Below are 144,179 nucleotides of genomic sequence, written 5' to 3' on the forward strand. Positions count from 1 at the left end.
TGTATTTATGAATGCTAAGTATTATCTGAATAAGTCATAAGTATTGCCATAATAATTGATAATTATTGTCACAATTTATTTATCATAAATAAATTAAAATATCTACTTACTATTCTATCAAATTTGACTCATTATTTAATCAAACATAACTTCCTTCTCAATGATATTCCACTTACTACTCTATCAAATTGACTCACAATTGTGAAATTTATAAAAACAATTAATAAAAAAATATGGATTTAAAAAACTAAAAAAATATATAGAATTTATAAATAATAACTTATCATTTAAAAACATTTTGTTTATAATTTTTTTTCTTTTCTATTTATTTTTAATAATATATCAAAAATTAATTTTTCACGATAATGACTATTTTAAAAAATTAATATTTACATATCATATTTTACTTTTTACAAATCATAACAAGACAAAATATGGAGGGAAAATAGTTAAATGTGGTGTGTCATTAATTTTATATGTTTAAAATTAATTTAAAATGTAAAAGAGGACACAATTTTCAATAAATGAAGGTGACATGCTTAGCAGATAATATTTTTAGGGTAAATTATACTGACATCCCCTGAGGTTTTTTTTAATATAGATCCCCTCATGTTTGAAAAATTATATTCCCTTCCCTGAGGTTGTAATCTCATTACAAATTATTTCCTAGATTGCTGATGTCATATTCTAAATTTTTTTAAATGACTATTTTACCCTTTTCCTACCATTTTTTCTTTCCATCATCATGATTACATTCTACAAATTTTCATCATTAAATTCTACCGAAACATATTCTTATTGAGTGATGATGTACAAACATAAATTTTATATAAAATTTTTAAACACAATGATATAGTTTAATGATGACCTTTCACTTTAAAACAAAACACTTATAAATATGATTTATATTTACAACAACATCATTATCACAATATTTTTATGATATTTTTTGTATAAATTTTTATATATGAATAGAATTTTTCATTTTTATTTCCACCCTCATTTTTCTTTCTCGTCTATTCATCCACATTTATTACAATATTACCAAACACCGTTATTCACATTTATTATAGTATTACTGAATTTTTGTATTTTTTTTTTGTATTTGTTGAATTTAAAAAAAATAACAAAATATTATACTTCTTAAGTATATCTAGATTAGGTGTATCTAAAAAATAAAAATAAAAAAATGCTTAAAATATTTTAAAAATTCAATAAATAAAAAAACACGAAATTTTTTTAAAAAAATTAATTTTTTATGTGAGTTAAACCAAAGAAAATGATTGTTATTTATCTTAAAATGACATGAACAAAATAAAAAAAAATTAATTTTTTGTGTGAGTTAAACCAAAAAGAATTATTGTTATTTCTTTTAAAATGACATGCACATATCAATATTATTTTATATAGGGAAAATATGTCATTTTAATTTGACAGGGGATAAGTGTAATTTTTTAAACGTGAGAAGAGATCTATATTAAACAAAAATCTCAAAGGGTGTTAGTGTAATTTATCCATTTTAAATACTGAGCTTATTCATAACAAGCTGTAAGTGAATGAACAGTAAATAGTAAGTATGTTGGTAGCAAATAGTAAGTTAGTACTATTTTTTTTTTTTTTAATTTCAAAAAACTACTCTACTTTTTGGAACATCACCTTACTTTTTCTACTTAGTTTTACTATCTACTCATTCAATTACTAGCATTCATCCTATCTAAATCTAATGACCTATATTTTTTTATCTAAATAAGTACGGTAGAAAACAACTTTCATGTATGGTAGAATTTTTCCATAGACGGTATTAGGGATGATCTCAAAAAGTATATTTTTTAATTTTTTACAAAAAAAAAAAAATATATGTAAAGAATATAAATACATATTGTGATTAAAAAAAATAAAAATAAATAAATGTATTAATATGGGAATGCCAAATAATACCTGAATCTGAAAATAGAATAAGAACGAAAGAAAAAGAGGAAGACCTCAAGTCAAGCCAGCAGTACTGAAGATGGAAAGTCCCCTGTTCACATTGATCTAATTATTGCTTTCTCTATTGGAGAGGAGAGGGGAGAGAGCGGGAAAGAGATGACAATGATGATACATATTTCTCTGTACAATAATATTGAAGTATACAAAATTTATTCACAGAATATATGAAAAAAAATATTGTGGAATTCAGATTTATTTTAATCCTACAATACATATATTCAAATCTAAATTACACAATAAAATTTTAAGTTTTTTTTACTATGCATATATCTTTTGTGTTCTCCATGCCTTTTATTTATTTATTTATGCAACTAAGTTCTCCATACCTTTAAGCGTGGTCGGTGCGGGTGGCAAGTGTTTGTACTGCTAGATTCCGAGGTTATATCTAACTGTCTCTGCTTTCATTTCCTTCCTTCATAAGTAAGAAACACTAACACATTAGTGGCATGGTTGATTGGGTGGATTAGAGTATGGGATTGAGATTATTAATCTGTGCGTCCAATTATCTTATGTTTGTTTTAACATTTTGGTTTAGGATTATTAATTTAATGGATAATTAATCCAACAAATTTGTAAGATTATTAGTAATGGGGTAGGGGTGGGATTATTAATCCAATGATATTAATTCAATTGGATAATGAATACCATACTAATTTAATAAGATTATTAATACTTCACTATTAGTCTTGTGAATCAAACATGAACTAGGAGTATTTTGAATAGTTAAAAAGTTATATTATAAAAAAATCAATTCTTATTTTATTTTTTAGCACGTCTGTTTATAAAAGATTAATAAAAAAATAGATAAATTTTTTGTCTTAATTTTATTAATTTTGACTATTTTAGTGAGTGTGTGTTTATCCCATGGGCATGTTATTAAATTTGTAAAATATAAATTTTGATCTGAGTTAAAAACATGTAGTATGAGTTGGTCAAGTGACAAAGGTGTTGTTTAAGAAACAAAGGTCATATTGTTTGAGCCTTGTTCACCTTTCTATTCAATTGTTGACTTTATATATAGTATAGATATTTGTTTGAGGGCCTTATATAGAATAGGTGGAACTGAAATGGGGTTTTTATCATTTTGTTGTTAGAAATGAAGCACATCATATACATATACCAATTGGAAGAAAGGTGATAGAGAGAGTGAAGAATGATGATATCAGGGATTCCTTGTCACAAGAAGAGAGCAAAGCCTAACCACCCAGACTTAATTAATTGGGTATTTTCATGGTCTTTGGAAGACATTTGCAATGAGAGTCTCTACAAAAGCCAGGTGTGCTTTATGTTCCATTTTCCATCATTCCCTTGTCCTAATTTATTAGATGCTTAATGACATTTTTTTGCTCTTTTGTTTTGCTTTTTGTGTTTTTGTTATAGATTATCAACATACATATGCACTTTTGTTTTGCTTTTTGTGTTTTTTAAATATGATTGCTTCTAGTTAATTAAGCATGCTGATGAGGAACCATAAATAAATGATTCAGGTTTTTCTTTAGCTGTTGAAAATTTCATGAAACCATGATGATCACTATTGTCTGGTATTTTAAAGAAAATATTTGAAGGGTTTTGTTTGTGTTTAAATTTAAATAATTTTTCATTTTATTTTAGCTGGCAAGTATGCAGTTCAGTGATTGTCACTGCTACTGCTGATGCTGGCATATAGGTTAATGTAGCTTTATTAATTTATTATGCGAAATTCTATAATATCTATTACCCATTACCCATTATTTATATATCTATGTTGTGACCAATAGCTAGGTGTTGGATTAACTATGGATCAGCTGATTGACAATCAGAGTTTTGCTGTTTTGTTAGCTATTTGTTCTATTTTTTCCTCTTTGCTAGCTATTTTATTGTAGTTTTTTGTCCAAAATTAGATCATACAATTTGCGCAGCGAGGTGTACATGCCGGGCTCTAACCTGCAAATCCACGAATTTTGTGGAAATTTAGCCAACCATTATCTGCCACAATAACATTGCTACCTATTAAAGCACATACATATATTATATATATACAGGTGCACACATGGAGATACATGTTATGTTAATTAAATTTATGGTTCTTCAACAGTTTTGTACCATCTTGAATTGCATTCATTTCAATCGAGTAGAGATATCAAACCAGGTAGAATGGATTACATGATAATGTGTGTTTTTTTTCTTTTTTGGTAAACTCCGGGCCGAAGCCAAAACTAAAGAATAACACTACGAGAAGAACCAATCCCCAATATGTCACTTTCTAAAGCCGTAGCTAGAACAGAGGGCTCATCTACCAGATATTCCCTGCCAGCATCCATACCAAGGGCCCCTTTTGCAAGCATATCAGCACAGACATTAACTTCCCGCCAGATTTGTTGAAGGTCACACTCCCAACTCCTTTCCATTAGCTTCCAAATTTCTTGACAAATATTAAATTGAGGGTGCAGTGGGTTTGTTTTTGCCAAAGCCGAAATTGCTTCCGCTGAATCTGACTCAATGATGATCCGACGATGTCCTTCGCTCCAAGCCAGCTTTAAACCTTGCCAGATACCCCATAATGTGTTTTTGAAATTCATATAGTATTGATATTGTGTTCTAACCAAATCAAACCAAGCTTTAAGTCCTATCAAGCGGGGTCAGCTACATTAATCCTTCTTCTCCACTAGACTCTATCAACATCTATTTGGCTAATCAAATTAAGAATATTTATATCTCTATTTACGACACTAATGTCTTCAATTTTGTCCATTAATGATAGTTTCCATTACATCTTTGCTTTTTGTAAAACTACTTGAAACTAAATTTCTTAATTTTGGTAGATGTGGCAGGACTTTGAATTCCATGGACTTTAGTACAATGGTGTTTCACATAACAGTCAAAAAGTATTTTTTTTTCTATTATTGATGCAGGAAAACACGAACTATATGACAACTTTAAAATTTTCCTCAAAACACCTTATTTTCTTTAAAAGCTTACAACTCAATTTATAGTAAATATTACTTGATAACCAAGTAATGCAGAGAAGCATGTAACGCTAGCAACAAGAACTACCGCAAACAACTTGATATAGACAAACGCCCTATGTAATTTTATTATTGATTCAACAAAAGATGTCTTTCACCATTATGATGCTTGATTTATATGACAAGTCAATTTTAAAATGTTAAATTAATGGAAAAGGAAATAAAATCAAAATCAATAAAATACGATAATCAAATCAATACACTTTAGAAAACCAACTCATTCTAGAATATTCTATACTAAAATAAATTATACCCAAATCAAGTATTAATTCCTAAATAATAAAAATAAAGATATAATGACCCTAAAATTTGGTCAACAACATCCCCTCCTGCTTTAAAAAAATATCTTCAAGTTTTCATTGTTTAAAATAGCTTGTCACACCTGCACTTGTCTACATCCACCTTATATTTAGGATTAATTCTCAAAATAGATAATGCACACATTAGAACTGTTAAAGCACCCAACTCAAAACCAATTGGCGATTAGTGGAGGGATCTTTGGAGTATATTAACTAAGCATGGGTGGCTTAAAGAGATGATGTGGGACAACTCTAACACTTCCTTGCACATATAGCTCGGTAGGATGTAGAGGTGTTAGAGAGAGAATAGACAAGAGAGTAGACTTGAATGGAAACATGGTCTAGTGGAGACACAATTCTCATGCATGCATGTTTCGCTTTCCTCTCAAGGAGGTTACCAGCCTCCTATCTTGCACAGTATCTTCCTGGGCTCTAACCAAAGGATGAACTTCCACATTACCCAATCAAGCTTATACACAAATCGGACTCACGTTGTCCGCCACTCAACTAATATGGTTATTGAATCCAATTCACAGCTCTCATCTTCCCTTACTCCGTCAAGAATTGATTCCCTCTTCCTTTGCTTCTCCCTTAGGTATCTAGCCTTTTTCTTTGGTCTATTGTCAGAGAAAGGCTCCTTCTCCACTCGTGTCTAGCCTTACTCCTCCCCTTGCTTTTGTGTATCCTAATCCAACATCCATTGGCTCTATTGGTCCTCCCACTACTTCTATGGATCTTGCTCCTCCTGAGTAGCGCTATCCGTTTCGGGATTGAAAATCTTCGTAAGGCTTAGTTTTGTTAATAGTTGTTGTTCTCCTTCGTATTGTGTTTTATTGTCTTCTCTTCATGCTTACTTTGAGCCTCAGTCTTATAAAGATGCGTGTATTGACCCTAATTTGGTCCATGGTATGGAAGATGAGTTAGCTTCTCTTGAAAAGGCTTACACTTGGGAGTGGATTCTTCTATCTGCAAGTAAAAATCTGGTTGGGTGTAAATGGGTTTACAAAGTTAAAACTCACTTTGATGGTTCTTGGGAACATTATAAGGATTGCTTTGTTGCCAAGGGTTTTTTTAGGAGTATGGGATTGATTATGAGGAGATGTTTGCCCCTGTTGCTAAGATGACTACTACTTATAGCTTAATTGCTATTGTTGCAATTCATAAGTGGCCTCTCTTTCAGCTTGATGTTAAGATTGCTTTCCTCAATAGTCAACTCAGTTTTTATGTGTCTAGCAGGCTTGTCTCATCTTGCAGTGTATGTCTATTACTTGTGTCATGCTCTCTATGGTTTGAGCAATCTCTTCATGTTTAGTATGAGTGCTTTTAGTCAACTATCACTCAAATCGGTTTCGCTCTAGTGTTCATGATTTTGCTCTTTTTCTTTATAATTCTTCTGATGGGATGGTTATTTTATTACTTTATACGAATGATATGATTATAACTGGGTCTAATTCTTCTGCTATTTCTGAGTTGAAGTAACATTTGTTTCAAGCTTTAGAGATGAAAGATCTTGGTCCTCTACGTTACTTTCTTGGTATTGCGGTTGCTTCCTCTCCCATGGGTTGTCTCTTATCCTAGTCCAAGTATGCTCATGAGATTCTTCGCCGTGCCCGCTGTAGACACTCCATTCTGACTGACCCTAAGATTTCGGGCGCTTGTAAGCCTCCCGATGATGAAATGGTAATATCTTCATCCTTCGAATGTTAGAAATTGCTTAAGGTTGCTGTTATACCCTATTTCGGCACAAAATTAACTTTTTGCAAAAATGACCGAAATACCCCTGAACCTGTTTTTCAGCCAAAAGCTAACTTTCTGACCTCGAGAGAGAGGGAGAAGTCCTAATTGCATCTAGATTGATGGCATTTTCCAAAATTATAAACTAGATTTTATCAGAAACATTGATTGAAAGGCAATTTGGATTTACTTGGACCTTAAGTATGCAAAAGCCATGCGAAACCGCACGTAGCCATGCATACCCGCACCTAGCCATGCAAAGTTGACACTGGGATCAATGGCCGCACCTGCACTTGCCTTGTGTGGCCGCAACTGGTTCGTGCTGTTGGACTTCTCTTGTATGCTCACACTTCCCTCCAACAGACAGGAATGGCATTTTGTAAGGATGGCAATGCGGCATTGGAGGGAGGCGCTAGAGAGAAAGCGACGCTTAATCCTAGCAGCCTCCTTTGGGTTCCTCCCCAAGTCAAGAGTCCTTATAAAAGCACTCCCACCCCCCACTTTTAAGGGTTTAGAAAATTGTTACCTTTTGAGAGCATTTGAGAGCTTGTGAGAGAGAGAACCTCCCCCTCCCCCTTTATTTCGAAATTTCCCACCCTAACTGCAACTGAAGGCATTAAAAAATAACCTATGGACTTGGAGACTTGAACTAAACTCAAAAACCTAAGCTTGAGGGAGGCCTACAAGCAAGAAACATAGTTTTCTTGTCTTGTTATTCGCGTGCTTTTCAATTCTTGAAAACCAGCAGGTAATATCCTTTTCTTTGTTAATTTCAGTACTTATTTTCTATCTATTTTCAGTAGCCAATTATTGCTAGGGTCTTAGTTCATCATCTCATCATGTAGTTTGGTTGTTTTGCTCACCTTTTCGCTTATTTTCGCATGATTTATTTGTTCTCCTTAGAACAGCATATTTAGGCTTGCTTAATCATGTAGAAATCATGCAGTAGGCTCGGTTTGAATCATCATGTAGTTAGTTTGTATTTTCGCCTTCTATGTGCTATTTGCTTTTTGTGCATAAGCATCATTTAGTAGCCTAAAACCGGGCCTAGGATCATATTTTGTAGGGAGAACTACATGGAGGTGGGAGAAGAGGAAAAAAAATTACAAACACATGGGGGTACAAGTGTGTCTGTGGTGGGGTACAAATGAAAGGTTGTAGGGGTGACATTTGCACCCCTCCATGTGTTGGTAATTATTTTCTTCTTCTCTCGCTTGTATGTAGTTCCCCCAATTTTGTATGCTTAGTTGTATATTAGGTCGTGTTTTATTTCAAGCATTACATGTAACACGCTGAAAGTGGACATCCAGGTAAGTCTTTCCTCCTCTCCATAGCATATGTTCGTTTGGTGCATTGTCTTTTCAATAATGCAAGTTATGTGATTTTGTATGCAAAATTAGATGTGTTGGATGTTTTTATAAATATTGTTTATTTTAGATTAAGTTTATGGCCATGTTGTGCTAAAAACCTATTTTCATTGGAAAACTATTATTTATTTGAAAGTATGGCTTTATTCTTTGAATATTAAGTAAATGATGTTTATTTTATTCAAATCACCTAGTTTTAGGGTTAGTTAATGGTTTTAGGCTGAAAATGGCTTGTGTGAATAATTAATCATTAAAATCATAAAATAGAAAGTTAGTAGAGGCCAATATTCGGATTGGGTAAAAGGGGTGCTTTCATTCAATGACATTCCCCTTTTGTACCTTAGCTTCCGAACCTGAAAATCTCTGGTTATGACGGATTAGGTCTATTACTTAGTTTTCATTGTTAAAGATTTCTTAATTCCCCATAAAAATTAAGTGGTGACTCTTTCGATGTGGGATAAAGCGAGTTGGCACAACATTAGGTGTAAACGTGCCTTATACTCGAAAAAGGCACGGCGTCCACATTCGTCTTACTGATGAGAAGGTCATTGACACTCCCATTGAATTCTATTCCAAGTTCTATCCATCTGATGGGGTTCTTCCATTCCAAGTTGGTTGGTGCTTGGTTTATCTCACTGTGATACACCCTGATATTGCCTATGTTGTTCATGTGGTTAGCCAATTTGTCTCTGCTCCCTATTCTACTCACTAGGTTGCTTTGCTTCGCATTCTCTACTATATTTGTTTTGTTGATGTCTTCTTTTTCTCCATCGATGCTTCGCGCTTATGTTGATGCTGATTATGCTAGTGACGCTTCTTATCACAAGTTTAGTTCCAGTTTATGCATTTTTCTTGCTAACTCCCTTATCTCATGATGCAATGAGAAATAGTTTGTTGTGACCTAGTCAATTGCTGAGGCCGAATATCGTGCTATGACACATATAGTTGCTGAGGTCGAATAACGTGCTATGACACATGCAATTGCTGAGATAGTATTGCTTCATCAGCTCCTTTCTGATCTGGGTGTTCTCTTCTCTTCTCTTATCCCTTTCTACTGTGACAAGAAAAGTTCCATCCAGATTGCTCACAATTCTATTTTCCATGAGCGTACTATGCACATTGAAATTGATTGTCACTTTATTCATCAGCATTTTCAGTCAGGGACAGTTGTTTTTCCTTTTATTTCCTTCTCTTTGTAGCTTACTGACTTCTTCACCAAGACTCACACTTTTGCTCATTTTTTGTTCTTGTTGGACAACTCTTGATGCTCTTCAGTTCTGCTCATTTTTTGTTCTTGTCAGTCTTTCTTTCCAAATTAGGATTTAGTTCTTGGTATATACATTTAGTGCATGTAATTGTCGATTAGTGAGATCATAACACATATTATTCGTATACTCACAATACCTGTTAATCCCTTCTTTATACTTTAGGAAATGGTGTTATGTTGCATTTCTTATTATCTTTGAATGAATATTAATATATATGATGTATAATAAATATATAAGACCATATATTCTGTGCATGTTCCTGATGTGTCATGTTCTGCATTTTTTGAAAATTGGTGTGTCAACCTGTCCATGTGGTGTTCATGCTTCTTAGCTTACCGTTATGGATTTGAAGACAAAGGATAGTGAGTGAGTGGGTGGTAGAGTCCTCTATGTATCCTTTTTTTCTGTCCTTATCTTTGGTACATCCAAATTCCTATCACAAACCCTCTTTATAGAGCTCTAAACTGAATTCATGCTGGGAAAAGAGGGAATTCTTTTCTTGCAAGAAACTCTATAAAGGAAAGCCAACAAAATTACAAATTTGAGACAAATGCAAACAGTTAGGACTTCATTTTACATGTAAATTGCTTTCCACGTCATGCAAATCTTCTGCTTATGATAAATGTTATATCTAGATTTGTACAAACTGTTAAGAACTTCAGTTGGTACCTTATTTTAATCGAGTACGTTGTTTGATTTTTTAGCTGGAAAGGATTCCACAATCATTTCAGTCAGTACAACATTATCTTGAATCATTTGTTTCACCTTTATTGGAAGAAATACGAGCAGAACTATCTTCAAGTATGGAGGCTATATCCAATGCACCTTTTGCCAAAGTGCTTAAGTACAAGCCATATGAAACACGGACGTATGATGTTACAGTTGATTATTGGAGAAACATATCTAGTCATCAGAGTAAGGTGCCTTACGGAGCATTGCCTGGAGATATTTTTGTTTTCACAGAAGCAAAGCCTGAAACTATAGATGATTTAAAAAGGTCAGGAAGGACATTGACTCTTGGATGTGTGAGAAAAAGAACTGGAGATGATGACATTGCAGCTACTCATTTTAAAGTCGAAGTACCAAATGACTCACGTGTCAAAGATGGAATGCATAAATTCTCTTATGTGGTTTTCCTGATTAATATAACAACTAGCAAAAGAATATGGAATGCACTGCACATGTTGACAAATCAGGAGGTTATGGAGAAAATTTTGTACACCAACACTACGGTAAGAATTTTGAAGAGCTTCAGCAAAAAAAAAAAGAAAAAAAAAAAAAAAAGAGAGAGAAAAAAGCTGGGCAGAAGAAAATTTGTATTAGATAATTTTCATTCTTCACTTGTATGGAATAAAGGTAGTAACTAACCTGTTTTAAAGGTAGTAAATTTAAATTGTCCTCTCTAGACCATCACTGAGTTAAACTGTATAGTTTTTCTTCACCTTGTGGGAGAATATCGTGGGTCCCAAAATTATAAGTTTTACTAATTTTATTAGCACTTTCATAGAAAAATTATTAACAGTCTGATCATGGTTAACAGGTTGATGAAACTTGTAATCTGTGCTCTGAAGAAAGGAATCAAATCTGCGAAGATAAATTGTGCTTGTCATCTAAGCTGAATGAGTCTCAATACAAGGCAGTAGTCTCTTCGATATGCAAAATCCAGTGTAACCACAGGTCATTTGTGGAACTTATTTGGGGCCCCCCAGGGACAGGGAAAACTAGAACTCTTGGCATGTTGCTTTGGGCCCTCCTAGGATTGAAATGTAGGACCTTAACTTGTGCCCCGACAAATATAGCAATTACAGAAGTTGCCTCTCGTGTTGTGGAAGTGGTGAGAGAGTCATTTGACACAGGTGCTAGGAAGGACGCTTTATTTTGCTCTCTGGGAGATATTCTCTTATGTGGTAATAAGGCCCGATTAAAAGTTAGTTCGGATGTTCAGGATGTATATTTAGATTATCGTGTTGAAAATCTTGCCGAGTGCTTTGGATCACCAATAACTGGTTGGAAGTATTGCTTCACTTCAATGATAGAATTTCTGGAAGGTTGTGTTTCACAATACCAAAATTTTTGCGATAATCAATTGAGCAGTGAGAAATGCAGCAATGGAAGTGATGACAGAAAGGTGGAGCAAAAATCATTTCTTCAGTTTGTGAGAGACCGATTCAGACATGCTGCATTAGCACTCAGAAGATGTGTTTCTACAATTTGTACTCATGTGCCCATAAGTTGCATTAAGGAACATAATTTCCAGAGGATGGTATCCCTCATTGCCTTACTTGATTCATTTGAGACTTTGTTGAATCGAGACGATAAGGTTTCTGAAGAACTGAATGAGGTTTTCTCAAAACCTGAATTAGTTGATGCTTCTCAGTCTGATAGAGATAAATTTACTGTTCCATTCTTGAGAAGTGAATGCCTTTGTGCTTTGAAAACTCTTCAGCGTTCACTTGATGAGCTTGACTTTCCAACTGGTACGAACAAAGATTCAGTGGAGGAATTCTGTTTTCAAAACGCTTCATTAATTTTGTGCACATCTTCAAGTTCACACAAGCTGCATTCAGTGTCAATGGAGCCACTCCGTTTGTTGGTTATTGATGAAGCTGCGCAGATGAAAGAGTGTGAATCGGTAATACCCTTACAGCTCCCGGGTATAAGGCACGTCATTCTCATTGGTGATGAATGCCAGTTACCAGCTATGGTTCGTAGCAAAGTAAGCAATTGCTACTTGTCCTTCTGATATGTACTATGAAGTCTATCAGATTCCTACCAATTGTGGTTGCTGTTGTTTGCCGTGTTAATTTTTCTTTTAAATATGTTCTGGACACATAATATTCGTATTTCTTGTAGGTTTCTGAAGAAGCTGGTTTCGGAAGAAGTCTTTTTGAAAGGTTGACCCTTATGGGCCATTCAAAACACCTTCTCAATATTCAGTACCGAATGCATCCATCAATATGTTCATTCCCAAACTCAAAATTCTACCAAAGTCAGATCATGGATGCACCGAACGTTAAGAGTTACAGAAAATGCTATCTTCCAGGTCCAATGTTTGGCCCATTTTCTTTCATAAACATTTCTTGTGGAAAAGAAGTGCGTGATGCTCAAGGTAGCTGGATGAATATGGTTGAAGTGACTGTTGTATTAAAAATACTGCAGTTGCTCCACAAAGGTATCAGTTCAATATTGCATATTGTCAATGTTCATGTGTTTATGTATCTCACTGAACAAAATCCCGATACTGCTACTTAAAAACAAAAGAAAAACTTTTTTGACAAATTATTTTTGGGGCAATTTCTTTTGGGATAACAAAATATTGTACTTTTCCTTCCGTGTTATAAAATGTTTCCCTTTTCAAACAAAAGTCAACATAAAATAAAGAGAAAAACTGTGAAGTGATTTGAATTCTTGAACTAAAACATGAATGATCTATCATATTGAATAATTTTTAGAAGGTCCTCCTAGATTTTTTTTCTTTAAGTACCATCATTAGTTTTAGCTAACCATATGTTGGTAATCTTCTTGTTTCCATGTGCAGCATGCAAAGCATCAACGCAGAAGGTTAGTGTTGGGGTAGTAACTCCCTACTCTGCTCAAATTGCAGAACTTAATCAGAAAATTGGAAAGAAGTATGAGAACCATGATAGCTTCACTGTAAAGGTCAAAACAATTGACGGCTTTCAGGGTGGAGAGGAAGATGTAATAATAATATCAACAGTGCGATGTGATCGATCAATTGAGTTCATCTCTAGTCCTCAACGAACAAATGTTGCTTTGACAAGGGCTAGGTATGGTTTCAAGTGGGCTTATAATAATACCAGATCGGGTACACATTTTCATTTTACTTTGAAGTTTTTGAATAACAAAACTGACAGTTTTGATCCCTTTCAGGCATTGTCTCTGGATTTTGGGGAATGAAAGAGCACTGAGTAGGAGTAAATCTGTGTGGGAAGAACTTATCTGTGATGCCAAAGCCCGTAAGTGCTACTTTAGTGTTGATGAAAATAAAGATATTAAAAAAGTCATATTAGAGGTCATGAAAGAGCTTGATCAACTAGATGATTTGCTTAACGGGGATAGTATGCTGTTCAAGAACGAAAAGTGGAAGGTATAACTTATAGTTGCTTAACTTCTAATTCTTTTAATTATCCTTACTGTCTTGGGTGAACACATTAGATCTTTTGATATATTTCTTTTCTTTTAAATTTATTTATTTATTTATTAGTTTAGATCAGTTGATATAATGTTTTCTTATAATTTATTTTTTTGTTTTGTTGCTCTTTTGTTTATTCTCAAAACTTGTACTCTCAGGTTCTGTTCAGCGACAACTTTAGGAAATCATTTGCAAAGCTGAAGTCATTGGAGATGAAGAAGTTAGTTCTTCATTACCTATCAAAGCTTTCTACGGGATGGCGACCAAAATGGAATCATGCAGGCATCAATTGTGAAAGCTCATCACAGATCTTGAAAAAGTTCTGCATCATGGGACACTACATTGTTTGCTCAAATGACATAGACATGGTTAAGGAATCATGGTGCCAAATCTTGAAGGTTTGGGATGTGTTGCCTTCAGAGGAAATTCCAAAACTGGATAGACGTCTGGATGGCGTATTTCGAATGTATACTGATGATTATCTCAATCGATGCAAGGTCAAATATATTGAGGGGTAAGTACATGTTTGTGTACTCTATTGCATCTGAATCTTCTTTAGCGTGAGGAATTAAATGCAAAATTCGAACCATCAAACTTAGAATTTAACATTATCATCTGGGTTTTATTGTTGGCATTCTTATTACTGTCATCATCATTGTTGATCACCATCATCTAATCATTATTGTCATTATTTTTGAGTGTAGGGTTTTTGAAGTTCCAATGACCTGGGACTCCTCATCTGATATTGTGAAATATAAAATTTCTCATGACACTGAAGCAGGGAATACTTCAAATGTCATTGCTTCTGAAGAAAGCTACATTGAGAACACAAAAGTAGGTGACAGTTTTTCACTGATGAAATTCTACTCCTTGTCATCTGGTATGGTCAGCCACATGCTTTCTGGTTACGATGGTAAAGAAATGGGTCTTCCCTTTGAATTAACAAGCCAACAAAACGAGATCATTCTTTTCAATAGAAGCACCTTTATACTTGGAAGGTCAGGCACTGGGAAAACAAGTGTTTTGACCACAAAGTTAATTCAGAAAGAGCAATTGTACTATATAGCATCAGAAGGATTTCATGGAACAAAGAGCGATCTCTCCACTGATGTTAGCGGGAGATCTGGTGTCAGTGAGAGTGACCGGGAGACCAAGGGAGCTGTCTTGCACCAGATTTTTGTTACAGTGAGTCCAAAACTGTGTTATGCAGTCAAACAAGATGTGTCTCAATTGAAAAGGTCAGTAAATAAAAGCAGCAGAACCCTTTTTGTTCGAATATTATGCTAGATTTGTATATCATCACGATGATCAATTGTTTCCTATTTTCTCTTTTTGTTATTTTTTTTTTATTTTTTACAGTTGAAATGAGATGGATTGCCCAAAATTGTTGTGATATAGCATACTTGTAGCATAGTAGGGGATAGGACAGTGAGACATGCTTTGCAAATGATTTCTACAACTTCATGGTTTCACTTACATTTTTCTAGGATTTTTAAATTGATATCCACTTCTTCTTATCCTTCTCTATTACTAGTGATCCATCTGAAAAGAAACATAGATCATGTGGACTAGAGTTCAAGATATTAGGTTCATTTACCCACTATCCAGTTTTTCTCCTCTGCGGTTCCACCTGCTATTATTGCACTTTGCTTAGTAGCTTGCTTCTGGCTCCCCATTAATGTCAACTGCCACATTTGAGACATCATCTCTGTTATATTCTCAATGCTGAATTGGCCCATGACATTGACAAGAATTGTGATATACATTGATTGCCCACCTGCAACTAATCTTTTCTTTACCTGTATATAATCAAAATTTGAAACGTGTAGGGTGTGTGAGAATTAGATAGCTAAAAGTAAATAAGGTAGTCTACCAAAGTAATTTCAACAAAACTAAAATAAAAATAAATAGGCTGAGGAGATTCATGCACCTAAAAGAAATTCATTTCATTCAGAATTATGAATTATGAAGAGAGTTTTTTTGGCATCAGTTGGAATCCTATATGTGTACCTCATTGAGTCCTTTAATATGTCTAAGGTTCCAGTGGTGCAAACCCTCTAGACTAGACTTTTGGGTCTTTTAGCCAACTCACCTGGGATATGTGATATGAGATATCAATAAGAGATAATGATTTTAGGGCAAACTTCATTTTACCCCTCCTGTGGTTTGGGCCATATGAGTTTACCCCTTTGAACTTTGGAAATAACCACATAACCCCCTTGTGGTTTGTGGACTGAAGTGCACCGTTAAGCCCATTAATGATTTAATGAAAAAAACTAAAATACCCCTGTATTTTCGTCATTTGTTTGGAAGGCAAAGTGCACTTTAACCCCTTGTGCTTTATTCCATGTGCGATTTACCCTCTTAAACTTTGAAAATGAGCATATAACTCCCCTATATTTGCCATGGTTTCACACCTGTTGTTAAGCTGGATGGAATTTTTAACGATGTACTTCAATCCACAAATCACGTAGGGGTTATGTGGTCATTTCCAAATGTCAGGGGGTTAACCGCACATGGTCCAAACCACAAGGGGGTAAAGTGAAGTTTGCCCATGATTTTAATATGCATATATATGACACTTAGCTTTGTGTTGTTATTTATGTGGATTTGCTTCCCCTTTCCCACAATATTGTTTACAACATTATATTTGCAGTAGTAAAAATTTTATGTTGAGTAAATATTTGTTGAATTTTTTGTTTAAACATGTTTAATAAATTGAGATTTATTGACTATGGGCCCTGTTTGATTGGCAGGGTCAACACTAAGGGGATTAACAATCCATGAGATTAGTGTAGAATTGGTTATCCAACTAGATTAGTGAGATAAATAACACAAATTGCAACCAAACAATGGAATGTGAGTCTTATGGATTAATAATCCCAACCAAAAATTGTGGACCATGATTAAAACTTATAATTTTGGTATTGGTTGTTGATACTTGTCCTTTCAGCAGTTTGAATGGATTATTAGGCTTTCCTGTTCTATGAGCCATGGCAGTGGTTCACTGTCATGCTCCTAGATTTGGGGTGTGACAATACTTTCGTCCAATAGCACTTACTCTCGCTCCCACACGCTCCTCATCTCTCTTTAATGCAAGGTAAAGATCTCCATACAGGCTAGAAAGTCGATCTTAAAGATCGATCCCTTGACCTCTCCCACTGTGTGGGTTGTGTGTAAACAATTTGTAATTTTGATTCAATGTAACCATTTGTAGTGGTGATCCACTCATGTATTTCGATGTAGATTTTAATTAATTGGTTTCATAATTGACGTAATCCAATCTTTATGGTGTTTCTTTTGTAGAAGAGAAGTAATTTAAATATTTATTGGTAAAAACATTCATGCATTAGGTGCGTTAAAATATGTATCTAATTGTTTGCTTTTCCAAATGTACAGCTTTATATGTCGAGGGAAATATTCAGCTGAAAGCAGTTCAACTCGTGTGGATGATATTGATGACACAACACAATTTACAAATATCCCTGACTCTTTTGTTGATCTTCCACTAGAGCTGTTGAAATCTCCAGCTGAAAGCAGTTCAATTTGTGTGGATGACATTGATGACACAACACAATTTACAAACATCCCTGACTCTTTTGTTGATCTTCCATCAGAGTTGTACCCTCTTGTCATAACATTCCATAAGTTCTTGATGATGCTCAATGGGACAGTTGGTACTTCTTACTTCGAAAGATTCCATGAGGTTAGGAAGCTCTGTCATGGTAAAACCGGTAATTCAAGATCAGTTGCCTTAGAAACTTTTATCAGGACAAAGGAGGTTAACTATGACAAATTTGTTTGGTCTTACTGGCCTCATTTCAATACCTACCTTACCAAAAAACTTGATCCTTCCACAGTGTTTACCGAAATAATGTCTATAATAAAAGGTGGGTTACAAGCAGGGAAGGCTCATGATGGGAAACTCTCTCGACAAGATTATGTTTTATTATCTGAGGGTCGGGGGTCACTCATTGGTGAGCAGACGAGGGAGATAGTTTATGATATTTTCTTGGAATATGAGAAGAAAAAGGTGGTGAGTGGTGAATTTGATTTGGCTGACTTAGTGGTTGATCTTCATTGTCGACTAAGGAATGAAAGATATGAGGGTCATTTAATGGACTTCGTGTATATTGATGAGGTGCAGGATCTTTCGATGAGCCAAATAGCTCTTTTCAAATACATCTGTAGAAATGTTGATGATGGCTTTGTTTTTTCGGGTGACACGGCTCAAACTATAGCACGGGGTATTGATTTTAGGTTTGAAGATATAAGATGTCTATTCTATGAGGAATTTGTAATGGGGTTGAAAAGTGATGAGATACAAGTAAGAAAAGAGAAAGGGCACATTTCGGACATTTTTAATTTGAGCCAGAACTTTCGCACTCATGCTGGAGTACTCAAGTTAGCACAGAGTGTTATTGACCTCGTGTACCATTTCTTTCCCTGTTCTATTGATTTCTTGAGACCTGAAACTAGTTTTGTAAATGGGGATGCCCCTATTTTGCTTGAATCCAAGAATAATGAAACTGCAATAATGACTATATTTGGAAACGCTGCAAATAAAGTTGTTGGATTTGGAGCAGAGCAAGTGATACTAGTTCGTGATGATTGTGCCAGGAAGGAAATTTTCAACTACGTTGGGACGCATGCTCTTGTATTGACTGTCATGGAGTGCAAAGGCCTGGAGTTTCAGGTGATTGGTGGTCGTTACTTTAATTTTTTTTCTTGTTTCTTAGAAAATTTTATTAGCTTGAAAATTGTTACTTATAGTGAATCACTTTGCTTTTTCTCTGACAAGATCTCTTCTTAGTAACTAGCAGGCCTGTTATTTGATATGGATTGATCCATGAAGAGATAGTATTGATAAATGAATATATGGATACCTTAATATCACTTCATGTCATGTTGTAGGACGTGTTGTTGTATAACTTCTTTAGCTCATCACCTTTGAGAAACCAATGGCGAATCATATATGGATATATGAAGGAACAAAACCTACTTGACTCCACTTCACATATATCCTTTCCAAGTTTCAATCTGGAAAAACACAGCGTATTGTGCTCTGAGTTGAAGCAATTATATGTGGCTATCACTCGGACAAGGCAAAGATTGTGGATTTGTGAGAATGTTGAGGAGTTCTCCGAACCAATGTTTGACTACTGGAAGAAGCTCCGTATAGTCGAAGAAAAACTACTAGATGATTCACTTGCGAGGGAAATGCAAATTGAAAGTAGTCAAGAGGAGTGGAAGTCCCGGGGCATCAAGGTTTGCTTTGCCTTTCAATTAACTAGCACTATTATTACTATTTCTGCTTTAATGACACCACTTTTTTGATAGTACAGGTTCAGAGAAGCATAGTGCAGTGTACTTTTCTAAAGTATGCATGTTTCATTTCTTGCAGTTCTTTCATGAGCACAACTTTAAGAACGCAATAACTTGCTTTGAAAGAGCGGGAGACACACATTGGGAAAGATATACTAAGGCTTCTCAACTTCGTGTGGCTGCTGACCAAATGCGTGGTCGAAATACAGAGATGTCAGACAATAACCTTAGGCAGGCTGCTGATATATACGAGTCCATTGGCAAGCATGAGTTGGCTGCTCAATGTTTTTTCGAGTTAAATGAATATGAAAGAGCAGGTATGGTTCATATTGTTTTTTCTTTTTCTTTTATTTAACCACTTTGGTTTATAGTGACAGTAGATGGTTATTTTCTTCCATCTCTGATTATTTTTCAACCATCCATCTCCCTTGAATCAATGATCTTTGAGATTACAGAGTATTGCCCTAAAATGGGTTTGTGACCTTCCATTTGATGAGTTTCTTACGCTCTGTTTGTTTGGGCGGAAAATGTTTTCTAGTGTTTAATACAACGGAAAATGAAAGTCAAAAACGTTATCCACGGTCAACAAAAAGCAAGCCTATCTTGATGAAAAATGTTTTATATTTTTAGAAGGTAGAAAAGACTTTCGGTTTAAAGTCTTACCAATTCCACCACACTACTACCACCACTCCCTCCATCAACCCACCACCACCTCCACCCCGCTGCCGCTGCTACCACCACTAATACAACCATTAGTACATTAGTTTCAATGACGCAACCAAACAGAGAAAAACATTTTCTGTTGAAACAAATCGAGCGTCATTAAATAGAAATTTGCCATGATTTGATGTATAAAACTTTAGTGAACAGTAATATTATTTATTATAACATAAAATGGTGAGAGCAATGAGATTACGTCGCTTAAAATTACAAAATAGTAGAGTCTCAATCATATTGGATACACGACTTCTCTTTTCTACCTGATCCTATAAGGTGTCCATTTAATGATGTAAAATTAGCCACAAAAAGTCGGGGTTAAGGTCACTGCTGCAACTATTGTGCCTTAAAACTGCAACAGTTTTTTTCTCCTTCAAGTTTTAGTTGCATACTTTCAAGGCCAAACAATGTAATTTTGGAGTCACTGTAAACAAATATTAAGTACATTTTTTATTAGGGGTGAAATTTTTTGACACTGACATATTAACCTAGCATGAAGTGTACATAAAATTAGTAGGTTAGAATTTATCATTTTTTGACACAAAATAAATTGATCTAGTATAGCACACTCCTATGGGGCTAAGTCATTCTTTCCTAATGATATTTTTCTAATTTTTTGGGTAATTTGTAAACATTCCCCCACAGAATTGAAATGTGATGTAGGAAAAAACTTTTGATGACACATTTTTTGTTTTATAATTGAGAATTAAAGGGAATTGAAATTGAGAGGGTAATTTATATAAAAATTGGGCCGAGCTGGGCAATGGGCCGTTATGGGCCACAATACAAAGGGCTGAGTAAAGAGGCTTTGAAGTTAGTCCGGTCCTAGAGCCTTGATGATTAGTCCGGTCCCAGAGAGCCTATTGTTATTATCGGTCCAGGAGAGTACTGCGGATTGTTCGGTCGCCCGAGTTAGCTCGGTCGTATCATGGTGCAGCTAGCTCGGTCAGACCTAGCTAATTGTTAAGCACGGTCTAAACTAACACTATAGTTAGCACGATTTGTGCAGGTAGAACCGAGGTAAGAGCAGTGAAAGGAAGAATCGAACTAAGTATAGTTCGGTCTAGTCTGCGACTTAGCATAGCCATGTTTACCTCGGTCACCGAATTCCGACCATGGTAAAACCATCTCACTTGGTTTGTACAGTGAGGGGGGTGTTGAAGGATAAGCATTATCTTTCCGGAGTATGAATCTCAGGAGGAGTCTACATGGAGGAGTAAAAGTCCTACTAGGATTGTACCACACGGAACCTACAAAAGCTCACAACATCACCTATGGAGAGGTAACACAACTTTTGATTCTCGAATACACAGAACTTTTTGGCTATTTGTCTATTTTGCTGACTTAGGCATCAAAGAGGTATCCGGCACACACCCGCCGGCTAGCTCACGTTTGTGTTTTCAGGGAATAAAGCGACGACGTACGGAGGAGTGCAATCTTGATCAACAGGATTATACGGGAAGAATATTTCGTGCCTGTACAATTGGCGCCGTCTGTGGGAAAATCAGACTAGAACAAAACCTCTTGATCAAGCTTTTCCTCTTTAGAAGCAATGGCGCACAACGAAGATTTGCCGCAGTCCGCCATCGACGGACAAACACCAGAGGGGGGTGCAAGGCGCGAAGGCCTACCTTCTATCCTTCCCATGGCGGACTTGGAACCACAACGACAGAATCCCAGGAGGGATGCAAGGGGGAGGAGGCGGACTAACAGCCCCCGTCACTCTCGTTTACAAAGTCCTGACAGACAAAGGCGGAGGATTGATCCTCAAGTTCTAGAGGATCGCGTGAAGGAGCAAGATGAATTAATAAGGAAGATGGCGGCGGACATGGAGGCCATGAAGCGCCAGATCAAGGGAAAAGGGGTGGCGACAGGAGAGGGGCGCAAAGGCAATGCGCCTCCTCGCCACTCAGAAGATCGTAGCAGGCATACCACGACATCGCAAGCAGAGAGTAGAAGCCTTAGGACGAGCGATACTCAATCAGGGACTTCCAGAACTCGTTACTCCAGGTCTGAGAGAACAAGATCACTAAGGTCTTACGCAGAGGGAAGTACCTATCGGCCCTCACACTTGCACCAAACATCATCTAGGCAAACGGAATTGCCTAGATCGTCCGACTTATGGACCGTGCTTGAAGAAAGGGCGTGACAGAAGGAGGATGCCAGGGCACGCGACCCACACAGAGTTTCAGTCCTTCGGCGGTTGGCTCCTCGGACGCATGGAAGAGTCAAGGTTGGAATGCCAGTACCACACATTGCCTACGAACCAACAGATAAAGCATTGGCAAGACTACATAGCTCGCCGTTCGTTCCGGCGATTGAGAACGCATCATTACCCTCAGGCTTCATCCAACCTAAATTTACCACGTACGAAGGGAAGACAGACCCTTACATGCACGTAAACCACTTCCGCCAGGTTATGGCGGTATATCGACGAAACGAGGCTTTGATGTGCATCCTCTTCCCATCAAGCCTTGGTGACCTAGGCTTGACTTGGTTCGAAAAACTTCCAGAAGGCAGCATAGCCTCCTGGGCACAATTGGCGGAGGCGTTCGTAACAAGGTTCAGAACGAACACCAAAACCCCGGTGGAAATTGATCAACTGCTCTCAATCGAAATGGGCGAAAAAGAGTCATTAAAATCCTACAATAGCCGCTATTGGGAGACCTTCAACCAGATTGGGGACTGTCCCACCAATCTCGCCATCGCACAGTACAAAAGAGGCCTTCCAGTCGGGAACAGACTAAGGGTCTCAATCACTATGACACGCCTCTCACGATGGAGGCCTTAATGGAGAGAGTGCACCAGCACATTCGGGTTGAAGAAGATGGCTCCCGTGCTAAAGTAAAGTCTAGCACGACGGCAGTACCAGATAAAAAGACCGCGGCAAAGGTCAACGCGGTAGAACGTCCGAACAAAAACCGACGAGGCAGGCGGGACAACGGAGAAGACCAGGATAAAAGATGGTTAAGAGTCCGCACTGCCATTACCACGGTATTCAAAAAGCCAATCTACCAGATTCTAAGCGAGATACGCGATGAACCTTTCGTCAGATGGCCTACCAAGCTAGGAGAGGCTCAGAAGGACTACGACGAAAGATCATGGTGCACCTTCCATAAAGAAAAGGGCACCGCACTGAAAATTGTACACCATTGAGGCAACATCTAGAGGAGTTGGTGGCGGCCGGTCACCTGGACAAATACATTGAAGGAGGGGCGCAGCCAGCCCCCCAAAATGACAACCACCCGAACGGAATGCCAATCGACGCCCCACCTCAAGGCGTGATAAACATAATACATGGGATATGCGAACCTGAGCGCGTATGTGAGCTCAGGGGCATGATCAAAAAGGCTGAGCACTTAAGGGAGGTTCTAAGTGCACAACCCACAATCAAGAAAGGAAGAACAGAGGCCACAAACGTCATGTCTTTTTCAGACAAGGACTTGGAAAGAATATATTGCCCTCACAACGATGCACTAGTCGTTACCCTCCACGTCAAGGACTACGACGTCAAGCGAATTCTGATAGACCAAGGTAGCTCGTGTGAGATAATGTACTACGACACCTTCAAACAACTGAAATTAGAGAACAAAGACCTGGCACCAGCTGTATCCCCCCTGATCGGATTCAACTCAATGCTAGAATGGCCAGTCGGCAAAATTATCCTACCAGTCAGGGCAGGAAGCATGACAAAACAAGTGAAATTTTGGGTGTTGAAGGTCCCTTCCACTTACAACATAATCTTGAGAAGAACATGGCTCCATGCCATGAAATCAGTAGCATCATCCTACCATCAAGTAATGCGGTTCCCCAACGAAGCCGGGGTAATTGAAGAGGTCTTTGGAGACCAAATTATGTCGAAGCAATGCTTTGTCACGGTTAATGGCAGCCGCGCTGCCAAGGGATATGTTCATTCGATGGAAGAACCTGAGAGCAATGAACTATTCGCAGATGTTGGCAAAGCAGCTGATCAAAAAGCGGTGGAAGACTTGGTAGAGGTAAGAATAGATGAAAATAACCCGGATAAGTTCTTTTCGGTTCGTCGTTATCTAGCACTGAGAGATTAGAGGTCTTGGAATTCTTGACCTCTAACATCGAAGTGTTCGCCTGGACACCCTACGACATGCCAGGCATTGATCCAAACTTCATATGTCACCAACTCAATGTCCACCCATCCGCCAGACCAATCATTCAGCGCACTCGCAGATTGGCACTCCACCACGCCGAAATAGTGGCGGAAGAAGTGGGAAATCTGCTAGAGGCAGGAGCTATTAGAGAGGTGCACTACCCCAGACGGATTTCCAACACAGTCGTGGTGCCAAAAAAGAATGGCAAATGGCGTGTCTGCGTCGACTATAAGACAGTCAACAAAGCATGCCCGAAGGACAGCTTCCCCCTACCACGGATAGATCAATTGGTAGACCTAACGGCGGGGCACAACCGACTTAGCTTTCTGGATGCGTACAGAGGCTACCATCAGATCGCCATGTACGAACCAGACCAGGAGGTCACGTCCTTTACAACTCCAAGAGGATTGTATTGCTACAAGGTCATGCCCTTTGGTTTAAAGAACGCAGGGGCAACATTCCAGAGAATGGTCACCAAGATGTTTGAGCCGTTGTTAGGCAGAACAATGGACGCTAACATTGACGATATGGTGGTCAAAAGCAAGGATGAGAACGACCATCTAAGGGACCTAGGTGAGATGTTCCAGATTCTGAAGAGACACAGATTGCGCCTTAACGCATCTAAGTGCGCGTTCGGTGTAGGATCTGGCAAATTCCTGGGCATCCTGGTGACCAACTGGGGTATAAAGGCAGACCCCTCCCAGATCAAAGCTATTCAGGACCTGGAGAAGCCTAACTCAGTAAAAGAAGTGCAGCATCTCATCAGCATGGCAGCCGCACTCAACCGATTTATTAGCCGGTCGTCAGATAAACTACGACCATTTTTTCTAGCATTAAAAGCCAAGTTCGAGTGGGACGAAGAATGCGACTGCGCTCTGGAAAACTTGAAGGAATACATGTCTTCTCCACCACTGCTTGTCACCCCAATACCTGAAAAAGAACTCTTCCTGTACCTGGCAGTCTCTCAGCACGCAATTAGCGCAGTATTGGTCCGTGCAGAAGGAATCCAACATCTGCCCATTTATTATGTCAGCAAAACATTACTGGGCACCGAAACGAGGTACTTGCCACTGGAAAAACTGGCCTTGGCCTTAATGATGGCCTCAAGGAAGTTGTTGCACTACTTCCACGCCCACACCATAGTCGTCCTTACAGCTTTCCCATTAAAAGCTTTGTTTGAGAGGGCGAACTTTTCTGGGCGAATCTTGAAGTGGGCAGTAGAGCTGGGACTATTCGACATCAAGTTTCAACCCAGAACCGCGATAAAGGCCCAAGCTTTGGCATACTTTGTCGCATAATTTACTCCTGGAAGTCATCATATCTGCCCAATCGACCTGACTAATACAACCGAACTAGGGATGGAAGTTGACGCCGGAATAGCACAACCCCTGGTGCAGGATACTCAGTCGGACCCCAAGCTAGACCAGAGTAAAGAGAGCAAGGTAGAAGCGAACCATGCTACACCAAGCCAAGTCTCACCAACAAATAAAGACTTGGTTCAATCAGATAGCGAGGGGTAGACAGCAAGTATGGACCTTAAAGAAAACACCAGCGACATTCTTGACCCCACGGCATCATCTGATCCCTCCACTTGCTGGAAATTGTTCGTCGGAGAGATGTGGAAGCTCTTTGTAGATGGAGCATCCAACCGACATGGTGCAGGACTTGGCATAGTCCTTATCTCACCAGACGGCCTGGTTGTGGAGCAAGCAGTCAACCTTGGATTCCCAGCATCAAATAACGAAGCGGAGTATGAAGCGCTTCTTGCAGGTCTCAAATTAGCATCCTACATGAAGGCCACCGAGCTAATGGTTTACAGCGACTCACAGCTGGTGGTAAACCAAATTTCCGACGACTACGAGGCAAAGGATGACAGGATGACTAAGTATCAAGACTTAGTCAGAAAAGAGATCGAGAAATTTGAAGTAGTTAGGATAGAACAGATTGGCCGGGAGGAAAACAGCAGAGCAGATGAACTAGCAGGCTTTGCTTCAATGGCAGATGCATCCATCCCTCATCCGTTGTTAATTGACTACTTACCAAGACCAAGCATTGAAGACCCCGAAGCAGAAGAGGTATGTTGCGCCGAACTAGGCCCCTCATGGATGGATCCCATCATACTGTTCTTAAAAGATGGCATCTTACCAGAAGAAAAGAAGGAAGCCAACAAAATTAGAGCAAAGTCGCAGCGATTTTGGCTCTCCCCTTCTATGGCATTGTACAAAAAATCATTCTCAAGACCTTATTTAAAGTGTGTTCACCCCAGCAAAGTGGAAGCATTCTTGTTCAAAATACACGAAGGGGTGTGCGGAAGCCACCAAGGAGGAAGATCGTTAGCTTACAAAGCCATTTCGCAAGGATACTGGTGGCCTTACATGCAAGCAGACTCGGAGAAGTATGTAAAGAAGTGCGAGAAATGTCAGAAGTTTGCACACCAAATACATCAGCCAGCTAGAGAGCTCCTACCACTAACCAGCCCATGGCCCTTCGCAATGTAGGGCTTGGACATAGTAGGACCACTTCCAACAGCACCCGGAAACAGGAAGTTCTTTCTCGCGGCAACAGACTACTTTACAAAATGGGTGAAAGCAGAGGCATTGGCAACAATCAAGGAAAAAGATGTGAAGAAGTTCGTCTGGCAGAATATCATCACTCGGTTCGGCATACCTAAAGCCCTAATATCAGACAACGACACTCAGTTTGATGGCAAAATCTTTAGAGGTTTTTGTAAAGAATACAAGATAGAGTTTTACAATTCTACACCGGCGTATCCCCAAGCAAATGGCCAAGCAGAGGCATCAAACAAGGTTGTCTTGGATGGATTGAAGAAGAGGTTAGAAAAAGTAAAAGGCAAGTTGGCTGAGGAACTGCCTCATGTTCTGTGGGCTTACCGTACCACACCTCGGCGATCAACTGGAGAGACACCATTCTCTTTAGCCTATGGCATGGAAGCGGTAATTCCACTGGAAGTTGGCCTCCCCACAATTAGAAGCGAAAATTTTGATCCAGACTTGAATGGAGAGGCCATAACATTGGAACTCGACCTCACCGAAGAAAGAAGAGAAAGAGCACTGGTTCACATTGCCTCATACCAACAAGAGTTATCCAGGAAATACAACAAAACAGTCCATCCAAGGCAATTCAAGATCGGAGATTGGGTGCTGCGCAAAATAATGGGAAACACTGTGGTTCCGGGAGATGGCAAGTTAGGGCCCAATTGGGAAGGACCTTACAAAGTGGTCGGATTAGCTGGCAAGGGGGCATACCACTTAGAAGATGAGGACGTTAAAGCAATTCCCAGACCATGGAATACTGCAAATCTCAAGTTATTTTATTTTTAGCTTTTTTTAAGTATGTGTAATTTTTCCCATTCTCAATAAAAGAAGTAGTTTCTTTTTAGTATAGTTGTTTCTTTCTGTAAAAGATTGTTTTAGTGAGTTAGGGGCATTAAAAACATAGTTGGCTGGAAAAACCAACACCCCTCCTAAGCCCAGGATAAGGATCCAGGTTGCAGGACGTTTGGTCGGAATAACCAAACACTTTATTCTAGGTTGGCTGGAAAAATCAATCTAGAGGTTGGCTGGAAAAACCAACACCCCTCCTAAGCCCAGGATAAGGATCCAGGCTGCAAGATGTTTGGTCGGAATAACCAAACACTTTACTCTAGGTTGGCTGGAAAAACCAATCTAGAGGTTGGCTAGAAAAACCAACACCCTTCCTAAGCCCAGGATAAGGATCCAGGCTGCAGGACATTTGGTTGGAATAACCAAACACTTTACTCTAGGTTGGCTGGAATAACCAATTTAGAGGTTGGCTGGATTAAGCCAACTCTTAGTACTCTTCAGCCGAGATAAGGATCTCGGCTAAAGAGTGGTTGGCTGGATTAAACCAACTCTTAGTACTCTTCAGCCGAAGTAAGGATATCGGCTAAAGAGTGGTTGGCTGGATTAAATCAACTCTTAGTACTCTTCAGCCGAAGTAAGAATATCGGCTAAAGAGTGGTTGGCTGGATTCAACCAACTCTTAGTACTCTTCAGCCGAAGTAAGGATATCGGCTAAAGAGTGGTTCGCTAGATTAAACCAACTCGTAGTACTCTTCAGCCGAGGTAGGCATCTCGGCTAAAGAGTGATTGGTAGCTGTAATAAATTTCCAAAGTATAGGACCGAGATATTTATCTCGGCAGGAAAATGTTTGTGTACAAAAGTGAATGCAGGTATAGCACAGATCGAACAGAAAGATGCAAGGTTTTTTCATTCAAAAGCAAGGAAAAGGTACAATAGTTGGGGACTCAGCCCGGTTACAAACTTTTTTGTCCAACAAAGAAAAGAAGAAAATACTAAAATCAAGCAACAAAAGGAGAAACAGTCAGGCAAACAGATCATCAAGATCAGCATCAAGTTCAACCCGGAGCCCGGTTTCATTCGGGAGCACGGTCTCGGTTGGGAGCGTGGTTCAGTAGGCAGCTCATCGGTTAGATCTTCCACCACTGGCTCCAACCGAGCTGACTGATTGACAGGCTCATTGACGACTGGGGTATCATTAGGCACGGTCTCTTCTTCGTCATCAGAATCTTCAAGAAATTGTTGCTGTAGGGCAGCAGCATATTCCGTCATGGAGCTCGGTATAAAGTATGCAGGAGCGTTGAAGACCTCGGTCTCTGGACCGTGACTGAGCTGCACTACAGCCGTCCTCCACCCGCATTTGAAGAAGAGATCCTTAGCAGCTTCACATTGTTTAATGTAAGTCGCCTCCCCCTCCTTGTAACCCCGGAGCTTGGCGTCATCCACACTCTTCTTTAGCTTTCCGATCTCGACGTTCTTTTTGCCTTCAAGCTTCGCCAGCTCCCACAGATATTTGTGTTTCATCTCGGCTACAGCCTTTTGTTTGTCTGCTTCAATCGAGTTAACAAGACCGGTCAGACGACCGTTCCTAGTTTTTAGCTCGGCTATCTGCTTCCTGGCTTCTTCTAGCTCAGTTATTTTCTCGGTTACTTCGGCCATGGCTTGCCTTGCTCTCTTACGAAGTTCCAGCACGCGCTTATGAGCAATGTGGTTCTTTTGCATGGCCTGAAAAAGAATGGGAAGAGACTTGTAGTAAAACCGAACAGAAATTCGCGCAAATTAGAAAAAACAGCGAAGGAAGCTACTTACAAGCACCATGGATTTTGTGGCCGAACGGATGGCCTTTAGCTCGGTCAAATGTTTAAGATGCTCCATGTCTGCTGATAGGCAAACACTCTTGGCAAGATTGAATGCCATTAAGTGATCTTTTTCAGCGACCACTGAGTCAGTGTCCTAAATAGCTCGGTTCTGAAAAGTGATTTTGGGTACCCACTTGGAGGAGCTAGCCTGGTCGGAATGCTCCGGTTGCGGGCTCGGTGGAGGGCTTGGTGGAAGAAGGGTTTCGTCTTCATCAACTAGGCGTTGCTCGGTTTGGGTAGTCCGGGCACGCTTGCTTGGGCGAGATAAGGAAGGTTGTTGAGATGGAAAGGCCACCACGGTCTCCTGAGCCTGGTTGGACGGTGGTACCTCGGCTCGGTTGGTTTCGGTTAGGAAGGCCCTTACTCTGTTCCTCTTTGCCATCTCTTCTTTGGCAGTAGTTCGGACCAAGTTGATCTCAGGCAAGGATGGATCCGGTTCTGGAGAGGCTTCCAGCAAGAAATCGGTTACTCTGGCTTTTCGTCGGCTCAAAATTCAGTAGTTTGGCCCAACTTTTTTCAGGGTATCGTAGTGCGGCGCGAAGAGTGTTTAGATTGGGGTAACTGTATAGAGACTTAAGGTGGGCTGAATCTGCATAAAGAGTACAAACTGTCAGTTCGGTTCAGGAACAGAAAACCGAAATAAAGAGAGGTATACAAAGAAGCCGAGGTAATTATACCAAGGGTTCCTTTCTTCCAGTTTATACTACGGCCTGGAATCTGGGCTTAGAGGTCTTCAAAATTCCCAGATACCCAGAAAAAATCATCATCGTTCAAATCTTTATCCGGTGTGTCCTTTATTATTTTCTCTCAACGGTGGCGGTGTATTCTTAGATAATAGACCCAGCCATCTTCTTTTGATCCTATGGAATATTGATGGAAGAGTTCGGCTACGCCGAGGTTAATGCCAGCTCGGCGGTTTAGTTCGGCTATACCATTAATTATGCGGTATGAATTTGTGGAAAGTTGGGTGGGGCATATCCTAGTTTGCCTAAGGAATTCACAAAGTAAAGGTTGTACAGGGAAACGTAAACCGCACTCCACAATGGAAATAACGTTAAAGGGGACAAAACCTTGTTTTCCCCAGGGAACGGTGTCTGGCTCGGCTAAAGAAAGGTGGACATCATCTGGGATTTGGTAGTCCTTGCGAAATTCAGCTATTGCACCAGAAGAGTTAACTAAAAACCTATACTTTCCCATTTATGGTCTAAGTTATGACTAAATTATACTTGAATGTTAGCTCGGTTGAAGGATGATGCCGAGTAGCTCGATTGAGCGCTCAAAGGAGTACCTGGGCAACCTAAGTCTGCAAAGTGAAGAACAAAGGTGTTAAGCACAGATCATTGGACCGTGCTAAAAGAAACACAGGCAAGTTAAATGAAGTCCTAGCTCGGCTGTGAGAATTACTTCGTGTCTTAGCACGGTTAAAGGAAGGGGTTTGTTAGCTCGGTGTGATCAAGGGTTTTGTTAGCCCGGTTGAGCCTATAGGGGCAGCATTCTTAGTACGGTCTGAACTAAGAACGCTAGTTTAGCCCCAAGTTGTAGCTCAGTCGTGGTTGAGACTTTCAAGCACACTTGCGCAGACTTAGTACGGTTTGATAGCCCCGCTAAGTTGAAACAAAAGATGGTTTGACTTGTTGAAACTACGGGTATGTGAAATGTTAGTTCGGTTGGATAGTCTAGCTAGATGGACAGCAACTACAAACAACTTCCTAGTTCAGTTACATGTGATTTTTGGATCAAACCCAGTGTTTCTACATATTGTTTCGTAAGTTCAAGTAGTTCTATTGCTAAGGTTTTTCCAGAAAAACGCAAAAAATGTGTTTTACAAAAAGACAAAACAATTTGCTGTGGATTGTAAAAAACAAAAAAACAAAAACAAAATAGATTTGAGTAGCTTACCAGGTCAAGAGGAGGAAACTGAAGATGGAAGCAAAGACGGAGAAGAACACGAACTCAGCAAGCTCAGGGTCGAGGAATGTCAGAGACTCGCAAGAGAGAGAAGTTGAATAGTAAAGTGAATGATTCAAAGCATTAGGGCTTGTTTTGTGAAAAGAGAAGGGAAAAAGGCGGGAACTGTTCAAAAAACACGAGGTACGAAGACGGCGTGACAGCTGCCTTTAGCCAATAAGACCATGCCGCGTGTCTTTGGAATAAGAAGCAATTCAGTCTCTCTGATTGAAGAGACGTTTTGACCGAACAGGTAAAGCCGGCGTAAATTTAGCTCGGCTGGAAGAGCTAAAAATCGGTCGGAAAGGCTAAAGAAGTTTTTTAGCTCGGCTGGTAGACAAGGTAATCCCTATCATGCTGCGCAGATGGAATTAAGGGGCAATTGAGAGGGTAATTTATATAAAAATTGGGCCGAGCTGGGCAATGGGCCGTTATGGGCCACAATACAAAGGGCTGAGTAAAGAGGATTTGAAGTTAGTCCGGTCCCAGAGCCTTGATGATTAGTCCGGTCCCAGAGTGCCTATTGTTATTATCGGTCCAGGAGAGTACTGCGGATTGTTCGGTCGCCCGAGTTAGCTCGATCGTATCATGGTGCAGCTAGCTCGGTCAGACCTAGCTAATTGTTAAGCACAGTCTAAACTAACACTATGGTTAGCACGGTTTGTGCAGGTAGAACCGAGGTAAGAGCAGTGAAAGGAAGAATCGAACTAAGTATGGTTCGGTCTAGTCTGCGACTTAGCATAGCCATGTTTACCTCGGTCACAGAATTCCGACCATGGTAAAACCATCTCACTTGGTTTGTGCAGTGAGGGGGGTGTTGAAGGATAAGCATTATCTTTCCGGAGTATGAATCCCAGGAGGAGTTTACATGGAGGAGTAAAAGTCCTACTAGGATCGTGCCACACGGAACCTACAAAAGCTCACAACATCACCTATGAAGAGGTAACACAACTTTTGATTCTCGAATACACAGAGCTTTTTGGCTATTTGTCTATTTTGCTGACTTAGGCATCGAAGAGGTATCCGGCACACACCCGCCGGCTAGCTCACCTTTGTGTTTTCAGGGAATAAAGCGACGACGTACGGAGGAGCGCAATCTTGATCAACAGGATTATACGGGAAGAATATTTCGTGCCCGTACAGAAATGTATCTATTAATTATTGTATAGTTTTTCATTTTTCATGTTTGTGTTTTATTAACTCAATATATTGTGTTGGCCCTGTTCATGTTGTTTTATATCTCGTTGAAAAATAGTTAACCCAAACCAGCTAACTTTATCTATGATTTGTGTCATGTTAAGTGTCGAGTCAAACATTTCTTCCTCCAATGGAAATGTATTTGGAACATTTGTTTACACTCACTCCAAAACTACATCATTTGGCCTAAAAAAAAAAACAGAAAAAAAAAACAAAGGGGTGCCATTTGAATGCATGGCAATCCAGCAGTGAGCCTAAATCTAGTTCCTTTGGCGAATACGTATCACTTAGTCAACCTTGTTTATTTGGTACATGTGGAGTTTTTATCCAGTAAGGGCAAAACCTCACTGAAAACAGTACATTTTTTTATAATCAAAAGAAATATATATACATACATAAAGCGTCCTGCTAACCATAACCCAATGGTAGTTGGTTAAGAAGCAAATAGTATTGAATTCTAATATAAATTTTAAATGTTCTCATGCATTTCACATATTCTTATCAATCGGCCAAAGGGCGATGGTTAGTATTCCTATATAAAATATGGTCAATGGGAAAATTTTTAGAGGTGTGAAAATAAAATCTACAAGTGGAAAATCAAGAAGAAATTAAAGACCATACGATAAAAACTATATGTTCAAATTTTCACTATGGGAAATTTTGAAAAAGGAAGAAGTTAGAGCTATATATTAAAATAGAAGCTGCTAATAGCCCCATCAAATTATTTAGGACCCCCTATTTCTTTGGACGCCTACACACCAAAATCTAAAATTGATCACCTCCATTTTTTCTTTGAGCACCCATTATAATCCCATTTCTACCCTTTGGAGCCCACCACTTCAACCTTACTCCGGCAGCCCCCAACCGTCCTTCTCTCCGGTGACCCTCTTCTAGCCTGACTCCCTCTCTAGCTACCCTCCTCTAGCCTCTTCTTTCTTTTTTCTTCTTAATTCGCCCCTGTTGTGCTTCATTTTCTTCTTCTTCTTCCTTCTCTTTGCCTCAAACCATAAATCTTGGGTTCACGGCAAAAAGGAAGAGGGAGGGAGTGGTGTTGAATATAGAAATTAGAGTACATAGAATCTTTTTATTTTTAGTATTATGTATATAATCTATGATTATGTCAATCACTAATTTAGTATCGTTTCCTTATTTATATCGTTTCTTAAATTGTATCATGAATCTATTATATATACATGGCCTCTATCTCATTCATGGAAAAAGCCAAATAATTCTTTTCATTCTTCTTGGTATCAGAGCTAGGTTAAGTACCTAGTAATTTTGCTTCACCGGTGGGCAACAGCCTTGCCTTGGCCGTCCGCTGAACCTCAACCCATTCCACTGTCATATTTTCTTTCAGTATTACTTCGTAGTGATCTCTTCCTCTATCCACTAGTTTGTTCATATCCCAAATATCTTTATCATATTTTTTTTTACTTGAAAGTCATTTTTTTGTGTGTTTTTGCTCCACTTTGTCTTTCCCTCTGTTTCAACCTCAAATAGGTTTTTATCTTCAAACCTGTTTAAGTTTGAGGGGGCTATTATACCTATATCATGGGGAGCATGGTGATATACCATGTGAACCACCAAAGCCACCTCATCTGGCACACAACCCATGTCACCCCTTTTGGTGCACAAACCAAGTCATCCCCTTAGCACACCACCTAAGCTGCCTCCTAGGGCACTTTCTAATAAGCCGCCTCTTGGCACACTCAGTCATCTGTTGCCATCATCGTTTAGCACCACATCATAAGTTATGTGCGTGCCACACTTGCTGGTTTAACATTCAGTTAGTCTCTACAACGGTCTGACATGACCCCTTAAATTGTCCTGACATTGATTTCGGTTAGTTTCTACAATGGTCCGACATGACCCTGTAAATTGTCCCAACATTGATTTCGGTTAGTTTCTTCTAGGGCAGTTCAATCCTCCTTTTTTTTTTCTTTTTTTTTAAAGGGTGTTGTGCTGATGTATTAAGCATTTTTTTGGCCTTTCTTATTTAGTGGACTATCAGATTTGTTCGATAGCCTTTATTTGGACTAACCGTTGAGTTTTTTCCGGCTTCTTCCAGTTCTGATGTATTAAGCACTTTTTGGCCTTTTTTATTTAGTGGACTACCAGATTTGTTCAGTAGCATTTATTTGGACTAGTTGTTGAGTTTTTTCCGACTTCTTCCAGTCATCTATTGGCAAGCTGCGATTGTTGAATATCTTCACATTAACTTGAGGGGGAGTGTTGAATATAGAAATTAGAGTACATAGAATATATTTATTTTTAGTATTATGTATATAATCTGTAATTGTGTTAATCACTGATTTAGTATTGTTTCCTTATTTATATCGTTTCATTATTTATATCGTTTCCTAAATTATATCATGAATCTATTATATATACATGGCCTTTATCTCATTCATGGAAAAAGCCAAATAATTCTTTTCATTCTTTTGGTTTGTGGCTATGGACGATAGGCAGGGGTGGGGGCTACTTAGGAGGCAAGGGAGAGACAAAGGATGGATGATGATGGAGGGGTTGTGCTAGAGTGAAGGGAGGAGCTGGAGAAGGCAGAAAGGGATGAATGAAGGAGGGTAGGGGGGGAGGTGGCCGGAGCTAGTGGAGTGAGAGGTTGGTGCTGTGACACTCGTGGCATGTTTCTCAAGTCTATTTTAATGATCTGAGCCATTCATATTGTAGGTTTCGTTGAGTAAATCATCTATGAAAAAAATTAGATTATTTGGGCATCTGTAACCCATAACAAAATCACATTTATGTTGTAAAAAAATAAACGGCTAGCATAATTTTAATATTTTTTTTTGGATAACTGAGAGGGTAATTTCTATCAAAGTATTGGGCCCAACTAAGCTCAATGTGGCCTTGATACTTGGGCTAGACAGATGGGCTTAGCATTAACTTGGGTCGGCAAATGGGCTTAACATGAACTTAGGTCGAACAAATGATGCCAAGTTGATAGGGCTTCAGTGATTGAGTTTGGCACAAGTGGTGGTGCGCCACCGGGCATATTATGCTAGGTTGAAGGGCTTGGCTAGAGGTAATTGCGCGGTCATTATTCTTAGTCCATGCTCAGTTGCTCTTGAGCTGAAATGAGTGGAAAGTGACTAAGTATCTGCACTAATGGAGAGCAACCGGGAAGATTAGTTGCTTGGCTTGGTTGTCAACTTAGGAGTAGATACACTTCACTTACATTCTGTTGAGTATAGAAATTAGAGTACGTAGAATCTTTTTATTTTTAGTATTATGTATATAATCTGTGATTGTGTTAATCACCGATTTAGTATTGTTTTCTTATTTACATCGTTTCTTAAATTGTATCATGAATCTATTATATATACATGGCCTCTACCTCATTTATGAAAAAGCCAAACAATTCTTTTCATTTCTTTTTGGTATCAGAGCTAGGTTAAGTACATAGTAATTTTGCGTCACCGATGGGCAACAACCTTGCCTTGGCCGTGCGCTGGACCTCAACCCATTCCACTGTCATATTTTCTTTCAATATCACTTCGTGGTGATCTCTTCCTCTATCCACTAGTTTATTTCTATCCCAAATATCTCTATCATATATTTTTTTTTAGTCGCAATCCATTTTTTGTGTTTTTGTTCCACTTTGTTTTTCTCTCTATTTCAATCTCAAATAAGTTTCTATCTTCAAACCTATTTAAGTTTGAGGGGGGTATTATATCTATATCATAGTGAGCATGGTGATATACTATGTGAACCACCTGAGCCGCCCCATTTGGAGCACAACCCAAGTCGCCCCCTCTGGCGCACAACCCAAGTTGCTCCTTTATCACACCACCTAAGCCGCCCCCTCTGGCGCACCACCAAAGCCGCCCCCTGGCGCATTTAGTCATTTGTTGCCATCATCGTTCAGCACTACGTCATAAGTTATGTGTGTGCCACGCTTGCTGGTTCAACATCCAGATCTACATCGTTCCGGCATGACCCCTTTAAATTGTCTCGACATTGATTTCGGTTAGTCTCTAAAATGGTCCAACATGACCCCTTAAACTATCCTAACATTGATTCCGATCAGTTCCTACAATGATCCAGCATGACCTTAAACTGTCTCGACATTAGTTCCACCCAGTTTCTGCGACGGTTGGGCACGACCATAAACTATCTCCTGGCATTAGCTCCGGTCTCTAATGCCGACCAGGGTCTTGTTGGCTGGCGACCAGGGTATTTCCTGGCCATAGATGCTTCGGCAGCTCTTTTAGGACAATTCAGTCCCTGTTTTTTTTCCCTTTCTAAGGTGTGGTGCTGATGTATTAAGCACTTTTTGACCTTTTTTTATTTAGTGGACTACTAGATTTGTTCTGTAGCATTTATTTGGACTAGCCGTTGAGTCTTTTCTGGTTTCTTCCAGTCATCCATTGGCAAGCTATGATTGTTGAACATCTTCACACCAGCTCGAGGGGGAGTGTTGAGTATAAAAATTAGAGTACATAGAATCTTTTTATTTTTAGTATTATGTACATAATCTGTGATTGTGTCAATCACTGATTTAGTATTGTTTCCTTCTTTATATCGTTTCCTAAATTGTATCATGAATCTATTATATATACATGGCCTCTATCTAATTCATGAAAAAACTAAAAAATTCTTTTCATTCTTTTCCGTCTGGATCGTGAGGTGAGTTGAGAAAAGAGAAGAAAAGATTGTGGTTTCTCACCTAGGTGAGAAAAGAAAAGAAATGATTATGGTTTCTTACTATTATGGTTGGATGAATAAAAGAGAAGAGAATGTGGTTTCTCACCTATCTTGTTTGGATACAATAAATAAGAGAAAAGAAAGGAAAGTTTTTTATTTCATTTTACCAAAATAACCTTCCATATTAATAAGCTATGTTTTTTTATAAGGGTAATTTTGATATTTTAGAAAACTTTCGTTAAACCCAATTTTTTTCTCACCAGATTTGACCACTTCTAGTGAGAAACAAAACAAATGTTTGGTGAGAGTCATTTTATCACCATCTCTCATCATTTCTCACTTACTTAAACATCCAAACAAGTGAAGGGGTTTTCTATTCTCACAATTTCTTTTCTTTTTTCACCAAACCCGTCCATCCAAACCGAGTGTTAGACCTGTATGGCCAGGGTGATAAATGATGGGTATTATCCTTAAGAAGTTGACTCCTAGTAGGAAGCTACAAAGTGGAATTAGAGTCCTACTAGGATTCTGCTACGCCGAAACAGGGCGATACATGTCCAATTAATCTCAATTTTTATATAAATGATATGCTTGACAAATCTTATAATATGAATAATTCGAATTATCAAAAATAGGTTTGAGATAAACCCGGTGGACCGTGATAGCACCGGTGTTGTCACAACACCCCACCATCTGTCCAAGTTGGTGGGGGTTAGAGTTAGGGATAGGGATAAAGGGAAATTTATATGGTGTAAAATGGTAATAAAAATAAATAAAATGGATGGGGAGGTCCTAAGTAATTAGGTGAGGGCTATTAGCAACTCCCATTAAAGTTAAAGTTTTCAAAACTCACCAGTTGCCTCTATAGTGACTCTGCCTATTCCTGGAAGGCCTCTGGCACATGGAATGGGAATGTGGCGCACTACTATGTTGCATAGAATCTTTTATTTGCTCGAAAGTATTGTGTCCACCAGATATGACAAGGATAAGGGTGTGAAATATGTGTCTGACACCCGTACCTATTTTAGACACTTGAATCCTCAAACTTTTTATAATGTTTAAAGGATAAGAAACTCACATTTGTTAGAAAAGAAACATTTATAACCTCTAGCGTAGATGAGAGATAAAGGCTTTGTTTGGTTTGACTTTGGGAGATAAGTTTTCAAAAAATATTTTGGGAAGTGAATTTAGAAATTTTTGTAGTTTGTTTGGTTGTATATTTTGAAAATAGTTTTGAAGTTTGGGAGTTTGGGATAATTTGATATTTTGTTGTAATTGAGTAGATGTATGTGAGAGAAAAAGTAATTGAAAATGAAAGAGGAGAGAGAAAAAGTGATTGATTGATGTGTAGGAGAGAGAAAGTGATTTTGGAAATTTTTTGAGAAAAATTACAAAGCAAACAAAATTTCCAAAAATTTTCTCCAAAATCTTTTTCCCAAAGCCAAACCAAACAAAGCCAAAATTTCTACTTTTTATTTTTTATTTTTAAATCTTATTCAATTTCATGTACCTTTCTACATAATTTTCATTATCTTATCTAAAAATATTATATAATATGTAATATATATGTGTATATAATGAGTCCCTGTACTTTCTACATAATTTTCATTATCTTATCTAAAAATATTATATAATATGTAATATATATGTGTATATAATGAGTCCCTATACCCATAAACTATTTTGGATTCATAATCCCAATATACTAGGATTTAAGTTTATGAAGACCTAACGCTTAGATGTGCACCCGTATCTGATACTTGTACCTGAGTCCATGTCACATAGGTGCACTATATACTCTAAAATGTAGTACATTAGGGTGGACTTATATATATATATATATATTAGACTATTAAAGTTGAAACTACTTCTAGAGCATTTTTTTAAAACATTCATTAAAATATAGTCCTTTTTTTTTTTTAAATCAAGATAATCATATGTGAAAACAAATTTTAGTAGAGCATTGTGGTCCATTTTTATATTTTGTCCATCCTAAATGCCACTCTCCCTAAAATAGTTCATTATAGTTGATTCTTGTCGTCATATGGAAATTTTTTGATGGAATAAATAGAAAAAATTTGGGATTAATTTAGATCAATAAATTCACCATTTTAGAACAAAAGTGTCAGGTTTTGGAATGTGTGTTCCAAAAGTAAATCACTTATGCGGTGTTTGGTTGGGGGATTTCGGAAGGGATTTGGAAAGGGAAAGGGAAAAGATGTGTAAAATTATGTGAAATGTAGGTATATTTTTTTCACATTTCACCTACCTTTTCCATTTCCTTTTCCAAATCCCTTCTCAAATCCCTCAACCAAACACAGCATTAGGTGTCAGTGTTTTCTGGTAAGACTTTGTATTCAGCCAAAGAGTGAAAAATATTGTAATGCGAATTGGTTCTCTTGAGTTTATGGTAATAACAAGTTGAGAATTATACATCAGTTTGAATCTAATTATCAATTTATGGCTCAGTAGTTTCTGATAATCTTATCTCAATGCTTTTCTTATGTTTATTGCTGAATTTGACATTCAAATTGTGTGTTTTTACTGATGTAGGAGAAATTTACTTGGAAAAATGTGGGGAATCTAAGTTGGAAAGTGCGGGAGAATGTTTTTCACTAGCGAGATGTTACAATATTGCAGCAGAAGTATATGCAAGGGCAAACTTACACCTGAAGTGCTTATCTGCTTGCAGTGATGGGAAGTTATTTGACAAGGGGTTGAAGTACATTGAGAGCTGGAAACAAGATGCCGCTACAAGTGCAGTAAAAGAATTAGGCACTAATGGGCAACAATTTCTACAGGGAGCTGCTCTTCATTATTACAAGCTCCAAGATGTAAAATCCATGTTACGATTTGTTAGATCGTTTCAATCCATGGAGTCAATTCGCATCTTTTTGGAGAAGGAGAGTCTCCTCAATGAGCTTCTGATGTTGGAAGTAGAAATGGGAAACTTCCTGGAAGCTGCCGACATTGCAAAGCGAAAAAGAGATTCTCTTCTTGAGGTTGATTTGGTAGAGAAGGCCGGACTTTTCAGAGAAGCATCTATGCTCATTCTCTGGTACGTGTTCAGAGACACTCTGCATACAAAAGGAAAAGAAATTCAGCCTTTGATGCAGTCTATGGAGAAAGACAAACTTCTGACGAGAGCCAAGTCAATTGCAAAAAATCATTCTGATCAATTCCATGAGTTTGTTTGTATGGAAGCTGACATTTTATCAAGAGGAAAAGCTAACAACAATGGAGAACTCCTTGAGATGGGCTTGCAGTTTATTCAACACTGGAAATTAAACGCACCAGAAGATGTTGGCAGGGTCAAAAGGCGTTATGAAATGAAAATAATTGAACAAAAGATGTTAGAAAGATGTGCACGTCATTATCATGATCAGAAAGATTATCATTCCATGATGAAATATGTGGAAGCATTTCATTCCATAGAGCCGATTCGTGACTTCTTGAGGTCTTTCAATTGCCTTAATGCGCTTCTGTTGTTGGAAGAAAGAAGGGGAAACTTCATGGAAGCAGCCAATATCGCAGAGCAAAAAGGAGAACTTTTACGTAAGGCTAATCTTCTCGAGAAGGCTGGACAATATGATGAAGCATCTAATATTATTCTCTGGTTTGTCCTTGCTAGATCTCTTTGGGTTTCCCAAAGCAAAGGTTGGCCTTTGAAGCAGTTTGGAAAGAAGGAAGAGCTTCTCACAAAAGCAAAGTCATATGCAAGGAATCACTCGGATCTCTTCTATGAGTTTGTCTCTGTAGAAGTGAATATTTTATCGAACAAGGAAATTAGCTTGTCTGAACTGAGCGAATATTGGCTTTCTTCCCACGGACATGAAAGTCTGAGAGTTGAAATTTTATTGGTTCGGAAAATTTTGGATGCTCATCTCAATTCAGATACCTCAAAGTATGAGTGGAGTAATGAAATGGTTACCCATATGAGAAAGCATTCAGAAGACATGATTTCCCAGAACCGGATTTCAGCTGAAACATTGGTTGCCTTTTGGAATGTTTGGAAGCAGATGATTGTGATTTTAATTGATCACTACCTCCAGAGAATCGGACAAGAAGAAGTTAGTGAGTACAGTAATTATGAGGAGTTTTGCTTGAATTATATGGGTGTGCGAAAACACAATTGTAATCAGGGAACAATTTACCTCTTGCTTGAACCTCATGCCAACTGGATAAGAGAAATCGATGACAGATCCCTCAAGAGGAATGGAAATATGGTTCATATTGGTGCTCGCCAGTTTGTCTTCGCAGCATTGAGGTATTGGAGTTCGGAAATATTTTCTGTTGGTGTCAAAGTATTAGAAACTCTTAAAGCCATTCATGAGAACACTGTCAAAAATTTCTTCTTTGAGTTTCACCAGAGTGTATTTGTCTGTATCTTTGAGGTTGCCAAGTTTCTTAAGGAGTACAAGTTTCACCACTGCGAGAACAATAAAGCATTTGTGCAGGACTACCTTACACCATTTATTCAGAGCTTCATTGGCCATGTATTTCCTCATGACTGGCGAAAATCATTTACAGAGAATTCGATTCTTCTGAGAGGAACCAACCTGTCTATGAATTTGATAAATGAAGCAATTTTGGCAAACATAAGCTCAAATGGGGAGTTAGCGACATATGGGCAAATGGGGAGGGTGGTGATGATGATAATTGGGTCTGGTAGGCTAAATAAAGAATTATATGGGAAGGTTCAGTGCTGTTTTTGCAAGAATTCACAATGGATGACATTTATCGAACAACTCATTGAGAATATAGTATCAGATGTTGCTTTAATAGAGGTATCTTTGGTTAACAAATTCCATGAAGCTCTTGAAGATACTTATTTTGCCAATTGGAGGTCAGAAAAGGATTATATATCACCTACTTGCTTCTTTTATCTTCTTGAGTGTCTTTTGTTCATGGTATCCTACTTCCGAGGATGTTATTTATTCACTTCAAAGGCATCACTTAATGAATGGCTTAAAAATCCAAATGGCAGTTTAGTTAATGATATCAAATCATCATCACTTGATTTGGGAGAAGACATCCACAATTTTATTGCAAACCTTGTTCAGGAGATGCTTCTCAGTAAGTCTGCTACGATGGAGTGGATTATGTCAACAGAAAACATATCGGAGGATTACTATCCTTTCTTTGTTTTGAGATTGATTGTTCTGTTATGTCTGGTTTGTGTAAACTTTGGGAAGCATTTTGATAAGCTTTTTGACCTGCTGGATAGGAGTGATATTAGTTCACAACTGCCACAGGCATTTTGTGATGCCATTCGTAGGAGGGAATGTTACTTTGTCGATGCAGTTGCTGATGCACTTAAAAAGATTGGAAACCCCCTTGTTGTAGTCGGTGTTGGAGACAATTTTTCAATATTTCCTTGCTCCGATGCAGTTTTTGTAAACCTGAAGGTAAACAAATGCAGGGAGGATATATTAAGAGAATTGTTTTCGGATGAACAAAAGACGATGGTTGGAGAGAAGGATTTCATTTATCCATTTTCAAATGGCAATTATGGTCTCTTTTGGGAAATGTTTGATGCTTCAAATTCAGAGAACGAAAAGAATAGAAATGTAATGAGCCTTGTGTCTGCTGCACCAAAAATTAAGGTATAGCTAAATTGTCATCATAAACTATCAAATGCAAATGAATTTAAGACAATTTGAAATCTAAACCCATCTACTCTTCATTCTATACTTCCAGGTGGAGGTGGAGAAAAATTTTCAACTTCTATCTGCTGCAGTGGATTTTTTTCAACACAACATTAATGAGGACGGTCAAAACCTTTGTGAAGAAGCTAACACGATTCTGGATGAGTTGAGGCATCTTTCTTTTGCGTTGGATAGAAGGTAAGATTGTTTTTGTCATAACTACACTTTCTGACATATGCTTAAGTTCTTGTTATCATATCAAGTTAAAGCTTAGTGTATGTAATTTTTCTCTTTAAATGTGGTTCAATCTGTTCATATACTGTTAAAATATATCATCACCTACCACCTCCACTCACCTCCACTACCACACACTCCACCTACCACCTCCACTTCACTCCTACACCTACTACCACATTTTCTTCTATATATAGGAATTTGTAACTATCACAAAAAAATCAATCAATACAATCAATCAATAATACATATATTTTTACATGGTATCAGAGCAAGGTTGACAACCTAGTAATTCCGCTTCACCGGCGGGTGGCAGCCTCACTTTGGCCGCCCGCCGGACCTCAACATATTCCGCTTATTTTCTACACACACCTTCTCTCCCGCTGTTTTGATTCGGAGTTAGCGGAAGCTGTCACTCTCTCAGTTTCCAGATGAACCATCATCCAAGCTAAAGCATGATGAGCGTGGTCTTTTATCAATGGCAGCAACCAATACAGACTAGTGGCATTATGCATCTACCACTGCAAACCCCACTGCCACCACAACCGAGACCACCTTCAATGCCGGCTTTCTCTCACCAGATTCATTCACAAATTGGGCAGAACCCTGGTTTCCAGCACTCTGGTCCACCTCAGCTGCATCATTCACAGCCCATGTTTCATTTAGGTAACAAACCTCCACCTAGCATGGGGCCTTCATTTCCGCAGGGACAGCCCACTTCCAAGTCAGCCAACTCCTCGTCTTCCTAGGTCCCTTCGTCGGTGAGCTGGTTCCCTCCAGTGTCGGACTCCGGCAATGCGACGCTATTTTCGTCCCGCAGATCTCTTCGCCTTTAAGAGGCGACTCTCCCCCCCATCTCGTTCCACACCTCCAACCACAAGGAGCAACTTGGCTTTCAATGGCTTCTTCTGGGAAAGGCCCTGGAACAGTCGCCATTTCCCTTAGATTCTCACTCTCAAAATAAGGGGAAAAGCTCTCTCTTTCCCTCCAAAGCTATATGTGTTATAATTGTTCTGTATCACTACTGTTATATTTTGATTAGCTTCAAGATCCACCTCTATCTTCCCATAGAGCTTTCTGAAAGTTGGTAATGCCGCAGTTCGCATCCAAACAATAAGATCCACTTGGTTGCTTAAAGGTATGCTCTCATTGAGTTTTGCACCCCTAATCAGACCTCCACTTTGAAAATTTTTAGGATAAACATCAGACCCAAATTCATGCCTTTTTTCTCTCTCCCACTTTGCTTTTTCCACCACCCACACCACACAACCCCTTTCTTTTCTTTTCTTTATTCTCCACTCACAAAACATTATCATCACCTTTTGCACCTCACCCGTTGCTCCACATTCTTTCTTTTATTTTATTTTATTTATTTATTTATTTATTTTATTTAAAAAAAAAAAAAAAAAAAAAACAAAGAGGACGAAGACGAACTGCCCAACTCATTTTATTCATATCGGGCCTCACCCCGATCACCATTTTACACCAAAATTAAAATTAAAAAAAAAAAAAAAAAAAAAAAAAACAAACACAAACAACCACATTCACAGGTGGGCTTTTTCTTCTCTACTCTGCCGCCGGTCTTTTCTTCTTGACTCCGTCCTGGGCGGCCCTTGACGGTACTGCCTCCGTGCTTCCTCGACCACCAAGCCAGTTGCCTCCTCCCTGCTCCTCTACTCCCGCATCTGGTGGCCCTCCAAATCGGAACATCACGGTGGCCTTCCGCTTAAGCTCCTTGTTTTCTGCCCTTAGCACGTTTATCTCTGCTCGCGCATCCTTATACATGCGTTGGAGCAGAGCCAGCTGGGCGTTTAACTGCTGCACCTCATTTGTCCTACTCTGCAGCCGGTTCGACAAATTTGTGACCGCCGTCATGGTTTCCACGCATGACTTCAGAGTATACTGATTAGCCTCAATATCAGTTTGCACCGCCATTTTTTGCTCCACCGACCGCATCGGAAAGTTCAATGGAGCAAAACCAGAGGTGTTTGGTTGAGGTTCACTGGCCACCGCACCAGTTATTTCTCCTGTGGGCTCGTTCAGTTCTGGAAAGAGAGTGAGCAGGTTCTGGGTAGCTGGACGGGAAGAAGAGGCCATGTTTTGGGTTGCTAAGTGTTTCCGAGCAGGGTTTACAGAGTATTTCAGACTGCCAAAATTCAGAGGTTTCAAACTGGTTTGCACAGCCTCTGCCTCAACCTTGGTTAAATAGCCAGGGTCGATCCGCGCATCGCGCGCCACTTGCCGACAGACGACAAACGGGCGCGCAAACCAAGGCAGCCACGCGTAGCGCGCGCCACTTGACGCCAGACGCCAAACGGGCGCGCCAACCAAGACACTCACGTGCCTCGCCATCATGTCCGGCACACCTTTTGATGAATTGGGCACGCCTTTTGATGGCACGCTTTTTGAAAAATTGGGCACACCTTTTAAGGGTGCAACTTGTACAAGGGTCCGACAAGACTCTGTAAACTGTCCCGACATTGATTCCGGTTAGCTCATTCATGGGTCCGACAAGACTCTGTAAACTGTCCCGACATTAATTTCGGTTAGTTCCTTTATGGGTCCGACAAGACTCTGTAAACTGTCCCGACATAGATTCCGGTTAGTTTCTACAAGGGTCCGACAAGACTCTGTAAACTGTCCCGACATTGATTCCGGTTAGTTTCTACAAGGGTCCAGCAAGACTCCGTAAACTGTCACAACAACTGTCACAACATTGTCTGCTACAACGGTCCGACATGACCCCATAAACTGTCTTCTACATCGGTCTGACACCGCCATCCAGTGTCCTCTACACCGTTATGACACTACCATACAGTGTCCTCTACAACGTTATGACACCCCCATACAGTGTCCTCTACAACCTTATGACACCACCATACAGTGTCTTCACCAACGGTCTGACACGACCATACAGTGTCTCCTACCTTTTTTTATTTTTATGTATTTTCTTGTTTTGCTCCTCTCTCCAAACTCAAGTTGGTTAGTTTCTATCCTCCTTGAGTTTGCGGGGGGCTGTTAAAATATATCATCACCTACCACCTCCACTCACCTCCACTACCACACACTCCACCTACCACCTCCACTTCACTCCTACACCTACTACCACATTTTCTTCTATATATAGGAATTTGTAACTATCACAAAAAAATCAATCAATACAATCAATCAATAATACATATATTTTTACATATACTAAATATGTTATTTCTACTATCAAAAAACTTGAAGAGATTACTACCAACTCAAACCTAATGGTTGGCTTTATGCATAAAATCTAGACAAATCATCTTCATTTCGTTTCATTGCGAAAGAATTGCCTTAGAAGCTCTGGCGTCATAACTTCCTAATTGTTCCCATAATGCTGAAATTTTCCCTGTTCTATTCAGTAAGCAAGAAATTGAGGATGACATCTCAACAATCATTGAACTTGTAACGAGATTGCAGTTAAGAGGACCAAGGTTGGACTATTTCTTGAATCGTCGCAAAATGATAGGCAACAAAGGAATCAAGGCAGGAAAAATAAAATAGTTGAGCAATCCTGCAATGTTGTAAGGCGGTTTCTTCAATTCAGTAATACTTTACCCCTTGTATTTCATGTTTGTTGCAATATTTAGTTGTCATCATTATCACTGTATGTGCTACTTTCCAAGAACATTTGCAAATGAAACAAGCAATAAATATGTAAAGGAATTCTATTTGTTTTGTAAGCAGTATAAGTGAGCTGATCTACCCTTGTAAAAGCATGTAAATATTTTTTTTAAAAAAAAAATCATTAAATTTCTATTCAGAAGTAGCTTCATGTACAAGATGTAAAAGCTTTGGCAAACTCTCAACATTTGTTGTGATCATGGATGGAGTATTTGTTAGAATCTTCCTATTTGTAATCCGATTTAGAATTTTCCTATTGTCTTTAAGGCTTCTTCCTATTTATTTGGAGTCAATTCAGTCACATAAAGAATACAATTGGCATTAACGCAATAATATTAGTTTCTCTTGTTATTCAAACTTACAACATTGACACTTATTTTCGGTTTAAGTATGTGGTTGCCAAACAAACCAGCTGCTGAAACACAATATTCTACAACACACTTATATGGGGTGGGGCCTACATTCCCACATTGTTTCGGCCCTTACCCATGTGACTATTGTAGAATATTGTGCATCTCTCTATCTTTTTGGTTGCTGGAAAAGGGACAGCGATGCTTGTATTTCTTCTAGAGTTCGCCCCTTAGTCTCCGGGACCAGCTTCGCAACAAACAGAACAGTCGAACCACAAATGCCAGCAAATATGAAAAACGATCCTGAGTGACAACAGTGAAAAATAAGAACTCAACTCATACACATGTATTCAGAGAGAGAGAGAGAGAGAGAGAGAGAGCACCTGCGGAGCTCCATTGAAGTACAAAATTAAAAGTGTATGCAACAATCCAAGAACTTGCCCAAACGAGAAAAGTAATAAAACTTCCAGCTGGACCCTTTATGTCTATAGGAAGCATCTGAAAAAATAAAACCAACGTCGTCATGCTTAAGTTACAAAAAAATAGTTCTTATATCATGCTAACTACCGGTTAATATTTCCATACAAGATAAAAGAATCCCGGTTTAATCTAGATTTGACATACCTCTGACAAGATAATCCAAGGTGCGCCACTGATCCCTATTGAAAAAGACGATCCGTACACCTGGTTGCAAAAATCAATAATTCACATGTTGCTTGGTTTCAGGCATTGATAAGCTATAATTTGGCACAAACAGAACAAAAAATTGATAATGTAAGATTTCACTTTGTGAAAAACAAGTACAAGACTTTAAATTGCATACAATCGTTTAAATTGCATTATTATGGGCAGAGAATATCAGGACGAGAGAATATTACAAACAAAACATCAAAATATTTACTTTTTAGCTGTTTTTCCATTCATACATGATAAGAAAAGTGGGAAAAACTATGTTTGAATTAAATCATTACCAGTATCCCAGCCAACACCAATGCAGCTGTTATCTCCTTTTTTTGATCAAAATCCTGCTTGTGATAATTCAAAAATAACCATCTTTTAGTTAAAATAAATAAATAAATAAATAAAATCCATTTTATTTTGAAGCTACCTTCAAGAGGAATCCCAATCCTGCAAGAATATTTCCCACGCATGTTCCTGCTGCGGAAATCTGCATAAACTCTGATTCTCAAAATCTATTCATTACATTGAATTCTTAAAATATAAATAAATAAATAAAACTCTTTCACATTCTAACCATCCAAAGTGGTCGTCGCCCAGATTTATCCATTAAGACTACACCCAAAATGGAAAATGGAATCTGCAAAAGCATACATTAGCTGAGAATTACATCAATCAAAATCCCATATCAAACACACTAGTTAACGACTCAAGTACCTGAATAATAGCCAGTACTGTAGTGCCAAGGGTAGCCGAGCAACCTATAAATTATAGATTCATATATCCATGAATATTTCCTCAAATGGTACGTTTATTTTTAATTAATTCATAAATTAAAATGAGAAACCAAAGGCCCTTAGTTTACCAGCAGACTCAAAAATCGAACTTGCATAGTAGGAAATCGCAACCGTCCCTCCAAAAATTGCCAGTAACACTATACCAACTCCAATCTATTGCAATTTGATTTGTTCATAGGAATGTCAGACAAATCATGAAAATGTGACGGGTCATAAGATTAAATGTTTAAGTCTTACAGTTAGCGAATGAGCATATTTCCACTGAAACATGTCGATAAAACTAGATTTTGGGAGCTGCTGAGCTAGTTCCAGGTAATCCTGTGACAATAACAGGATTTGTCTCATTTCTTTGGGGAAGAAAATGAAATTCTGAAAACAATATTAGTTTTGTTGTAAAGAGTGACTTCTTCAATTAGCAAATTAAATTTGAAATGTTACTCTGATTTCAGCTGCTTCTTGAGAAATATCAACATTTTGTCCCCTAAGGCGTCGTAGACTTGCTTCTAATTCCTTTTCTTTTCCAACCTTTACCTGAAGATGGTTGTACTGATCAGTTGCGCATTCTATAATAATTTTATTTTTTATTTTTTGCAGCATCAGCTCAGTGAAATTAAAAAAAACATAAAACTAAAATAAAAACGGAAACCATAAATTTTTCTAATTTTCTTTTGTCAAAATATGTTCTAACATGTTTTGTTTGCTTCTTATTATACCAAAGATAGCAGGGAAAAGAATAGAACAAACATTACAAGAAACCAGTGAAGAAAAAAAACTTTGAATACTCCTCTTTTTATTTCTCCCTTCTTTCAAACTTGGACTGCTCAATAGCAACGCCAACTAATTTACAATCTCTTATAAAATTTGAATTGAACTCACCAACCATCTTGGAGACTCTGGTATGAAGAATAGACCAATAACCTCTAGTAGGCTTGGTATAGTTCCTGAAACCACAAAATGTACAGGAAATTAAAATGAAACCATCTTTGGACTAATACAAACAGTACAAAAGTAGACTAATTAAATTACCAATTATAGCCAAGGTGCGCCAAGTAACGACATTGCCAACGAAATACACTATTGACAAGCCACAGGTTAACATTAACTGTAGAATTTCCAAAAGATTTATTCATTAAAAAGGGTTAATTATCTAATTCAAATCTGAAACTATTTTTTGATTATTTACCTGATTAACTGCTGTAAATGCTCCTCGACTACTCTTGGGAGTGATTTCACCGATATATGCAGGTGCCTGTTGGTATCTGGCATTGTTAGCTCCATTATGCATTTCATTGAGAAGCAAATCGAATAAGAAAACCAAAGCCTTATGTAACTAGTAATTACCGCAAAACAATGAGTCCCGATGCCAAATCCCAAAAAAACTCTTCCAATGTTGAGCCACAAAGCAACCTTTCAACAAACATTGAACATTTATATTAACTATGCCATACATATGAAATAATAAAATGAAATATATTGGCTTAATTTGGATGGTTACTTTTATTTTTGTTTTTTTTTAATTAGTGTTTGTGCTCTTTAGAAAAATAATAATTGCAGAAACCAGCAGGATTCTGGAATTAACAACGTGAAGCTTCATAAAAGATTTGCTTCTACTGCTGCCACAGTGAATCCCATTATCTTCTTTCAATGATCATCGTCTAAATTTAAGCCTTGTGAATGTGAAGTTGCTTTCAACAAAATAACATTGAGATGCATATACACTCGTCTTAGCTGCAAAATGATTGGTGAAAAGGTACATGTTTTAGGCATAAATTATTCTTCTTCGCATTCACATGAAATGCAAATGAATTAAAATTGTAGCCGTTGGGAAGGGGAATGTCAGTTAGTCACATCCATCATGTTGTAGTGCTTACCACATTGTTATTCCACTTTGCCTACACTCCACTTCAGAAGCTTTTAGTCTTGCACACAACGTTAAGTGACGCAATTGCGGTGGCGGGGTGTAGTGTAACAGTTGTGGTAACCGAAACTATGAATTTTTTAATTTATTGCACAATTTGAAAAAAACTTACCAATACGCATAATTTTTTTTTAAATCACATTTATTAGGGTTTAAAATAGATTTTGATTAATTTTTGTTAGTTTTTAAGTATAATTTAATATATTTCATATTTTTAAATCACTATAAAAGGAATTTTTTACATTTTATTTCAATAGTTAATGACTTTAAGAATGATTGATTTTAAATGTCTATAAAAATTATTTTTGACCAATACCTAAACTAACTAAATAAAAAAATATTTACAATTATTAAATGAAATGATTATAAAAAAATTGTGCCCTAAACAAAAAAAAAAAAAAAAAAAAATTTAGCTAATGATTTTTTTTTTTTTAAAGAAATTTTTTTAGACAACACTTTACATCTAACTAAATAAAAGTATTTACAATTAAGTATTAAATAAAATTATTATAAAAATCAGTGATTTTTTTTAAAGACATTTTTTAGACAACACATTATAGTAATAAAATAAAAAATATTTACAATTAAATATTAAATGAAATAATTATAAAAATAAATACAACCACTATTTATATATTTTTTATTTTACATGCTAATGTAATGAAATAAAAATTAAAAAATAAATTATAAATTATAAAGAAAAAAATCCATATTTGGGCTTGGATCACTTGAGTATTCATTATTTTTTTTGTAAGAATTTATTTATTTATTTATTTATTTTAATTTTTTTTTTAGAAAGGAAACTATTCAGAATATTGCAACGGTGTGTAACGGGCTGTTACAGTCGTTATGTAACACCGAAACGGCCGTTACACATGTAAATTTTCACTGCAACCGTTACGTAATGGCAACAACCACTACGTAACACCACTTTTTGAAACCTTGCCTGCGCACTTATATCCCCTATCGTCTCCAACAGGCCAAGGAAATGATAGAATTTGACCCAAAAAAGGAAAAATCAACTTGTGACAAAGCTAAAGCTCATGAAATGGAGTGTTGGCAAACTAAAATAGTGGTTCAGTCATCCTACCACAACATTTCTCATTTACACATTTTGCACACGGCCACCGACTAGTGTCCTCTTAATCTTACTTCTAATCATCTCATCAAACAAAAATTACAGTGTGCAACCTAACAAGAAAACATAAGATAGGAGTACTATATTAAGTTACCATCTAATGTAACATAAAACATCACTCATGATATCTTGTCTATATCCTAGATTGCTCGACCACATCAGACCAATCATCATTAACCCGTCATGTGTCACAACTCAAAGCAATGTTTGAAACCAATTATCTTTTATGTACTCATGATTATATCAAAAAAGCATAAATTTGATATAATTGTCTGGACTATGAGATTGAGGTTGTTATTTGAACAATCATTGTATAGCCACTCGCGTCAATTCATTTAGACTATAATGCCTTTCCTAGAGATGCTCTGTTGGACCGCATCCATCATGACGCCTTGGAAAATATGCTATCTTAATATCAACATTAAGTCCTTGGTGAGAAATGTGCAAGAGAGGTTTGTGTAGGAAAAAGAGAGTTTGGCTAGAAAAACTGAAAGCCTTAGGGTAATCCTCTATCATGGTCTCTCTCTAACACCATCTTCGTACCTTGAACCTAGAGTGTGGGACATAGTGACATGCTAGTAATCTCTCTATTGATGGATTCATGTTGCTTGCTTGCATGGACGCTTGTACCCAAGCAAGGCATTTTTTTTGTCAATTATTTTTGCACTAGAGGTACACTGACAACCCTCTTAATTTTGTTTAACAAGGTAAAACACAAAAGAAAGAAGGAAAAGTACAAGTAACCTCTGCAAAAATTATTGCAAGCCACCCCAAGATGAAAGATACTCCAGACAACAACATTGTCTGCATCACAAGATCATCAACCAAGATTGAGAAATGTTTAGTGATTGGTATAGTTCATATCTAAGGTTAACTTAGGACAAAGCCATAAACTTACAAATCTTCGACCAATGAGGTCCGCTACTTTTCCACTGACTATTGAACCTAACATTCCTCCAATTGTCAACATTGAACCAAAAAGTGAGTACTGCACATTAAGAAAAACACATGAGATATATCAGTTGAGCAGTGAAACACACAAGCAGAACTGTTTTGAATATGTTAAACAAACCACTTAATTCTGTTTTCCTCCACAACAAGCAACTCAAATCCAATAGTGCTACACTCAAATTTATGCAGCAGTGATAAGTAGGATTTGCATTGTTGATAGGTTATTTACTTTACACATGCACGAAACAACTTCATAGTCCAATATGGTTATTTTGAGATTCTATGAATCTATGATCCTAAATCTCAAACATTCCCTACTTCGATTAGTTACATGTCATTAAAAAAAAAAAAAAACTACAACCTAAGATTAATGCCTACTATCTCCACAATGATAAGAAGTTCGATTGCTTAAGCTAAAGATCAACTATTTACATTAGAAAATAGCAATGTTCATCACATGCTTGCTATAGAATATTATAATAAATAAATACTCTAGTTAATAAGTCTTCATTCGATTACTTGGGTTAGTTACATTTTTCCCCTAATTGACTATCTTAATCATGTTCTTAATTAAGTCCAAGGTAATAAATAACAAAATACAGAAGCAATAACAAGCTAAGCTAGTTTTTTCTAACTAGCAAAATTTACAATTTTCACAAATTATAGCAAAAGTCGCAGATATGGTTCATATATCGTGGTCTCTTTGTGTTTTTAATATTATTTTTGTTTTATACATGCTATAGCGTGTAATTCGTTGCTAAATCTCTTCTCTAGCTTTGTCATAATTTGCTAAATCTCTCTCTCTCTCTCTCCCTCTCCCCCCCCCCCCCTCCAAGAGGAATTTCTAATCTATGAATTTAGTAGGGAAGCTTTGGTTGAGAAAGCAAAAAGCGAAAAAAGATTGATATAATTGACCCCACTTGAGTGAGACATGAAGTTTAGATTGGTTTGGTCTGGTTTGATTATCTTATCATTAAAATAGGAGGAAAACAAATTAATAGAGAAAGCAAGGGAGAAATTTGTAACTTTGAATACCACTCATGCATTTGATGAGAGAATTTTCATCTTGGTTTCATATATAAAGTGACAAATATTTGGTAAAAACTCAGCCTCAATTCAATCCACTCATATAAATTTCACCTTCTATATTTGAGAATGAAATAGTTCCTTTAAAAAGGGACAGCTATAAGAAATTAAATTCTCCAAGATTAGAAAGCTTTTCATCAATCTCAACTTCCATTTCCTTCCATCATCCTATCTAATAATAGTTGATGTCACTTTTTGGCTTAATAATTCCAAGTATACCACATCATATATATTTTTAGCACACGAGTACTAGCTACTGGGCCACTTGGCATTTGAAAAATCGTCTTTATTGTGACATTTGGTTTTATGGGGCAATGGCCCAATCCGCCAATGGCCTATTAAGGACCTATAAAGACATTTTAACCCTTTACAAAGCCCAAGATCCCTCAAGTAGCTTGGTACCCATACATGGTTTAGGTCCTTCAGGTCAAGTACCTTGGCACCTGTTAGAATTTACCATAAACCTACCACCACTACCACCTCACCTACTCCACTAAACCTAACCCACTACACCACTACCACCTCCACTTCACCTACTCTCCACCTACTCCCAAACACACTCCTATATAATAGGAATCCTTGTAATTGTAATAGATACACATCAATCACACAAATCAATCAATAATACAATTCTCTATTTCTTTTATACATCTATTTTCACATGGTATCAGAGCAAGGTTAAGAACCTAGTCATTCTGCTTCACCGGCGGGCGGCAGCCTCGCCTTGGCCGCCCGCCGGACCTCTACACATACCTTGACTCCACTGCCACTAAACCCAATTCAACATTCACCTTCTTCTAATGATGGATTTTCCTCTAGTGCCTCGAAACTAGACTCAGGCACGCTCTTTGACTGCTGAGCAGCAGGCTGTACATGATGCCACTCTGAAGGAGGTGGGATGCTCTTAGTAAAAGATGGACGAGGAACCACTGGTGGAACAGATTGCCCTTTAGGAGCTCGCAGTATAGATGCATAAGTAAATTTTGGAGGATCTCCGACAGGTTCCTCAACAGAATGTGAAGAGTCTGGCACAACTTCCACCACATTTTGAAGAAAATCAGCTGAATCCTCCGCAGGAGTTTCCTCCAACACTGTGTCAGTTTCTGGACTTTCCTGTTGCTGCCGTTGTTACTGTTGCTGTTGATGTTGATGTTGATGTTGCAGCTGCTCTTCGTAACTGTATTCATCAACTGGATCATCCTCGTCTATATGAACTGAGTTCACAAACTCACTGGCCTCTGCCTCTAAATTTGTTGAAGTTCCCCTCACTTTATTTATTTTTTTTTTTATTTCCTGCTGGTCCCTTTCTCTCCATCATCAGACCCACTTTACTTTATCCATCATTCCCCTTACTTTATTCCACAATCTCTCTCTCCCTCTCGGACCCATGTGCACTGCCAACCCATGTGCACTTTTTTCACTTTCCAACATGTGCACTTTTTTTTTATTCTATTTTTTTTTTGACAGGTTAATGGATTGAAACTATCAACCCATGTGCACCTCTTTCTCTCTCCTCTTTTTTCTTTTTTAATCACACCCTACCAAACGAATCTCAAGGATATCTCCAGGTGGTCTACCTTTTAATTTTTTTTTATTACTATTATTATTATATCCAATAATCAATACACCCCACTTTACCTTTATTTATTTTATTTTATCTTTCCTTTTCATTTCCAAAAAATATATATATATATATATATACACACGTGAACCCATCTCTTAATCTCCTCTATTTGATTTCAAAACCACTTTTAATCTCTTTCACATACCCACGTGAACCAATTTTTTTTTTTTTTCCTCAAAAAAAAAACAAAATAGGCAGCAGACGAACTGCACATCAAACTCATTTTATTCATGTCGGGGCTCACCCCGATCACCATTTTACACCACACAAAAAAAAAAAAAAAAAAAAAACAACAACAACAACAACAAAACCCGCACCCATAGTGGGCTTTTTCTTCTCTACTCTGCCGCTGGTCTCTTCTTCTTGCCTCCGTCCTGAGCGGCCCTTGACGGTGTTGCCTCTATACTTCCTAGACCACCAAGCAAGTTGCCTCCTCCTTGTTCCTCCACTGCAGCATATGGCGGACCTCCAAAACGGAACATCACGGTGGCCTTCCGCTTCAGCTCCTTGTTTTCCGCTTTCAGAGTACTTATCTCTGCTCGCGCATCCTTATACATGCGTTGGAGCAGAGCCAGCTGGGCGTTTAACTGTTGCACCTCATTTGTCCTGCTCTGCAGCCGGTGCGACAAATTTGTGACCGCAGTCATGGTTTCCACGCATGACTTCAGAGTATACTGATTGGCCTCAATATCAGTTTGCACCGCCATTTTTTGCTCCACCGACCGTATCGGAAAGTTCAACGGAGCAAAACCAGGGGTGTTTGGTTGAGGTTCACTGGCCACCGCACCAGTTATTTCTCTTGTGGACTCGTTCAGTTCTGGAAAGAGCGTGAGCAGACCACGGGAAGAGGAGGCCATGTTTTGGGTAGCTGGACGGGAAGAAGAGGCCATGTTGCTGAGTGTTTCAGAGACGGGTTGGTTACAGCGTATTACAGAGTTTCTCTCTCAGGCAAGGAAGAGTTTTTTCAGAAGATTTTAGCAGGTTTTCTGCCTCAGCCTCCGCATTGATTTATATAGAACATGACGAAGCGGCAGACACGCGCATCATGCGCCGCTCGACGCTCGCCGACAATATGGGCGCGCCTTTTGATGGTACGTCTTTTGATGGCACGCCTTTTGATGGCACGTCTTTTGATGAATTGGGCACGCCTTTTGATGGCACGCCTTTTGAAAGATTGGGCACACCTTTTGAGGGTGCAACTTTTACAACGGTCCGACATGACCCTATAAACTGTCCCGACATTGATTCCGGTTAGCTCCTTCAAGGGTCCGACAAGACTCTGTAAACTGTCCCGACATTGATTCCGGTTAGCTCCTTTATGGGTCCGACAAGACTCTGTAAACTGTCCCGACATTGATTCCGGTTAGTTTCTACAAAGGTCCGACAAGACTCTGTAAACTGTCCCGACATTGATTCCGGTTAGTTTCTACAAGGGTCCAGCAAGACTCTGTAAACTGTCACAACAGTGTCTGCTACAACGGTCCGACATGACCCCATAAACTGTCTTCTACATCGGTCTGACACCGCCATCCAGTGTCCTCTACACCGTTATGACACCACCATACAGTGTCCTCTATAACGTTATGACACCACCATCCAGTGTCTTCACCAATGGTCTGACACGACCATACAGTGTCTCCTATCCTTTTTTATTTTTATGTATTTTCTTGTTTTGTTCCTCTCTTCAAACTCAAGTTGGTTAGTTTCTATCCTCCTTGAGTTTGCGGGGGGCTGTTAGAATTTACCATAAACCTACCACCACTACCACCTCACCTACTCCACTAAACCTAACCCACTACACCACTACCACCTCCACTTCACCTACTCTCCACCTACTCCCAAACACACTCCTATATAATAGGAATCCTTGTAATTGTAATAGATACACATCAATCACACAAATCAATCAATAATACAATTCTCTATTTCTTTTATACATCTATTTTCACAGCACCCCATACATGGTTTAGGTCCTTCATCCTAGTCCATTTAAGACCATTTCAGCAGCAAACATCACGAAAATTATTAGGTGTCCTAGCTCGCCACATGTCTCTACTCTCAATCAATCACCAATTGTCAAGTTCCCTTGTTGTTTTCCATACTTCAATATAAAACTGTAGGACTCACCCTTTCCACCAATCACAACACCTCTGGACACCACTTGCCCATGCCCCAAGACTACCAAATAACTTCTCATACATCACATAAACCTCATGGGCACAACATATATCTCCTTTTTGTTTCTCAAAAATAAATATAAAAAAAATAAAAAAATACCTCACGGGCATAACATACATCTCCTTTTTGTTTCTCAAAAATAAAAATAAAAAACATCATGGGCACAACATTCCAAATGAAGCCTAGCTAGTGCTCCCAAGGACTTGGCATAACAACTTCAGGTTAAGAGTAATGTTAGAGATCCCAAAAAAATTATCAAAAATTCTATACAATGTACCAATGACAATGAGTATTATATTGAATTTTTGATATTTTTTTTGAGATTTTTAAAATTTTTGCAGATTAAAGGAAGCCCAACCAACAGCGCAAGAGATCGCCTAACAACTACAAACCATTTTTTCCCCAAAAATCTAGCCCTATGGTTGAAGAACTAAGCAAATTAGCATTGCCCAACCAATGTGCTAATAAGCCAAAAAGATATTGGCCCTATTTAATTGTCAGGATTGGAGGTAAGTGATTGAGAAAATAGAATATTAGATGTTTAAAACTAAGAGTTGACCCAAGGTTTGAAAAAGCAGTTGCGGTCACTGTAACAGTTGTGGTGGCGCGGTTGCGATGAATTTTTTAATTTTTCACACAATTTAAAAAAACTTAATGATACACACACACACACATATATATATTTTCAAAATCACATTTATTGGGGTTTAAAATAGATTTTGATAAATTTTTATTAGTTTTAAAGTATGATCAATATATTTCATATTTTTAAATCACTATAAAAGGAGCTTTTTACATTTAATTTCAATAGTTAATGAATTTAAAAATAAATAATTTTAAATGCCTACAAAATTATTCTTACCAATACCTGAACTAACTAAATAAAAAATATTTACAATTATTAAATGAAATGATTATAAAAATAAAAATTGTGCCATAAACAAAAATTATTTTTGAGCTATTGATTTTTTTAGAATTAATTACTTAAAAGTCCTATTTACAAATGTTATAGTAGCTCAGGTCCTATCTAAGATTTTTTGAACCAATAAGTCCTATTTAATAAAATTGAGAATATTATCAGTTTTTCTCAATTTTTAAAACTAAAAACATTATTAATTTTGCACAGTAATGTTCCAAATAATTGTTTCACTAACTGATAAAAAAAAGAGTATGAGATTAAAAGTTTTTGCTCTTCTACTTATTGGTTTGATTCAACTATTTAATAAAACCGAGAACATTATCAATATTTTTTCAGTTTTAAAATTGAGCATATTATCAATTTTTTCATTTTAATTTTTTTTCCCCAATTTTGCACATCAGTGTTCCATTATCATGCTCCTTTATAGACACAAAATTTTCAATTTTGCACAAAAAAAAATTCAATTTTTTCAAAAAAAAAAAAAACATTCACTATGTTTCCAGTTTTTTGAAAACATTTTTCAAAAAATTCTACTTTCTTATTTTTCGTATTTTTTTTGTTTTTACTGAAATTTTAAAATATTTTAAGCAATTTTTTTTTTTAATTTTTAGATACACCTAACATAAATATACTAAAAAAGTATCATGAAATTTTTTTTTAAAAAATTCACTAAATACCAAAAATATGAAAAAACAAAACAAAACAAAACAAAACAAAACAAAAATTCAGTATATTTTTTCATATTTTTGTGTATTTATTAATTTTTAAAATATTTTCTCACAAATATTTTACTTTTTAGATACATTTAAGTAAGGTGCATCTAAAAAAGTAAAAAAAAAAAAAAAAAGCTTAAAATTTTAAAAATATTCACTAAAAACAAAAAAAATAAGAAAAAACAAATTCTCAATTTTTAGAAAACTAAAACCAAACACACTGATTAGTTTTTTTTTTTTTTTTTTTGCACATAATTTGTTTTTAGTTTTTTCAATTTGAAAGTTGATATTTTAAAATTTTGAAATTCAAAATAAATGTTAAATCATTATATTCCTTTATAGATAATCATAAATAATAAACAATCATTGTTTGAAGAGCAATTCCTACTATTAAAAATTTAATGGGACTTGAAGGTCCAAAAAATCTTAATTAGGATTTAATGGAGTATAAGTTCATAAATTGTGAATTGTGTGTAAATGCCCATTTTTTTTAAAAGACATTTTTTAGACAGCACTTTACAACTAAATAAAATTATTTACAATTAAGTATTAAATGAAATGATTATAAAAATAAAAATTATACCATAAATAAAAATTATTTTTGAGCTACTAAATTTATTTATTTTTTTAAAAGACATTTTTTAGGCTACACATTACAGTAACAAAATAACAAATATTTACAATTAAATATTAAATGAAATGATTATAAAAATAAATACAAGCACTGTTTATATATTATTTATTTTACATGCCAATGTAATGAAATAAAAAATTTTAAAAAATTATAAAAAATAAAAAATTTAAAAAATTATAAAGAAAAAAAATTCATACAAGGTTTTTCTTTGGGTTTGGATCACTTGAGTATTCGTTTTTTTTTTTTGTAAACTTTTGTTTTTTTTTTTTTTATTTATAGAAAGGAAGCTATTCAGAATATTGTAAAAGTGTGTAACGGTTGTTACAGTATCGCTACAGCCAACGATGCACGAACACGGACACGGACACGGAACAGGACATGACACGGACACGCGAACAAATAAATTTTCAAAAAATGGGGGACACGACACGCTCATTTATTTATTATATGTCTAAAATTAAAAAAAAATCATTGGTTCCTATACAATTACAATAATAATAAAATTAATACACACATTTCCTAAATTTTTTTTTAATAAAAATTGATTTTTTTAAAAATAAAAATAATTTATTCTATGAACTTTAGGTTTAACAAAAATAAGGATAAAAAAAGGAAAAAATAAACAAAAAGGGAGGAGAGACGAAATCAGGACATACAAGGAAGTGAGAGACGCGGGGCGAGGGGGGGGGGGGAAGATGAAGAGAAGAAGCAAAATAAAGAAAACGAAGAAGAACACCTTAGGTTAGGGCTTCTTCGATTGATCTCTTTTGAACACGTTAGGTCTTCTTCCTTCAATCAATCTCTCCATCGATCTCTCTCTCCTTTCCAACAGGTTAGGGTTATTCGATCCACCTTGCGTGTGTCCAGAAAGTGTTATCATATGTCTGACTGGAAAATTCAAAAAAAAAAAAAAAGAGGACATGTTAGAGAAAGTGTCAGACATATGTCCACAGCGTGTTCGTGTCCGACACTCATATGCAGGCCCTGGGGACGTGTTAGTGCTTCATAGGCTACGACTGTTACGTAGCACCGAAACGGCCGTTACACACGCGAATTTCCGTCACTACAAAAACGGGTGTAATGGGTAACGCCTACTGCCGCAACCACTACGTAACACCACTTTCTAAAACCTTACCCACTAGACTAAAAAGAAAGTAGATTGATTTTAGGAATGAAGAATGATTTGCTATGCATTTTCTGAACTCTGAATTCATGAGAGGATCATCAATAGATAAGAAAAAAAATAAAAATTAAACAGATAAAAAAATAATTGAATAGATAGTAAAAAATTAAACAAATAAAAAAAATATTTCAACAGATAAAAAAATATTAATTTTAGGAACGTAGATTGATTTGCTATGCATTTTAGGAGTGTAGATTGATTTTAGGACTGTAGATTTCTTGTTTCAATTACAGTTCCAACGCAAAACAAATTGCTTTATAAACAAATTGGTTTCGTTACATTTGCAACAGTTCATCTTCATGCATATGATTATAATGAACATCAAACAAAACAAATTTGAAAATCACCATAACCACAAATGTTCACAATTCATAGGCGACTTTGCAAGCAAAAAAAAGGCCGATCAAAATCACATTGAAACAAGAAAGTTTCTGAAGGCAGCTCGTCTTTTCGATTGAATGAGTCTTCAATGGATTTGAAATCAACAACATCTGATAAATCTACTGCTCAGGGTTGTTTTTTTTCTAAATGTGAACACAGCATCACATTTACAGATTATTTTCTATGTATATATGTAGATTCATATATACATATCATTCTGAGAGAGAAAAAAGAGAGATTTGAGTTTGAAAAATAGGGGTCTAATTCTTGAATCATCTCTCCCTTCTTCAATCTCGTCAAGCTTGAGACGACGATTTCAGTGACTGGGTGACGGTGGCTCATGCGCAAAGCGGTGGTTCTGGATTGGATCTGGAGACAACGGTGGCAGATCAGAGTGGATCGCGTAGATATAGAGAGAGAAAGTAGAAAGTAGAGAGATATGGATGTTAAACACAGGTTCTTCACTCAATTTTTTGATATCTTCATTCAACACTCGGTGGCCTTCTCTTTGAAGCTCGCAGACAGCGACAAGGCTGGCGAATCTGGCTCTAAATCTGTTGCCGACACCGACGTCCTCATTAAGAGTGGCGTTCTTCACGATGGAGATCGGCGAATGGGGGAGATCGCCGGCAGAGGAAGGAGATGGAACGGTGAGAGAGAGAGAGAGAGAGAGAGAGAGAGACGATGGAAAGAGAGAGAGGCGATGGAACAGTTTGGTTAGGGTTTGGTTTGGGAAACAATATATATACATGGATAGTTTGGTCACTTTGTAGGAGCTTGCCTTTATGGACAAAGAATTTTAGAGTGTGGACATTTAGGCAAAGAAAATCCCAAATTGGATTTATGGACTGAATCCCTTAAAAAAATTTGATATAAAGTATATTGATGTGAATCACAAGGGATTGGTCTGCTGGTCAAAACTTGGGGTTTGGGAGATGTACTCCCTTTAGGCCATGTTTGTTTAGGCGGATTGGAGTAGGTTAGATTAGCATTCTCATGACTAATAGTCCTAGAACTACGAATCCTTTGGATTGTGTATCCTATCTTGTGTTTGGATTGAGTTTGGATTATAAGGAGGACTAATAGTCCAGACTTTAGCTTAGTCTTTCAATTTATATCTCACCCCTCTCTGTGAGATTGAATAGTCCATCATATGTGGGATATTATATCCGGATAGATTGTTAGTCCGTACTTCAATTGTTTAACCAAACATTGGATTAATAATTTTATTGGACTATTAGTCCAATCCCAAGCTCATGTCTACCCAAACAAACATGGCCTTAAGGTCTTAGGTTCAAGAGCCCTAACTTTAATTTAGACCCCCAAATAAGCTGAGACAATGTTCTCATTATACATATTGGAAATAACAATTAGGTCAGATGTCTATTTTTGAAACTCTAGGTCTAATTTTTTTTTTTAACAAAAGAGACATTATTTATCCAAAAGGAAACCTATCTATTCAAAGTTTAGCTATATGTCTATCTATTCAAATGTTATTTATATGTACATTTGTAATTTATCTGTACAGCTACTTATTTAAATGCTCAACTATTTGTTCAAATGTCCACCTATCTATATATATACGTACCACCTATCTATTTAATGTCACCTATTTGTCCACCACACCACCACTAGTTGTCAACCACCACGAACTTTTCCAGTGCTTTTCCAGCCAATTTTCCAACCACTTTTCCGACATCAACAACTTTTCAAAGCGTGTCTTTATCACCAAAAAAAAAAAAAAAAGATTAAATCTTAGACTAAATAACATATGGCCTTGTAAGAATTGACTTTTCGCCAATTAACTCTATTGGAAACAAGAGAAATTACTCAATATAACAATATCCTTAGAGTAAGTCCTTGTGATATTCTAAAATAATAATTATTGATTTAAATCAAAATTATTGGGGGTACACATGGCGTATGCACACAACAATTTCAGCCATTATGCCCTTTTGTTGTTATTTATCCCCCAATATAAAATTGTTGGTTACACCTCTTGGGGCAAGTCCACATGGTAGAACAACTTAATATTTAGCGGGGTAATGTTAGGGGTACCAAATTTTCTATCAAATAAATGACCAAATATCTCACATGGCACCCATGTGAGATATTTGGTCATTTATTTGGTAGAAAATTTGGAGCCTATAGCATTTTCCTATTTAGTGGTTGAAGTTGTAGGAAAATTAGACGTCTATAGCAAACTGTGCGTATTTAATAAAACCACAACAGGAAAAAAAAATCTAAAATTAAATTTAAAAATGTAAGTTTTTAATTCCTAAACTCAAAAAAGAAAAGTTTCTGAAAACAAAGGAAGAAAAGAAATTTCTTTTTCAAGTCTAAAACAGGAACAAGAACACACTCTAAAACAAAAAACTGAATTAATTTACTTACAACAACTATCAGATTATTGCTGTAGAAATGCAGAAAGGAAAGACAGTTGAGGCGTGTGTTGGACACACTTTCCTTAAGATTGTTACGTCCTCGCTACGGTGCTCAAGAACAGATGACGCTGACCTCCCAAGATGCAACGACTATCCTAGAATTGCAGCACTACAATCTGGGTCTGGCGAACAAATTGAGTTGTATCTCTCTCTTACAGAAAATATAAGAACAATATGCAAACAATATGCAGAGGATAGAGAAGAAAATAAAGGAAAAAATGAATGAGGGAAATGGTTGGAGAAAGCCTGTATTTATAGGTAATAAGGTGACTGTTCGGATGGGTTCGGAAGCCCTCCGAATAGGTGTGAAACTGAGAAATTGCCGGAGTGAAGAGAAGTGACCGGGGAAGGAAAGGATGCCACTGTTCAGGTTTGAATTTGAAAATCTGGCACAAGTGTTTGAATTTTTCCCGTTAGGAATTCAAATTTTCCTGCAAGATTTGTGGAAATAAAATAAAAAAATAAAAAAATAAAAAATTCAAACAAATTTTGTCAAAGAAATTAAAGTTAGGATCCATCCCAACCTATAACCCGCACCCGTACACAGCACAGCTTGGCCGGTCGGACGGCGGCGGCGCGCGTGTGGTGGTTTTGGGCCAAGCCCACTTTGTCCATAACTCCCCTCCTTATAAAACTTAGGGTGCCCTTTGGGACCCAACCCAAGTGTGTACACCTAAAGCTTATATGCTCACACTAGCTCTCTTAAAGTTTCAACGTGGGATATCCAATTTAAGGAAACCCACATTTGACTCTTCAACTTCCCATTTCATGAACCCGAAAACGACGTCAACTTCCCATTCAGTCATAAATGGTTTTGATGAACCGTCTTCACCGTATGACTTGTCATGCAGCAAGGAACACGTCGCCTCTTTGAACCCACCCCAAAAGATGTGTGGGCCCTACTCAAATTTGGGCTCAAAAGTGGCCCAAAATAAGCCTATGAAAACCATAAGTTCCAACATAAGTTGTGAGACTCAGTGTTTTTGTTTGAATTTTGAGAGACAACTTGACTAGTGTCACATAATAAGCGGTGTCGAATAATATTCCAAAACTACTAAATAATCACTCATCCAAAGGCATAAAATAATTTTTCCTTAGTGTCAATCACCTGCGGAATTGAAATTTTGAGACATAATATGATAAATGCCAATCTACAAATATCGTGGTGTATTGCTCCAAAATGCTGAAGAAATTATCAGAAACAGTGATTTAGAATTTACTTAAAAGTGGTTATTTTATGGTCATGGAACAATACTTAATACCATTTCAGACATGGATAACATTTGTCATGTTGCCTTCTATAAAGCAAATAAAAGGTACCAAGGTATGGTTTGAGAATACGTTATTTTAATAAATTTTTTGATTAAAATATGAAATAAAAAAAATTAATCATCTTATCTGATTCTAATTTCTTAAATTCAATTTTTTAAAAATTGAGTTTTTTGTTTCTTATAATTTTTTGTTTTTTTTTTAAATAATATTTTAAATAAATTTTTTACTTTTTAGATACACTTAATACAATTAAAAAGTATAATATTTGTAAAAATGACATCTTAAAAAAATTCTCTAAATACCAAATCGTTTTTAAAAATATGAAAATTCAGTAAATTTTTGTATTCTTGTGCATATATTAATTTTTAAAAAATATTATTTTAAAAATAATTTATTTTTTAGGTATCTAAAAAAGTAAAAAAAAAAATTTGCTTAAAATATTAAAAAAATCACTAAAAACAAAAAAATATAAAAAATAAAATTTTAATTTTTAAAAAATTAAATTCAAAAAATTAAAACAAAACAAGGTGAATATGCTTGGAATAATTTTTTTAACTTTTTATAATAAAAAAAAATAGACAAAAAATTGTAGAAAAAAAAAAGAGTAAATGTTTGACTTTTTTTTATATAATTTGACAATATTTTTTTTACTTTTAAGTTAAAATTCAATGTTTATAAAAGAGACCTAAATCTTACTATATTAATCAGTAAAAAAAAAAATTAAGGGGTTGTTTGAGAAGTGTTAGATTAATATATTTTTTAATTTTTTACAAAAAATGTGGAATATAAATTGGATTTAAAGTGATGTGATAAATAAGTAATATAATCTAAATAAAATGATTGTAATTAAATAAAATAATGTACTAAAATAATATTTACTATATTACTAAGGGTTGGTTTGAGAAGTGGGTTAACTTTTTGACTTTTTTGACTATTTTAGCCTAAGCTAAAAAGTTTGATTTAGGAAGGACTTTTTGACTTTTTTTGTGAGAAAAGAGTGTAATGATTATGAGTTGGATGTGATGTTTTATTTATTGTGATTAAAATAATTTATTTTATCTTTTGTGACTAAAATAACCAAAAAAAATTCACAAAACTACTTCTCAAACGGTGCCTAAATAAAAAGCTATCTAAAAGCGGTGGTAGCTAGCTAGACGATGGGACAATGATAGTACCGTTCTTGGAAAGAGGCTCCTCTCTATATTCTTAGACAGTGGGACAGAGAGACTGTTCTTGGGAAGAGGACCCGTTTAAAACTCGGAGAAGTTATTGGCCAATTCAAATCAGTGATGGATGAAAAAAAGTGATTTATGCCTTTAAGGGTGTCTGGTGGTAATCACTATGTTTCGGTACCACTTTTTAAAAATATTTTTTAGAAAATTTTATTTTTTTTATTTTTTTTATTTTTTAATTTTTTTTTAATATTTTGAATAAATTTTTTTAATTTTTAGACATACCTAACATAAATATACCTAAAAAATAAAAAAAATTTGAAAAAACCTTTTAAAAATTCACTAAATACCAAAAATACAAAAAAAATATATGAATTGAATACATTTTTTGTATTTTTATGTATTTATTAATTTTAAAAAATATTTTTTCATAAATTTTTTACTTTTTAGATACATCTAAGTAAAATGCATCTAAAAAAGTAAAAAAAATATTTAAAATTTTAAAAATATTCACTAAAAACAAAAAAATACGAAAACCAAAAAACTCAGTTTTCAAAAAACTTAATTCAAAAAACTTAAACCAAACACACTGAGCCTGTGTTTGGCAAGTGGGTTTGCAGGCTTTTTTGGCTATTTTAGCCACAAAAAACAAAATAGGCTATTTTAGCCATAACAAACAAAACATCACATCCAACCCATAATCATTACATTCTTCTCTCACAAAAAAATTCAAAAAAGTTAAAAAGCCAAAAAGCCCTTCCCAAACCAAGCTTTTAAGCCCAGGCTAAAATAGCCAAAAAAGCCAAAAAGCCAAAAAGCCAACCCACTTCCCAAACGGAGGCTGAATATATTTTTAAAATTTTAATTTATAACCAGATAAAATAAGTTAAAATAATTAATAAAATAAAATGTCATATTAAATTTATAATTTTTTTAATTTTTTTTTATAAATATCACATCTATTTATAAAAAAATTTAATCATCTTTTAAAAATATAAAAATTTTAACCTACTAAAATAATTTACTAAAATAAAAACTTTTCAAACACCCACTTTGTATTGAGTGATTATAAAACATAAAAAAAAAAAATGATAAGTTACAATTGGTCAGAAATATAATCCGCAATATCTCTCATTTTTATACCGTCATCTTATATAATCCTTTAAATCCCATTTGCTTGGTTTAACTCACTCATCAAAAAAAAAAATTAAATTTTTTATTTTATTTTTATTAAAATTTTTAATATTTTACACAAATTTTTTATTTTTTTAAATAAACTTAATTTAAATATATTTAAAAAATATTATATTTATAAAAAAAATTAAAATTCACCAAATACAAAAAATATAAAAATAATAAAAATTCTATATATTTTCATATTTTGTTATATTTAATGATTTTTTTTAAGTAAAAAAATTGATTAAAATATTTTTAAAATCACTAAAAATACAAAAATGCAAATTAAAAACTCAAAAATTTATTTTTGAAAGTTCCAAATTTGCAACTAGTTGGATGATGGAATTACTATTAATTCTCTTGTTTTATTATCAAATTTTCATAAAAACAAAACAAATTAATCATCCCCTACTACCCCTTCCATCTTCTACCAACCATCACCTCACCAAATCATCATCAACCATTTTTATCTCCCATTACCTACCAAGTGTCACCTAACTCTTCACCAACACAAGAAGGCCCATTTTAAAAAATGAGTTATAATTCACTTTTTAGATTATAATTCTTTAACTAAAAAATTAATTATAACTATCTTCTCAAAATAGTCCTGGTTGCGTTTAGATCATAACAAACTTTCCCTACATCTTTTATTTCTTTTTCTAAATTTTTTACAATTTTAAAATCCAAACACAACAAAAAAACAAAAACACCATCAAAGCCACAACCATCCGCACTATCCCACAGCTTTACCATGCTACAAAAGCCCATTTCTATTTTCATTCCTACTTGAATATCGCATAGCTATAGCTAAAATCGACCACCTTCATTGCCCAACACCATAGCCACCACAGCTAACCACTATTCCTTCTTCATCAACTTCCTCCACTCACATCCATCGTTATTGCTATTGCCAAAACACACCACTGACCACTATCTCCACCTATCAAAGCCACCATTTCCTTCTGTAGGAGAGGGTTCAAGAAAGGAGTTGGAAAATTCGAAGATCTTCGAAGATCCTTGAAGAACAACTTCGAATTCTCTAGAATATGATGAGAGGCTTAGATTTTTCAATAATCTCAACTTAGGAACACAACAACAAAGGAGATGATGGAGATAAGAGATTGGGTGAAGAAGAAGGCAAAATGGCTAGAGAATAGAATAATGGCAAGGCTCTCCCATTGATCTCCCACTTTCACTCTCAAGGTTGATAATGGAGAAGGGAAATTAGTTCTTTCCCAAGAGTTAAAAATCTCCAAAATCCATCCCTTGTAAAGCTATGGGTGGGTGCTATTTATAGGCACCTCATGATGTAGGATGGAGCACATGTGCAAGGCACATGGGGGATATTCTCTCTAACCACCTTGTCCGAGGAGGTGACCTCTCCGAGGAGGTGACTTCTCCGAGGATGAGAAAACCCCGAAGAGGAGATCAATCCCTCGGCGAACCCTTCTTCTTAGCCACACCTAACCAATGATCCCCAATCATCCCAAAGGGTCAGGGGTAGTCCCAGAGGACGTCCTGCCGCATAAGGGTCAGGGATAGTTCAAGAGAACGCCCTGCCGCAAATATTGCCGAGTCTCAGGGACCCCCTAGATCGTGCCACCTCGACCCAGGTATAGGCTAGTTTAACCGAAGAGTGAATTTATCTCCACTCACCGTCCTCGGGATCGGGTCCTTTGTTCGAACTCCATTACGCTCATGGTTCTGGTGCGTAGATCCCGGAAAGCTCCAAGCCCGCAAGTGTTCTGGGACTCATTAACAGAGCGGCTTCTAGATTGCATCTGAATCCGTTCGAAGCCAAGTGTTTCGGACCTCTAGGTTCGTGGATCCGAACCCTTTCGAGTCCGAGTGCCTCGGATCTCTAGGCTTGCTTAATACCCTTTCGAGTCCGGGCCCGAGTAAGTCTCTAGGTTCGTGGATCCGAACCCTTTCGAGGCTTAGAGCCATTTAGCCCGTTTGATGGTGATAAATTCGGGCCCACCAATCTTGGACTATTGTGCCTAATTAATTTAATGGGCTCAAATTAGGTCCTCTTACATTTGCCCCTTGCGTGTATGAGAAATTGTAATTTTCTCGGACATGCATAAATTCACCTTATCAGCCATGCTTCACATTATGTCTTCGAGAATATTTGGCCTTGATAAAATCTATGGATAAAAACTGAGGACTCACTGTAAATTACGGGTAAAATTGACAACTAATAAAAAAATAAATAAATAACTTCTTCTTCTTCTTCTTTTTTTTTTTTTTTTGGCCAACATATACACCTTCATGCTTTTGATCTCACAAAGAAAAAAAAAAAAAATCAAAATTTGAATATTTAAAGATCCACTCACCAAAATTGATCAATAATTAAATTTTTCTTTCCAGGAAATGGTCAAACCCATATATTTTTTATTTATATATATATATATGGAAGCTAAGGACAAAATCCACCATTCTTATCTTTTTTTGCAAATGTGATCTCACTTTTTGAAACGTACCCAGCAAAAAGTAAATAAGATTTATTTTGTGGAGTCCAATCATCCAAACCCACTGTTCTTCTTTCTTCAAATTTAAAACTCGTAATTGCTTGGGCCGTTATATATATATATATATATATATATATGTAGAATGTTTGAGGAGCACCCCATTTTTTTATTCTATTTAAAGAAAAGGATAGTAACCCTAATCAATGTAGCCTCTCTTTTATTTTCTTGCACAGCGCCGCTCTCTCTCTACACAGAGAGACCCATCTTTCTTTCTTCTTCCTCAAAACTGACCCAGTTTTATTTTATTTTATTATTATTATTATTTTTTTTTTAATGAAGGTCTGCTGCTACAACACTATAGGCCACAACCATTTGCTCACTGACCTCCATTGCAACTCCAGTCTCCTTTTCTGTCATCGTCACTGAAGACACACCAACGCCACCGACACACCGACGCCGACTCCTCTGCGACGTCACTGCCATTGCAGGCCTCGACTGACCAGCACCGACGCCCCCGACCTCTCTGCAACGTCATCATTTTCCAACCTCGCCAAAATAGTGCCGCTGTTGGTTCGATTGTGCGTCGTCTTCGTCGGGGTCGTGCCATGCTTTCACAGTGCTTACTCTACACCTTACCTCACTAACGAATTTTTTTTTTTATTTTTTTTTTATTTGCAGGAGATCTTGGTTCGACTGTGCGTCGTCCTCGTCGGGGCCGTGCCATGCTTTCACAGTGCTTACTCTACACCTTACCTCACTAACGAATTTTTTTTTTTTTTTATTTGCAGGAGATCAAACTCCAAGGACCCATTTGGGCACACTCTCTCTCCAAACTGAGACCAACCCAAACTTCATCTTCTTCAAAGAAGCTTCGTAGCTGATCAGTGACGACCACGCCGCCCACTCAACGCGGTGTCGGTCTGTCGATATGCTTTCTCGCCCATTGAAATTCATCACTGTTAGCCGTGACCCGCCAACGCCGACCACATCACCGATTCAACGTGGTGTTGGTCTGCCTAATTGTTCCACCACCTACATACGCTGCTTCTAATCTTCAGTCTCTTTATCGCTTGTACAGGCTATATGTTGTGCCGCTGACTTAATCTCTCTTGCTTCTCTAAATCTGTGAGTAAGTGTTTAATACCCCATCTTCTTGAATTGTCCCAGATCTGGGAGTGAGCTCTTTATATATATGTATATAAATGGGTTTTGATTTTTACTCAACTAATTTCATTCCTTTCACTGTTTCAGATTTATTGATCTTTGGACTTCAGGATCTAGTTGAATCTTTGTTCAAAGCCCTCTTCCTTTTTCTTCTTATATTTTTGGATCTGTGGGTATTCCATCTTATTGTTTTGATGGACTTTTGTGCTCAAAATAAATATGTACTGATACATTTTCTAATTTGGGAATTCTGGTGATGATTTATTTCAGTCTTGAGGCTTGCAAACAATCTTGAACTAGTGAAGACAATACCCACCGCTGGCCTCTCTCTGCTGGTTTGCTTCTGGCTTCGACGGTCCAACGCTGACCACACATATCGCCCCACTCAACGTGACGTGTGTGGTTGCCGACTCTTCTGTGGCACCATCGCTGCTTCCGGCTTCAGCTTATCCGACGTCGATCACGCACGTTCGCCCTTTCAACGCAACGTGTGTGGTCTTGCCCAACCTAGCTCCACATCGCTGCTTCCGGCTTCAGCTTATCCGACGTTGACCACGCACGTTCGCCCTCTCAACGCAACGTGTGTGGTCTTGCCCAAGCCTAGCCCAGTCTTGTTGATTACAGTCTGTAAAGCCTCTCTGATTTCAGCTTAAATTTCCAGTATCGGCTTCGGACTTCACCTCTCTAACTGCCCAAATTTGTAAGTATGACATTCGACCCCCTCTTCCGAATATAAATTTATTTAAATATATATAAATATATTTTTGTGGCAATGTAGAGGGCTCAAGCAGTCTGATGAAAATAAAAATAAAATAAATAAAAACTGAATCTGAATATGGACTCAATTTTTATGGCAATCCCAATGATATATTTTTTTTTTTAGCTCAAACACCGTGATTTTGGCCATATGGAAACATGCACTAGCACTTGAAACCTTATTGAGGTGCTTGGCTTGAACATAATTTGTTGAACTTTATCACCGAGGAAAGGCCGAATATAACTTGTTGACTAGTATTTGAGCTCCATTTTTGACACGGAGAGAGAAAACCCTGGACTTATGAATATGGACTTTGGAAAGGACATTCTTGTAATTTGCATAATGATCCATTGAATCTTGCTACTGATAAGCAATGTAATATACTTCGAATCTCGGGCTTGAAATTTACTATTGAACTTCACTTTGTCCAAATTTTGAGCCCCGTATAAATTGGACCTTTAATATGGAACATAGTGACTTTAAGAAATTGACCCGATTGAACTTCATCATGAAGCGACCTATGACATTGTACCTCTTATTGATGATAGAAGACGAAAATCTATATGTTGATGATGCACCCATTGGTATTAAAATTTGTTGAGCTTGAAGAATATCCGAGAAAATGAATTGTTGATGACGTCCGAAGTTGAATTTATTGATAAACCCATCATGTTGCATGTAACAATATTCTGAATTTTAATACGGTCAACTCTTTAATATTTATACCGGTTATTTCAGCCATATGTCTTCTCAAAAGAAACCCGTAGCTCCGGGGTCATCAGAACCGGCTCTCATGAAAGAGAGGGATGTACCTCCGGCATCTGAGTGAAGGAAATCTCCTTATTTTGGTCGGAAGGACCCCTTCTGGCGGGCGGCTACCTCCACCACTTCTCTTCTATCTCCGAAGGGGGCTCCATTATGTCTCACTGAGGACACTGACTCTGGACACGAGGCCCTCATTTCTCCTTCCTCGGTGCTGCGCTTTCGGATTGAGCGGGGGGACTTTCCATACTGTTATTCTCAGTTCAAGGCCTTCTCAAACCCTCCTTTTGGTTGGCAGGAGTGGGTCGATGATGTTCTCTCGGACAAGAGCTTTTGTCAGCGGCTTCAAGAGGCCCGCCTATTGATCCCAGTGAAAATATCTCGATCCCTATCCATCCGTCGCAACAATGCTAGCCTGGAAGCCATGGCTCTTCGGTGGAGCACCGAGACACACACCTTTATACTTGGCCAGCATGAGATGGGGCCCACCCTTGAGGATGTGTTCATGTTGCTGCGTCTGGAAGTGACCGGCCCTGATGCCTTCGACCCTGAGCAGACACCCCCCGAAGATGATTCTTTGATCCAATCTCTGAAGCTAAATCTTCAAACTTGTGGTCGGTGGAGTTCCGTTTTTGATGGTTCAGCGAGGAGGACTAGTCGAGTAAGGACGGACCGTGCCTCCTATACTGCATGGATCCGCCACTTCTTCAAAGATCTTCAGCCCTTAGCCAGAGATGCTGACCCTAACTCTCGGGAGTATGAGGTCGGTCCGATGTATGACTCCAGGCTCTATTTCTTGGGATTTCTGGCTTGCTTCCTTTCATTCTTCATTCTTCCGAGCACGCCTCCGGATTCCCTCAATCCTTTCGTCTTCCCCTTGGCAGTCAGGCTCTTCAGAGGAGATCGGATCCCTTTGGCTCCCCTATTTCTTGGGAATCTCTATTATCGGCTGGATCTACTACATCGAGATATGGTTCGCTCCGTGGGTCGATATGAGCCTGTCTCCTTCATTCATAGCCAGTTCCTGCTTTGTTTCTTCTTCGAGAGGTTCCCAAAATTTGCCCCTATTCCGACTGTATTCGAGGCGGAGGTTCTTCGGGAGATAGTGGATAAAGATGGCATCCCCGTGCTTGATACTGATGGGTCTCGGACATTTGGGAAAGCGAAGACTTGCCAGCCGTTGATTACACGTTGGTCACGTACCATTTCCACCTTATCCTTGAATACTCTAGTGGATGATCCCCGACGCTTTGTGGCACGGCCGTATGTATGCCCGCCTGTGGGTGTGGCCACACCGCTTATCTATCATGGTTCCTCCCGCTCGGTGTCCTTTCCTTTGCCGAAGAACATCCCTGCACCCTTTGTTGATATGCTGATTATGATCCGTCCGAGTTCATTACCGGTATGGCATGAGGAAGGCGTTGATAGTGCCGTTTATAGGCCTGACCGCGTAGCATATCAATTCGGGTTTGATCAATGTGCCCCGGGGCCAGCACCTCCTTTATTATCATTTTCAGCGAGCTACGGGCGCTTCAGTCGCGGGCTTGTACACACCGTGTTTCCCATATCCGGCTCTTTGACGATGCCAGGCTTGAGTCGAGTAGGGGGTTTCACCTCCTCTTTCAGGCGGTATTGACAGAAGAATATCGATGCGTTTATTGCATTTGTCCATAGCAGACCGACCGTATGTTTGCCTCCGCCGATTTATAAGAAGGATTCTTCTCTTCGGCTACCCGAGAACCGAAAATCTGACCACATGTACGAGAGTTTCTTCACCTCATCTGCTCCAACTGACCCTTCTGCTCGGGCATCTGCTTCTAGCTTGGCAATTACTTCTCCGAAGCCAGTCCCTTTGAATAAGGCCTCTGGTCCTCGGACGACCCGCCTTAAGAAGATGGCTCATAAGAGGACTTCTGATGCCAGTCCTTCCGCTCCTCGCCTTTCCAAAAGGCTTCATGAGGTACCCGAAATTTTTGATTTGAAGCTACTTTCCTTTTTGCGACTATACCTTCTAAAATGAAAACTTTTATTTGTCCATGTTGTGTAGGATCCTGCGGTTGTTGACGTTCTCAGTACCGTGGCTCCTGGCCATGCTGCCTCCCCCAGGCCGGACTCAGACTTGGACGACACCCTCCCTTTGTCTGCAAGACTTGTGAAGATGCGCACCTCTCGTATAGCAGTTATAGATGATGACGATGATGAGGCTGAGTCCTCCGACCATTTTTGTGACCTTATTCCACGCATGCGTCGTCACTGCCCTACCGTAGCTGAGGAGGAGCGCTATCTTGGTGACGAGGTTATTGGGGCTCACCGTTCTGATGTTGAGATTACTGGAGGGACTGATGCCACAGAAATTGATGCCGTAGGCCATGCTTCTAGAAGCGATGTAGAGACGAGGTGCGCCTCTGGGAATGGTGTGGAGGTGGATGTGCTAGAAATCTCTGAGACTCGCTCTGGCACTTATGGTGATTCTCATCCTCCGGCCCTCCTTCCTTCTTCAGGGATGACTGCTACTGTTCAGGCTTCGTCAGACATTGAGATCGATCAGGTGCTCTCTATACGGCCAAGTGACCTTGCTGATGCTAGGAGTCCTTCAGTTGCTCCGGCTTTGCATATTGATTCTCCCTCTGGTAATCTTTCTTTCTGAAGTTTGTCATTTACTTCTATCTGTGAGAAATCTTTACTCAAATGGCTTTCCTGTTCCCTACCTCTAATAAGGCTTCCTTATCTTTTCTTCAGTGTTAGCTGCTACCGGGGTCCTGCCTTCACCTGCCTCAGACTCTGCTCCAGTGTTAGCTGCTACCGTGGTCCCGTCTTCACCTGCCCCGGACTCTACTCCGACTCTCTTTGTAACTCCTCACGGTTCTCCTTCTCAAGGGGGAACACCTGCCTTTGAGACGACTGTCAGAGGTTCTTCATCGCCAGTGCCTTCGAATATTTTGGATTTGAATCTCAGTGATTTTCACATTGATAGTGATGCTTTTGGTCTTTCCCCTTATCGTTCGGCATTCTCAGGCTCGGGACCTCTGCCGGGAGTTACCCCTCCGGGTGGTTCATCTAACCCGATAGACATTGGGGAGATTCCTGAGACTAGCAGCTTTCCGGCCCCAATTCCTCCTTCAGCTTCTGGCAAAGTATCATTTCTCCATTATTGGGTAGCTCCTGAGTTTGCTTCAGTTCTACAGCTTGTGCATTCAAGTTACCCGGAGACCTTTGCTTCATTTGCTTGCCAGTGTCCACTCATTCAGACTGCTCTTCTCGAGTCTTTTGCCACTATCTTATATAGCTTGGACAGGCAACGGTTGTGTGACCTTAATGGGAAAGTAGTCGAGACGGCGTATCAGGGGATCTCTGACATGGAGCGTCACCAAGTGGACTTATCATGGCTTCAGAAGCGCCTGGATATAGCTTCGAACGCCAGTCATCGGCTGGAACTTATGTCTGTGCTTGCCTCTTATCGCACCTTTATAGATGAGATAAAGGCAACTCTTCGTGAACTTGAGTCGGGTTATGCTCGGGCCTTGGAGACTTTAGAGGCACACTCTATTGTTTGTCCTCCAGATGTAGATGTGACGGGCAGCTTCTTCGAGGGTGTCTTTAGGAAAGATTGAGTTTTTTTTTTATCATTACTTTCTTGCCCCTTTCGATAAAAATGTTTTATCTAGGACAATGCAATGAAATGACAAAATTTTTGTTGTTTGGATATTTTCGCATTGTTTTCTCATTCTACTTGATAAAATATTTATTTCGAATGATACAATGGAAAGAACAATCATATGCACATGTTTATAAAAGCTGAAATATTCTCATTAGTTCTTCAACTTTCTTGACAAAAGTATAATAGATTCACTGTAAGTGATGGGATAAAACATACACCATAGAGAAAACCAGCTTCTTCATAACGTAAGGGAAATACAACTTTTAGACAAAGTAAGGAAGTGAAAATGAATTTCAACATAGATGAGTCCAATTATGGGTAGTAATGCTTGATAAACTTTGCATTGAGCGGGCCAGTTCGGAAGCCGTCTTCAACCCTTACAAGTTTGTAGTACCCGCTTGAGCTCGCCTGAACCACCTTGTAGGGCCCTTCCCATTTTGGAGAAAACTTGGGCAAAGGCTGTCCTCGCATGATTGGGTCTACAATCTTCCATACTAGATCACCTTCTTCAAACTTCCTTGGTATCACAGTCTGGTTATAGGCTCGGGCGATGGACTCATGATACCTTTCCATGACTTTTGCAGCTCTGTCATGCTTTTCCTCTAATGCTTCCAATCTGGTGGTTCGAGGCTCCAATACCATCCCCGAGGCGAGAGCCATTCGAGCAGATGGAGTTTCCAACTCTATAGGTAACACTACCTCGGACCCATACACAAGGGAGTAAGGAGCTGCTTGAGTTGGCTTTCTCTTCGAAGTGCGATACGCCCATAGGGCTACTATCAACTGTTCGGACCAAGTCCCCCCAAACTCATCCATCATCTTGCTCAGAATCCTTATCAGTGTCTTGTTTGTGGCTTCCGCTTGCCCGTTCCCTTTTGGATAGTAGGGTGTGGATTTGTGATGCTTCACTTGGTAAGTCTCTAGGAGGCTCTTCACATATTTGTTTATGAAGGGAGTGCCGTTATCCGAGAGGATGGTGTTTGGTACTCCAAATCGGCAAATGATATTCTCCTTGATGAAGTTCGCGACTGCAGGCCCCGTAGCGTTCTTCAGAGGAATTGCTTCGACCCACTTTGTACTCAATTCTGTGGCTGCGAGAATCCACTTGTACCCCTTAGAAGATGTGGAGATGGGCCCTATCAGATCAAAAGCCCAGGTATGGAACGGCCATGGCGTTCGGATACTATGCAGGTCTACAGCTGGAGCATGGATCAAATTTCCGTGTTTCTGACAAGTCTGGCACCTCTTCACGTGATGGGATGCATCTGACTCCATGGTCGGCCAGTAATACCCAAGGTGTATAAGTTGCTCGAACAGCCGAGCCCCTCCTTGATGTTCAATCTCGTGGGCTCTTCCGAGGACTAGATCTGACTCCTCCTTGGAGAGACACCTCAGGGGAGTGCCCTCAATACTTCTTCTATACAGCTTGTCCTGATCAAGAAAGTATCGCCTCGCTCTCCTCTTGAGGTGTGCAATGTCCCTCGGGCTCTCAGGTAGTGTTCCCTCTTTGAGATAGTCAATGTAGACTTGCCTCCAGTCAGGGGTATCAATTTCAAAGCAACTCTCATCCTCCCGGATGTATGACTGACACTTGGGGCATTCCTTCTGTAATTGATTCGAGTCCTTCTCCATCTCGGGCCAATAATAACCTTGTCTTTGCATTCTTCTATACAGACTGATATCCCCATCCCCGCAAGACTTTTCATGGATCTGTTGTAGTCGGAAGCTTGCTTCTTGTTGGCCAACACACCGGGCTAGGAATCCAGTACCTCCTCGGAAGTAAAGTTCACCTTGAATAATTGTGAATTGGGCAAGCTTGGCCATAGTCAGTTTTCCAACTTTGCTTCTGAGTTGTTCGAGGACTTCTCCTCTCCAGTCCTCCGGAAGGCCTTTGTCTTCGGGTATTATTGAAGGTTCTGTTCTCTTCTTGATAACAATTGTTGCCTCTTCCTCTGGAATGTCAACTCTTGCCCCTAATGTTGCGAGGGCATCTGAAAACTTGTTGTCGGAGCGAGGCACATGCTCTATTTCGACCTTCTGAAATTTGTCAAGAGCCTTTGGACTGTTGTTCGATACGTGGCCAAGGCAGGCTCCTTTAAGACGAACTGTCCTGAAACTTGCTTCACTATCAGCTTTGAGTCCCCCCGGATCCGAATCTTCTTGATACTATGCTTCTCAGCTGCTATCAAGCCTAAAATAAGAGCCTCATACTCGGCTTCGTTATTCGAACAATGGAAATCCAATTTATAAGACAAATATAACTTTTCCCCACTTTTGCTTGTAAGGACTATCCCGGTTCCTCCCTTTCCTCCGGCTGCTGCGCCGTCAAAGCTCAATGTCCAGAAGCTTTCCTCGGAAACCATAGCTGCGTGCACCTCTCCTCTTAATTCTTCATTCACTGGTTCATAGTCACCACTTGGAAATTGGGCAAGGAGATCAGCTAAGGCTTGGCTTTTGATCGCCTTGGGGGCTACACATGTGATCTCGAATTCACCCAGTGCTAACAACCATCTTGTCACCTTCCCGGTTAGAGCAGGCTTGCTGAGGAGGTATCGGATTGGATCACTTCTAGTAACAATCTGAATCTGATGTGCTAGGAAGTAATGTCTGAGCTTTTGGGCAGTGAATACCAAAGCTAAACAATGTCTCTCTACTGGAGTATATCGGACTTCTGCTCCTCGAATCTTCCGACTGATGTAATACACCGGGCGTTCTACTCCATCTACATCTTGGACCAATAATGCCCCTATGGACTTGGGGGTTGAAGTTAGGTACAACATTAGAGGCACCCCGGGCTGCGGGGCTATCATGGTCTGAGGCGAGGTCAAGGCCGCCTTGATTCTCTCAAAGGCCTTTTGGTGCTCTTGGTTCCACTCGAACTTGGCATCTCCTTTTAACAAAGAGCCGAAAGGCGCAGAGATCTCTGCCAGTGCTGGGATAAACCTCCGAATATAAGACACCTTCCCGAGGAACTTCTTTAACTCCTTCTGAGAATGCGGGGGAGGCATTGCTCTGATAGATTTGACCTTGTCTTCATCTGCCTCGATACCATGCCTATGTACAAGAAACCCGAGGAACTTCCTGGCCGTCACCCCGAAAGCACATTTGAGAGGATTCATCCTCATTTTGAATTTCTGGCACCTCTTGAATACCTTCTCAAGGTCTCGGAGGTGGTCTTCTTCTTTCTTGGATTTCACCACTAGATCATCAACATAATCTTCCATCTCATGATGGATCATGTCATGAAAGATTGCAGTCATAGCCCTTTGGTAAGTTGCACCGGCATTCTTGAGTCCGAAAGGCATGACTGTATAGAAGAAGTTTCCGAGAGGTGTTCTAAAAGCGGTCTTTTCTGCGTCCTCTTCAGCCATCTTAATCTGATTGTATCCACTGAATCCATCCATGAATGAGAACATCTGGTGTCCCGAGGTAGTATCCACGAGGGTGTCGATGTGAGGAAGAGGGAATTCATCCTTCGGGCAAGATTTGTTCAAATCTCGAAAGTCTACACATACTCTGATTTGGCCATTCTTCTTCTTTACTGGCACGATGTTTGCTAACCACGTGGGGTACTGTATTGGCCGGATGAAACCAGCCTGTTGAAGGTTTTCAATCTCCTCCTTAATCTTCTCTTCGAGATCTGGATGATATTTTCGAGCAGCTTGCTTAATTGGCTTGGAGTTTGGGAACACATCAAGATAGTGGGAGACTAGGTCAGGATCTAGTCCGGGCATTTCCTTATATGACCAAGCAAACACATCTGAGTATCGGCTTATCAACTTTAACAACTGTTCCCGCTTTTCTGGGCTAAGGCTCGAACTTACGAATACCGGCCTCGGTGCATCTTGTCCATCACTCAGATCTATTTCGATAAGTTGTTCGGGCTGAGGCTTCGGGCCATCTTGCATACATTCTGGAGCCACTTCAGGCTTTATTACTATATCATTGTCAGGAGGCCCTTCTTTTGACTCGGAGTCGATGACTGAAGAAACCGACTCCCCGCACCTTCATAAATAATACACCATCTTGCCTCCTTCTCGAACTTTCATCACCTTCCGAGGAATAGGCGGACTTTCTGGTCTAGACATCGCCCGCTTACTTGATTCTGTCATCGGCTCCTTGTCATCTTTGATATCCTCCCAACGAGGAATTTTGACCCCTCGAGGCTTAGAGGTGGTGGGAACTTCTTCGACAGCCAGTTCGGTGAAGTAGATGGCATCAGAATAATGAGCTTCATGGATCTCAAACGGCCTTTCTGTAGCCTGAATTGTCACCGTCTTCTTTCCCCATTTAGCCTTAACACACTGATGATAACTTGATGGTACAGCCCCATATTTATGCATCCAGGTCCTCCCTAGAATGATGTGATAATTTGCCTCAGAATCGATAATATGGAACTTGGTGGCCGAGCGAATCTCTCCAACGGCTAAATCAACTGTTACGCATCCAATAGTAACTCTCCTTTCTCCACCGAAGCCAGTGATGACTATCGGCTGCTTCACAATGCGTTCTTCAGAGATTCCGGCTTTTTCTAGAGTAGCGCGAGTCATAATGTTGATAGAGGCTCCACTATCTAGAAAGGCCCTTTTGAACTCAACCCCGTTAATAAAAACAGTCACATAAAGCGGGCGATTGTGAGAAAAAGGATACTTTCGATCAGCCTCGGAGAAAGTAATGGCACTAGATTGCTCTTTTGCCTTCCTCGGGATAGACCCCTCAGTCGACATGCATTCCTCATGGTGTGCCTCGGCTATATTAATGATAGACTTGGTGATTTCCGTTCTTGCCTCCCTGGAAAGTCCAAGCTGGTCAAAGAACTGCTTGAACTTTACACAGTCTTGCAGGGTTTTGGCATAGTGATCCGGATCTTTTTCCACTCTTGGAGGCTCGTAGTTAACCATCTCCTCGGTCTCCTCAAAATAAGATGCCACATAAACATGGTGTCCTCCTCTTCCATAGTATTCTTCTCCTCCTTCTGGATCAAAGGGATCTTCGCCATGAGTCATAAATGTTCTGCCCTCTGGATCGAGAGCACTTCCATAGTAAACTTGCTCACCCTCTGGCTCGAGGATGTCGTCCAGATAACAGTCATCGTCATCGAGATTAGCGATAGCCTCGATCATTGGGCCTTCATAAGCTATCATAGAAACATTCTTGCCCTTGTCTCGGTGTTGAGGATATGGTTGTTCTCGGATGTCTTGAGTCCCTCGCTTTTTGAACCTCAATTCGTCTGCCTCGACTTTATCTCTGAAGATTTTCCTGAGAGTCCAACACTTCTCTGTCGGATGTTTCAATGTACGATGGTAGACACAAAATTCAGGGCTCTCACGGTCCTTTTTTGATGGCATTTCTTCAACATAAGGCAATTTTAGCTCTCCGTCAGCCACTCATTCCTTAACTAGAGCTTTCACTTCCTCGATTCCACATGGATAAGAAACATTCCCCTTTTCACCATTATATTGCTTTCTTTTCTGGCCTCTATGACCTCCTCCTTGTGAATTTCGGGTATCCGGGGCAGAGGCAGCAGCAACGATAGGTCCACGAGATGACTTGAAACTAGTCTTGTAACTGGCTTTAAATCCGGACTCCTGAGCCTGAGGAATGCTAATGTTCCGAGCTGCTTCTATTAATGCCGAGAAGGTGGGTAGCTTGTGGTTAACTAGAAACATTTTGTACCTGCTCAATGCCCCTTCTAGACAAATTTGAACCAGATAACTCTCTTCAACTGCTTCATGACAATCCACGGCCTTGTCCTGAAACCTTTTGACGTAGTCAAGGATGTCTTCACTTTCTTGTTGCTTCTCTTTACACAATGTAAGTGTGGTCACCTTCTCCGCCACTTGAAAGAATTTGGAGTGGAATTTGTTAACCATTTCCTCCCAACTTCGGACAGAGTTTGGGGCCAAATTAACATACCAACTATATGCTCGGTCGGTGAGGGACTTAGAGAATTCTCTCAGTCGGAGGACGTGGTTTGAACCATGAATACCTAGAGTCTCGATGAATCGCACAACATGTTCTCGGGCATTTCCTTGTTTGCCGTCGAACTTGATGAACTTCGGCACTGTATACCCCTCAGGGTATGGATAGCTCAGCATCTCAATGGGGTAAGGCGGCTTGACGTCTGGATCAGGCAAAGAGGGTAAGGTCCTCTTGCCCCGCTCGAGATCGAACATGGCCTGCACATCGGCGAGAGTGAGAAACTGTTGAGGGAGAGAGTTTGATGGTGGTATTCCCGGGACTTGGCTTATGTACCCGAAGACTGAGCTAGGGGCGTCTTGGCCATTCTGGTGCTGCGAATTCATCATTGGTGAGGACATTTGACAATACTGGCCATCAGCGCCTATAGACAAGCCAGTTGGTGATGGGATATTAAATTGAGGCCCATAGAGTCCACCGCACGGCGCCGCTATACCGGGTTGTGCTTGCAGATTTGTTGTCGGCACCAAAGGAGGCCTGCTTGGTGCTTGGGTAACATTTATTGATGGCGTAACAAGATTAGGTACGGGCAGAGCTCCCTTTTGCGCCATCATGCTCCTTATGTTTTCCTGGACACCAACAGTCGCTGGAGCGCCATTCATTACACCAGAAACTCCCCTAGTCACCATTGGATCTTGGCTTGGCACGCCATGGAGCCCGGGCATGGGCAAACTGCTGCCGCCTACTGTGGTTTGAGCATGTGTTACTGTGGCCGTGTTGCCATGAGCCATAGGCTGATTGGGGCCTACTTCTCCTTGGATTTGATTTTGCGCTCCGGCGGGAATAACTCCACCACCAGTTTGATTTCCATTTGGCGCCGGTGCAAAGTTAGAACTCATCACCAACATGGTGTGAGTGAGATTCTGAAGAGTGGTAAGAATCTCTTGCTGAGTATTTTGAAGTCCTTGAATGGCTTCAAGCAAAAGTGGTTGCTCTGGAGCCATGGTTCTGTCATCACCACCATTAGAGGATCCTTGTTGGTGAACTTCATCTTCTCCCGCCATCCTTGTTGGAGTTGTGTGGATTCCAGATCTCGTTGAGACCATTAACCAATCCGCCTCCCCAGCAGAGTCGCCAAAATGTAGGAGAGGGTTCAAGAAAGGAGTTGGAAAATTCGAAGATCTTCGAAGATCCTTGAAGAACAACTTCGAATTCTCTAGAATATGATGAGAGGCTTAGATTTTTCAATAATCTCAACTTAGGAACACAACAACAAAGGAGATGATGGAGATAAGAGATTGGGTGAAGAAGAAGGCAAAATGGCTAGAGAATAGAATAATGGCAAGGCTCTCCCATTGATCTCCCACTTTCACTCTCAAGGTTGATAATGGAGAAGGGAAATTAGTTCTTTCCCAAGAGTTAAAAATCTCCAAAATCCATCCCTTGTAAAGCTATGGGTGGGTGCTATTTATAGGCACCTCATGATGTAGGATGGAGCCCATGTGCAAGGCACATGGGGGATATTCTCTCTAACCACCTTGTCCAAGGAGGTGACCTCTCCGAGGAGGTGACTTCTCCGAGGATGAGAAAACCCCGAAGAGGAGATCAATCCCTCGGCGAACCCTTCTTCTTAGCCACACCTAACCAATGATCCCCAATCATCCCAAAGGGTCAGGGGTAGTCCCAGAGGACGTCCTGCCGCATAAGGGTCAGGGATAGTTCAAGAGAACGCCCTGCCGCAAATATTGCCGAGTCTCAGGGACCCCCTAGATCGTGCCACCTCGACCCAGGTATAGGCTAGTTTAACCGAAGAGTGAATTTATCTCCACTCACCGTCCTCGGGATCGGGTCCTTTGTTCGAACTCCATTACGCTCATGGTTCTGGTGCGTAGATCCCGGAAAGCTCCAAGCCCGCAAGTGTTCTGGGACTCATTAACAGAGCGGCTTCTAGATTGCATCTGAATCCGTTCGAAGCCAAGCGTTTCGGACCTCTAGGTTCGTGGATCCGAACCCTTTCGAGTCCGAGTGCCTCGGATCTCTAGGCTTGCTTAATACCTTTTCGAGTCCGGGCCCGAGTAAGTCTCTAGGTTCGTGGATCCGAACCCTTTCGAGGCTTAGAGCCATTTAGCCCGTTTGATGGTGATAAATTCGGGCCCACCAATCTTGGACTATTGGGCCTAATTAATTTAATGGGCTCAAATTAGGTCCTCTTACACCTTCATAACATAAAAATTCACCACTTATTTTCAAAGATTGAACCACCACTCATCGCTCAACACAAAACCCACCACAATTACACATCTGATCATGAAAATTACCACAATTTCATTCAATAAACCACCACCAATGCCCATCTAACCATGGCAAACACCATAACCCACCAACACACTTATCACCCCTAATTTTCACATATCTTCTTCTCCCTTGCCACAATAGTTATGTGTTGAGTTATAGAGAGCATGAGTGAGATCAGGTTGATACTTGAGCAACTATAGTGTTCTTACCCACAATGGCATTGTTCAAGCTACATTTTTGAGTTGGGAGGATATGAGAGACGGATCAAGAGAAATGAAAAGAAGAGTTTTTTGCTAACAAGGGCAAAATGGATGTATATATATATATATATATAATAAAATAAAAATTGTTGGCATATGTAATTTATGTTTGATTGATTGGCTGAAAGGTCAAGTGTGACAAAATTTGTAAAAGTATGGGAGATCATTGATGTTTGGAACATGCTATATCCCATGAATATTGTCTAATGTTAGAAAGTATAAAAAGTCTCTTAAAAATAAGTAAAAATGATAAAAATTATATTGATTTTAGTAAAAGTGTATTAAAATTAGTAAAAAGTGTATTATGATCTATAAATATTTTGTCTTTTATTTATGTCTTAGAGCATCCCTAGCAGATACCTTATATCACCTCCTTACTCAAAATAAGAGATTTTGCTGTCAAAAAACACCCCCATCATATCCCTTAACCCACCCCTCAAATAAAAGTGTTGATACAGTTGCTTCCCAAAAATATAAAATTATTTTTTATTCAACCTTGAGCATCTCCATCTCCAAAAATATAAAATATAAAATAATTAAAAAATAATATTTTATTAGAATAGAGAAAGAATAAGAAATTTGTTGGGAGAAATAGATAAAAAAAATGATTTCTAAAATAGGAAATGAAATTTTTAATAATATTTTAGAGTAAATTCTTATTTTATTTCGTTTTGAAAGCACGTTTGGACGTTCTCGCGGACATCCATCCGGTCGACCGCCTGATCATCCGGCCGGTCGACCGCGTTTAAGCTATCTTGCATCATTGCATGTTGTGCTCTTACTTTTGTTTTTATTATTTTATTATTAAAAAAATATTTAAATTTAAAAATAATAAAAAATATTATTTTAATAGAATAGAGAAAAAATAGAGAGTTTGTTGGAGAAGTAAATGAAAAAGTGATTCCTAAAAATAAGGAATGAATTTTTTAATAATATTTTAGGATAAAATTTAGGCAAACTGATGGAGATGCTCTTAGAAACACTTGTTAACAAGATCTTTAATATTTTAATGAATAAAATGGATGATAATGTATTTTCAAAAGAGTGGAGGAGATAAGATTGTTCTCACACTAATCAATCAATAACACTTTCATGTATATTAAACAAAACATTAATATATACTACAAAACTTATGAAGCCAGCTATACAAACGAATTTACTACCTAAGGTGGCTACCACTAGACTTGTACATAAACACCTAATAATCTAATCAGACAATGAGATGAAATCAATATAATTGAAGAGTATTTTAGTACTGTTTTAGAATCATATTTTAAAATTTCTTTTTCCACTAAAAAAAAGAAAAAAAAAAAAAAAAGAAACAAAGAGGGTCCTCTGTTATTAAACCCAAAATATTTTTACTTTAAAGATTTAAGGATAAATTACAAATACACGCCTTGAAATTTATTTAAAATCAGATTATCCTTTGTGATTTTAAAAATTAAATTTTCCATTGTCATTATTTAATAGAATTAACCCAAAAAAAAAAAATCCTAACTATTCCCTGTATGACAATAAAATTATATGAATTGTTAATTAAAATATATTTTTGATATAATAAAAAATTATTAATTGAATTAATAATTTATTAATAAAATATATACAATTTATTATGTAATTAGAAACTTAAAGAAATGGAATATAATTTTTAAAATTACAAAGATCAATCTTTATTTTACATAATAATCTCAAAAAATTTATTTATAATTTATCAATATTCGATCACTTAAATCATATTTTAAATATTGAAAATGCTATCCACAACCATGTGACATTTCATAAAATACTTAATAAAAATTTTAATATTCTTAATATTACGCTTTAAATATTCACTCACTTTAAAATTAATCTCATACTGAATTAAGGGGTTGTTTGGAATGATCTAAATAAGTGTATTTTTTATCTTTTTACGAAAAGATGTGCAGAAAAGTAGAGAGATGATGTGATGAAAAAAAGATAAAATAAAAAATGTATATTTATTTTGGATAGCCAAACTTGACCTAAAGAGAATCAGAATAATGGGCAATTTCAATATTCTTAATATTACGCGTTAAATATTCACTCACTTTAAATGTAATCGCATAGTGAATTAAAGAGAATCATACTCCCTCCGTCCCAAAATATTAGTCTCTTATTCCATTTTTCATTGTCCCAAAATATTAGTCCCTCTTCAAAAATCAAGTACAAAAATAATATAAATTTCCTATTTTACCCTTCTTTTAAATTAATAAACAACATAAAAAGTACAATTATGCATTGATATTCCCAAAAAATGTACTATCAAAAGGATAATTTTGGAAAATCAACTTTTTTCAAATGCAATAATTGTACTACCAAAAAAAGTTGAATTCCCCAAAAAGGACCATTATTTTGGGACGGAGGGAGTACTAATGAGTACTTACATCAGCAGTGGAGAGGCCCAGGTCCGCCATTATGCCAGACTCCGCAGGTGAAGAATATCCACTCTGCCCACCAAAATCATTTTAAAATTTACTAAAAATTGTCAAGTTGGTGTCAAATGTCAATATCATCATCACCTGATTACACGGCCACCATCCCGACAAACAGAAACTGCAATTACACGTTTCTTCGCTGATTATTCATCGGATTTAGCCTTCGTTTGAGAAGCCTAAACTTAGATTTTTTTTTTATTTTAATCATAAAAAATAAAATAAATTTTTTAATTTAATAAGATAAAATATTATATTTAATTTAAAATTATTATATTTTTTCTCTTACAAAAAAATTAAAAAAATCAAAAGTTCTTTCCAAATCAATTTTTTTTAGCTCCAAATTAAAATAGTTAAAAAAAATTAAAAAACAAAAAATCAACCACTTCTCAAACAAAGGCAGTCTTTAAAATGGTCTAAATTTATGCATGCTGGTTATTTGGCAAATAACAGCTGACATGTCAATGATAAAGATGACAAATATCAGTTAATATGTTATTTGATAAAGGTAAGATTAATCATCTAATCGATTATTTGACTGGCCGATCACTCAACTTACATAATTTAAATGATTTGAATAAGTTAAAATTTAGTATATTAATAATTTTTTTTAATAAATAAAGAAGAATTAAATCACAAAACAAAAAAAATTTAAGGTAATTAACTGCTAATCAGTAATTTTTTCTTTTTAACGAAAGTATGGAATGATCAAAATGCGCCAATCTTTCTCTCTGTGTCTTTGTCATTCTTTTTTTATTTTATTTTATTATATATATATATATATATTTAATATATTATTTCCATTGCCTTTTTCAATTTCAATCTCCAAACAAACATTGACCACCACTCCCTTCTCTTCCATAGTTAGGACGAAATTATGAAAAGATTATAGGGCCATAACTCCCTTATTTCTGCAAATATTATTATTTGTCATAAAATTATATATATATATATATATATATATTATTTTATATATAAAATAGTCTCCAGTATAAGAAATATATATCATTATTCTTTCATTTTGAATTCTTTTTTTATTTTACATCTAAAAAAAACTTATTCATCTTATTAGAAATTACTTCTATGGTATTTAAATTTTTTATATATATATATATTTATATATACACGTGTGTTTTGTATATATGGTGAAAAAAAATTATTTTTCTTTTCACCCCTCTAATAATGAAATCCTGATTTCGTCCCTGTCCATAGCCATCGGCAACCTCTCCCTACACAACCACAATCAACTCCCCGCTTGCCCAACTCAACCCCAGCCCCGCCTTTCCCATCTCCTCCTATTTTCATTTTTATAATAAAATCATTTTGTTCATATAGGACTTGCACTTTACCCACACAACTTATTGGAAAATTATTTAATATTCTCGGAGTATCAAATGTCTGTATTCTCTAACAAATCATCATTTGTTATGCCTTCTCATGTTCTTTAATCACCCAATATAATACCCCACATTTTTCATTGTATATGAGAGAAATATTCATATCGCTCCGTACCTCCTTGCTACCAAGCTTGTCTCACTCGGTTGGAACTCCTTCGCGCTATGAACAAAACACTGGTGAGCTATCCGACGGGTGAATTGCCGAAAAACCCCTCCGACGATCAAGTTAGCTTTCTAAGAGAAAAGAGAAAGCAGAGCACTGTAGAGAGAGAGAGAGAGAGAGAGAGAGAGAGAGAGATTGCTTACCTCTAACGTCTACATGCTCCTCCTTTTCAAGGTTGGCCATGATGTCTCAGAGATTGTGGGCATACTACCTCTACGATCCTTTATTGGACAGGCCACTGTGCACTCCTATACCTTTCTTACACGTGTAGAGACCCAAACCACCAAGCAGTGTTTGTCGCACCGCCAAACGGTATTGACACATACTAGGAGTGGATTTCTCTCTTCTCATTATTGGTCTACGTGGAATACCTGACCGAACTATTACTTGGCGATAAACAGCACCACCTCCAACTTCCCAAATACCGGGTTAAGTTTGATCAACTATTCCCTCGGTATCAAGGTCGAATTACATTAATCTTGATCTCCCACACACCGAGTTGAATACGGGCGATCGAATCGTATCTTTTCAGGTCGATCGAATGAGGGTGTACTGTCCGTCCTTCTCGTTAAGACGATCCCTTCGGTCACAGTGATGAATCTAGCTCCGCCGCACGAAGTGTCAATCTTGTTTGGTGCGGCCTAGAGCGTATGTTGTGCGGCCTTTGCTCGGTCCAACACCATTCTCATGTTGATCCAGGCCTAATGAACAACACAACTATGCTGTACCTAGATCGGGCTAATGCTTGGCATAAATTCCCCTCTCAATTGCCCTTTAATCCTATCCGCGTTGAGTGTAATTGGGATTACCTTTCATTACTAAGCTATCAATTATGTACGGTCTTCGAGACTTGTTCTGGTTGTCTTGTCATCGCTCAGTCAGCCGCATTGATATCCCGTTGACCGTATTGACAACCAGTCATCTCCTTGCCGCATAGCGTTCCCCTATTCGCTCCGTGTGACCCCATAGTTGTCATCATTCTGCCGAAAATTCAAAAGGTTGTCGCCCTTTTGTTTTTCCCCTATATATACGCTCAAGAAGCCAAAAAATCCCTATCACTGTTCATCTTCTTTTTTGTTCAAAACCCTAAACCCCTGAGCTCCTGCCACCATCGCCGTCACTGTCATTGCGCCTGTTAACGCTGTTTCCAGTGTTTTCCCTCGTCCAGGACATTGTAGCAGAGGGCGAGGTTGATTGAACCTCTATTTGGCTTCTAAATCCGTAAGTTTTTCTTGCCATTTTCTTCTTTGCACCACTATTCTTCGTGTTCTTCAAGTTTTTTCTCGTCTGGGGTTGCTGATACCTTGTCAATGGCCCATCTTTAGAGTAAAACTAGTAGGTGTTTATAGAAATTAGGCAAAATTGAAACAAAGAGCGTGTATGGGGCCTCCGTGCCCCTTATTCCCCTAAGTTTCCATATGTAACTTTGCGTTTAGGATGAACAGCACAAATTCTGGATAAAACCGAGGAAAATCCCTATTTTAGATCTAAAAATAGGATTGAGCTGGGTTAAAAATAGTTTATGGTCTTGCCAAGAGGCGGTGACTGTGCTAGGAGCTTGTAGGGACATCGAACCGATATAGGAACCCAAATATTAGAGACTAAGGCCCAAGACCGACCTAACATCCCTAGGTCCTGAACTGAGCTATTAGGCTTCACTCTGATAGCCGAGCTAAAATGCTCTTTAATCTTTGAGCCGTGCAGAATATGCCGCGCTAACACTTGCACTTGATTTCTATTATGCAGACCGAACTAGGGCCAACCAGGCATACATCAACATCATAATCGGTGAAACTCAAAGACCGAGCAAATAATCACCAGGGCCTATTGCCGAGCTATTATCATATAAAAAATAAGACCGGGGTAAATGGGAAAATACCGATTTATGGTTAGTTCACCAGGCGTTATTGTCGAGTTCCGTAGGGAGTTCAACATTCCATACAACGTCCACTTAGAGCTGGCCAAAAAAGAAGACACTCTCTAGGGCAAATTAGATGCCTGCCCCTTCACCGTGGTGTCTATAGTCGAAGGTGGCCTTCACTTCCCAGTCCAGCCCCTAGTTTGCGAGTTTTTGAAGCAGACTAGGTTATGCCTAACCCAGGTCTCCAACAACACATACAAGATAATAAATGGCGTGGCCGCGATAAACTGCATCCTCGGTTTGAACCTCAGTCTTGCCGAAATATTCCACCAGTATACACTTAGCAAAAATAAGGGAAGCTTTTGCTGGTACCTCAAGGGTAGGAAAGGCCGAGCAAAACTTATAGAGGATAACTTGGACAAAGAATTAAACAACGATGATTTTCTATGGGTATCCGGCAATTATGAGGACACCAAGGCGCCCATACTAGGCTAATACATATGCAAAAATTTCAAGAGCCCCGGTAAGCAGCCTAGCACGGTTTATATTTTTGCATTTGATCCATTTTGCAGATCTAACACTTGGAATTTTTGTGCAGATTACACAATTTTGGCAGAGGATTATTCTCACGCCAATCAGGAGGCCATTAGAGTTATTTTGCGGTATCCGGCTAAGCAATGAGAGCCCAAAAAGTTGCTCGGATACGAACCAAGCTACCAACATATTGTACCGTGCAAAAATCGGGTTACCAATTTTCTTCGTGCCCCCTCTCCGAAGCCAGATCCAACCCTTTCGTTGATTAAACTTGTCCCCCTAATAGCCGAACAAAAGATGGCAAAAATTCGCGCCATCAAGTCGATGATCACTGGCGAGCCGAGCGATTCTCAACTAGCGAAAACGGCAGGGGGCCAATCCTCTAAGCCAGCCGTGCAAGAAGGAGGACTAGTGCTAGCTCTTGCCAGCAAGTAAGTTTTTGGTCGGTTAAAGAAGAGGCCAAGGTGAGCTTCGATCGAGCAGTGTTTGGTCAATGAAGATTCAACCGATCTGCCATCTGCCAATCATGGAAAGCAAACTGAACAACCCTTGGCCAAGCAGTCCACTCGCTCCACTGCCTCTCCAGTCTAAACAAAGGCTGAGTAGTAGCCATGGCTGACTCGGTCTATGCTGACAAGGACTACTCCCTTGACTTCAACATGACCAAGGGTCTGCTCTTTCCAACAGACATGAAGAAACATGAAGAACTTTCCGACCTGAAGGTCCTTAGGTCAGCCACAAAGTCGATTGCTCTAGTAAGTATGCAAATCTTTTTGTAACAAGTCGTTGCTCGGTTTCAGTGTGTTGACTTCTGCTTTTTGCGGCATGCATGTTCCTCTAAGACATACCTCAGGTTCTCTAAACGGACGAAATAAGAGTATCTCAACGTCGTCTACAGACGCGAGGGACGGTAACTACTATCATGCGTGCACGATCTCTCCATCAGTGGGTCAGAATCACAAAGGTCGTAGCTCTTGGTGATGGAGAGAGAAGGTGTCCCCCGTTGGTACTGGCTGCTTGAGCGATAGGGTTGGGTGCGCTCACTGTGGTTTCTCACTCTAGCAACACGTTTTCCTTTGATTTGTCGCTTTAACGTCTCCATCTCAGTTTTCATCTTCCGAATGAAGGCGTTCTGGTCCCTAAGCTTGTGCTCCAAGTGTTGAACATGCGATTCTCCTCGCCGCTGGCGCCCCTTAGGACTCTGTGAATGGTCAGTGCTCCTCGTGCGTTTGTCTTACGCGTCTCTGGGTAGCCCTCTAGAGGAGGTCTCCAGGCCCGCCATGGTCGGAACGGCAAGAGGACCATCTCTTTTTTGGACTGACTCCAGAGTGATACTGTTGACAACGAACAGCGATTTTTCGCCGATGTTCGCCATGAAAAACAGCCAAAAAGCTTGTAGAACAAGGTTTGTCAATCAAAAAACTTCTCATAGATGACGTCAATTGTACGAAAGAGAAATATTCGCCTCACTCCGTACCTCCTTGCTACCAAGCTCGTCTCATTCCGTTAGAACTCCGTCGTACTATAAACAAAACACTAGTGAGCTACCCGACGAGTGGGTTGGTAGAAAACCCCTCCGACGGTGAAGTTAGCTTTCTAAGAGAAGAGAGAAAGCAGAGCACTATAGAGAGAGAGAGTTCAAGATTACTTACCTCTAACGTCTGCATGCTCCTTCTTTTCAAGGCTAGCCATGCAGTCTCAGAGATTGTGGGCGCACTACCTCTGCTATCCTTTACTGGACAGACGACTGTGCTCCCCTCTACTTTTCTTACACGTGTAGAGACCCAAACCACCAAACAGTGTTTGTCACACTGCCAAAAGGTGACTGTGCATACCATAAGTGAATTCCTCTCTTCTCGTTATTGGTCCGTGTGGAATACTTGACCAAACTATTACTTGGCGATAAACAGCACCAACTACGACTTCCCAAAGACTGAGTTAAGTCTAATCGGCTATTCCTTCGATGTCAAGGCCAAATTACGTCAATCTTGATCTCCCTTACACTGGGTTGAATACGGGCGACCGATAGCTCGATTACCACGTAGCGCGCATCTCTTCAGGTCGGTCGAACGAGGGCGTACTGTCCATTCTTTCGGTTAAAACGTTCCCTTCGATCACGGCGATGAATCTAGCTCGGTTGCACCAAGTGTCAATCTTGTTTGGTGCAGTCCAAAGCATATGCCGTGCGGCCCTTGCTCGGTCCAACACCATTCCCGTGTTGATCCAGGCCCAATGGATGACATAATCATGATGTTCCTAGACTGGCCCAATGCTCGGCGTAAATCCCCCTCTCATCCACCAATCATAATGTTATAGAATATCACATGTCAATGTTCTGACCACAATGAGGGGAAAAATATAAAAAAGATCATGAGGTCTCGTTTGGTATGCAACACTTTTAGCCTAAAAGTCAAAAAATTATTAAAAAAATCAAAAAACCTATAACCTATACTAAAAAGTCAAAAATTTCATTTTCTCTCTACTTTTTACATATCTTTTTGTAAAAAATTAAAAAATCATCCCAGATATACTAATTTTTTTTATCTCATATTTTAACTAAAAAGTTAAAAAAATACTAAAATAATATGTTTCCAAACGAGACCTGAGTTAATAAATAATTTTTTACTTTCCATTGTTGTCATAAATTTGAGTTTCTTTTCACTCATCCATAACAAAAAATCCCCTTTTTCGACTAAAGAATAATATCCCCATAAATTAATAAGGGCAAATTGTAAACAAGTAAGATTAGTCACAAATTAACTGCACTATAGATGAAAATCTTTTCTGGTGCAACTTTAACACACATGAAAACTTACATCAAGTATAGAATTAGACTTGCATTATTATACACATAAAAGACTTACCTTACCATAAAAATGTAATAATCTTTTGAGCTACGTAGCATTGTCGTTTCCCCAATTAACACAGTTCTAGGTGCAATTGGCTAATACATTAATGAACCGAGACTAGTGCGATTATGGTAACTTCTAATTTTTCCAAATTGATTGACACATGAAATGGAAACTTGGTCAATGCACACCTAAATAATAATTAAAAAAAAAAAAAAACCTTACTAGTGATGTTTTAAATAACACTATTTAGGCTTGTATTATTGTACAAGTTGGAATGAATTTTCCATTGCCGAATGATGATGCTATCTGCGACCCACCGCATTTGTTTTATTGGTTCATCAATACAATTTCTTTCCCAATAAAAAAGCAAAAACAGTGATAGTGTGGGCTCCAGTATGTCTTTGGACATCGTAAAAATAATATCAAAACATATTTTTTTTTATATTTCTAAATATTTTTATATAGATCAAACTTTTCTCAAATTTAAAATAACTTGAGGGTCACGAGTTTAATTTTAATAATTTAAATTATTTATTTTATAAGATTCTTAACCTATATCATTTATGAAAAAAATATAATAATTTAATAATTGTAATATTCTCATTTTATCATGCTTGTCATCAAAAAAATCGATAATTATATTTTTTAAAATAGATTATTTATTTTTCTTTTATAGAAATAATACAATAAAATAAAAATACTACTATTACAACTTAATTTTTGTTTACGAATGATAAATACCAAAAATCTTATAAAATAAATAATTTAGATTATCAAAATTAGATTGCCTCTCAACTATAAATATCAAAGTTGAAAGAAACTCAACCTTTTTATTTATCTGATTTGAGGACTCGTTTGAGAATTGATTTATTTAATATTTTATAATTTTTTATAAAAAATCAAGAAAATCATTTGACAACTTGTGTAGTAATTTTTAATTTTTATTTTTGGGCTAAAAACCAATCATCCCAAACAAAGCCAATAACCATAGTATATTAGATCATTAATATTTTCCGAAAAAAAATAAAAAAAGAGCTCCATACAATGTCAGCAGTAGCATATGTGCGGCTCTTGAGGATGGGTTTGACATTGACATACGGTGGTGGTGGTCATTGAGGAGAGAGATGGCAGGAGTAGTCGAGAGAGGGAGAGGGAGAGGGAGAGGGTAGTGATCAGGTACAGGAGAGTCCATGTCCACACTAGTTTGTTTGTTTGTGTATTTGAAGTAATTTAGCTGATATGGCACTACATGATTTGCTACCCCTAAATCAAGGCCTTGTTTGGCAACTTGAATTTTGACTAAAATAATTAATTAAAAAAAAAATTAAGAGCTTGTTTGGTATTCAATAAAAAAACTTATTTATTTAAATAAATGCACTTATTACTTTTATTTTTTTTATATATATATTTTTTTAAATATAAAGTGTATTGGTTTAAATCATTCCCAACAATCACTAAAATAATAAATAAAATAAAATATTAAAAAAAATTATAAATTATTCCAAATACAATTTCTTTTTCATCTTATAAAACAGTCACAAATCAAAAAATCAACTAAATGATCAAGTTCCAAACGAAACCAATATATATTTATGAATGATGGATCAACCGCAAATATAAGTTGCATTAATCTATTTTCTTTTTTGTTTTATTAATGTACCAAATTAAGGAGATCAAGAGAGCTAAAAAAAAAGCTCCTGCAATTAATCAATGTTATCTATGTATGCAGATGAATAGAGAGAGAGAGAGAGAGAGAGAGAGCTTACAGCAAAACCATAAGCAAAGGAACCGCTGACAGCAACAAAGGTGCTGAGAACAACAACAGCCGTGACGGCGGCAGAGGAGGAGGAACCACCACTCTCTTCTTCATCACCACCACTATCTTCTTCACCACCACCACCACCATCCCCACCACCGGTTGCATCTATGTGCTGAGGCTTTTCTTCAGCAAGCAGGCACCTTGTTATCTGCCCATCCTCTATGCTTTCTCTCTCCATGTTCTTCTGTTTTTCTCTCTCTCTCCTCCACCAATGGAAAAAAATACACAATTATAAAGAGTTTCATTATATTATTATATAAAAATAAAGGAGATGCTACCTTCTGTACTTAAAAAAGACATATTAATATGTCCTTTCATAATATACTTTTACAAATTATTTCATAATACAATTAGAAAATGTCATTTTTTTTATCACAAAAGTTACAATATTTTTTCACTTTAAAATGTCGTCATAAAAATTATGAAGTTTCACGACAAAAATCACAATATGTGATAGCATTACGATTCATAATCTTAAGGTAGGAGTCATAAAGAACTTAATTGTTTGAACTTGACTCATATTCGAGTGGTTAATCGTTCTAGTTTGGTTGATTAAATAAATAAGTAAAGTTTAAATATATTTTAAAACTCGTTAAAATTTTTAAATTAAGCTTGAACAGTTAATGGTTCATTCAATTCGGTTCAATAAACTTAAAATTATATAAAATATCAAACTACTCGAACTTGGTTCGTTAAAAACTTATTTGAGATTGACTCGAAAATTTAATGAATCAAACTTGAATAAATTTTAAAACTCGTTAAAATTATCAGACTAAATTTGAACAATTAACTATTCGGCTCGTTCAGTTCATTTATCACCCCTACTTTAAGGTACATACCATAAATTTACTATTCGATCAGTTGTTTTATAGTTATGTTTTGATTTAAAACTAAACCAATTAGATATATATATATATATATATAAATATTTATTATTATTTATTGTAAATAATCAATTAGGAGTACTCTAGACCTAGCTGATCCGTTAAAATCAATAGACCCTCCCTAATACATCCGTTTTTAAGTGATTTCGACAGTATGGACGGACATACGTAGCCGGAGATTTTTTAAATCTGCTTACACTTAGATGGATAGCGGATGAAAGACTACTCGACCCAATTTAATCCTCCAATCCTTCTTAAGAAATGATGTTATGTCTTTATACTTTGCAGGTTAAAAAAAGACATTTTATTTAATTATTTATGAAATATAAAAGTTTGACCTTTATTGTAATTATAAAAAATAAAGAATAAAAAAATTTAGACTCAAGCAAGGCTCCAAATAGTAAAAAATTACTCTAAAATAGTTGTAAAAAAAAAAAAAACGCATAAAATAGTAAAGCCAAACCGCCAAATTGATCTGGATTCACCCATTAACCCACACGACTCGCTCAATCCGCACCCACTAACTAAGCGGATGAATACGGATTGATTTTTTTCAATCCTCATAATTTGAAAGAATGACGAATGAGAGATCATCCGACCTAACCCAATCTACGAATACCTCTACAATCAAGTATCTTATTAGCATCTCATATCTATTTGTAAATTATTTACTCTCTGTTTGTAAGTTTGTTCTTGTATAATAATAAAATTAAGGGCGAATTACGCTAACGGTCCCTATAGTTTGAGATTTGTGTCACTTTGATCTCTGACTTTACAATTGTAACATATTTGATCTTAAATTTTGAATCTTGTTCCAAATAAAGATAATTGAAGATACCATTATTTAATTTCAATGACAAAATCATCAATTCGATAAAATATAAACTAAATTTGTCAAAAAAATATTTTTGAATTTTTAAAAATTATTTCTACCCACTAAAGATAAAATTATGTAAAATTGATAAATCTTTTAGACATTTATTTATTTTTTTACCAAATTAATTTTTATTATGTATTTGGATGATAATCATGTAATGAGTGGTTATTTTTATTTTTATTAAATGAGTTTCTATTTTTCCAAAAGTCAAATATGGTGACAACTTTGATATCATTATTAAACAAATCCATTTGAAAAATCTAAAACTAAAAATATTTCATATATTAAGTATATTTATTACACATTAAAATCTTACAACCATCTATTACATGATTATCATCCAAAGACACAATAAAATTAATTTGGTAAAATAAATAAATAAATGTTTAAAAGATTTATCAATTTTACATAATTTTATTTTTAGTGGGTAGAAATAATTTTTAAAAATTTAAAAATATATTTTTGAAATTTATTTTTGTCAAATTAGTTTATATTTTATCAAATTAATGATTTTGCCCTTAAAATTAAATAATAATATCTTCAATTGTCTTTATTTGGAATAATATTTACAATGCAAGGTCAAATGTGTTACAATTAAAATTTTTTGGATTAAAGTGACACGAGTCCCAAACTATAGGAACTGTTTCTAAAATTCACCCTAAAATTAATTTTAAACGATCATTTAATTTGATTTGAAATTGAACAATATTATCATGATGATTCGATTTGATTGGATTTTAAAATTTTCATAATTCGATTTAATTCTAAATTTTATAAAACAAATAAAAATTTAATTTTAATTAATTTAAAATCAAACTAGACCGGGTTATGCTCATCACCAGCATCTAATCCTCTGCTTTTATTTTTTTTATTTTTATTTTTATTTTTTATGGTCGAGCTAATGCTTTGTTTGCCGCACAACACTCTTTTAATCAATGGTGATTTTGAATATGACTCATTTTTTTAATTTTTTAATTTATTATAAAAAAACGTTCAAAATAGTAAACATATGATATAACTAAAATAAACTAATAAATTAATAAGTAATTTATTTAAGATTGTTTTGAAAAGTGCTAAAAAAATTACTTTTTTACTTATTATAAAAAAAATATACAAAAATTAAAAAAGTGATTTGACTTAAATAAACTAAAAAATTAATAAACTGCCTGTTTTTTTGGTTCTTCCCAAAAAAGGCCTCATTTTGGGAACAAGTTTAGGACAACCATTGCTATGAGCCTCTGCTGTGGTATCTTTTTTTTTAAAAAAAAAAAAAAAAAAAAAAAAATCAAATCCTATCCTCATAGTTTACATATGATTATATTTTATTTAATTTTATGTTATTTCATTTAACTGAATAAAAAACATGTAAAATAATTTTTTAGTCCCAATATGATATTTTTTATTTGTAATTTTTGTAGGAGAAAAAAATTCCAAAGTTTGAGCCTTATAACAAAATAAATGATGAGCTTTCAACTTTATCAATTTAAATTCTAAATTTTTTATTTGTTTTTAATCTAAACTATTTGTCTATTTCTATTAAGTAAAATCAATGATTTTTTTTTTCAATCATTAAGCTCAATGAAAAATAATATTTTAGACATTTTATGTATATTAATATTGAGTTTAATGACTAAAATACTTTTTCCTTTGGTTTTACTTAACAGAAAAAACAAATAGTTTAAATTGAAAATAAATCAACAGATTAAGATTTAAATTAAAAAAATAAAAAACATAAGATTTATTTTAATAAATAGGATACGCAAACACCCCTTACATTTGATTACACCCTTACTTATGGTTTAAATTGACAAAATTAAAAATTCATGATTTATTTTATTGTAAGAGTCAAATTTTGAGATTTTTTATGTATAATTTTTTTTTTTGAAAAAAATTACAAATAAAAAATATCATATTAAAGAGCATCTTTAATAAAACCGTTAAACTCCATCCTTACCTATTTTAAGGGATTAGTGGCTTTCTATACCTTTCCATTAAAGCTCTTAAATACTTTTCTAAAATAGGAATTGCTACAATGACTCCCTATTTGTAGGGAGTCACTGTAGCTCCCTTATAATATTTTTATGTTTATGTTTATGTTTATTTTTATTTTTATTTTTATTTGCTTTGTTTTTGTTTAGGGGCTGCAATACACATTTATGACTTTTAATTTTTTTAAATTTATAATTAAAAATTATATTTTAATAAAATAGAAAAAAATAGGGAGTTTGTTAATAGAATATGGAAATAATAAGAAGTTTGTTGGGGAAAATAAATGAAAAAGTGATTCTTAAACAATCCTGTTTTGTAGCTCGAAACTTATGAGGCTCGAATGGCCCGAGTCCGAAACGACAACGTTTTGGTTTTTTTTTTTTTCTTTCTCATTTTTTCTTGAAGATGAAGAACAGGAAAGTGAAGAAGAAGAAGAAGAAGAAGAAGAAGAAGAAGAAGAAGAAGAGAAGAGGGAGCTGGAGCTGGGAGCTGGACAACTTCATCAACAACAACATCTTCATCAACATCATCATCATCATCATCAACACATTATCATCATCAACATTTTTTTTTTCCAGATCCAAATCTACGTAGAAAAAAAGAAAAGAAAAGAAAAGAAAAGAAAGAGAAAACAAAGATCTTCATCAACATCTTCATCAACATCATCATCAACACATTATCATCGTCAACAAATTTATTTTTTTATTTTTATTATTATTATTTTTTTCAAATCTAGATCTATTTAGAAAAAAAAAAGAAAAAAGAAGAAAGAAGAGAAAACAGAGTCTGAAAGAAGAGAACACCGATACCCACCGGCGTCGCCACCATCACCGTCGTCCTTCGTCTCTGTCGCCTCTTCTCTTCTCCTCTCCTTTTCTCTCTCTCTCTCTCTCCCCCTTTTTCACTTCCCTTTGTCTGTGTTCGAAAGAAAGAAAAAGAAAGAAAAAAAAAAAACAATGCCCCAAACGAGTCGGGCCATTCGAGTCGATCGAATTTCGAGCTATGAATCATTTTCCTTTCTTAAAATAAGGAATAGATTTTTTAATAATATTTTAGGATAAAATTTAGGTAATCTGATAGGGATACTCTTAGGTCAAAAATTTTATTTTACATATTTTTAATTTAGTTAAATTAGATTACATAAAATAAAATAAAATTTTAACCATATCATAACGTCAATGAATTAAAATAACCCTAAATTAATATGAGTGATAATTTAATTTAATTTATTTATATGTTTGCATATATATATATATATACACACATAAAATTATATTATATTAACTTTTTTTTTCATATCAGTTTAACTCCAAAATAATAAACAAAAACATTACACTTTATTTTCAACACAACTATAACATGCAAATTGTGAGAATAAGATGTGGAAAAAAAATAGTGAAACTGTGCCATTTTAGGCAAACACAGTAGGAGGTCATAGCAGTGATCCCATATTCAGGGACGGAACTAGGATTTCACACTACAACAAAAAGCACTTTTGGCGACTAAAATAACATTTTTCGTCACTGAAAGTAGTACAATTGGCGACTAAAATGGAATTAGTCGCCAAAATTGATAACTTTTGCCGACTAAAAGAGTTTAGTCGCCAAATATGAGGGTATTAGCGACTAAAAGGCAGTGTAGTCGCCGAATGTTGGGGTTTTAGCGACTAAAGGTTGTTTAGTAGCCAAAAGTCACGGTTTTTGGTGACTAAAAATGATTTAGTAGCCAAAAGTGATGGTTTTGGTGACTAAATACAGTTTAGTCGCTGAAAGTGAAGCTTTTTGGCTACAAAAAAAAATTAGTAGCTAAAAACAGTCCATTGCCGACTAAATTTCAGTTTAGTAGCCAAAAGGGGACGTTTTTGGCGACTAAAAACAGGTGTGGTCGCCAAAACTACTTACTTAATTTTTTAGCGACTAAATAATAATTAGTAGCGAAAAATGATAGAATTGGAGACTAAAAATTTAATTTAGTCGCCAAAAGTGGCCTAAATTTTTTTTTAAGTAAATAATTTATTTTTTACATAAATTACATTGAATTAAAAAAAATTATATTTATATATATTATTTTGTATTAATACCGGTTAATATACTATATAAATAATATATATTGCATATATATTCATGTGATGTTGTAGTGGCATAGTGGAGGGAGTGGGTTGCAAAAAGGTTCGGAATGTGGGACGGTTGGGGTTTGAAACTCAGAAAAAGCAAAAAAAAATGGGTTTTTTTTTTCGACGGAAACACCTTTGGCGACTAAAATTATTAGTCGCCAAAAGTCTTTATTTTGGCGACTAAACAGTGTAGTCGGCGATTGAGTGAGTATTGGCGACTAAATTATTAGTCGGTAAATGTATGATTTTCAAAAGTGTAAAACACTATTGGCGACTAAAATTTTGGTCGCTAAAGACTTTTATTTTGGCGACTAAAAAAGTTTTAGTCGCTAATACCTCCGCCGACCACATATACGCGACAAATGTGGCGACTAAAAAATGCTTTTTTTTTTGTAGTGTCATTACCGGAGGGGCCAAAAGAAAAATAATTTTTTTCACTATATATACAAAACACACATGTATGTATATATGATATATAAATTATATATACATAAAAAAAATATATATATATATAAATACCATGGAAATAATTTTTAAGATGATGAATAAGTTTTTTTTAATTTTTTTTTAATGTAAAATAGAAAGATAATTCAATATGGAAGAAGAATGACATATACATTTTTTATACTAGGAGGCCATTTTATATATAAAATGATATATATATTTTTAAAGTTCTATGACAAACAATAATATTCACAGCAACAGGGGAGCTATGGCCTCCCAGAGTCTTTTCCTAGTTCCGTCCCTGCCCGTGTCTACAAGTTTATAAGTCAATTTATTAACTTATTTAAATTTATTATCTCTTTATTTTTTATATATATTTTTATTTATAATAAATCAAAAAATTAATTCATAAGTCACCTCTCAAAATAAATTGTCCCCAAACTGAGGCCTCGTTTGAGAACCAACCCATTTAGTCAAAAAGTTACTAAAAAAGTCAAAAAGCCAACAACTAATACCAAAAAATCAAAGATTCTATTTTCTCTCTACTTTTTGCACATCTTCTCATAAAAAGTCAAAAAGTCACATATTAAATTTTTTTAACTCATATTTTAGCTAAAAAACTGAAATCTTTCTAAATTAGCATGTTCTCAAAAAAGACCTAAATCTGAGTAACGACAAAAAAGAGGCGTACGATAAAAATGAGACCGAGGGATTTGAAATCCCCTGAAGAATGTATGTTGCGTGTACAAATCAATTTTCATGGGGGTTATGTTACGTTGAATGTATTCACCCAAAAAAAATGTCATGTTGAGTGTACTTCGTTTGGGACACTATTGTTGGAAGCTTGGTGATCGGTAGTTGCTTCTTAGGCGTCGTTTCATTTTGGAGTTGGGCCAAAAAATCATAAAAAAATAAAAAAAAAAAGGTTAAAAAAATTATAGAAGGATAAAAATTACAAAAAGATAAAAAAAAATTTGCCATTCTAAAGTCAAAAAATTAAAAAAACCAAACAAGAATATCAAAGGATTAAAAAAGTCTCAGGTTAAAAAAGTCAAAAAACTAACTAAAAAAATCATTGCCAAATGAGCACTTAGAGCATCCACAATGTATATGTTAATGTATTTGTTAGTGTTAGTTGTTAATTTTTACTAGTGTCATGTTATGTCATGTTAATGTATTTGTTAGTGTTAGTTGTTTGGTGCTGCAGTAGAGCTGCTAAGGGCAGCGTTTGTACACTTTGTTAGTGTCAAATGTTAGATTTTTTGTTAACTGCAGTGAGCGTTTTAACTAGTGAAGAGAGAGAGAGAGAGAGAGAGAGAGAGAAGAGTGTCTGAAGAAGTCCTCCTGGACGTCCTGTCAGAAGTCCATCTTGGACATTCGGACCCTTCAAGAAAAGAAAAGAAAAAAAAAAAAATTGGGTCTCACTAGTTGACCGGCCGGACGTCCGACCAGTCAACAGGAGGTCAATTGAAATTTAATTTTTTCTTTTACTTGTTGGGATTTTTTTTGGACTTGAAATTTAATTTTGGTCTTCAAATTTTTGATTAAACTAAATTATTTATTTATTTTATTTATTATACATGTATATATATATTCTTAACATACATCTTAACACACCTCTTAACATATTTATTGTATCACCATTCACTCACTAAATTAACAAACTCTTAACATACATTTTTGGGTCCCACTTTTGACACTTTTTGTCATATAACACACTTTAACACATCCATTGTGGATGCTCTTAGATAATAATAAGTAGATGTTTGACCTTTATTTTAAAAAAGAAATATTTTTTTTTGTATATATATTTATTTAAGTTATATCAATCAACATCTATCAATATTTTTTCTTTACTTTTCTACATACTTTATCTACTTTTCTACACATTTTATTTATTTATTTATAAAAAGTCAAAAAGTATACTTATTTAGAACATCTCAAACCACCACTAATTTTTTTTCATATTTATAAAAAAAAATTAAAAATTAAAAATAAAATATCATTTAGTAATTATTTTAAAAAAATAGTGAAAAAATCTTTTTCATATACTTCTATCCAATTAATCCATGAGATATTGATATATTCCAATAGAGTAATGTTAGATTTTATGAAAGAAATATTAAGAAAAATTTATGAAGATTTTAAAAATAATATAGTGTTGTAAGTAACAAAATAGGAAAATCAGTTTACCTTAATGTAAGTATATTTTAATTTTGAAGTCTTAGTTTGCAAATAGTCTAAACTTTATGATTGAGAGGTTGTAAGTTATTGTATGTAATTACATAACATATAACAAAACACTACAAAATAATTAAAGGATTAACAATATACATGAGGCTCTTCCTAATATTTCTTTCATGAAGTGTAGCATTACGCATTCCGGCCTACTATGTGCTAATTTGGACTTTTTATTATTATTAATTATTTCTATATATATTAAACTTTAAAAATTTATAATTTTGGTTGTACATATTTATTTTTAATAAAATTTATATCTTTGAAACCTATTTAATGAGATACATCAAACAAGATCTAACTTAAATATGTAATTATGCAAAAAAAAAAAAAATTTACAGTGTGAATGTTCACAATGAAACTATAATTATTAATGTGAGATGAATTGGCACATTCAATTTCAGATTTGTACAAACTCAATTTTGATATTAAAAGTTTACATTTGGCTCGTTTGGAACTTAACTATTTTAGTTAGTTTATTTTTTTATTTTTTTATTTTAACCTAACTAAAAAATTTGTGTTTGAGATGATAATTGCCTCTTTTTATTTATTTTTTATTTTTTTTATAGTTGATTTGATAGTTGTGAGAGAAAAAAAAATGATTATGATTTGAATGTGACATTTTGTTTTATTAGCTATTTTAGTTTGTTCTGTATTTATTGACTATTTTAACCAAAACAATCCACCAACCTAACTTCCCAAACACTTTCATTATTTCGATTATCATTACGAATATTAACATACCCCACATTCAAAATACCATCCACATTCACAACATGAATTAGGCATGCCATCATTTGTGGAAAAGTCTATATCATAGGTGTTTCATTTCGTTAAGATCAGTTGTGGAAGTGTCCTAATGGGTGGAAAGAACGTTTTTTTATCAGCCGCGGGGCGGAAAATTCTCATCAAATCTGTGGCGCTACTATGTTAGTGAAGTAGTGTTGGTGTATTTTGAATCACTTGGAATCTTTAATGGCTAGAATGTTAAAAACTCATTATTTTCTAAATACCTCTTTCTTGGATGCGCCGTTGGGTGTCAACCCTTTGTACACTTGGCGGAGTGTTTGGAATACGAAGAACTTGCTTCAAACTGGGTTGCGTTGGCGAATAGGCAATGGGCAGCAAGTTAATACTTGGGGTGCGAAGTGGGTTCTGTAACAACCCTCACCTTACTCTTGTCATCCTTGCATACATTCTTGCATGGTCTTGCTTTATTATGTTAATTGGAAGGATTTGTTTACCTTGTTTTGTTAGTATTACTTGCGTGATCTTGTCCCTTGTTCGGTGTGTGCGTAGCCGAGGTCATCTTGAGCTTAGTTCGCCTTTGAACCTTGTGCTTAGAACTATTTTGAGATCTTGTTCAACCCCATCTTCACCTCGGGCATTCATTGCCGAGATGCTTCGCACTTAGTGAACCTTGTCCTTGGGCAGGTATGGCCTAGGCCGAGATGTGGCGCACCCCGGCCAAGGTGTGGCACAGCTTAGTCAAGTGTCGTCCTCCCTAGCCGATGTTTTCTATCCTGTTGCTGAATCCTTGATTTGAGCCGATGTCATCTCTTTGCCGATGTGTCTTACCCGAGCTTGCTGTATACGCTTTGTCAGAGACTTGTCTTGTCTATCAATCACCTTTTTGGAGCTGAACCAATCCGATAACGCCACGTGTCCGAGCTGATTGTTAAGGCAGCCGGCAGACCCTGAAACAAATCATTTCTTGTCTCAATCTTTGTTTTAGAGAGAGAGGCTCTAGGGAAGAGGAAGAAGAGTTCTTGAGTGAGAGTAGTCTTCCAAGCTTGATCTTCGTGGCTTGAACCGTTAGATTCGAGCTTTGGGGTAAGATTCTTGATCTACTTTGAGTGTTGTTATGGATTATCTAGCTGCATTGCATGATCGGATTTGTGTTGCATATCATGCATCGTTTTGAAGTTGGTTTTGGTAAGAGAAAATGGTTTTTCCATGTGTTCTTGAAGAAAGTCTCATTTTGATCGAAAAGTTTGGAACGAAAATCATGTTTTGTGTTTGTTCTTGCATGACTTTCTTTAATGGGTACCCAGGTCCATATATTTTGAACTCTTGGCATGAAAACTCAGATTTTTGTAACAAGTTGTGAGCTTGCATCCATCTTTCAAATGATCATGTTCTTCGTACTCTTCAAAGGAAAACCCAGGTTTTTCCTGACTTTGTTTAGCGGGACCTCGGCATAGTCCTGGACGGTACCCAGTGTGCTTCCGAGAAACGGGAGCAGTGATTAAGCTCCCAGCTTGTTTTGCTTTGTCTTTGACTTGGATCTGGCGAGAATGCCGAGATCATTTGCATGTATATAGAGCTTGCTTTGAGAATGTGACTTGCCATGTGATTGTAGGTCCTTGATATTTGCTTTGAGTCTACACCTGAAGAACTAGGTGAGTGGTATTTCTAATAAAGCTATGTTACACTTGCTTTTGATAAATCTTGTTTTGTTTGTTTTGACGTGGGTATTTGCTAAGCATGAATAAATAGCCTTGTTTGATTGTTATCCTCGGAAAGTCCCTTGTGCTGGAGGACTCTAAACTTTTGCAGTACTAAGTATAAAAGGATACGGTCCTTGTTAAATCGGGCTACGGGCCCAAGTAACACAAGTCCCTTGTACTGGAGGACTCTAAACTTTCGCGATACCAAGTGCACAAGTCCCTTGTATTGGAGGACTTTAAACTTTCGCAATACTTTTGACCAAACGATTACGGATCGTACAGCCCTTGATACTTGAATGATGAATACGGTTCATCCCTTGCTTCGCCGATGTTATGATACTTGAATGATGAATACGGTTCATCCCTTGCTTCGCCGATGTTATGATACTTGAATGATGAATACGGTTCATCCTTTGCTTCGCCGATGTTATGATACTTGAATGATGAATACGGTTCATCCCTTGTTTTGCCTATGTCAGTAAACATCTTTGGATACTTGTAATATTTGATTGATGAATACGGTTCATCCCTCGTCTTGCTAAAGTTTGATGTGTTTTGTTTTGAAGGACCTCGGCTATATTCATGCAAAACCTTTATTATTAGTACCATCCACTGAGTATTTGTACTCACCCCTCTATATATATGTAGGTGATGAGCAGGACGGCGGCGACGCCTAGATCGTTTGGATGCTTGTTTTGGATTTGTACTTATGTCGGCTTTACTTTTGTATTTACGTCGGCGGTGCCCTGTTTTGCATGTCGGCAAATCTTGAAAATCATGCTTCTTGACTTGTATTAGCTGTACTTTTGTTTATGTCGGCTCGAGAAGCCTTTTGATCAAGATGTAACATGTATTTTTACGCTGTTGTATTCAAGTTGTAAAGTTATCTGGAATGTTTGGCATTGCTTTGATCTACGCACAGCTCTTATGGACCACTTGTATTTGATTTAATTGCTTCCGCATTGTGAGCTCCCTATATCCATACTCTGATTGTGTTAAGTTTTTGGAAAAGTTGGCCTTCGGTAATTACGGATTACTGGCCATCACGGCATCAAACTACTAGGGGCGGTTTGGGGTCGTGACAGGTTCCTTGGCCAACATCGTTTCAACTTCTCTCTTCTTCTCGAGTTTTGTTACCTGATGCAACTGTTCTTGAGTTAATAGATCGTGATAGACTCTGTTGGGATTTGGATGTGCTTTGGGATAATTTTGTTAATGGGGATGTTGAATGCATTTCAAGTATTCCCATTTGTCCTAGTTTTTCGAATGATTTGCAAGTTTGGCGTTGTTAGGTTTTTGCAATTGGTAATCTCGTTTGATAAAACTCTTTTCAATAATAATTTTATTCGCTTTTTTGTTTAAGTGAGGTTGTAAGTGCTTAGATACGAATCCAACCTGAATTGAGCCTATGCAGAGGAGTTTGTGATTTTGAACCTTTCATGTTTGCCACTTCGCTGACTATGTACGGGATCGAGCTGTTTGACCGCTTGAGTGGTAAATAGGAACATCCAATATCTCTGCCTGTAAACTGAACTTCTGGGAAATATGTTTTAGCGCTTGAGCGGTGAAATGTGTGCTCGAGTGGTTGGCCTATATGTTTTGCACCGTCTTTTCTCACATCGCTCGAGCAGTGAAATGTGCGCTTGAGTGGTTTTCGCGATCCTATTTACTATAAAATGTGCCATTTGTTGTTTTTAGGGAGAGAAAGAAAAACCAAAGTGTGGTATATTGAAGGGTGTTTTATAAGTGTTTCCTCGATGATTTAAGAATGCATAATAAATCTACGAGCTTCATATTGACTTCATCAAGGGGTTGTTTTTACTGTTACGTTCACAAAAGAAAGAGGAGCTCTTCGATGGATTCTGGAAAACTTAGGCTTAAAGCTTTGGTGGATTTCGGAGTGGCTTATTGTGACAACCCCGACTCCTTGTTAACGCTAATTCATGATTAAGCATACTAAGTAAATGATTAAGATGAAATCCTAAATTAATCATGTGAGTGTGTTGCTTTAGATGCATTCTTATCTGTTTGATATAAAAATATTTGTCCAGGTTTTAATTTCGATTCGCGAATTGAAAGCCTTATCGGCAACCAATTTAGAAATTGGCTGGTGTTATATGCTAACTAGGAATTATATAATTTTATGGTAGGTTTAATTGGAATTTGATTTGGAACAATTAAATTAAAATAAATAATGCTAATTAATTTAGCTTGGGTTAATTACATGTTTGCCATTAAGTGGGCTTTTCAAGACCATTCTTGTTTACACTTCATACATGTTTGACACCATCAATTTCTACCTTCTTGCACAAACGTGAGAGAGAGGGAGCAAGGCTAAGGAATTGAAATCAAACTTGAGGGAGAGAAGGTCATTGCTTAGAGATTCAAGGAATTGCTTAGAGATTTTGCTTAAGTGAAGCTCAATTGAGTAGCCTAGGTAAGAGCCCAACCTTTCAATTTTGAATTTGAGCCAATTTGTACTTGAATGCAAATGAAATAGATGAATTTATGGGAAAATTGAGCTGGAATTTAAGGAAGCTAAGTCAATCCATGCATGCATGTCCATATCATGGGGTTTTGGAGTTGTTTTTATGAAATTCTCACATGCATGTTCATATTATAGTTGTAGTCTAAGAATTCACCATATTTTTAAGTTGAATATTGCATTTGATCATATTTTGAGAAGCTCAAGATCAAGAAACTTCATGCATGTTATGTTCTTGCAATGTTCATAAAGTTTAAGTTGAAATTTGGTACAATTGACATACTTTTGGGCTTTGATTTTATGAAATGATCTTTTAAATCATGATGTGTTATGAGTTTCTAAGTGTTTTCCAGAATTTTGGCCCAAAAGGATGAGTTTTGGAATGTTGAATCCATGGTTTGAACTTTGGGAGCAAATCTGGAAAACCCAGAATTTTGCTTTCACGCTTGAGCGAAGGATTCCACGCTCGAGCGACCACCTTCATTTTCATACTTTCGATCGAATGACAGAAGGTTGGCTCGAGCGTAGATTGCAAGCTCTTAGAATTTTTGCGTGTGTAGAAGCACTCTCGAGCGACAAGACTTGTGCTCGAGCGAAGAACTGTGTCTCACGCTCGAGCGAGCATCGAGCGAGTTTCGAGCGGAGATTTCATGCAACCAGAACTTTTCACATTTTTGCAAATCGCTCAAGTGAAGGAGTCTACGCTCGAGCGACCAATCACATTTGGCATATCCACTCGAGCGAAGAAGGCCACGCTCGAGCGAGACCCTTATTTTCAGCAAGTTTTGAAAAACATTTTCAACTACATTTTGCATCCTCTTTCCATCCTAGGCATTTCTAGGTCATGTTTAAGACATCATAATGAGGATGATGAAGTAGAACCACACCAAAACAAGTAGAAAGGACTAAGTTATCAATTCCGGGTGTGTAATTAAGTGTGCGTTCGTTCTATAACTGTGTATGTTTGGCACCCAAGAAAGCTAATTAGCCTGCTTATAGCCCTGTGATCTGTGAGTAACAATGTTGTAAAGCTATGTTCAATTACAATTATTTTCTAAATGATTAATTATACTGCTTTCTGAAATGATATTGTTTATCGAATGAATGTTTGTCCTATTTTATGAACTGTACTCGTGGCATTCATAGCAATTGACTGTTACTGCTACTGTTAGTATTACTGTTACTGCTACAGTTACAGAGATCTCTGTCAGTTCCAATGTTTGGAACTATTACTGTTTACTGTTTTGACGGCCATCAACTGACTGTTCGGTCTATTAAGACCTACTATACTATTCTGCTATTGGATGTACCACGTATGACTGTTATGATTTCTAAATGACTGATATGATATGAAATATGAGACATTGAATGAATAATTGATCTACTGATGCAAATGACTACTTTAATTACCGAAAGGACATTCATTCTTAACCCCTTTACACATTTGTTATTCACTGGGCTATAGCTCATAATTTATATATATATATATGTACGTGGCCAGGCACTGGACCAAAGCTAGAGGCGCCGACTTAAGTTCATGTTTTGTCAAGCCAACCATTGTGCCTCACTTCGGTGTTTCGAACCTGCACGAGTCAAGGCTTTCTGGGTGTTTCTATCCACCCCTTTTTGCTAAGTGTAATGAATGTCTAAGACTTTTGAATGTACAGTTATGATGAGGGGATTATGTCCCTAATCCGTATGCTACTTTGTATATGTATTTTTGTTATATATATGGCTATGAATGTGGTTATGTCCATGAAAGTCTTTCCCATTCAGGTTTTCACAGCTCATTAGACGATGTAAACTATTATTGATTGGCTTCCGCCAGCCCCGTTATATTATATCATTGTCAACCTGTTAAGCAGGCCTTTGGTAATCACGAATTACTAGCCGATTACGATGCTAAACCCTTAGGGGCGGGTTTGGGTCGTGACAGAGTGGTATCAGAGCACGAGTTATACCGCACACACGTGTCCAAATGAGCTATAGGATGTCCTAGGAAAGTAATTAGGGCATTGCATGAGTATAAGAAAGTGTGTGTGGACATGATATGTATGTATGTGCTAATGTGCATAAGTAAGCTATTTTTCCTATGTTTATTATTACTGTATTGTATATAGTGCAATGGAGAACGCAAGAAATACCGATGAACCTGAATCATCCGATACAAGGATTGCCAGATTAGAAAGGATAGTTGAATTACTGACCGAGTCACTAAGACAACAACAGAACCAACAGCCCCCATCTCCTCCAGTACAACCATAACCAAATGCCAATGATGATGTGATTGCCTTGACACAAAGTTTAAGAAAAGGAAGCCACCAACATTCTAGGGAGGTCTTGAGCCACTGAAGGACGAGGAGACCGACATTTTCTGCCGTATAAGGTCTCAAAAGGCGCCATACCAATACTCGAATGAAAACTGTTGTTGTAGGCAAATTCAGCTAAAAGCAAATGACTTTCCCAATTCCCTTGGAAATCAAGTACACACATACGCAGTAAGTCCTCCACAGTTTGGATTGTTCTTTCTGATTAGCCATCTATCTGAGGATGATATACACTACTCAATCTCAATTCAGTACCTAATGCCACTTGCATGCTTTGCTAGAATCTTGATGTAAATTTCGAGTCCCTATCAGAAACAATGGACACAGGCACTCCATGCAATCTAACAATCTCATTAATATAAATTGTAGTTAATTTATCTGCATTATAAATTGTTTTGACAGGTAAGAAATGAGCAGACTTAGTCAATCGATCAATAATAACCCCAATTGAATCCATACCTCTACTGGAGCGAGGCAATCCAACAATGAAATCCATAGTGATATGTTCCCATTTCCACTCCGGTATTGGCAAGGGTTGAAGTAAACCTGCGGGTCGTTGATGTTCAGCTTTGACTTGTTAGCAATGTAGGCATTTCGAGACAAACTTGGCAATTTCTTTCTTCATTCCCGGCCACTAGAAATTAAGCTTCAAATCTTGGTACATTTTTGTATTTCCTAGATGGATAGAAAGTTTTGAACTGTGGCCTTCTTACAAAACTCGCCTTTTCAATTCAGGGTCATTTGGTACACATAACCTTCCTTGAAATTTCAACATATCATTTTCAAATCTAAAACTTGGCCTTGGTTTGGATTCCCGTTCATCAATTATCCTTTTCAGAAATTCATCTTGTTGTTGCTTCTCTTTAATTTCCTCAATAAGTGCCAGTTGAGCAGAAATAGCAGCCAATATCCTACCTTGTTCTCACAAAACAATTTCAACCTCAAATTTCTCAAAGTCATGTAGCAGTTCTTTCTGTCCGGTAAGTAAACAGACCAAATTACTGATTGATTTCTGACTAAGTGCATCAGCAACGGTGTTAGCTTTCCCCAGATGGTACAAAATTTGTAAGTCATAGTCTTTTATCAATTCTAACCGTCTCCGCTGTCTCATGTTCAACTCTTTCTGTGTAAAGAAATATTTTAAACTCTTGTGATCGGTGTACACTTCACATGTTGCCCATATAAGTAGTGGCGCCAAATTTTCAATGCAAACACTACTGCGGCAAGTTCCAAGACATGAGTTGGGTAATTCCTTTCATGTGGCCTCAGTTGTCAGGAAGCATACGCAATAACTTTACTATTCTACATTAATACACATGCCAAACCCTTATAAGAAACATCACTAAAAAAGGTAAATCCATTCGTACCTGAGGGTAAGGTGAGAATCGGTGCAGTCACAAGTCGAGTATTCAATTCTTGGAAAGCTGATTCTCTCTGATTGGTCCAGTCAAATGGTATTCCCTTTTGAGTCAACTGAGTCAATAGCAGAGCAATTTTGGAAAAATCTTTCACGAATCTTCAATAATACCCGACCAAACCTAAGAAACTCTGAACTTTAGTAACATTAGTCGGTCTAGGCCAGTTCACCACTGCTTCAATCTTCTATGGGTCAACTGAAATGCCATTCTTACTAATCACATGCCCCAAAAACATAACACTATTAAGCCAAAATTCACACTTTGTTAGTTTTACATACAGTTTTTGTTCTCTCAAGGTCTGTAAAGCAATTCTCAAATGATGTTCATGTTCCTTCTTACTCTTGGAATAAATCAAGATATCATCTATAAAAACAACCACAAATTCATCGAGGAATGGTTTGAAAATTATGTTCATAAGATCCATAAATGCGGCAGGCACATTAGTAACTCCGAAAGGCATAACAAGAAATTTATAATATTCGTACCTTGTTCGAAAGGCAGTCTTCTCAATGTCCTCTGCTTTGAGTTTCAATTAGTGATATTCGGATCTAAGGTCAACTTTAGAAAAGACCTAAGCGCCTTGTAGTTGGTCAAATAAATCATCAATACGAGGCAATGGGTACTTGTTTTTCACTGTCACCTTGTTCAATTCACGGTAGTCAATATAAAGCCTCAATGAGCCATCTTTCTTTTTCACAAATAAAACTGGTGTGCCCCATGATGAAATACTGGGCCTGATAAAATTTTTGTCCAACAACTCTTGCAACTGGATTTTCAATTCTTTGAATTCAGTAGGTGCCTGTAGACGTCCCCGAACGCCCCGGGAGGAACGAGCCCCCGTTCTGTTCATTTGGGGTCACTACAGCTCAGGACTCTCAAATTTGTCACGGTTCTAAGTCTGAACCAAAGAGTCCAAATCCGGCAAATCGTTTTGAGAAAACAGATTTTTTGAAAGAAGTGCCAAACACGGACTGCTTTGCCAGATACAGAGTCGCCACCTAAATATTTTATTTTGGGAAATTTAGGAAACCCTAACTCGTTGCCTAAGGCCACGTGTCCGTCATCACCAAAGTTGCCTCGGCTCGGGAACTTGGGTACGATTGGGGAAGGTCACTTCGTGAGCACCCCCGCTCGCCCGATCAAAGATCGGCCTCTACTAACCATGATATCTATTTTTGAAAACTTTGTGTATCCTTATTCCGGTTATTAGCCTAGGTTACTATGTGATGCGCACAGCATACAAGTATAGACTGAGTTGCCTGAATTGGAACAAAACATTTCATGTTTGTTTATTTGAAAGTGGTTTGATGGTGCTACCCGCAAGTAGGCTAAGATGTGGATTTGCCACCCTCGGGTGGGCTTAGAAAACATGATTTTGCCACTATCTAGTGGGCTTAAAACACACATTTGATGAATTATTCCAATTCAAATAACCCAACCTTCACCCATAGGCACTCAGGCAGTTATATCACATAAGCAATTAGCCTCATGGTAAGCATGCTATTCATGGCAGTCACTCACACGCATGCAAGGATGCTAAAGCATAGAACTTACTGAGTACTCCAAGCCAAAATAGAAACTACATTAGAAATCATGCATGATCCTAAGTATACAAAAATGCCTAATGCAATACATGCAAAAATGCAACTATAGCAGGCTCGGCTATTCTAAACATGGCATATGAAATGCTACAACTAACATGTATTCAATTTGGAATTGAAAGTACGATGCAGTTAGTATGGTGCGCTGAGCCCGGTGCATGCAAAACAGATGAATGAATGCAAACATGCTATCATACTGTATGCTAATTGAAATATGCCCTAATCTAACCATCATAAGCGGATAAATAAAAGGGAAGAAAGACGTGGGGTTGGAAGACATACAACACACACACGTACACTTATTACAGTTATGCCCTCGCGCAGAGGGTTCGAATAAATAATACAGTCCCGAATAAAAGAATATTACAGTCCAAATATTACAGTCCAAATAATATACAAATTCCTAATTAATCAAATTAACTAAGAAAACTGTAAAACTGGCGTGCAAGCCAGGGACTGCCTTACTTCTGATGAATGATGTATATTTAGGCTACTTTGCGCGGAAATCCACTGGGATGCCCCAATTAGCCTCTGTTTACACCTGTTCTTGAAAAGCGTGCCAAGCCCCGAAAGTTGCTGATTCTTCATTTTGCTGCAACAGAGAGCAGGAAAGGGGCATAGCAATGTATTTTCACAAATATATGCATGCCTCGATCCTCGTGCCACCAATTACGCATACCGAGGCATGATGGCCGAGGAGTCGAATTGCACAACTCAATATAGAATGAATGCACATGAAAACACAACAAGACCTAACTCCATCATGGATGATCCGGAGTGTCGGTGACTGGGGAATTGAGATACGTTCCGTCACTCGGAGTACGGAACATACCTCGTTTCCCGTGCCCGGGCTAACTCCTACCCCGAACACGATGCAATATGCATGACATGCATGAAATGCAACTAAGATACAATCCTAATATACACAATGTTATGGAATGGCATACACGCCATATGAGGTAATACACAACCGGGCATACACAATGCTATGGATGAAATGGCACACGCAATGCAATAATGGGCTTACACCAACAAGAGAGAGCCTCAGCCACACTCATATAGGAGGCCGCTGGATGAAAATGAAGTGCCTCGAAATGCGTGCACACAGGCACGCAAACCGAGGCAATAGCATACGCAATGCAATATGGCTAAAATGATATGCAAACATGCTAATGGAATTTCAGCACTGAAATGTGGGGGAAAACAGCCCCGAAATGAGGCGAAAGTACACCCGATGCATGGAATCAAACCGAAATGCAACATTAGGTACATAAAATGGCTTACAGCTATACAAAGCATGCATAATTTGCACATGAGATGAAAATACAGAAGCAAGGCAGCCCCTAGACGAGCACTTTTACAGTTCAAAACATGGCCAAATAGTAAGCACAAATATGGAAAAACTAGCATGCGAAAATGGCCCTAAATATGAGGTAATGAAGCAACTCACAGTTGCTGACCCCAAACAGGTTAGGGCCCTTCAACAACATTGAAGAGGGGCCCAAAATATGACACTTTACAGAACTGTAAAAACCCCAAAAACAAATATAGGTATGGCTAAGCTCTTATGCAAGAATTGGGCCGAAAAATGGACAAAGGAGCAAGTGGTAGATGCAAAGCCCAAACAGAAAAAGACTCTTCTATAACACTGAAGAGGGGCCAAAAATATGACTGTTTACAGTTTATGGCAGCCCCAAAAACAGTATATAAATACACTCAAAATGTCATGCAAGATGAGGCTCAAAAGAGGCTATAACACAAAGTATACAAAATATTCAACAAACAGCCAAAGACCCTTAATGAAACATGACAAGGGGGTCAAAATATGGCTGTTTTTAGTTTGGACCAAAGTCCAAAAACAGCAACATCAGGGGCTGCTAAAGCATACAAAAATGGGACCAAAAGGAGGACATAAAGGAAAGTACAACATGGAAGTCCCAAACAGTGTTGAGCCCTTCTTCAATGTTTAAGAGGGGCTCAAAATAAGCCCATTTACAGTTCACATCAGGCTCCAAAACAGATCACACATAGGCTAGAAAAAGCATGCAAAATATTGACATACAAAGAGGTATTGAAACAAGTGTGAGGTGGGGTTCTCAAATAGGGTTGAACCCTTCAACAAACATGTAGAATAGCTCAAAATAGGCCTAGTTTCAGTTAGGGTTGGAGCCTAAAACAGTAAGCAAGATGGCTAGAGGAATGGTGCAAAAATGAGCTAGAAAAGAGGGAAAGTGGACTTACCCTTGAAGACCAATGCTTTTGTTGCTTCTTGGACCAACTTTGATGACTCTAAGCTGCTGGAATTCCTCCCCTTGCTGTTGGAATGGTGTGGTGGTGGTAGAGCTTGATGATGATGAAGAAATGGAGCCAAAACTTGAAGGAAATGGAGAGATATGTATCTATATCTTCAAAGCAATTCTTGTAACCCTTTCTCTTGAGTTGGGAGGCCAACTATCTAGGCAAGAGAGGGAGAGAAGAGTCTAGGCAAAAGTGGAGGGAAATGAGGCTTCTTTTTCCTCCAAAAGGGTCCCCCGGATATAGATATTTTTGGGGGAAAACCAAGGCACAGCTGGAATGCACTCAACCTGAAGAAGCAGGCCGGCCTGGCATTTTGGCTGCAGGTGGCCGGCCGGCCACTTCCCCTAGCCGGCCGGCTAGGTCAAAGGGAAAAAAGTGGCCGGCCACCTCCTAGGATGAAGCCCCAGAGGTTAGCTTTCCAATGACGCAAACCTTGCATTAAAATTCCTCTTGTAGAAAAAGTTATGCCCTTTTCCGTGAAGCCGCGCAGATTCGGTCCAACCAAACTTCAACCAACCACATCTCCCCCCCTCGGACTTGGACTTGGGAGATTCTTGAGTGAAAAATGAAGCCCCGGAAGTAATATTTCCAATGTGGTAGCCTCATATCTTAATTCCCCTTGTGCAAAGAGTTACGCCCGTTTCGGTGAAGCCGCGCAAATTTTTCTCCTTCCCGGATTCATGCTGAACCACTTTTGGCCAAAAAGAAGTTGGCTTTTCAGAAAAATTGCTGGCCTCCCACCCTCCTACAAGCTTTCTAACAGTGAAAATAAGGTCTCCACCAAAAATGAGCCCAAACCGATGCAAAATGAAGGTTCGGGGGCCAAAACGCGCAGCCCGAGGCCCCAAAAACTGGCTGTTAGGCACCGGGAGTGGTGTTCGACCATGAAGTGGGTCTCTCAGACCTCAGTGTCCCTCAAAAGGGAGTAGATAAGATGCATGCCAAAAATCAGAGCAAATGGAGATGGTTAAGCGGTCCCGAACCGAGGCACACGGCCTGACAGTTCCGAAAACCGGGAACCGGGCTCCGAAATGGAAAAAATGGCCTACAGCCACAAAATGTAGCCCACGGCCACTGAGAGATGGTCTACGGGACCTCTCCCTCCCCTCAGGAAAAGAAATAGAGAAAACCGAGTCTGGTTCGCAAACCGAGGCAAGACACAGAAGAGGGTTCGGAAATCCGGAGGCAGGGCTCACGGCCGCGACTCTGAGACTTCTGAACGAGCGCGATATGCAACATCACCAAGCGCTCAATTGGTGACGTCTGAGTCTTAAGGTCGGTCAAAAATGGGGTGTCTACAGTGCCATTCTGTACGGAGCCTTAGAAATTGGCTGTGTACTCGTTAACACCTCAGTAGTGAACTCAATCTCCTTGTCAATCAGATCCCCTGGCAAGTCATCTGGAAAAACATCTAGAAACTCAGAAATTATTTCTGAAAATCAAAATTAATTTCTGACCAATTTCACAAATAAATATTATGAACTGTTAATGACTACCAATATATTAAACAATATATTACTACTATTTGTCAAACAGTATATTACTACTATTTGTATTTTCGAACCAGAATATTACTTTATAAAACCATAGAAAATAATTTTTGTACGAAAAAGAAATGAAGAAAAGAAAACAAACGAAAAATTCTGTATAAATAGAATAATTTGAATCTGTCATAATATTATTCGAACAATCTTTTATGTAAAATAAATAACTTGAAACCACATCAAAACAAATAAAAGTAAATTACTTACAAAATTTATTTACCGAAACGAATAAGTATAGAAATTGATCAAGTCGAGTGTGAGACACTCTGTCTTTAAGGCAGATTCGCCTCGCTTCAGTGCTTACGGATAAATGCCGTCTATCTCCCAGGATACAATGATCTTTTTGCAGATTGTAGTAGCACTCCAAACAATCTGTACGACGAATTAGAACCTGTGTTCTATACTCTTTGAATTTTTCCTCAAAATCTAGTATGTAGAATAATGCAAAGAGAGCACAAAGGAAAGCAAGAAAAAGGATTTTCGGAATAAAACAATTACTGGAAACAAGTCTGCTTTTATAGGCAAAGTGGTATCCCCTAGGAAGGGCCAAATCGGTAGGTTTTTGAAATGAACGAGTATGATACAAAATTGAACAGATTTGTTGGAAAACAGTTTGAATCTATCCATAACTGCTGGGCAGTTTTAAATCTGTTAAAACAATAGTTTGAACCTGTTGGAAAATAAAACCGTAAGAGGCATTGTTTGGACACAATTTGAATTCAAATTTGGCACTGCACCTGGCACGACATGGTTCGACCAGCCAGTCGGACGGACGGCGGCGGCACGCGCGCGGGTGTGGTGGTTTGGGCCAAGGCCCATTTTGTCCATAACTACTCCCTTCTATAAACTTGGGTGCCCCTTGGGGCCCAACCCAAGTATTCCTACCTAGAATTTATATACACACATAAGTTCTCTTTAAGTTTCAATGTGGGACAACCTTTTTAAGGTAACCCACATTTTGACTCTTTAATTTCTCTTTTCATGAACCCAAAAACGACGTCAAGTTCTCATTTACTCATAAATGGTTTTGACGAACAGTTTTTACCGTGTGACTTGCCATATGGCAAGGAACACGTCATCTCTTTGGACTCACCTCAAAAGACGTGTGGGACCCACTCAAATTTGGATTCAAAGTTGACCCAAAATAAGCCTATAAAAACTAAATTTTCCAACATAGAGAGGTTTAGAATGATGGAGAAATCATTTTTCAGTAAAGGTTAGGGAAAAAAATAAATACTAAAAATATGAAAGGGTGCACCTTTAAATTATAGCCTTGTAACTTTTTACTTATATCTCATCACAAAATAAGTTACACCTCTTATATTTTTGTAATTTTTTTTTTTTACTCCACCACACTGTGATTGCCCCTTGATTGATCCCTTCAACTAACCACCAACGGGATGTATCTTACAGTTGTTATCCTAAGGAGTCGTGCATGAGGCCAACATCCCACGTGGTGGATTCTTATTTGAAAGATTAAGAATTGTCTCGCTTAAATTTTTTGGAAATTAAATTTTTTATTTTTTATTTTTAATAATTTTTTAAAATATTTTAAGTAATTTTTTTATTTTTTAGATACATCTAATCTAGATGTACCTAAAAAATAAAATATTTATAAAAATTAATAAATATATAAGAATATGAAAATGTACTGAATATATATATATATATATATATATATATTTTCTATTTTTGGTATTTAGTAATTTTTTTAAAATATTTTTTTCACAAATATTATACTTTTTAATTGTGTTTATATTAAGTATATCTAAAAATAAAAAAAAATTATTTAAAATAGTAAAAAAAGTTAACAAAAAATAAAAAATAAAAAAAATTCAATTTAAAAAAAATTAAATTAAAAAAAATTGGAACCAACCACAGTTTATTCCTAATCTCCATTGCCCTTCTTCTCTGAGCTCTTTAGGAACTTGATTGTCAGAGGACCCTTTTGAGAAGGATATCTTCAGTGTGTCGAAGGAGAAGTTATTGGTTGCACTTGGATACCGATCGCATATGATAAGAGTATCTTCAATGGTTTGTCATTGGAGCTGTCAAAGTTATAATATAGTAGCTTTGAGGAAAATGGTTCTCCAATTATGAGATATAACAGCGGTTAAAAATGGCATATGTCAAAGCTGTTGCCAAGTTTGACAACAACTTTGGCAAATGGTAAATCTGCCAGCTCACCCAAACCAATTGATTTTCTTCGCTGCCTCCCTCCCTTTCTCATCCATCTCTAGAAAAACTCAAACAAAAACGGATCAATTTTTTCATTTTACGATATTCATAAATTTTTTTTAAACAAAACTCACACCAATTTATTTAAACAGTGTTAGCAATTGACATTTGAAAAAAAAAATCAACATTTTTTTTAACATAATTTCACTAAGACAATAACATTCAAGCATTCTCAAACAAATTTCAAGTAATCGTTTGGTTCTTGTATCCTTGATCTTTTTTTTGTTTTGTTTTGTTTTCTTTGTGTTTAATTTCTTTTACCAATTGGAATATTTTTTGTTCAAATAAATGGATCTAGATCAGATCGATGAAATTCAAAGTAATACTAAAAAAAATCAAAGTTTTTCTCAGAATAACATTTAAAAATTGATTCTTTTGTGTCTTTATTAGGATCTGAAAGATTTGATTTTTACTCTGATAGATTGATATTAAAAAAAAAAAGTCATGTTCTAGTGATTATGTGCTAATGATCAACGAAATTTACAAACAAAACAAAAAGAATAAATATATCATACCTTGTAAGTCAGATTTGGAGGGAAAAAAAAAATGAATGTGTCGTTGATCCATGAATGCGCTGTTGGGCAGAGACGATCTATGATTGGTGACTGATCTGTTATCCATGAATTTTGTGATCTTTTTTCTTCTCTCTTTGTTTCTCTCTCTTCACCGATCTACTGGGTGTTATGGTTGCATTGGGCAAAGACGATTGAGGATGATAGGGAAAAAGAGATAGAGATGGAGAGAGAGAGGGAGAGGGAGAGGGAGATGAGAGGCATAGATGATAAGAGAGAAGAAGAGAGGGGTTAGGTTCAAAATTCATATCTCCTGTGATACGACCTGTGATCGGTGACTAAAACCGAGAGTTGATCGGTGATTGTAACATGCCTAGGGAGTACCCGTGTGCGTTAAACAGTTCAGACATTTTGTCTCTTTGATCTAGTCTCACTAGTGCAATGTGAAACATAGATGAGAGTCCAGATTTGGTAATTTTTAGAAAATCCATTTTATTACAAAATCTTTTACCAGAAATGGACTGCGTCATCAGATCTCAGAGTCGCCACTTAATATTTTTGGGAAATTAGGAAACCCATGACTCGTGCCAAGGCCATTGTTCGTCATAACCAAAGTTGTTTCGGTTTGGAACCTTAGGTATGAGAGGGGAAAGTCATTAATTGATTACCCTCACTCACCCGATCAAAAGATCGGTCTTTACTAAACCATGGAATGAATTTTATTGATTTTATATGTTCATATTTCGATTATTTAATAAATCCTAAAAATTACTATGTGAAGCATACAAGTATAGACTATGTCATTTATTTTGGAATAATTTGATTTCATGTAGTTTTGAAAGAGTTTTGGAGATGTAGAATCCAAATAAATTGAATTTACAAACATGAAAATCAACACTATTCCAAATTAAGCCACACAACCTCCATTCACTGGCATTCATACAGTTATATCAAGTAAGCAAGTAGCCACATGGTAGGATGCTCAAATATAATAAGAAAAACACACAAAAACGGGATGCTAAAGCGTAAAAACTTACATGTTTGGCGTCCCGCGAAGAAGCTACAAAACAAAGTTAGAAAAATGCATGATCTTATACACAAAATCCTAATGCAATTCACACATGAGATGCAACTAAAGATTCGGCTTCTAAGATATGACATGTGAATCATCTCAAGAACATGAGATAGCACACATAATCACATAGGAATTGATTAAATCTACAAATGTAAACTTAGCCGAATCAAGATGTATGAAATATAGATGCAAAGCATGGATACAACAACAAAAAAATAAAATAAAATAAACATGATGCATAAACATGGGGCGAGAAATTATTACAACACTTTGTATAAATTATTACAAACCAAATTAGAGGGAGGATGAGGAGAATATTATAACAAAATAAAAACCTCACAATACACTCAAAATAAAATAAACAAAAGAAAAAAAAAGTTTCACGTGCCTTGGAAACCACCAGAAGTTGGTTAACATTGGAAGACAACACCGTCTTGTCCAAAAGAAGCTAACCGGCCGGCCTATTACTAGGCCTAGCAAAACTTGTCTTATTGTAAAACCAAGAAAAGGAACAAACAAGAAATATGTAAGTGGCTCAACTAACCACAATCGGTTAGATTAAAAACAGGAAAACAAATATAAAATAAAAAAAGTGAAAATTTACAACAAAACTAACATGAACCTAAAACAAGAAAACAAATATAAGGTAGAACACGCAAGATTACAACAAAACTAATATGAGACTAATACAAGAAAAATATAAGCTAAGAAATGCAAGATTACAACATAATTAACATGAAACTAAAACAAGAAAACAAATATAAAATAGAACATGCAAGATTACAATAAAACTAACATGAATCTAAAACAAAAAAAAAGCAAATATGAGGCAGAACATGCAAGATTATAACAAAACTAATATGAGACTAATAGAAGAAAAATATAGGCTAGGAAATGCAAGATTACAACACAATTACTATGAAACTAAAACAATAAAGCAAATATAAGATAAAACATGCAAGATTACAACAAAACTAACATGAACTTAAAATAAGAAAAGTATGTGGTAGAACATGCAAGATTACAACAAAACTAACATGATATTAAAACAAGTGAATAAAAATAAATAAATAATTATGAGCTAAACAAACCACTTAGATTACAACAACACACTATGAAATATAAAATAAGAAAATAAATATGAGATAAACAAACCACTTGGATTATAACTAAACACTATGAAATAAGAAGCAAGAAAATAAATATGAGATAGAAAATATAAGAAAATGGAAGACTAGAAATTTACCTTCAAAAGAAAGATTGAACTTATTAATTTCCAAACTTCCTCTTGATCACCTTCAACTTTAGGAAGTGTGTTCTCTATTTTCAATTTGGAACTAGAATGGAACTTTGGGTATGTATGGTGGAAAAGTGGCTAACTCTCTTATTTTTTCTCACTTTCAACAACATTCACTCTTTCTTTTGATCAATCACTACTGAAATTTAGCTATTTCAGAATTTTTGGAGGAGTTTTGGGTGTAGGAAAGATGGAATTTTAGTTTGTATGGAAAGTATGGCGTGTATATGGAAGATAGGAGTGTTTTTGGCTCAAAAACTCATTTTTTTTTCTCACCATTTTCTCATTCTTTTCTCTTCAATTTCGTGGTCCCTCTTTTTCTCTTCAATTTCGTGGTCCTCCATCTCTTTTACAATATGATCATTCTATATAGGCAACGAGGGAGAGTGAAGGTCAAAAAGACGGTGGGAGACAAGGTGGGAGACAAGAATGTGATAGGAGGGAAAATTTTCAAGGTGGTTGCATGGGATACTCCTTTATGGATGCAAAAAAAAAACTCTTTTTGACAATGGGGGATGATTAGGTATGTATTTGGTGACATATGGGTCAGCCAATGGAGTAGGGGAGTGTCCCACACACAAGAAAAAAAATACAAAAAATACACCTTCTTTGCCTACTGGTTTGAAATGGTCAAATATTATTTGAGGGGAAATATAACACAAGGCAAAGCTTTGGCAGAGTGGTTAAGGTGTTGGGTGTGGAGTCTTAGGTTAGGGGTTTAAACCCTTTCACCAACATTCCTTAAATTCATTTTTTTTAGGTAAAGACAAGTCAGCGCCACATCATCAGCAAGGACCAATCCAATCATGCCACGTCAGCAAGACCGCCACGTCAACGTCCCAGCCAACATTGATGGAACATTTTGCATATGGACAGAATATTCCTTGACTTAATAGAATATTCCTTCTCATAACAAAATATTCCCTGAGTTTACAATTTGGCCCAAAAGTTTCAAATAATTATGTTGTAACCTAGATTTCGGGACAATTTTTCAATGAGGCCCCCGGAAGTGTAGCAAAGGTTGATCCCAGCTAAATGAACCATTTTGGACACAAGCATGAGGTCAGAATATGCCCTTGGAAAGGTAATTTGTGGCTGTTTAGGGTTGGAAATAGGGCTCAAATTCTAAGTTTTCTTATTGTGGATTTTGTGAGAAATACTTTGTTGTTTTGTCATCATAGGGCAATCAAAAGAAAGCGCCCAAGTCTTAGGGCTGGTCAAAATGGGGTGTCTGCAGTTGCTCCTCTTTAGTAGAGCTCAACGTCATTTCTTAACGTGAGTGAATGTCAAAGCCCGAAGATCACCATTTTGACAAGGTCATAAGACTTGGGAAAACAAACAAGATGAAGATGCAATTGGTTGAACTTGAAGGTTGCCTACGTATCTCTTTGTAAGGAATCAAACCAGCGTAGTTCAGGGGCAGAATGCAAATGACATGCTCAAAATATAGTTTGAAAGTTGGACTTACACGCTTCGCGAAGCCGATTGTTTGAAAATTCAGGATTATGCAATGCAATGCAATGTTATGAAGTGATGATAAAGATATGAATATGGAAACATGAGAGGCAAGCTTCGTGCAAATGATATGAAATATAACAGGGGGTGCATCGCATTAAATGTGCCACAAGATCACATACAAACGTGCCACAACACAAATGATAGGTGAACTCGAAATCCAAATGCATCTTACGCGAGAATAGAAAATAAGGAACTCGAAATCGAAACGCGTTTCACGCGGGAGGAGGTACAGTGGTGTAACCAACAGATGTTCCTAGCCGTATTTTATACGGAGAGGGGGAAGGTTTTAACTAGGTAAACATCTAATCCTAACACGTTTTACATGAAAGGAGCAAAGGTTGTGTAACCAATAGGCATACCTAACCATATCTCATACGGAGAGGAGAAAGGTAAACATCAAATCCTAACACGTTTCACGTGAAAGGAACAAAGGTGGTAAAACCAACAATGTACCTAACCATATCTCATATAGAAAGGGGGAAGGCTTTAATTGGGTAAACATCAAATCCTAACATGTTTTACGTGAAAGGAACTGTAATGACTCAGATTCTAATTTGTATCAGATTGGTGTAAATTGGTGCCCGTCACCTTAAAACTTGTATGGTCGTCGGACTCTTGGCATTGATGGGTTGGCAAGTGAACTTCAAATATTTTAATTGAGGATCCTTGGGTTATGTTTGAAACTTGATTGAAGCCTTAACAAGGTATTTAGGCAAGATTAGATCAAAAGCCCCAAAAGTGAGTTTTTGTTTTTGACCAACCTTCACTATTTTGCCCTTTTCTCCTTTCATACTTTGAATTTGAATATGAGTCTAGAACCATTGGAATTCTTGTTTCCGGGGCTTCAATTTTGACAGACGAATGACCTAAAACGGAGTCCGAATGACAAAGTTATACCTATTTGAATTTTGAGTTTCTGTGTTGGAAGCATGCTCGCTCGAGCGAGATTTTCTTCGCTTGAGCGAACTGCACTATTTTCAAAGATTCTGGGAGCTTCTTTTCTATGCTCGAGCCAAGCTTCCTTCGCTCGAGCGGCCAGGTCGCTAACAGACATTATAAAGTGATTTTTTGGCCCAAAAACTTTATTTTTCTCTCTCTTGTCCACTCATCCTCCAAACTCGAAACCCTACCCTTCCAAACTCTTGATTTCTCTACTTTTTACCAAAGATTCACCCCAAATCTTTCAAGAAGGTTGAAGAACAAGCATGGATCAAGACTTTTATCTATTGTTTTGCAATTTCATTGGAGTTCAAAGATGGGTCTTCATCCTTAGCTTCCAATCTTGAGGTAGGGATACTTTTACCCAAGTATTTCTTTATTTTGAAGAGATTTCATGGTATTGTTGTGACTTATGAGCTAATTTGAAGATCTTGTTAGATTAAAACCATATTCACATGAATAAACCATTTTACTTGATATTGCTTGAAATTTCTTAAATCCATTTTACAAACACATGTATATAAATGTTGTTGAAACCGATATTTATGATGAAGGAGAAAACCTCCCAAATTTGGTAAAACCTTAAATTTTCAATTTGAGTAGAAAACACTAAATTGAATGGAATTTCCTTTGATTCATGGAATATTATGAATAATAAAGAGATGAAAAATGTGAATGTTGATATAGTATAGGAATTGTGGTTTGGATGTTATTATTCTTTGAATATTTTGTGGTGTTCCATCTATTGTGATGTTGGATGCTTGTTGATGGAATGGAAAAATGTGATTGAATTGTTAATTGTTCATGAGTTCGGGTAACAGTCAGTTTTGGAAGTGTGGTGTTATGTTGGTACCCACGCGGGGAGTTTAAAAAAGTGCCCAAATACCTTGTCTAGGCTTATTGCTGGACGAATGTGGGAAAGATGTTTTTGGGTGTCCATGCAGTCCCGCCGTATTATAGCCGACGAAAGTGAAAAAATGGATGATTTTCTTAAGGAGCTGACTTCCCGCCGTATAATAGTCGGAAAATGTGGGGATAGTTTTTGAGACTAAAGCAACTTGTGTTGGACTCTTAAATGCGACTCATGGTTTGTTTTCCATCGATGTGATTGATTAAATGTTGTGTTGTAAAGGTGTGAAATGTAATTGTCCATGCTTAATCGTTATGTATTTATATAATTGTTGAAGATTACACGTGTTCATAACTCCTTATTATGTTTTGTTTCAAGGATGCCATAAATTTATTCGAATGATTAAATACTTGGTTAAATGTATTCCTACTGGGCATATAGCTCACCCCTATTTTATTTTTCAGGAAATAATGTTGTACAACTACAGTGGTGACTTGAAGTAAGCGGTGTTAGGATTGACAATTGAGAATATTTTGCTATAAAGATTTAGAGTTTTGTACTAGGACAGTTAGACTTACTTTGTTGTTGTGTCTTGTACACTGTAGACACCCCATTTTTGACCGTCCTTAAGACTTGGATGTCATGTTTGTGCACTCGATGATTGTGATTGCATGTGTTCGTTTTGGGTGTTCGAAGTCTTCGACGGAACGCCTTGTCTTTGAGCCTTTAACCTTGTCATTTTTGTGCCTTGTTTTGGACCAAAACTTGGTGTCTGGACCTCCTGGTGACCTGTCGGCCACCACTAGAGGCTGTCGGCCATGGATTGTGCCTGTCGGCCATTGGTGTGGCTGGTTGGCCACTAGTGGCGGCCAGTTAGCTACCAGTGGTGGCCGACGGCCACCAGTCTCTTTTTCTAGATATTTATTGACAGCTATGCCAGCTGTTGCACACCGAGCTACTTCTTCATACACATGTATGGTAGGATGTTTCTAAGCTCAATGGGTGTTTTTCTATAAATTGGGGGGGGGGGATTCCTTCCCATTTTTGAGGGTTAAAAAATTTAGACCAAAATTATCTGTCTCTCTTTCTCTCTCTCTCTTTCTTAATTTTGTGCCCTGTAGCTTAATTTCTCCACACTTTTATATATACTAACTTAATCAAAGTTGCTTCTCTTTGGACTGAGGTACCTTGGGATCTTTTTTAAGCTCTACAGGTGGTTTTTGGCTTGGATTGTTGGCCAAATTGTGCTTTGCTTCAAAGGTATAACTCTTGTCTTGTTTATACCTGTTTTGTACCTTCGCTTTGCCATCCTTTTTAACTATTTTGAGGCTGATTTTGAATTATAAAAAGTTCTGTTTTTATAGCTTCAAAGTGTTGGTTTGAGGCTATTTTTAGTTAAGGGGTAGTCGACTTTTCTTGCTTCTTTGCTTGTTAAGCATTTGTGTCTTTGTTCATCATTTTCAAATCAAACGTTTTGGACCTTTTAACCACTAAAATTCAGAGATTTTTTAGTGGCAAAAATTTGTTTTGAAGTCCAAAATTGGAGGGGTTAGCCTCATCTCAAAATTGGAGGGGTTAGCCTCATCTCCTTGTGTCTTCCTTGCATGCCTAGTTAGCTTCACATGTTAGCATGTTTTTCTAGCCTAACCTAGCTTAAGTCCAGTATGTTTTACACTCTATTTTGACCTGTTTTAGCTCTGTTTGGGGCTGGTTAATTCATTTGAGTCTTGTATGGTAGGGTTGTAGTGTTAATTCCTTCACTAGCTTAGTATAAGGCATTTACCATCATTGGTTTGGGTTGATAGCATGTTTTAGTGTTGTTTTACACTTAATTTCAGCACTAAAATTTCTACAATCTCTCTCAATTCTTCACTCTTTCGTTTTGCTTTGAAAGTGGTTTCAAACCCCTTGTTTTCCTAAGTGTGAAATGGAGGTGCTACACCTAATGGTTTAATCCCTTAGGGGATTCATTACCAACAGTGTAATGCCTCTCTCATGCCCAAAGTAACTTGTGGTTTGTGTCATCTTTCTATTAGAGGACACTCACCAGTGGACTTAATGGATTACAGAATGAATTGGTAATTTAAAATGAGTAAACAAAATGGACAAGTAAAAGAAGCAAGATAAGCATCTTTTGTGTTGCATTGCATGTGTTCGAATCGGACGTTAATTTGAACACAAGGAAAATGGAACATTTCATACTCAAAAGTGATGAATGTGCCATTTTTCTAGGTCTCCATCACCTTTGATCATGCATGATAGGGTGGTGGTCATTTTGGTCTTGTTTGTGCCTTTATCAAACTTGTACAAACTTGGTTCTTTGGCTATCATGCATGGAAATTGCTTGTTTGATGGTTTGAGGGCTAAGAGTTTCACTCATTTGAGCTTGCTCGATGATAAGGAGTGTAAACAGTACAAATAAACCTGCAAAATTACACTGTATTACTCTGTTGTACTCTTTGTTGTAGCAGGAAAGTTCGAATCAGTGGTGGACGACAGCCACCATCAGTAGCCGACCAGCCACCATTTTTGGCCGACCGACCATCAGCAGTGGCCGACCGCCCCCCTATTGGCCACCAATGAAAATTCAACAGAATGTTCCTAAGGCAGAACAAATGTGATCTGGAGAAGAGGAAAGTGCGAATGCTTCTGTACAACAGAGGCTTGCAGCAGCAAAATAGTGGACAATCGAGCATGCACACATCCCTCGCTTCCCGAGGCCATTTTTGTAGCTAATGCTAGCAAATGTTGTAATTATTCAAGTAGATTAGTTAATTTGTAATTAATTAGCTTAGTCGCTTTGTAATTAATTAGTTAAGTATTTAGCTAATTAGTTTGCTTTGTAATGTTTAATTAGCTTAGATAGTTAATTATTTAATTGCCTTAATTAGCTCAGAGGGAGTTAGTTAAATTCAATTCAAGTATTGTAATAATCAGTTTGCTTAGTTTAGTTTAGCTAACTAGTTAGCTTATTTATTCGGACCCTCCTTCACGAGGGCGTTATGTTGTAATAAGTGTGCGTGCGTATGTGTATGTCTTCCAACCCCACGTCTTTTTCCCTTTTATTTAACCACTTTTGATGGTTAGATTAGGGTCATGTTTCAATTAGCATATTGCATGCTTGCATCAACTCATTTGTATTGCATGCACCGAGGCTCAGCACATCATTCAAACTGCATTATTGTTTTAATACTTTATTTGAATACATGTTTAAACCGCATGTTATCAAATCGATCCATATGCCATATTAGTAGTCGAGCCTATTAGTTGCATATTACATGCGTTGCATTAGGCATCTTGTATAGTTTGGAATCATGCATATTTTTCTAACTCATATTTTCCTAGCTTGGAGTACTAGGTGAGTTTTTACGCTTTAGCATACTTGCATGAATGTGAATGTTGCCATGTCTAGCATGCTTGCCATGAGGCTATGTGCTTACTTGATAAACTGCTTGAATGCCTGTGGATGAAGGCTTGTTGTTTGAATTGGAACAATTCAACAAATGTGAGTTTTAAGCCCACTTTGTTGAGTGGCAAATCATGTTTTAAGCCCACTATGTTTGGTGGCAAATCCGCATATTTAAGCCCACTTGATGTGGCAAAATCAAACCATTTTCGCAAACAAACATGAGTTGAGTTGTTCCAAATTGAGCAAACTAGTCTACACTTGCTTGTGCGTGTCACATAGTAAAGCTAGTCTAATAACCGGAATAAGAGCACAAAATGTTTATAAAAAAATCATATGATGATTAGTAGAGGCCGATCTTTGATTGGGCGAGCGGTGGTGCTCAATTCATGACCTTCCCCCCTCGTACCCAAGTTCCCAATTCGAGGTAACTTTGGTAACGACGCACACATGGCCTTCGACACGAGTCAGGGTTTCCTAAATTTCCCCCCAAAAAAAAAAAAATATTTAGGTGGCGACTCTGTATCTAGCAAAGCAATCCAATTTTGGCATTATTTGATTTAAAATCGATTTTCCAAAATGATTTGCCGGATTTGGACTCTTTGGTGTTTATCAATTTCACATTACACTTGTGAGGTTAGATTCAAAACTGCGGGAGTCCGAACTGTAGGGCTTCATTTGAGTTCTCTGAAAGGAGGTGCGAAAAAAGACGAGCTATTGTTTCTGGCGACTCTGCTGGGGATTTAGAGAACTTGACTCAAACTCATGATATGACTTTTTTTTATCTACACTTGTTTCTTTGCATTTGCATTTGCATTGGTGTGCCTAAGTCACAGTTTTTGCCATCTACTATTTTTGAACAGTTTATCGGAGGCTTGCTTGGAAATGCTTGCCAAATGGTTGACCGGTTGCGAGCTCTGCTACGATAGGAACACAACCCTTGGATTTGGACTACCGCTGTACCGTTTGATCCTCCTTTTACTTCTCGGTGCTAGGTGTGAGAGGTATATTAGGTAGTCTTGCTGGGGTATCCTTTTTGACTAATCTACCTAGTTATATATCGAAAGCCATAAAGACTGTTCCAAACTAGGACATGTTGCTCACCCGAATGCATGAATTGTATGAAACCACTTGTTTTGCGTAGTTAATCCCTAGGTCCTGACGAAATTAGGACAGGGTAACCTTACCCCATCAAAGGAGTGTTTTGGCTCTCACTTGCTTGATATGTGCTTTTAGAGTGAAACTCTGGTGGAATGTATGTATCAATTGCGAGTCTGGGTATCAGTTTTGGGGAAAAAATCAGTGTTTAAGTACAATTCTCTACCTTATGATTGCAACTGCGCGTTGTTTCTGTCTGAGTCGAGGTGCTGTGCGTTTTTGATTTTTGTTTCTTTTTGCTTTATTTTCTTTTTGCAAGGTAGTTTTTCACCATTGCTTCAGACGATTCTGTTATCTCCCAAGCACCCTGGACCCGAGTGAGAAGGATTTGCAGATTTGGGGATCTAGTCAGGGGACACCCAGTGTTTGTTTCACTCCCACTAGTTACCGGACGGAGGAGGATTAGGCAGAATTCACCATCCAGCAATCACCTTTTGCTTCGCCTGTGCCCAGTTAGGCTCAATTATCTACTTCTACTCCAGATAGAGAGTATTCGCCAATTTTGGTAGTTTAAAATCCTCCAGTCAGCATGGAAGATATGCTTCGCCAACTCCAGGAGACCATTGAGACTATGCAGTTAGACGCTGCCCGTCAAGCTGAGACCACAGCTCACCAAGCCGAGGTTGTAGCCCGCCAAGTAGAAGTGATAGAAAGGCTTCAGCAACAGCAGCCACAACCGGCAGTAGCCTCAGCATCCCATGCACCCCTAGCGGGAATTCCGACACCCGGGGTCACAATTAATGCCTAGGAAAATGTAGACATTCAGGCAGATTCGATCTCACCTCAAACCTCCAAGGCACTAGTTTACCAAATGGAGGTGCCGTTTGAATTTGAGGTTGACCCTACCGCATTGAAGGTCAGCAAGCTAGAAAAACTTTTCAAGCAGGCATAGGGCGTAAATTTAATCGCTGATATTGAGGATGACTATACTGATTCGGTAATGACTTTGCCAGGTAGATTGAAGATGCCGCATATAGACTGGTTTGACGGTTTTAGGGATCCTATGGTCCATCTATGGTTATTCTCTGATATCCTACGACCAATGGGTCTCACCAGACTACAAAAGTTGTCATTTTTTGGCTGGACCCTATCGGGTATAGCGGCCATTTGGTATGCCAAGCTTGAAGACTCTGTGAAGAGAAACTGGAAGGAAATGGCTGAGGCCTTCATAGCACAGTACTCCTATAATACTCAGATCGAGGTCATTACTCGTGATCTGGAAGCAACTCGCCAAGAGCCAAAGGAGGGCTTCTCGGATTTTGTGACCCGGTGAAGGGCCAAGGCCTCTATGATGACTATCCGACCGTCTGAAAAGGACCAGATCAGAATAGTAGTCCGTAACTTGAAAGGAAGATTATTACAGAAGATGATAGTCTTGCCTTTGTCTACTTTTGCTGAATTCCACAAAATATGGGTGCAAATAGAGGACGCGATTAAGTAGGGTCTGATAGACCACAAGAAGGAACAGCCCAAAAGGCCCTTTATACGCAGCTTTAATGCAGCCACAACTGGTGGCACCTAGGCATGGCCTTCGGATGTGAACATGGTCACCATCACACCCAAGACTACTAACCCTTTTGCCGGCACATCCAATACAACCTTCCAAACCTCAAGCCATCAGGCCCGAGGCCAGAGGGTCTTCACCCCATTTTACATGTCTTTATCCAAAGCCTTAGGGGTCATGATCATAAAAGGGCATTTGAAGCTATTAGAACAACGCCCACTTCCCGATCCTTTCCCTCCGAAACACAACCTGGCCAAATACTGTGCTTTTCACCACCAACATGGTCATGATACCGATCAATGCTTTAGACTTCATCATCAAATTCAAGATCTCATTGATAATAAGGTGATAGCACCTCCTGAAAAACCCAATGTCACTACAAATCCTCTCCCACCACATAACCAAGCCCCTCCACCTCGGTACATAAACCTCATTCACACACTGGCTGTCTCTTATGACCCCAGTATATACATCGTCCCCTCCTACCTGCCTAAGCCGGCGTTGTTCATCCTTGAGAGCACAGACTTGTGCATGATGAACACGTCAACATTCCTACCCAAACCCGTGGTGGTGACAGTCGAAAATGAAGGGAGATCAGCCTTGGTGGAGAATACCAGTCCGTTGCCCGAGGGCTTTGTGAACTTATCTAATGGGGGGTATAACCCGAGCTGTTATGTTGTGCCAATCAATTAAGGAAAGCTGGAAGTGGTGCTGCTGACTAGGATGGAGGTCAGTGTAGTTCGAGAAGATGGCCCTAGCCAGAGATTAGATGATCTAGCTGACCTGGAGGAGGATATAGATAATTTGCAGTTCTTTGATGAGCAAGATCAAGGAGACGTGCATATTAACTGGTTCGATCTGAACGGGTTAACCGACAATTCTGGGTGGCTAAGTGATGAACCCGATATAGATGAGGGAGCCGAATTGAAGCTAGAAGAACGAAAAATGGGAACCGCAGCAATGGCCAGAACGGTCGATAAGAAGGGTAAACTACTGGAAGGCATTGGTAAAGAGCAATTGCCTCAGGAACTAGGCATTGTTAGCACCATACATACAGAACAAGAAGCCGCGCTGGAGTGGTTTGGGCAGGAAATGAATGAAAGTGATCAGAACGCTGGAATAGCTCAATGCCCCATGGGGAATGTTTTTGCTGAGGGAACACTTAAATTGGGACTGGACAATTACTTGTCGGTCGCCGGAGGTATGTGGTGGGAAGATGATGATCTGCATCTTGCGCACACTGATGAGGATTGGGGTGAAGGCTTTCCTGATAATATCTGGTATGTGGAGGAAGTTGACCACATGATAAGAAGTGGCCGATATTTTAAACCCCTGCATCTAGACCAACCCGAGGCATCTGGGAAGGACAAAGAGGTAGAGAGACAGAAGGAAAAGCAGTTAGAGAAAGAGGCTGTACTAAACCAGTTGAAGAAGATTCAAGCTGATATATCTATCTCGGGGTTGCTTATGGCTTCGCGAGTGCACATACAGGCTGTACTGTCGGCGATGGATAAAGCCAAGTTGTCCATTGAGACTACCCCGGAACAACTGGTGGGATTGGTCTTCGCGGGAGGCACTGCGCCAACTTTGACCTTTTTAGACAAGGAATTACCGCCGGAAGGATCTACACACAACAAGCCTCTATACATATCTATAGAGTGTCGAGAAAAGTGGGTGCTAGTAGTACTGGTTGACACTAGGTCAGCAATCAACGTCTGCCTAACTCGTACGGCTTATGCTATTGGCTTGAAATTGGCCGATTTTGCGCCTACAGCCCAGGTGATCTGGGCGTACGACAATATAAGCAGAGAGGCGATGGGAACAGTGCAGATCAGAGTGCAGGTTGGACCCGCGCAACAGGATATCGAATTTCATGTCTTGGACATTCCAGTCACTTTCAACCTACTACTTGGGCGACCTTGGCTACACCAAGTAAAAGCTGTCTCTTCCACCCTTCACCAAATGCTCAAGTACCCCCATGGAAAAAGGGTGGCCATAGTCTTCAGGATTCATCTATACATCCTCCGCTAGAGGTCACTACGTCTGTATTGGAAATTGTACACGGTGAAAAGGAAGTGTTTATTTCGGGGTTCACCTTGGCTGAGGCCCGGGTGGTGTAGAATATTTTGGTTGTTGATGAGAGCCTATATGTCAGTGCCCAATCTGTATATCTCTTGAACAAGTTACAGCACATGCCTGGAATAGGATTAGGCAGAAGTGGCCGGAAAGGCGTTACTGCATTGGCCGACATGCCACATAACTCTCATGCCTTTGGTCTCGGCTATACACCTACCAAAGAGGACTGGGTAAGGAAAGGGAAAGAAATGGTCGGAAGAGCCAGGGCAAAGCAAAGCGGGAAGCACTATGAACTTGTGCACTGACCAATCCGGGGAACCCTCAATGGCTATTTTGTTCAGGAGAGGGAAGACTTCCCATTCTGTGGTTTCCTCGAACCTTGGTTCAACTCTGAGGAGCAGCGAGTTCTTGGTTTTGAGATTTTCTTTGACTTGCAGTTGCAAAAGAGCGACATCGAGGAACAGAATGAACAAGCTGCTGAGGTTGCAAAGAGTACATAAAGTGATTCCAACAGTAGTGAACTTGAGGTAGGAGCAACGCTGGCATGTCTCCTTTCGGATCCTCAGATCAACCCGGAGAGCTTTGGGGATGACCTAACCGTTTCCATGATCGGAGACCAATCGGGTGTGGACCATTCCAGTGGTATCTTGGATGCATCTAATGCACCGTCCCTCGCTTGGCAGCTGGAGGAGGACTTCCTATCTAGCAGTTTTGAGTCAGGTAGTGAACTAGAATCTGATTCCACAAAGTCTGTGGAGTCAGAATCAGATTCCAGTTCTTCTGAGTCTGGGTCCAGTATACTGGGGTTGATAACCCAGATGTTGATGTTTTGTCCAAGTCGTCTTTTTTCTTTTCCTTTGAGTTAGTTGTAACTGAGGAACTAGAGGAGCTAGATTTTGTGAATGAGAATGCCACTGCAGGTTTTGAGTACTTTTCTGTGCTGCTTGTATATTGCATTGATCATGACATTTAAAATTTTAATGAAAACGATGAGGAAGGCATTCCTCTAGTTGTGAAACATTGATTGATCGAGAGGAGGAGAGGTTTGTAAAAACCCTTTGTTGATGAAATCATGCCAATTAATGTGGGTACTGAGAAGGATCCGCGTCTGGTCCAGATTAGGTCCACGTTGTCTTCGGAGGAGCGCGAGCGTTTAGTCGCTTTATTAAATGATTTCAAAGATGTTTTCGCATGGTCCTATGAAGACATACTTGGAATCGATCCTGAGATTATACAGCATTGGATCCCTCTTGACCCTGAGGCCCGACCCATCAAACAGAAGCTTCGGAGAATATGCCCAGATTAGGCCTTGAAGATTAAGGAGGAGGTCACCAAGCAGATAGATGTAGGGTTTTTCTAGTGTCTGAGTATCCAACTTGATTGGCCAACATTGTTCCAGTGTCAAAGAAAAATGGCAGAATTCGGTGTGTGGATTTTAGAGATCTGAATAAGGCCAGTCTGAAGGACGACTTTCCTCTACTGCACATCGATGAATTAGTGGACTTCATCGCAGGCCATGCGCTACTCTTCTTCAAGGATGCGTTTTCCGGGTATAACCAGATTTTGATGGCACCCGAGGACAGAGAGAAGACTGTTTTCACCACGCCGTGGGGAACCTACTGCTATAGGGTGATGCCGTTTGGGTTGAAGAATGCTGGGGCTACCTATCAACGGGCTGCAACCACTATTCTACATGATTTGATCCACAAAGAGGTCGAGGTGTATGTGGACAACATGATTGTCAAGTCCAAGGAAAAAGAGGGCCACCATCTTGAAGAAATTATTTTAATGGATCAGAGAGTATAGATTGAGGTTGAATCCACATAAGTGTACTTTTGGCATAACAACAGGGAAGATGCTGGGGTTCTTGATCACATAGAGGGGCATCGAGGTAGATCCTTCCAAAATTAAGGTCATCCTAGAAATGCCACCACCAAGGACTGAAAAGGAGGTACGAGGCTTTCTGAGTAAAGTGCAATTCATAAGACGATTTATTTTTAAATTAACCTTGACTTGTGAACCACTATTTGGTCTCCTGAAGAAAGGAAAGAAATTTCAATGGGATGACCGATGTCAATTCACTTTCGAGCAGATCAAGTAGTACCTACAAAACCCACCTGTGTTGTCACCGCCAGAGCTGGGGAAGCCCTTGATTCTGTATCTGTCAGTAACAGACAGTACGATAGGATGCATGCTTGCCCAAGAATTTGAGGATAGGGTGGAGAAAGCCATCTATTACCTAAGTAAGAAAATGATGGATTACAAGACCCGCTACACCCCATTGGAGAAGGCTTGCATAGCCTTGGTATAGGCTACCAGGAAGTTGAGGCACTACCTGTTAGCTCACTTCGTAATTCTGGTTTTGAGATTAGATCCCATCAAATATCTCTTCGAGAACCAGCACTTACGGGTAGGCTAGTTTATTGGTTGCTTCTTCTCTTTGAGTTTGATTTGAAGTATGTTACTCGCAAGTCTGTCAAGGGGAGAGCGGTAGCTGAGTTCTTGGGAGATCACCCAGTGAAAGGGGATGAAGCAGTAGAATACCTATTCCCAGATGAAGCTATTCTACAAGTTGAGGAAGAAATTTGGACAATGTACTTTGACGGAGCGTCTAATCAATACGGGTATGGGATAAGGGTTTTGTTGATAGCACTCGACAATTCCCACATACCCTTAGCCTTCAAACTCCAGTTCAAGGTATCTAATAACGAAGCAGAATATGCAGCGTGTATCGCTGGTTTGGAAGCCGCCCTGGAACTAGGAGCAAAAAGGTTTGGGGACTCGAACCAGGTTCTTTCTCAAACAAAAGGAGACTGGAAGGTCAAAGAAGAAATTATGAAGATCTATCACCAAACCTTGGACGTTCTGATTCCTAGGTTTGAGAAGCTAACCTTCACTCATCAACTAAGAGAGAACAACAGGTTCGCTGACGCCTTATCAACTCTATTTTCCATGATAGACATCCCGTTTGGAGTCCGGATGCGTCCGATCATTATTGAATAGAGATATATGCCGGCCTACGAGTCTATTGCCGTAATAGATGAGGTGCAAGATCAAAACCCTTGGTATTATGATATCTGGAACTTCTTGAAAAAAGAGGTTTATTCACCAAGGGCAAATGCCAAAGATAAAGGACAATACGGTGGATGGCCATTCAATTTATCATCTGGTAAGTTGTATAAGAGGGGTCATCTGGGAATGCACAAGCTGTGTGTTAACGCAGAGGAATCAAAGCGCCTAATGGAGGCCATCCATAGGGGAGAGAGTGTAGAGCACCCATAAGTGGAGTAATGCTAGCCCGGAAGATTTTCAAGCAAGGTTACTACTGGTCTACCATGGAGAAGGATTGTATTGGTTTTGTTCGGCGATGCCACAAATGCCAAATCCATGCAAATCACATGAATATCCTGCTGTCGAAGCTATACAACATGACTTCACCATGGCTTTCTTAGTCTGGGGAATTGACGTCATTGGGGAAGTTACACTGAAAGGGTCAAAGGGGCATGAGTACATTCTGGTGGCAATTGATTATTTCACAAAGTGGGTGGAATTTCAGTCTTATGCAGTGTTGAAAGCAGCGCATGTGGCTAAGTTCATTCGTAACAACATTATTTGCCGTTATGGAGTCTCGAATGAGATCATTTCAGACAATGGCTCCCATTTCAAGAGAGAAGTGATCAACTTATTGGAGAAATACAACGTGGCTTTTCATAAGTCATCTACATAGCGGCCGCAAACCAACGGAGCTGTTGAGGCCGCCAACAAGAACATCAAGCACATTTTGCAGAAAATGGTTGAGACTTACAGGGACTGGCCAGACAAATTGCCATTTTCTCTCTGGGGCTACAGAACTTCAATTTGGACATCTACTGGGGTGACTTTCGTACTCTCTTGTTTATGGAATGGAAGCTGTTCTGCTGATTGAAATAGAGGTTCCGTCGCTGTGGGTTATGGCTAAGTGCCAGATAGCAGAAGCGGACTGGCAGCAAAGCAGGTTCGAAGAACTGATGCTGTTTGATGAGAGAAGGTGAAAGCACTGTCCCATGTTCAAGAATATCAACGCAGGATTTCCAGGGCTTTCAACAAGAAAGTTAAGTCTCGGAATCTTAAAGAAGGGGATTTGGTGCTGAAAGACAACCGAGCTACCATCCATGACCCTAGAGGCAAGTTTAGACCCAATTGGACTGGTCCTTACATTATCAAAACTATTTGGCCGGGTAGCACTGTTATTCTTATGGACCTGGATGACCTAGAATTTTCCCAACCAATCAACATGGACAAGTTGAAGAAATACTAACCCTGAGAAGCTCGCCAGGCCGAAAACCCGGAAGGGCGACTTAGGCAAAAGTTAGAGCACAAAAAAATAGAAAAAAGAAAAATTGAGCTCGCAAGGTTGAAAACCCAAAAAGGGCAGACTTGGCAAAAGTTAGAGCGCAAAAGAAGAGCGTCAATAATCGGGTGAACCCTAATCGAACTACGTAAGGCCTGATTCCCATCTTCGAGATATGTAGGCAACTTCATCCTGAAGTCCGACCGTAAACACCTCCAAATCAACTGTGTCCATATGTTGATTAAGGCATCTTTGTCTGTTCGTTATTTGAAAGTTCGGTTGTGATCCTTACTTTGAGAGAGGAACTGGTTACAGTGTTGATTAGTGCCATTCAAACAAGGCGCAATTTTTCATTTTTGGATTCAGGGTTGTATGTCTCAAGGATAGATTCCATGTGTGTCAAGTTGTGATCCTTATCGAAAATGGTTTTGAAAAGTTTTGATAAAAGTTGATTTTGTTCAAATTAATCTTTTTACAACTTAGACCATTTTTGGACCAAAATAAAAATTTTCAGTGCTCATAACTTCAATTTCATTGATTTTAATACAAAGTTCTCCAACTCTTGATATCAAATCAAAGTTGCTTTTATTACATTCAAAAGGAAAACTTGAAAATTAGATCAAAGCAATAAACTTGGGACATAGATGAGTCTGGTGTTCCAGCGTCCCCTCCTCGCGCTTGTGGAAGTTTCCGATGCTAAAGTAGACCCGGCCTGTGCTTCTTCTTCAAGCCAAGGTAGGCACTCACCAGAAAGTGCGCAGTTGAAACTAGGGACAGGAGCCAGAAGCTCCCTTGTCCTCCATGTAGTGGGATATCGAGCCAATTGTGAACCTCTGATTGGGAATGAAGCCGGGTACTCTACCCCCTCTTCTGGGCAAGTCTGCTTGTGTCTGAACTGACGTCTGAACCGAAACAGAAAGTAGAATACGCAGTGTGTCAAGCCAATCAACTGAATGTCGAGTTGTCGAGCTATGTTGTGGCTCATCTCGGGCAGATCAAACTAGGGGCAACGCTAAGCAATGTCAACAGCAGACCTGTTGCACATCCAATAGCACCACCATTACTTGTTCGGGAAATCCACTAGCCGTTGGAGAAAGAAATAGCCTCGTGCTGAATATGCAGGGCAAGAATCCATTACCTTCAACTTGTCTATGAGCCATATTTGGGGAGGGATGAAAGAAAAGAGATATTAAAGAATAGAGAGATGTGCGCTGAAATAAAAAGTGAGAAAAGGACTTTGAGAGAAAAACAAAGCACGAGTGCTGAGTGATATGAGAAACACATATTAGAAAGGGTGGGAAATATTACCTGAAGAAGTAGTGGACTTCTCGCAAATTTGGTTGCCTCTCGCCGATGGAAGGCGTCTAAGCCTATTAAAGTCTCAGCTAGTACCAAGCCCATGCAGCTCTTGCCCTTTTTCAAACCTTGGGCCACTTCGATAAGTCGAATGCTAGACCCTCCGTGTCACGCCCCAAACCCGCCCCTAAAAGTTTGGACATGACCTATTCAGAAACGGACATGTAACCTGGTAACATAACATACGGGGCCTTATCGGAAGCACGAAAAAAAATGGAAATAATGAAACAAATAAACTCCATTGAGCTACTTCTATATGCCAGGATCTCATTCATCACATGCATTATAGTGGATAGATAAAGTTCCAACTATAACTCGGAGCATATACATACACATTTACAATGCCAGGCCCATGATTGGGCGTATACAAAAAAAAAAAAAAACGAACATGAAAGTATATACAACAACCTTAGAGGGACACCCATAAGCAAGTCAACATCTTGACAACTTGACAAAATAAATGGCTTATACAGTGCCTGGACATACGAAGGTTGACAAAAGAAAGCGGGCGTCTTGGCTAGGACAGACCACCTGATTGGTGACCTACAAAAACAGACATAATGGAGAGTGAGCCGGGCTCAGTGAATAGTAATACATAAATAAAATGATGCTTAACTTGAAACAAAATACATGTCAATGCAATAGTCTGATTCTGTGCTAAGTACATAACGGCCTTAGGCCCAATCTTGCAACATAAACTTGATGGCTATAAGCCCTTGAAATGTGGTGGCACGAGGCCCTTGAAACATTGGCGTAAAGCCCTTGAAACTTGTTTGACCTTGTAGTATATTCAAACTTGTAACATATACTTGAAACATACCTGAGCATACTTGAACATCATTCATTAATTCAAACGGATCATATTATAACTAGAGCGTTTCTTGTTGTATCATGTCATTATCGTACGCTTAACAAAATAACTTCAAATTCATATGGATACACATAGCTACTCTTATATTTACTCAGAATCCATTCTTCAAGAATGAACATAAATTCTTTTGGGTAAATGACTTAATTCACGTGCTCTATTAATCAATAGTATACACCGTTGTTTAATCATTCTTATATGTTAACATAGTTGCCTTGCCTTGTAATTAATAGAGTCCTAATGGTAACCGTTACATCATTCTCATGAATTGACATAATTAACATAAAGTTAACAGGACAAAGTAAGCACATTTTCATAAGATCACAGATGACTTTATCGGTTTCACGATTCCACAGTTCGGCCCTTGGCCTGAGGGGTGCACACATTCACAATAGCCTTTAGGTTTCATAGATTCACAACTTATCACATCGTCCTTCGGCCCTTTGGATTCACAAATTCACAAGTTTGGCCCTTGGCCTCATAGCTTCATAATTTCATAAATGGCCCCTGGCCACATAGGTTCATAGTTCACAAATGGCCCCTGGCCACATAAATTCACAAGTCGGCCTTGGGCCTCATAAATTCACAAGTCGGCCCCCGGCCTCATAAATTCACATATACATAAATTAGCTTTTGGGTTTCATAGGTTCACAATTTGGCTCTTGGCTTCATAGTTTCACAATTCACAATTCGGAAATTCATACTTCACAAATGGCCCTCGGCCACATCGTTTCATATTTCACAAGTTGGTGATCCCTACTTCACAAATTCGAGATGCATATTTCACAAATCCCTTTTGATGTTTCCATAATTTCACAATGTTCCTCATTTAGCATACACCTTTGATGTTTCCATAATTTCACAATATTTACGTAGCATACATAACATACATGTCAACATAATTCTTATGACGAAGATCATAACGTCAATAACAATAATCATTAACGGTTAGAGATACATCGAAGTACTACTACTCACAGTGCTACAACGGAGTGCTTGGCCCTCCTGAAGTGTGCCCTGTACACATATATAACTTAGTCATTAGTTCTTTTTCCTTCCTTCATTATTCTTCACAAGCCTACCATTATCCATCCATTATACCACAATTTCCTCCATCTTAATATATCTATATATAGAAATAGAAGATTACCATTCTTGCAAACACAATATGGAATTTATAATCAATCACCTCGATTTCAAGATAGGAAGGAATTGTATGGACATTTTCCACATTTTTCCAAAAATAAATCATTCTCTTGATTTTAATAACTAAGAAAGCCCACAAGTATTTAGCAAAATAATTTGGGATTAACCCATTTTGGAAAACTCCACATTTTAGGTCACAAAAATCAAAGTCAACATAGTCAATACCATCTCACATAATCACTACAATTCAACATAAGCAACATGATTCAACTCAACATCATTAAATATAATTTAACATAATTCAAGAGGAATTCTTAAATTCCATTTCAACATTTCATAACCGAGTTTATGTCATCTATATCATTAATAAATCATTTCCTCCAATTTTCTTCTCATTATAACATGATTTACATTGCTCATAACAAAATTCATTCGCAAATTTTAAACATAATTTTCAAACATAACCAAATTCCAATTAAACTTGTACATAGATAATTCAAACTACCAATTTCATGATTCAACTTTCAATTTGGGCCAAATCATTGATTATCATAAAAAATCAACCTAGGGTTTCTAGAAAAACCTAGAAATTTCAAGAAAAATTCAAACTTCTTAACCCATTATTTTTTCTTCCAATTTTCCCCTTGATTACATATCCTAGGTTCATAATCCATAATCTAAACCCAACAATAAAACCCCAAATTCTTCAAATCCGAAATCCCCAAATTTCCATAATATAACCCTATATGCCCAAAATGTAGATTTTGCATTTATATACTCCAAAATACCAAAAATCTATCTATTTATGTAAGCATTGAAGGAGAACTAGGACCCCTACCTCAAGATTGAAAGCAAGGAAGCTAGGTCAAGAGCATCACTTCAAAATTCCAAAATCCAATCGGTTGAAAATGTTGATCTTCACTTGTTGTTCATTGTTGATGCAAAATCCATGGTTGATTTGTTGATAAAAGTGGAGGAAATCAAGGTTTTTAGGGCTAAGTTTTCGGACATGGAAGAGGGGAGAAGAAGAGAGGAAAAGAAAATGTAAGAAATGGTCCAAAAATCACGTTTTTGAGCTGCTGTCCCACACAGCCCGCACGTGCGGCGCTATTCCCCGCACGTGCGGCTCTGCTTCCAGCACAGATGTGGAAACTTCAAACGGGTATAACTCTCTCATCGGGACTCTTTTCTAGGCCATTCTTGTGTTCAAATTGAAGCCCCAGAAACAAGCTTTCCAATGGTTCCAACCTTACATTCAAATTCTAAGTATGGAAGGAGAAAAGGGTAAAAGAGTGACGGCTGGTCAAAAATTCAAACTCAAATTTGGGACTTTTTATCTAATCTTATCTATATATCTTGTTAAGGCTTCGATCAAGGTTCCAAACATCATCCAAGGGTCCTCAATTATACTATTTATAGTTCACTTGCCAACCCATCAATATCAAGAGTCCGACAACCATACAAATTTTAAGGTGACAGGCACCACTATATATCAATCCAATGTGAATTTAAAATCCGAGTCGTTATACTCTGAAACCAGGGGAAAGAAGGAAACGTGTCAACATGCACAAACAAAGCGCGTGTTGTCGAAAACCTCGCCAAAGAAGATCGGCTCGGTCATCGGCGTTAGAAAATTGATGAATCAAGCTGGGGATATCTAGCTCTCCATTGTGAATGAAGGACCAAACATCGTGTAAAGTGAACCCACACATTTTTCCCAAAGCTTGGATGTGCC

General features: G+C 37.8%; 3 protein-coding genes and 1 long non-coding RNA gene across 11 annotated transcripts; 2 read left to right on the plus strand and 2 right to left on the minus strand.

Moving 5' to 3' along the window:
• Positions 1-2,138: 2,138 nt before the first annotated feature.
• LOC114263954 (uncharacterized) lies at positions 2,139-46,669 on the plus strand. The gene is made up of 15 exons (XM_028204532.2): positions 2,139-2,367; positions 3,084-3,265; positions 10,367-10,894; positions 11,203-12,378; positions 12,516-12,834; positions 13,201-13,450; positions 13,554-13,770; positions 13,974-14,329; positions 14,520-15,053; positions 17,215-18,511; positions 18,730-19,083; positions 19,220-19,457; positions 39,548-42,600; positions 42,695-42,840; positions 46,266-46,669. The coding sequence occupies exons 2-15, from the start codon at positions 3,143-3,145 to the stop codon at positions 46,405-46,407; spliced, it is 8,733 nt and encodes a 2,910-aa protein (XP_028060333.2). The 5' UTR covers positions 2,139-2,367; positions 3,084-3,142; the 3' UTR covers positions 46,408-46,669.
• Positions 46,670-46,830: 161 nt separating this feature from the next.
• Positions 46,831-95,924, minus strand: LOC114263955 (sugar transporter ERD6-like 5). Of its 8 annotated transcripts, XM_028204534.2 has the most exons (19): positions 95,451-95,924; positions 86,965-86,998; positions 86,830-86,892; positions 52,307-52,396; positions 52,153-52,212; positions 49,694-49,759; positions 49,536-49,601; positions 49,379-49,454; positions 49,229-49,293; positions 48,791-48,883; positions 48,590-48,670; positions 48,421-48,505; positions 48,273-48,316; positions 48,133-48,195; positions 47,986-48,045; positions 47,849-47,902; positions 47,502-47,561; positions 47,261-47,375; positions 46,831-47,180 (listed from the first exon to the last, which is right to left on the minus strand). In XM_028204534.2, exons 1-19 carry the CDS (start codon positions 95,606-95,608, stop codon positions 47,047-47,049), a joined length of 1,467 nt encoding a protein of 488 aa, XP_028060335.2. In that variant the 5' UTR covers positions 95,609-95,924; the 3' UTR covers positions 46,831-47,046. The 8 variants fall into 8 exon arrangements, with proteins under 8 accessions (XP_028060335.2, XP_082771191.1, XP_028060334.2 ...); XM_082915065.1 differs by lacking the exon at positions 52,153-52,212; XM_028204533.2 differs by lacking the exon at positions 86,965-86,998 and having other exon boundaries at positions 95,451-95,779.
• LOC145820188 (uncharacterized) lies at positions 74,454-75,906 on the plus strand. The gene is made up of 2 exons (XM_082915066.1): positions 74,454-74,925; positions 75,035-75,906. The coding sequence occupies exons 1-2, from the start codon at positions 74,454-74,456 to the stop codon at positions 75,904-75,906; spliced, it is 1,344 nt and encodes a 447-aa protein (XP_082771192.1).
• Positions 95,925-140,385: 44,461 nt separating the features above from the next.
• On the minus strand, positions 140,386-143,459 carry LOC114263975 (uncharacterized). Its single transcript, XR_003629747.2, has 3 exons — positions 143,283-143,459; positions 142,277-142,315; positions 140,386-140,973 (listed from the first exon to the last, which is right to left on the minus strand). It is a non-coding gene; the product is annotated as an uncharacterized LOC114263975 (long non-coding RNA).
• Positions 143,460-144,179: the final 720 nt, after the last annotated feature.

This window comes from Camellia sinensis, chromosome 2 (genome assembly GCF_055761805.1).
Source record: "Camellia sinensis isolate YWXY chromosome 2, ASM5576180v1, whole genome shotgun sequence".
Classification (NCBI taxonomy): domain Eukaryota; kingdom Viridiplantae; phylum Streptophyta; class Magnoliopsida; order Ericales; family Theaceae; genus Camellia; species Camellia sinensis.

Bases quoted from the DNA above. Each gene is read 5' to 3' on its own strand.
- LOC114263954 (XM_028204532.2), top strand. From the start codon at position 3,143: ATGATGATATCAGGGATTCCTTGTCACAAGAAGAGAGCAAAGCCTAAC. The intron at 3,266-10,366 runs GTGTGCTTTATG...TTGATTTTTTAG, and splicing joins AGAGTCTCTACAAAAGCCAG to CTGGAAAGGATTCCACAATC. The intron at 19,458-39,547 runs GTATGGTTCATA...TTACTGATGTAG, and splicing joins AAATGAATATGAAAGAGCAG to GAGAAATTTACTTGGAAAAA.
- LOC145820188 (XM_082915066.1), top strand. From the start codon at position 74,454: ATGCGCACCTCTCGTATAGCAGTTATAGATGATGACGATGATGAGGCT. The intron at 74,926-75,034 runs GTAATCTTTCTT...TCTTTTCTTCAG, and splicing joins GCATATTGATTCTCCCTCTG to TGTTAGCTGCTACCGGGGTC.
- LOC114263955 (XM_028204533.2), bottom strand. From the start codon at position 95,681: ATGGAGAGAGAAAGCATAGAGGATGGGCAGATAACAAGGTGCCTGCTT. The intron at 49,455-49,535 runs GTAAATAATCAA...GAAATTCTACAG, and splicing joins CATTTACAGCAGTTAATCAG to TTAATGTTAACCTGTGGCTT. The intron at 48,671-48,790 runs GTAACATTTCAA...TTATTGTCACAG, and splicing joins AAGAAGCAGCTGAAATCAGA to GATTACCTGGAACTAGCTCA.